This window comes from Phyllobates terribilis, unplaced genomic scaffold, assembly GCF_046119375.1.
Source record: "Phyllobates terribilis strain yellow unplaced genomic scaffold, ASM4611937v1 Scaffold_9__5_contigs__length_417890890, whole genome shotgun sequence".
In the NCBI taxonomy this organism is placed as follows: domain Eukaryota; kingdom Metazoa; phylum Chordata; class Amphibia; order Anura; family Dendrobatidae; genus Phyllobates; species Phyllobates terribilis.
Window position 1 is genome coordinate 177,990,030 of NW_027362769.1, and position 144,179 is coordinate 178,134,208.

Genomic DNA, 144,179 nt, shown 5'->3' on the forward strand with positions numbered 1-144,179 from the left:
GGTTTTCTAGACTATGTGCACACTGAGTTTTTTGAGGATTTTTTTCTATCAGAAACTGAACTGAAATTAAAAATAAACTCTCTAAATCTTAAACTCTGTGGCTAAGTGCACACAATGAGTTTGTGAAGCCAAAAACTTTTTTTCAGATGTTTCCCAGTCTGCAGGATTTTGAAGGGTTTTCCCATAGTTTTGCCGATGTCTTTTTTACTGTCGTTTTTTTCACTCCATCGAATAATGAAGAAGCCGTTAGCACTTTATTAAGCAAAAACTAAATTAAAACGCTCCAAAAAACATCTGGTTGTTTTCTGTGTCTTTTGAGCTTTGCCGTCGACTTATTTTGTAAAGCTGAGAATATTTTCCGAGAGTCTTTTGAGCTTTCCCATTTTAGAAACCTGAATTGGCTAAAAGATTTTCAAAAGTCTGAACGTGTGAACGAGTTGCTCAGTCTTTTGAATGTTTTTTTGATAGTTTTTACAGGCAGAATCCACCTGAAAAAGACGTTGTGTGCACCTTTTTCAGCAAAAAGACTCTGTTCTCCATAACCTTGTGAAAACCTCTGTGTGCACACGGCTTTATTAGATCTACAACTGTCTATAACAAGACATGATTGTACAACAAATGCTAAATATCAGGGGCAGACACAGACCCGTCAATATCAACTTGTTGACAGTTTCCAAAACAAAAAGTATTTTTTTTTTGGAACTCATTAAAAAGTAGATGTAAAATGAATGCATTAGAAATATGGTCTCCCTCATCTGCTATTGCAGGACGCCGCTTCTTTTTTTTTTTTTTTTTCAGAAATATGTGACGGGCGAGCATCTGACCCCGTTTTTCTACTTTAGTGTTTGTATCTCCAGGCTGCAGTTCAGCCAAATTCTTCAACAAAAATAAATATTTATAGGCGGTTTCCTAAAGTAGGAAGAAGTGGAAATTATTCTCTGTTGTGCTGATTCTTTTGTTTAGAAAAATATTATTTTGAAATTATTTTTTTTAAGAGATTTTTTTTTTAGAGACTCGATTATCAGGACCCTGATCCAGAATCCAGATCAGTATTTTATGGTGACAGATAAATGATGAATATCCTGCAGTGCATTCATATATTTCAGGTCTTTACCGATGCAACCAAGATCCCATTTGCCACCGTTGCGCTTGTACTTGTTGTGCAGCAAAATATTAATATCATGATACATTTTATTCTTACAGGTCAAGAACCTTCTTTGAAGGAATTATGAAGTTGCAAAATAATAAAATGTAATCTTAAAACTGATGTATAAATACTTAAATACATTCAAGGATACAAGTTGACGCAGTTCCTCAGGGGCGGGTGTTTGAAGTAATAAGACCACCCACAATTATGGAGGCGCTGAAAGGGTAATTCATTGAAATTCAAATATCTGATGCTGTATTGTAAAATAAAAAAATAACACCCAAAACCAATGAATAAATACATTTATTTCCATAGAAGAAGGAAATCTAAACAATTTAGACCATCCACAATATGAAAGGATCTGAAAAATATAAGTAATCTCTTTAAGAGGTTAAATAAATGGTGATATATTGCACAATATAAATAATTCAAAACGATGAATAAAAACATAATTGCATTAAGTTCATGGATACCATTGGAATAAGCTCCTCTGGGGAGGGAGTTCCAAGCAATGAGACCAATCATGAATAGGGAGAAAAAAAAGTACTGTCTCTGGCCTGTCTCTTTAAAAGGTTGAAACATCTAGTGCTCCATTGCAATACACCATCCAAAATGGAGAAATAAATAGATAAAACATTAGCTTTATGAATCAAATTGGGGTTGGTTACTTTGGGAAGGGAGGAGCTGAGAATCAGCTGTCCAAAGTAAGTAATCCCTTTAAAAGGTGAAATTTTTGGTGCTAAATTGCAAAATAGAAAACATCTAAAACAGATGAATGAATATAAGTTTATGGATAAAAGTGGAATCAGTTCCTCAGGGGCGGAGGGAGATGCCGATACAGTTGAAAGCAATGATGGCAAAGGGAAAATCATGTGACACTCCCTCTCGCATCATTCCCCCTCTGCATCTGACACAGCAGGCGCGATGATGTCACTTCATCGCACCACGATGGGTCAGGCAGTGCAGAGGCCGAAGAAGCGGGGGAACGATGAGCGGCAAGTGTGTATTTAATTAATGTGGCTGCATTCTGCCCTATGGAGGCAGCACAAAGCCCTATGGGGGCTGCACTATATCCTATGGGGGCTGCACTATACCCTATGGGGGCTGCACTATGCCTTATGGGGGCTGCACTATTCCCTATGGGGGCTGCACTATGCTCTATGGGGGCTGCATTTTTCTCTATGGGGGCAGCACTATACCCTATGGGGGCTGCACTATGCCTTATGGGGGCTGCACTATTCCCTATGGGGGCTGCACTAAGCCCTATGTGGGCTTGACTATACCCTATGGGGCCTGCACTATACTGTGTGGAGGACCATGAGGATGCATTATACTGCATGGAGGACCATGGGGGCACATTATATTGCATGGAGGACCATGGTGGGTGCATTATATTGCATGGAGGACCACGAGGGGCGCCTTATATTGCATGGAGGACCATGAGGGGCACATTATATTGCATGGAGGACCATGGGATGCGCATTATACTATATTGAAGGTTATGTGGGGGCTATGTGAAAAATCTGCAGCTTCATTGCAAATTTTAAAACTAATAAGTAGAATCCATAGGGAATGACTATAGACATATATACATTGAGTTTATAGATACAATTGAAAGCAGCTAATCAGCGGAAAGCGTTCCAAGGCATCAGACCACTACTGACTAAGAGGAGATGAGACTTTCAGAAGTAATTCCTTTAAGAGGTTGAAAATTTGATGCTACATAGCAAAATAAAAAAATGACACCTAAAACAGATGAATATATACATAAATACATTTAACTTCATGGATAAAACGGTAATCAGTTGCTCAGAAAGGGAGATTCAAGCAATGGCCCCCATGGTTAACAGGGAGCTGAGAATGGTCTACAGCAGGTCATTCCTTTAGGTGACAGACATAATGTCCGATCAGTAGAGTTGAGCAATAACATTTGCCAGTCTTACTAATCAGAAGAGGCGCTGGGGTTGCGGCAGGAAGAAGCTTCGCAGCGCTCTAGTGCGTTGGCCATGGTCTCGTGACGTGGCCGCTGAGCCAGGGACCTACAAGTCTTTCCGCTCATCTCTAATGATAATGAGTAATCAGGATGTGGCCGACAGGTGACAATGGGGGATTTCCATGCGTTGTGCAGGTCCTGGCTGCAGTGGATGGGGGCACGGCCGGGGGCTTCATGTCTTCCTTTAGGTCGCCTGCTTCTTCTTTGACATGGCGTTCGGTTTAGGTAATGGTTCATCATCATCCCATCCAGTTGACTGATCGACCTTGAACCTTCTCTGAAGGAACATTTGGATTCGGTTTGTTCTTGGTTTATTCCCGAAGGACGAGTAAAGTTAGAGACACGCGAGTTCATCCGTCAGTTATAATCAAGATGAGAAAAGCGAAGGGTTTTATTCCTGCAGAAAGGACTGATCTCATGTTCCTAATACGCGTTACTCAGCCGCTTCAGACTATAAAAATTCCTGAGTTGATGTCTTCATTACATAATTGTAACTTGTCCACGATGAGAGTTGTTGTCTCAGTGCCAGGATTCATCATCCTATTATAACACTGACTGGATGCGGCTCCTCCGCTGATCTCACGCAGTGCACGTGCCGTGTTATACCGCAGGCTCCTCACTATAGGGCGCCATGTATACAGGGATCGGTGCACTGACTGGATGCGGCTCCTCCGCTGATCTCACGCAGTGCACGTGCCGTGTTATACCGCAGGCTCCTCACTATAAGGTGCCATGTATACAGAGCTCGGTGCACTGACTGGATGCGGCTCCTCCGCTGATCTCACGCAGTGCACGTGACTCGCCCCCTGTGCTGTGGGGCACTCGGATCCGGGCAATAGGGAAACGATAGGGGTAGTGGTGGCAACCCGGTTCCGTGGCTCAGGGTGGTCAGACCAATGGTAGTCTGCTATGTGCTGTTGATATTGTCCGACTACGCCACCCGTGGATTGCGTGCCTTGTTATACCGCAGGCTCCTCACTATACGGCGAGGAGCCTGTGGTATAACACGGCACGTGCTCTGCGTGAGATCAGCGGAGGAGCCGCATCCAGTCAGTGCACCGAGCCCTGTATACATGGTGCCCTATAGTGAGGAGCCTGCGGTATAACACGGCTCGGTGCACTGACTGGATGCGGCTCCTCCGCTGATCTCACGCAGTGCACGTGCCTTGTTATATTGCAGGCTCCTCACTATAGGGCGCCATGTATACAGGGATCGGTGCACTGACTGGATGCGGCTCCTCCGCTGATCTCACGCAGTGCACGTGCCGTGTTATACCGCAGGCTCCTCACTATAGGGCGCCATGTATACAGGGATCGGTGCACTGACTGGATGCGGCTCCTCCGCTGATCTCACGCAGTGCACGTGCCGTGTTATACCGCAGGCTCCTCACTATAAGGTGCCATGTATACAGAGCTCGGTGCACTGACTGGATGCGGCTCCTCCGCTGATCTCACGCAGTGCACGTGACTCGCCCCCTGTGCTGTGGGGCACTCGGATCCGGGCAATAGGGAAACGATAGGGGTAGTGGTGGCAACCCGGTTCCGTGGCTCAGGGTGGTCAGACCAATGGTAGTCTGCTATGTGCTGTTGATATTGTCCGACTACGCCACCCGTGGATTGCGTGCCTTGTTATACCGCAGGCTCCTCACTATACGGCGAGGAGCCTGTGGTATAACACGGCACGTGCACTGCGTGAGATCAGCGGAGGAGCCGCATCCAGTCAGTGCACCGAGCCCTGTATACATGGTGCCCTATAGTGAGGAGCCTGCGGTATAACACGGCTCGGTGCACTGACTGGATGCGGCTCCTCCGCTGATCTCACGCAGTGCACGTGCCTTGTTATATTGCAGGCTCCTCACTATAGGGCGCCATGTATACAGGGCTCGGTGCACTGACTGGATGCGGCTCCTCCACTGATCTCACGCAGTGCACATGCCGTGTTATACCGCAGGCTCCTCACTATAGGGCGCCATGTATACAGGGCTCGGTGCACTGACTGGATGCGGCTCCTCCGCTGATCTCACGCAGTGCACGTGCCGTGTTATACCACAGGCTCCTCGCTATAGGGCGCCATGTATACAGGGCTCGGTGCACTGACTGGATGCGGCTCCTCCGCTGATCTCACGCAGTGCACGTGCCTTGTTATACCACAGGCTCCTCACTATAGGGCGCCATGTATACAGGGCTCGGTGCACTGACTGGATGCGGCTCCTCCTCTGATCTCACGCAGTGCACGTGCCATGTTATACCACAGGCTCCTCACTATAGGGTGCCATGTATACAGGGCTCAGTGCACTGACTGGATGCGGCTCCTCCGCTGATCTCACGCAATGCACGTGCCGTGTTATACCGCAGGCTCCTCACTATAGGGTGCCATGTATACAGGGCTCGGTGCACTGACTGGATGCGGCTCCTCCGCTGATCTCACGCAATGCACGTGCCGTGTTATACCGCAGGCTCCTCACTATAGGGTGCCATGTATACAGGGCTTGGTGCACTGACTGGATGCGGCTCCTCCGCAGATCTCACGTAGTGCACGTGCCGTGTTATACCGCAGGCTCCTCACTATAGGGTGCCATGTATACAGGGCTCAGTGCACTGACTGGATGCGGCTCCTCCGCTAATCTCACGCAGTGCACGTGCCGTGTTATACCACAGGCTCCTCACTCTAGGGCGCCATGTATACAGGGCTCGGTGCACTGACTGGATGCGGCTCCTCCGCTGATCTCACGCAGTGCACGTGCCTTGTTATATTGCAGGCTCCTCACTATAGGGCGCCATGTATACAGGGCTCGGTGCACTGACTGGATGCGGCTCCTCCGCTGATCTCACGCAGTGCACGTGCCGTGTTATACCGCAGGCTCCTCACTATAGGGTGCCATGTATACAGGGCTCAGTGCACTGACTGGATGCGGCTCCTCCGCTGATCTCACACAGTGCACGTGCCTTGTTATACCGCAGTCTCCTCACTATAGGGCGCCATGTATACAGGGCTCGGTGCACTGACTGGATGCGGCTCCTCCGCTGATCTCACGCAGTGCACGTGCCGTGTTATACCACAGGCTCTTCACTATAGGGCGCCATGTATACAGGGCTCGGTGCACTGACTGGATGCGGCTCCTCCGCTGATCTCACGCAGTGCACGTGCCTTGTTATACCACAGGCTCCTCACTATAGGGAGCCATGTATACAGGGCTCGGTGCACTGACTGGATGCGGCTCCTCCGCTGATCTCACGTAGTGCACTTGCCGTGTTATACCACAGGCTCTTCACTATAGGGCGCCATGTATACAGGGCTCGGTGCACTGACTGGATGCGGCTCCTCTGCTAATCTCACGCAGTGCACGTGCCGTGTTATACCACAGGCTCCTCACTATAGGGCGCCATGTATACAGGGCTCGGTGCACTGACTGGATGCGGCTCCTCCGCGGATCTCACGCAGTGCACGTGCCTTGTTATATTGCAGGCTCCTCACTATAGGGCGCCATGTATACAGGGCTCAGTGCACTGACTGGATGCGGCTCCTCCGCTGATCTCACGCAGTGCACGTGCCTTGTTATATTGCAGGCTCCTCACTATAGGGCGCCATGTATACAGGGGTCGGTGCACTGACTGGATGCGGCTCCTCCGCTGATTTCACGCAGTGCACGTGCCGTGTTATACCACAGGCTCCTCACTATAGGGTGCCATGTATACAGGACTCGGTGCACTGACTGGATGCGGCTCCTCCGCTGATCTCACGCAGTGCACGTGCCTTGTTACACCGCAGGCTCCTCACTATAGGGCGCCATGCATACAGGGCTCGGTGCACTGACTGGATGCGGCTCCTCCGCTGATCTCACGCAGTGCACGTGCCGTGTTATACCACAGGCTCCTCACTATAGGGCGCCATGTATACTGAGCTCGGTGCACTGACTGGATGCGGCTCCTCCACTGATCTCACGCAGTGCACGTGCCATGTTATACCACAGGCTCTTCACTATAGGGCGCCATGTATACAGGGCTCGGTGCACTGACTGGATGCGGCTCCTCCACTGCTCTCACGCAGTGCACGTGCCGTGTTATACCGCAGGCTCCTCACTATAGGGCGCCATGTATACAGGGCTCGGTGCACTGGCTGGATGCGGCTCCTCCGCTGATCTCACGCAGTGCACGTGCCGTGTTATACCGCAGGCTCCTCACTATAGGGCGCCATGTATACAGGGCTCGGTGCACTGACTGGATGCGGCTCCTCCGCTGATCTCACGCAGTGCACGTGCCGTGTTATACCGCAGGCTCCTCACTATAGGGTGCCATGTATACAGGGCTCGGTGCACTGACTGGATGCGGCTCCTCCGCTGATCTCACACAGTGCACGTGCCTTGTTATACCGCAGTCTCCTCACTATAGGGCGCCATGTATACAGGGCTCGGTGCACTGACTGGATGCGGCTCCTCCGCTGATCTCACGCAGTGCACGTGCCGTGTTATACCACAAGCTCTTCACTATAGGGCGCCATGTATACAGGGCTCGGTGCACTGACTGGATGCGGCTCCTCCGCTGATCTCACGCAGTGCACGTGCCTTGTTATACCACAGGCTCCTCACTATAGGGAGCCATGTATACAGGGCTCGGTGCACTGACTGGATGCGGCTCCTCCGCTGATCTCACGTAGTGCACTTGCCGTGTTATACCACAGGCTCTTCACTATAGGGCGCCATGTATACAGGGCTCGGTGCACTGACTGGATGCGGCTCCTCTGCTAATCTCACGCAGTGCACGTGCCGTGTTATACCACAGGCTCCTCACTATAGGGCGCCATGTATACAGGGCTCGGTGCACTGACTGGATGCGGCTCCTCCGCGGATCTCATGCAGTGCACGTGCCTTGTTATATTGCAGGCTCCTCACTATAGGGCGCCATGTATACAGGGCTCAGTGCACTGACTGGATGCGGCTCCTCCGCTGATCTCACGCAGTGCACGTGCCTTGTTATATTGCCGGCTCCTCACTATAGGGCGCCATGTATACAGGGCTCGGTGCACTGACTGGATGCGGCTCCTCCGCTGATCTCACGCAGTGCACGTGCCTTGTTATACCGCAGGCTCCTCACTATAGGGCGCCATGTATACAGGGCTCGGTGCACTGAGTGGATGCGGCTCCTCCGCTGATCTCACGCAGTGCACGTGCCTTGTTATACCACAGGCTCCTCACTATAGGGCACCATGTATACAGGGCTCGGTGCACTGACTGGATGCGGCTCCTCCGCTGATCTCACACAGTGCACGTGCCTTGTTATACCGCAGGCTCCTCACTATAGGGCACCATGTATACAGGGCTCGGTGCACTGATTGGATGCGGCTCCTCCGCTGATCTCACACAGTGCACGTGCCGTGTTATACCACAGGCTCCTCACTATAGGGCGCCATGTATACAGGGCTCGGTGCACTGACAGGATGCGGCTCCTCCGCTGATCTCACGCAGTGCACGTGCCTTGTTATATTGCAGGCTCCTCACTATAGGGCGCCATGTATACAGGGCTCGGTGCACTGACTGGATGCGGCTCCTCCGCTGATCTCACGCAGTGCACGTGCCTTGTTATATTGCAGGCTCCTCACTATAGGGCGCCATGTATACAGGGCTCGGTGCACTGACTGGATGCGGCTCCTCCACTGATCTCACGCAGTGCATGTGCCGTGTTATACCACAGGCTCCTCACTATAGGGCGCCATGTATTCAGGGCTCGGTTCACTGACTGGATGCGGCTCCTCCGCTGATCTCACGCAGTGCACGTGCCTTGTTATACCGCAGGCTCCTCGCTATAGGGCACCATGTATACAGTGCTCGGTGCACTGACTGGATGTGGCTCCTCCGCTGATCTCACGCAGTGCACGTGCCATGTTATACCGCAGGCTCCTCACTATAGGGCGCCATGTATACAGGGCTCGGTGCACTGACTGGATGCGGCTCCTCTGCTGATCTCACGCAGTGCACGTGCCTTGTTATACCGCAGTCTCCTCACTATAGGGCGCCATGTATACAGGGCTCGGTGCACTGACTGGATACGGCTCCTCCGCTGATTTCACGCAGTGCACGTGCCGTGTTATACCACAAGCTCCTCACTATAGGGCGCCATGTATACAGGGCTCGGTGCACTGACTGGATGCGGCTCCTCCGCTGATCTCACACAGTGCACGTGCCTTGTTATACCGCAGTCTCCTCACTATAGGGCGCCATGTATACAGGGCTCGGTGCACTGACTGGATGCGGCTCCTCCGCTTATCTCACGTAGTGCACGTGCCTTGTTATACCGCAGGCTCCTCACTATAGGGTGCCATGTATACAGGGCTCGGTGCACTGACTGCATGCGGCTCCTCTGCTAATCTCACGCAGTGCACGTGCCGTGTTATACCACAGGCTCCTCACTATAGGGTGCCATGTATACAGGGCTCGGTGCACTGACTGCATGCGGCTCCTCTGCTAATCTCACGCAGTGCACGTGCCTTGTTATATTGCAGGCTCTTCACTATAGGGCGCCATGTATACAGGGCTCGATGCACTGACTGGATGCGGCTCCTCCGCTGATCTCACGCAGTGCACGTGCCGTGTTATACCGCAGGCTCCTCACTATAGGGCGCCATGTATACAGGGCTCGGTGCACTGGCTGGATGCGGCTCCTCCGCTGATCTCACGCAGTGCACGTGCCGTGTTATACCACAGGCTCCTCACTATAGGGCGCCATGTATACAGGGCTCGGTGCACTGACTGCATGCGGCTCCTCTGCTAATCTCACGCAGTGCACGTGCCTTGTTATATTGCAGGCTCTTCACTATAGGGCGCCATGTATACAGGGCTCGATGCACTGACTGGATGCGGCTCCTCCGCTGATCTCACGCAGTGCACGTTCCGTGTTATACCGCAGGCTCCTCACTATAGGGCGCCATGTATACAGGGCTCGGTGCACTGGCTGGATGCGGCTCCTCCGCTGATCTCACGCAGTGCACGTGCCGTGTTATACCACAGGCTCCTCACTATAGGGCGCCATGTATACAGGGCTCGGTTCACTGGCTGGATGCGGCTCCTCCGCTGATCTCACGCAGTGCACGTGCCGTGTTATACCACAGGCTCCTCACTATAGGGCGCCATGTATACAGGGCTCGGTGCACTGACTGGATGCGGCTCCTCCGCTGATCTCACGCAGTGCACGTGCCGTGTTATACCACAGGCTCCTCACTATAGGGCGCCGTGTATACAGGGCTCGGTGCACTGACTGGATGCGGCTCCTCCGCTGATCTCACGGAGTGCACGTGCCGTGTCATACCGCAGGCTCCTCACTATAGGGCGCCATGTATACAGGGCTCGGTGCACTGACTGGATGCGGCTCCTCCGCTGATCTCACACAGTGCACGTGCCTTGTTATACCGCAGTCTCCTCACTATAGGGCGCCATGTATACAGGGCTCGGTGCACTGACTGGATGCGGCTCCTCCGCTGATCTCACGCAGTGCACGTGCCGTGTTATACCACAAGCTCTTCACTATAGGGCGCCATGTATACAGGGCTCGGTGCACTGACTGGATGCGGCTCCTCCGCTGATCTCACGCAGTGCACGTGCCTTGTTATACCACAGGCTCCTCACTATAGGGAGCCATGTATACAGGGCTCGGTGCACTGACTGGATGCGGCTCCTCCGCTGATCTCACGTAGTGCACTTGCCGTGTTATACCACAGGCTCTTCACTATAGGGCGCCATGTATACAGGGCTCGGTGCACTGACTGGATGCGGCTCCTCTGCTAATCTCACGCAGTGCACGTGCCGTGTTATACCACAGGCTCCTCACTATAGGGCGCCATGTATACAGGGCTCGGTGCACTGACTGGATGCGGCTCCTCCGCGGATCTCACGCAGTGCACGTGCCTTGTTATATTGCAGGCTCCTCACTATAGGGCGCCATGTATACAGGGCTCAGTGCACTGACTGGATGCGGCTCCTCCGCTGATCTCACGCAGTGCACGTGCCTTGTTATATTGCCGGCTCCTCACTATAGGGCGCCATGTATACAGGGCTCGGTGCACTGACTGGATGCGGCTCCTCCGCTGATCTCACGCAGTGCACGTGCCGTGTTATACCACAGGCTCCTCACTATAGGGTGCCATGTATACAGGGCTCGGTGCACTGACTGGATGCGGCTCCTCCGCTGACATCACGCAGTGCACGTGCCTTGTTATACCGCAGGCTCCTCACTATAGGGCGCCATGTATACAGGGCTCGGTGCACTGAGTGGATGCGGCTCCTCCGCTGATCTCACGCAGTGCACGTGCCTTGTTATACCACAGGCTCCTCACTATAGGGCACCATGTATACAGGGCTCGGTGCACTGACTGGATGCGGCTCCTCCGCTGATCTCACACAGTGCACGTGCCTTGTTATACCGCAGGCTCCTCACTATAGGGCACCATGTATACAGGGCTCGGTGCACTGATTGGATGCGGCTCCTCCGCTGATCTCACACAGTGCACGTGCCGTGTTATACCACAGGCTCCTCACTATAGGGCGCCATGTATACAGGGCTCGGTGCACTGACAGGATGCGGCTCCTCCGCTGATCTCACGCAGTGCACGTGCCTTGTTATATTGCAGGCTCCTCACTATAGGGCGCCATGTATACAGGGCTCGGTGCACTGACTGGATGCGGCTCCTCCGCTGATCTCACGCAGTGCACGTGCCTTGTTATATTGCAGGCTCCTCACTATAGGGCGCCATGTATACAGGGCTCGGTGCACTGACTGGATGCGGCTCCTCCACTGATCTCACGCAGTGCATGTGTCGTGTTATACCACAGGCTCCTCACTATAGGGCGCCATGTATTCAGGGCTCGGTTCACTGACTGGATGCGGCTCCTCCGCTGATCTCACGCAGTGCACGTGCCTTGTTATACCGCAGGCTCCTCGCTATAGGGCACCATGTATACAGTGCTCGGTGCACTGACTGGATGTGGCTCCTCCGCTGATCTCACGCAGTGCACGTGCCATGTTATACCGCAGGCTCCTCACTATAGGGCGCCATGTATACAGTGCTCGGTGCACTGACTGGATGTGGCTCCTCCGCTGATCTCACGCAGTGCACGTGCCATGTTATACCGCAGGCTCCTCGCTATAGGGCACCATGTATACAGTGCTCGGTGCACTGACTGGATGTGGCTCCTCCGCTGATCTCACGCAGTGCACGTGCCGTGTTATACCGCAGGCTCCTCACTATAAGGTGCCATGTATACAGGGCTCGGTGCACTGACTGGATGCGGCTCCTCTGCTGATCTCACGCAGTGCACGTGCCTTGTTATATTGCAGGCTCCTCACTATAGGGCGCCATGTATACAGGGCTCGGTGCACTGACTGGATGCGGCTCCTCCACTGATCTCACGCAGTGCATGTGCCGTGTTATACCACAGGCTCCTCACTATAGGGCGCCATGTATTCAGGGCTCGGTTCACTGACTGGATGCGGCTCCTCCGCTGATCTCACGCAGTGCACGTGCCTTGTTATACCGCAGGCTCCTCGCTATAGGGCACCATGTATACAGTGCTCGGTGCACTGACTGGATGTGGCTCCTCCGCTGATCTCACGCAGTGTACGTGCCATGTTATACCGCAGGCTCCTCACTATAGGGCGCCATGTATACAGGGCTCGGTGCACTGACTGGATGCGGCTCCTCTGCTGATCTCACGCAGTGCACGTGCCTTGTTATACCGCAGTCTCCTCACTATAGGGCGCCATGTATACAGGGCTCGGTGCACTGACTGGATGCGGCTCCTCCGCTGATCTCACACAGTGCACGTGCCTTGTTATACCGCAGTCTCCTCACTATAGGGCGCCATGTATACAGGGCTCGGTCCACTGACTGGATGCGGCTCCTCCGCGGATCTCACGCAGTGCACGTGCCGTGTTATACCACAGGCTTTTCACTATAGGGCGCCATGTATACAGGGCTCGGTGCACTGACTGGATGCGGCTCCTCCGCTGATCTCACGCAGTGCACGTGCCTTGTTATACCACAGGCTCCTCACTATAGGGCGCCATGTATACAGGGCTCGGTGCACTGACTGGATGCGGCTCCTCCGCTTATCTCACGTAGTGCACGTGCCTTGTTATACCGCAGGCTCCTCACTATAGGGTGCCATGTATACAGGGCTCGGTGCACTGACTGCATGCGGCTCCTCTGCTAATCTCACGCAGTGCACGTGCCGTGTTATACCACAGGCTCCTCACTATAGGGTGCCATGTATACAGGGCTCGGTGCACTGACTGCATGCGGCTCCTCTGCTAATCTCACGCAGTGCACGTGCCTTGTTATATTGCAGGCTCTTCACTATAGGGCGCCATGTATACAGGGCTCGATGCACTGACTGGATGCGGCTCCTCCGCTGATCTCACGCAGTGCACGTGCCGTGTTATACCGCAGGCTCCTCACTATAGGGCGCCATGTATACAGGGCTCGGTGCACTGGCTGGATGCGGCTCCTCCGCTGATCTCACGCAGTGCACGTGCCGTGTTATACCACAGGCTCCTCACTATAGGGCGCCATGTATACAGGGCTCGGTGCACTGACTGCATGCGGCTCCTCTGCTAATCTCACGCAGTGCACGTGCCTTGTTATATTGCAGGCTCTTCACTATAGGGCGCCATGTATACAGGGCTCGATGCACTGACTGGATGCGGCTCCTCCGCTGATCTCACACAGTGCACGTGCCGTGTTATACCGCAGGCTCCTCACTATAGGGCGCCATGTATACAGGGCTCGGTGCACTGGCTGGATGCGGCTCCTCCGCTGATCTCACGCAGTGCACGTGCCGTGTTATACCACAGGCTCCTCACTATAGGGCGCCATGTATACAGGGCTCGGTGCACTGGCTGGATGCGGCTCCTCCGCTGATCTCACGCAGTGCACGTGCCGTGTTATACCACAGGCTCCTCACTATAGGGCGCCATGTATACAGGGCTCGGTGCACTGACTGGATGCGGCTCCTCCGCTGATCTCACGCAGTGCACGTGCCGTGTTATACCACAGGCTCCTCACTATAGGGCGCCGTGTATACAGGGCTCGGTGCACTGACTGGATGCGGCTCCTCCGCTGATCTCACGGAGTGCACGTGCCGTGTCATACCGCAGGCTCCTCACTATAGGGCGCCATGTATACAGGGCTCGGTGCACTGACTGGATGCGGCTCCTCCGCTGATCTCACACAGTGCACGTGCCTTGTTATACCGCAGTCTCCTCACTATAGGGCGCCATGTATACAGGGCTCGGTGCACTGACTGGATACGGCTCCTCCGCTGATCTCACGCAGTGCACGTGCCGTGTTATACCACAGGCTCCTCACTATAGGGTGCCATGTATACAGGGCTCGGTGCACTGACTGGATGCGGCTCCTCCGCTGATCTAACGCAGTGCACGTGCCGTGTTATACTGCAGGCTCCTCACTATAGGGCGCCATGTATACAGGGCTCGGTGCACTGACTGGATGCGGCTCCTCCGCTGATCTCACGCAGTGCACGTGCCGTGTTATACCGCAGGCTCCTCACTATAAGGTGCCATGTATACAGGGCTCGGTGCACTGACTGGATGCGGCTCCTCCGCTGATCTCACGCAGTGCACGAGCCTTGTTATACCACAGGCTCCTCACTATAGGGCGCCATGTATACAGGGCTCAGTGCACTGACTGGATGCAGCTCCTCCGCTGATCTCACGCAGTGCACGTGCCGTGTTATACCGCAGGCTCCTCACTATAAGGTGCCATGTATACAGGGCTCGGTGCACTGACTGGATGCGGCTCCTCCGCTGATCTCACGCAGTGCACGAGCCTTGTTATACCACAGGCTCCTCACTATAGGGCGCCATGTATACAGGGCTCGGTGCACTGACTGGATGCGGCTCCTACATTGTTCTCACGTAGTGCACGTGCCTTGTTATACCACAGGCTCCTCACTATAGGGCGCCATGTATACAGGGCTCGGTGCAGTGACTGGATGCGGCTCCTCCGCTGATCTCACGCAGTGCACGAGCCTTGTTATACCACAGGCTCCTCACTATAGGGCGCCATGTATACAGGGCTCGGTGCACTGACTGGATGCGGCTCCTCCATTGATCTCACGTAGTGCACGTGCCTTGTTATACCACAGGCTCCTCACTATAGGGCGCCATGTATACAGGGCTCGGTGCACTGACTGGATGCGGCCCTCCGCTGATCTCACGCAGTGCACGAGCCTTGTTATACCACAGGCTCCTCACTATAGGGCGCCATGTATACAGGGCTCGGTGCACTGACTGGATGCGGCTCCTCCATTGTTCTCACGTAGTGCACGTGCCTTGTTATACCGCAGGCTCCTCACTATAGGGTGTCATGTATACAGGGCTCGGTGCACTGACTGGATGCGGCTCCTCCGCTGATCTCACGCAGTGCACGTGCCGTGTTATTCCACAGGCTCCTCACTATAGGGCGCCATGTATACAGGGCTCGGTGCACTGACTGGATGCGGCTCCTCCGCTGATCTCACGCAGTGCACGTGCCGTGTTATACCGCAGGCTCCTCACTATAAGGTGCCATGTATACAGGGCTCGGTGCACTGACTGGATGCGGCTCCTCCGCTGATCTCACGCAGTGCACGAGCCTTGTTATATCACAGGCTCCTCACTATAGGGCGCCATGTATACAGGGCTCGGTGCACTGACTGGATGTGGCTCCTCCACTGATCTCACGTAGTGCACGTGCCTTGTTATACCGCAGGCTCCTCACTATAGGGCGCCATGTATACAGGGCTCGGTGCACTGACTGGATGCGGCTCCTCCGCGGATCTCACGCAGTGCACGTGCCTTGTTATATTGCAGGCTCCTCACTATAGGGCGCCATGTATACAGGGCTCGGTGCACTGACTGGATGCGGCTAATCCGCTGATCTCACGCAGTGCACGTGCCTTGTTATATTGCAGGCTCCTCACTATAGGGCGCCATGTATACAGGGCTCGGTGCACTGACTGGATGCGGCTTCTCCGCTGAACTCACGCAGTGCACGTGCCGTGTTATACCACAGGCTCCTCACTATAGGGCGCCATGTATACAGGGCTCGGTGCACTGACTGGATGCGGCTCCTCCGCTGATCTCACGCAGTGCACGTGCCTTGTTATACCGCAGGCTCCTCACTATAGGGCGCCATGTATACAGGGCTCGGTGCACTGACTGGATGCGGCTCCTCCGCTGATCTCACGCAGTGCACGTGCCTTGTTATACCACAGGCTCCTCACTATAGGGCGCCATGTATACAGGGCTCGGTGCACTGACTGGATGCGGCTCCTCCGCTGATCTCACGCAGTGCACGTGCCGTGTTATACCACAGGCTCTTCACTATAGGGCGCCATGTATACAGGGCTCGGTGCACTGACTGGATGCGGCTCCTCCGCTGATCTCGCGCAGTGCACGTGCCTTGTTATACCGCAGTCTCCTCACTATAGGGCGCCATGTATACAGGGCTCGGTGCACTGACTGGATGCGGCTCCTCCGCTGATCTCGCGCAGTGCACGTGCCTTGTTATACCGCAGTCTCCTCACTATAGGGTGCCATGTATACAGGGCTCGGTGCACTGACTGGATGCGGCTCCTCCACTGATCTCACACAGTGCACGTGCCTTGTTATACCGCAGTCTCCTCACTATAGGGCGCCATGTATACAGGGCTCGGTGCACTGACTGGATGCGGCTCCTCCGCTGATCTCACGCAGTGCACGTGCCGTGTTATACCACAGGCTCTTCACTATAGGGCGCCATGTATACAGGGCTCGGTGCACTGACTGGATGCGGCTCCTCCGCTGATCTCACGCAGTGCACGTGCCTTGTTATACCGCAGGCTCCTCACTATAGGGCGCCATATATACAGGGCTCGGTGCACTGACAGGATGCGGCTCCTCCGCGGATCTCACGCAGTGCACGTGCCTTGTTATATTGCAGGCTCCTCACTATAGGGCGCCATGTATACAGGGCTCGGTGCACTGACTGGATGCGGCTCCTCCGCTGATCTCACGCAGTGCACGTGCCTTGTTATATTGCAGGCTCCTCACTATAGGGCGCCATGTATACAGGGCTCGGTGCACTGACTGGATGCGGCTCCTCCGCTGATCTCACGCAGTGCACATGCCGTGTTATACCGCAGGCTCTTCACTATAGGGCGCCATGTATACAGGGCTCGGTGCACTGACTGGATGCGGCTACTCCACTGATCTCACGCAGTGCACGTGCCGTGTTATACCACAGGCTCCTCACTATAGGGCGCCATGTATACAGGGCTCGGTGCACTGACTGGATGCGGCTACTCCACTGATCTCACGCAGTGCACGTGCCGTGTTATACCACAGGCTCCTCTTTTTTTTATGTAAAAAAGGTCAAAAGCTGCATAATACTGAAATTTGAACCGTGGAACTGCAAAACCAAACTTCTAGTTATCTGGCCTACACCAGAATATTTTAAACAGATATATTTGTGTCTGAACAGTCACAGACACACTCAATTTTTTTGGGGGGTGGTGGGAAATACCAAAAGGTTAATAAGACGCGTATTTGTACAGTCTGACTGAGGAAAAAAAAAATATAGTATTTAGATTAAAAAAAAAGGATTTTTCCTGGCCCCTGAGACCGGGGGATAAGTCTAGCAATTTGACCAGCAGGAGCACACAGGACTGTAATGCAGCGTTTGCTGGTATAACCACTGCGTCTCCTATACAGCCTGCCTGCCTGATATCTGGGATGGATATTAGTCCTGAGAAGGACTGTTTGTTTGATCTGGCAGCCTTTACAGACCCTACACTAACTATTTCGCACTATATACAGTACAGACCAAAAGTTTGGACACACCTTCTCATTTAAAGATTTTTCTGTATTTTCATGACTTTGAAAATTGTACATTCACACTGAAGGCATCAAAACTATGAATTAACACATGTGGAATTATATAGTTAAGAAAAAAGTGTGAAACAACTGAAAATATGTCTTATATTCTAGGTTCTTCAAAGTAGCCACCTTTTGCTTCGATGACAGCTTTGCACACTCTTGGCATTCTCTTGATGAGCTTCAAGGGGTAGTCACCGGAAATGGTCTTCCAACAATCTTGAAGGAGTTCCCAGAGATGCTTCGCACTTGTTGGCCCTTTTGCCTTCACTCTGCGGTCCAGCTCACCCCAAACCATCTCGATTGGGTTCAGGTCTGGTGATTGTGGAGGCCAGGTCATCTGGCGTAGCGCCCCATCACTCACCTTCTTGGTCAAATAGCCCTTACACAGCCTGGAGGTGTGTTTGGGGTCATTGTCCTGTTGAAAAATAAATGATGGTCCAACTAAACGCAAACCGGATGGAATAGCATGCCGCTGCAAGATGCTGTGGTAGCCATGCTGGTTCAGTATGCCTTCTATTTTGAATAAATCCTCAACAGTGTCACCAGCAAAGCACCCCCACACCATCACACCTCCTCCTCCATGCTTCACGGTGGGAGCCAGGCATGTAGAGTCCATCCGTTCACCTTTTCTGCGTCGCACAAAGACGCGGTGGTTGGAACCAAAGATCTCAAATTTGGACTCATCAGACCAAAGCACAGATTTCCACTGGTCTAATGTCCATTCCTTGTGTTCTTTAGCCCAAACAAGTCTCTTCTGCTTTTTGCCTGTCCTTAGCAGTGGTTTCCTAGCAGCTATTTTACCATGAAGGCCTGCTGCACAAAGTGTTCTCTTAACAGTTGTTGTAGAGATCTGTCTGCTGCTAGAACTCTGTGTGGCATTGACCTGGTTTCTAATCTGAGCTGCTGTTAACCTGCGATTTCTGAGGCTGGTGACTCGGATAAACTTATCCTCAGAAGCAGAGGTGACTCTTGGTCTTCCTTTCCTGGGGCGGTCCTCATATGAGCCAGTTTCTTTGTAGCGCTTCATGTTGTTTGCAACTGCAGTTGGGGACACATTCAAAGTTTGCCCAATTTTTCTGACTGACTGACCTTCATTTCTTAAAGTAATGATGGCCACTCATTTTTCTTTACTTAGCTGCTTTGTTTTGCCATAATACAAATTCTAGCAGTCTATTCAGTAGGACTATCAGCTGTGTATCCACCTGCCTTCTGCACAACACAACTGATGGTCCCAACCCCATTTATAAGGCAAGAAATCACACTTATTAAACCTGAGAGGGCACACCTGTGAAGTGAAGACCATTTCCGGTGACTACCTCTTGAAACTCATCAAGAGAATGCAAAGAGTGTGCAAAGCAGTCATCAAAGCAAAAGGTGGCTACTTTGAAGAACCTAGAATATAAGACATATTTTCAGTTGTTTCACACTTTTTTGTTAAGTATATAATTCCACATGTGGTAATTCATAGTTTTGATGCCTTCAGTGTGAATGTACAATTTTCAAAGTCATGAAAATACAGAAAAATCTTTAAATGAGAAGGTGTGTCCAAACTTTTGGTCTGTACTGTATCTCTCCCTAACACAGCAGCACTCTCCCTACACTGTCTGATTCCTGGCGACTGTGTCCAAGATGGCGGCACCCGGTTTTAAATACTCGAGGTGACGCTGTGCGGCCAGCCAATCACTGTAATGCCCACAAACAACATGGCTGCGTCATTACAGTGACTGGCAGGCAATCCCTGCATGTTCATTGGCTCTGTAAAGAGCGCAAAACGTGCAGGGCGGAGACCCAAGCTCCCGCCCGAGTAACCCGGAAATGCTCGGTGCTCGCCGAACATCCCGAGTAGCGAGATGCTCGGGCGAGTACCGAGCAGTGTCGAGCATGCTCGCTCAACACTAGCGTTAATGTATTAAGTATAGGGAAAGTATAAGGATAGGAAGTTAGGACATAGGAATAGGATAAAGTGTTAGCTATGGGAAGTGCAGTGGAGGGCACAGTAGAACTAGGAAACAGATAAGTATAGCATAGGAACAGGTAAAGTGTTAGGGATCTGCTCCAATTTGGGAGGGGCCTGCTTGGTTAAAAAGGGGAACACTTCCTGCTTTGGAGAAGATGAGAAGATTAGATAAAAAGTATTATTTGTGAAGTCCAAGGCCAGGCGGCTGATAAGCATGGGAAAGTACGAACTTTTGGGCAGCATGCGGACGGCCATCACTAAGTTTAGCGGACCTTCCCTGAACGTCTGGGGCCTATGGCACAAATTAGGTACAGAGGAGCATGCCTTAATCACTTTCCAGAAGGGAAAGCTGGACAGGGAATCGTCTCAGAAAAGTGTTTCAGAAACCATGAAAGCTGCAGAGCCGGGAGGAGTATTCCAGGGGCCAGGGGTGCCAGACCAGAAAGGGATAACTCAGGCTGAAAAAGATGCGACTATAACATCGTACTGTGCTGTGACAAAGATGGAGTTTGGACTGTTCAGTAAAGTTAATTTGTTTGAAAAGGATCATGTGTCTCCTGTGCAATGTGCAACTCTTCCAGGATCTGCAAAGGAAAAAGCAAAGGCTCCAAGCCAAACCGTAAGTATTATAACTTTCACATGACGCGCCCCCTGGGGCCGTGGGGTACTTGGTAGCCGGGCCGGTCAGTTCTATTTGGGTAGCCACGGTGGCAGTGACCCGGTCCGTGGCCCAAGGCGGTCAAAAAAGAACAGTCAATTGGGAAATAAAGATTCGAGGATAATTTTTCGTGACGCCTCCCCTGGTATGCAGCTATAGGTGGCCGCCACTGCTGTTCAGATCCACTGGGGCTGTTGGTGACACAGCAGAGATGTTCCAGCTCTCCACGGGTAGAGCTAGGCCCCAGGGCAGTTAAATAAATGATTTGAGATGTTGGTGTTGTAGTGCAAGGCAGGTGACGCAGCAATTAAGTCAAGGACACAGCGGGGTGCAGTCTTCAAGTATTTACTTACAGTTATTAAGATGCTCCAGGTTACAACTGCCAGATTATAACCGCCCACGTCGTCCTGTGTCCTCCGGGGAAGTGATCCAGCCAACAATCAGATAACTTGGGTGCACTTGATCGGGACCCCCTTCTTGTGTATCTTCTCAGGTCGTCTATCTCTGCGCTGGTTCTCGCCCTCCTGCCCTGCGCCTCACACACAGTGTCCCGAGCCAGTGGCCGCGGGCCTTGTTGGGCGACGTCTTTTCTGTCCCCTTTGTCCTATATGGCCACCTTTTCAGCGAATTTGTGTGGTTTTTGGCTACGGCACTTGAAGATACTGCAACCTCTGGTTTTCTAGCTGAGTCTTGCAGTCCTCCACTAGTCTGGGGCCGGTCCCCTATAGCGGCCTGATCCCTTCACGGTCAGTGTGAACTCGGGCGCACGGGTGGCCTCCGCACTCTCCGTGCCCCTAGGATCCCTTCTATCTCTGGAGCCTTTCCCACTGCTCCGGTGTTTTTTCTCTTACTCTCCTACTGGGCCTCTCTGACTGGGCCCCTCTCCTCCTCGGTCCTCACTCACTGAACTCCTGCTCCATGGACTGGAACCAGGAAAATGGACTCAGACAGAACTGCCTCTAGATCTTTCTACCCTTCCTTTTATACTCTTCCTTCAGTGCTCCCCTAAACTACTTCCTCCACCCACCTCCTCTACTTAGTTTCACCCTCCAAACAGGGACCGGGTCTGTGCTCTCCCTTAGGAGCTATCTGGACCCTCCCTCAGGAATGGTGTACTGTTGGATGTGAGTGGTTGGGTCCCGGGTAGTGCTCCCTTCTTACCTGAGAGTGGGGTACCACACCTCTGGCTGAGATGCAGTACCTCTGTGGCAACTGGACCCGCAGGGGCGCCACATTCCCACCTCCGTTAAACACAGCACGTCCGCGGACTGGAACAGAGTAAAAAACAAGAATTTAAGACATGCAAGATTTTAAAATGCTTTTCCGGATAAAACAGTAAATAAATAACTTTTTCTTCCGTTTATGGGAGGCACTTTTTCTTAAACGTTACATATAAAACAAAATAAGATCACTTTAAATAACATTTTTTTCAAATATAAAGCATTTTATCACTTTTTCAAGCAAGTTCAGAAGGCTGTAGTGAGATCCTTTTCAGGGTGTCCATCTCACTGGTGTAAGTGCAGTGTGGGGGACCCATCCACAATAAACCCCCAACGTAGGCCCTGGGCGTAGCTGCAGGTCATAATTGATCCACTCGTTGGACCAGGTATTTGGCCACGCCAAACGGGTTTTTGTTCAATGGTCTATAAAATCAACAAGAAGCACCTTAAGAAGTGCTAACTTTTTACAATAAAAGTTCAGGCTGTTCAGCGTCCACAACCACTGTGTCCTTTGTTTATAACTTTCTATATAAACACACAACTGGGTAACTGTTCACATTTTTCTTCCTTTGTGATCCCGCAGTTCAAATTCTTATTGCCCATTCAGGGGTGCGGGTGGATGGGATCCTCTTCTGTCGTCGCTACGGCAGGTCATCTGGACTCGAGGCCAGCTGGATCTTCTCTGTAGGGGAAGACACTTGCAGAGACTGCACTGTTTTTGCCAATGCAGCCACACTTCTGGTTAGTTCTTGTACCTGTAGGCGTAAGTCTGCAGAGGGTTCATTACTCAGTGTCAGGACATCAGCCTCATCAGGTTCCTGGGGCAAAGACACTGCCTCCTGGTGGTAGAGTATTGCTGGGCGTTTAGTGGGTGCGGTATCGCTAGGGGTATGCGACTCCCCTGAGTACTGTGGTAACCAGGCCGCTCCTGGGATGTATGGCATAGACAGTGGCAGTATGGGGGCTGCGGCAGCACCCGCTGTTGGAGCTTTGCCTAAGTTGGGCATCTTTCTTCCCCCTAATTCACCCTTGCCGGGGTAGGACTCACCTCTCAGGATGCTTATGTCGTCGCTCCTTGCACAGCCGGTCACCGAGACTGCTCTGCTGGTCACTGTACAGCCACACTCTTGCTGCACAGCTTCTCACACTTGTGTTGTATTCACAGAGCTGCAGCAGCTGGGATGGATGGATGGATGGGATCACACAGCACAGGGCTAAAGCAGCTGGATGGATGGATGGGATCACACAGCACAGAGCTGCAGCAGCTGGATGGGATCACAAAGCTGCAGCAGCTAGGATAGATGGATGGATGGGATCACACAGCACAGAGCTGCAACAGCTGGATGGATGGCTGGGATCACACAGCACAGGGCTGCAGCAGCTGGATGGATGGGATCACACAGCTCTCTGCAGGGGGAGGGGGCAATCTCCCCCTCAGTCTGATGCAAAGGGGAAGGCTGGCACCTTTCAGCCTGAGTGACAGACAACTCTGGTACAGTCTATGAAAGTGGGAGGGGCCTATTTTGGCGCCATTTCCGAGGCTCTGCCCCCGATGGGACACCCCATATATCATTAACTTCGCATGTGCTATAGTAATGGCTGCAGTTTATACAGTTCTACAGTCTTTGTGGCACACAGAACCCGGTGTAACGGGTCGGTATATTCTGTTCGTAACGCCAAAGTTGACACGCCCCCTGGCGCCGTGGGGTACTCTGTAGTCGGGCCAGTCCTTTCTATTGGGGTAATCACAGCGGCAGTGACCCGGTCCGTGGCCCAGGGTGGTCAATCAATGAAAAGTTAATTGAAGAATAAAGAAAAGGGGAATAAAGTGACGCCACCCGTGGTATGCGGCTATAGGTGGTCGCCGCTGCTGTTCAGGTCCACTGGGGCTGTTGGTGATGCAGCAAAGATGGTTCAGCTCTCCACTGGCAGAGCTAAGTTCCAGGGCAGGATATAGGATTTGATGAGGTATATGTTGTTGGCAGGGACAGTGTAGTGCAGGGCCGGTGACGCAGCAATAAATCAAGGACACAGTGGGGTGCAGTCTTCAGGCTTTACTCACAGTTCTTAGGCAGTTCCAGGTTACCGCTGCAGCCGGTTATAACAGCCCACGTCGTCCTGTGTTCTCCAAGGAAGGGATCCAGCCAACTCTCAGACAACTTGGGTGCAATTGAACGGGACCCCTTTCTGTGTACCTCCCCAGGTCGCCTCCCTGCGCTGGCTCTCTCCCTCCTGCCCTGCGCCTCACACACAGTGTCCCGAGTCAGTGACCACAGGCCTTGTCGGGCGACGTCCTGTCTGTCCCCTTTTTCCTATATGGCCACCTTTTCAGCGAATGTGTGTGGTTGTTGGTTACGGCACTTGTAGTCCTCCTCTAGTCTGGGGCCGGTCCCCTACTGTGGCCTGATCCCTCCACAATCAGCGTGAACTCGGGCGCATGGGTGGCATCCCGCACTCGCCGTACCCCTAGGATCCCTTCTAATTCTGGAGCCCCTCTCACTGCTCCGGTGTTCTCTCCTCACTCTCCTCCTGGGTCCCTTTTACTGAGCCCCTTTGCCGTCAGGACCTTACTCCTCACGGTCCTCTGAACAACCAACTCCACTCAACTCAACTCCTTCTAGATGTTTCTACCCTTCTTTTTATACTCCTCCTTCAGTGCTCCCCTAAACTACTTCCTTCACCCATCTCCTCTACTTAGTTCCACCCTCCAAACAGGGACCGGGTCTGTGCTCTCCCTCAGGAGCTATCTGGACCCTCCCTCAGGAATGGTGTAGTGTTGGATGTGAGTGGTTGGGTCCCGGGCAGTACTCCCTCCTTACCTGAGAGTGGGGTACCACACCTCTGTGTGAGATGCAGTACCTCTGTGGCAACTGTACCCGCAGGGGCACCACACGCACACACCTCAAGGGAAATGGGACACTATTTACTTTGGGGGTGCCAGTGTAAGGGGCTGTCATATGCCTCTCCCTCTCTAAACAGTGTTTGTATCAAGTGTATGGTTTTATTATATTTTGGTGACTATATTAATATATAAATCTGCATTGTTTTATAGGCATTAATGTACACAGTTAATGTAATGTATTGTGATTATTGTATAATGTTATTTATATATGGTGTATAGGGAAAGCATAGGACACTACCTAGGGTTTCGTTAGTGATAGAAACATTGGGGCTGATAGCAGTGGTGGGCATATTAGTATATAGAAGATGAGGCATCATTTAGAGTATAGGAAGTTTAGTGCACCTTATTAGTGGGTGAATACGGCAGTTCATTGGTGAACGGAGAAGTTTGCCCAGCGACCAGCGGAGACGGTTGCTGATTGGTCCAGCTAAAAAAGCTGTAGTTGCTGTCGGTAACGTTAAGTCTGTGCTGGAGGAAGACTGAGGAGAAGTTCAGGGCCCTGGGGGCTGAAGGTCAATAGAGATACAGACGGATGATGGAAAGAGAGTTAGGCAGCTTGGGGAACGATAAAGCGGATAACTCTGAGGAAAATTCCCTATAAGTCCGAAACCTGTGGAAGGACTGATGGAGCCAGTCTTCACTACTCCCAAGGAGGGGAGACGGACGGGGACATACCTGAGGAGACTAGGACCGTGTTCTGGAAAGCTGTGGTACCGGGGAAACTAACTCTGAGGATAGGACAGGAAGGGACAGTAGAGAAAGCTGAAACTTTAATGGTGATGTCCCAAAAGATTGTATCAATGATCATAACTGAACTAAAGAAAAAGTTAAGTAAAGTTGGTTTTAAAAGAAACAGAGTGTGACAGTGATTGCTTGACTTCTGGACTCCTAAAGAAGATAGAGAAACAACAAGAAACGGTGAATGTTGTGCACTACATATGCAAATCACAAGACACCACGGACATTATCTTTTATTTGTGGGTGGACAGGGTGAGAATGTAATTGCACATCAACTGCTGTCCCTCGCCACTACTACCACCCTGTACTCCTCACACCAGTGTGTGGGAGAAGAGCAGCCCCTCGCCCAAGACTATCGCCCTGCACACCTTAGACTACAGAAAAGCTCCTTTATTTAATGAAGCAACAGAATCACAAATGAAGAACCATGGCCGCTCCTCCGCCTTTGTAAGGTGTCTAGTCTATTTGTCTACACTGATCTCAGCCTAAAACCGCGGTGACTTCTGAGTTTCAAATGTTTCCATGCAAAATGGAAATGAAAGTCAAATGAGGCCACATGGTTATACAGGAGGCGAAGGGGGAAAATGGATATTGAGACTGAAGACATTTATGGTTCTTTATTTGGTAGGAATAAAACCTTTGCACCAGTTCAGAGATTATTTTACAGTTACAAACCTACGGATAAAATTGGGGTCATTTTCCATTTGGGCTTCTGTTTGTCTTAAATTCCAGTCACACACAGAGCTGCATCAAAAAAATGAGGTTCCTCTACTTCTTTGTGCCACTAAATGACATTCACATGAGAAGGGTCCTCAGAATTATGCCCCAATTTGGCCCTTCAGTATTGTTAGGGACCTACTGTATATTCAGGGACGCGGAGGTGGTATTCCTCAGATCTCTTTCCACCCCCCCGGGGCCAGCTCTCCACATCCTCTTTGGCTAACCCTGTAGTTTCTCTGTACAGCGGTGTCCTGCGCAAGTTATCTGGGCCCCTCTATCAGCCACAACGGCCATTGCCAGATATGGATCCCTGAGTTGTGCAAAACTGATAAGTAAAGAAGAAGCCCCACGAGATGGGATCAGGGGAAAGATTAAAACTAGTGTTGAGAGAGCACTAAAATGCTCGGGTGCTCGAAGCTCGGGCCGAGCTCACCGTGATACTCGGGTGCTCGACCCGAGCAATGAGCCCAATGTTAGTCTATGGGAGACCCGAGCATTTTTGCGGCGGCACCCCTGGCAGTCTGTAGAAAGCCTAAAAAGTGCCCAAAACGATAGTGACAGTGCTCAAATGACATGGGGACAGCATGGGGATCACACCAGGAAGCATTTCTGACCCTCAGGTCACTGCTGTCAACAACGTGGTCAGAGGTATTAAGCCACTTTTACGGGCTCACAATAAAAAGTTCAAAAAAGAAACTGTTTTCCTGTGAAATATGTTAAGGAACATCCTTTCCAGGGTAAAGACTTGTGTATAAGGTAAAATAAATAACCAAAAAACAAAAATACTCCTCCACACCTTGGGCTATGTTCACAAGTAGCATTTTTTATGCGTTTTTGCACTTTTGTATTGCTTTCAACCGTGACAAATGCATTCACCGGGAAATGTAATTTTAACATTTTACAATCTTATCTGGCCATGTGCTGTGTGACACATGCATACAGTGCTGAAAAGACATGGGAACAGCATGGGGAAGACCCCTGGAAGCATCTCTGACACCCAGGTCGCTGCCTAAAAGTGTGCCCATCAGAAGTGATCCTTGCCGCATCAGAAGATGTAGACTTGCAACTATCCCCGTGCAAGTCCTTGACCCAGGGCAGTGTTCAATTGTACCTCCCCCATTCCTTGCAATGCGAGCGCAAATATGCAGCCAACCACCCACCCACCCGCAGGCAGCAATACTATACTGCTAGCTTGCACTTGAAATGGGGCCTTTTAGTTTGGAGGAGGCCGAAGCTGGCCACTACCTCATGGCTGCTTCGGCAGCGAGGTCTCCATACTCAGTCCCCAGCCCCCACTATTTGTCCTGGTAACCTTCCCCACACTTTTCTTAGCCTGGCCTGCTTTAGGGCAGCATTGGAAGAGCCCACCAGACAACCAGACTCCTCCGGTGGGCCCTGGCTTCTCCATCAGGGGAGTTGAGAGTGCCAAGGTGAGGAGCATGATGATGATGATAGAAGTTAGCATCTGCTTTGTTTTCTTGGAATGCAAGCGTAAGTGTGCAGCCTGCCACTCACCCACCCCCAGGCTGCAATACCATACTGCTAGCTTGCTTGCACTTGAAATGAGGCCTTTTAGGCTTGTGGAGGCAGACGCCGGCCACCATGTCATGGCTGCGTCAGCGGCCTGGTATCCATACTCAGTCCCCAGCCGCCCAGCGGCCGGGTGTCCACACTCGGTTCCCAGCCGCCAGGGGGCGGCCTGGTATCCATACTTGGTTCCCAGCCACCCCTATTTGTCCCGGTGCGCCTTATACACAAGCGCGCATACCAAAACATTACCTGTGCCCTCCCCAGTGCATTTAGTGGGAAGGACAGCCTAACCACAAACACGTGGACAAGTGAATGTGGCCAGGGATGGTCCATCTCACTGACGCCTTCACACTGGGTTAATATTGTGGACACTGGGATGCAACACGTCCTCCAGACATAGAAGATTGCGGGTCCTGGGTCAATCAGGCTTCAACACAAAGTTCAGAAGGTAGACAGCAGCAGTGGTCGGCCTCCTACACAATGAGTAAATTATTCATGATCATGAGGCCATCCATCTCCTTAGCTTTCTGTTCCTTTGCGGCTAGGCCTCAGGTGGTCAGCGTTTTGGCACATATCCTACCTCCTCCGAGGATTGTTGGATGTTTTCCTGCTACTATCCCAGTTCTATGACTCCCGTTAAAACAAAGCTTCAGGTGATGAATGATGGATGAGGTGGTGGCAAAGGAGAAAGAGCAGGAGGAACAGGGACCATTCACATCAATATCAGGCCAGTCAACCACATATGTCTTGTAGGATATGTTTCTGTACCAAAAGGAGCGGTTCAGCTACACAGTTATAGGGCATACAGTGAGTTCAATGCCTACCAAAAATTTCGAGGCACTCCAATGCCCCTTGGAAGTGACATGGAGGTCAGAGGGCCTTAACTAAACCTTTTTTTCCATTTATAGCAACTGGGTCTCCTGTGCACTGTTGGCCTAAGCAGTGAATGGAAGGCTTTCCAAAAATTATGAGGAACTGCAATGCCCCTTGAAACAGACGTGGATTACAGCGTACTAAAAACCTTCTACCCATTATTGGGGAGTGGTTCTCCCTTAGTGTTCGCCTATGCATTGAAAAGCAAAAACTGACTAAAATTAGGAGGAAATGCAATGCCCGTTGGAAGAGTCGTGGAGGTTAGAGGTAATTAAAAACAACATTTCAATGTCCCTAGGAAGAGCTGTGGAGTTCAGAGTGGTTTAACAAGACGGTTATAATGCCCCTTGGAAGAGATGTGGAGGTCACAGTAGCTTAACAAGACGGTTTTAATGCCCCTTACAAGAGCCATACAGTACAGCATATTAAAAACATTATTCCCATTATTGGGGAGTGGGTCTCCCATAGTCTTTGCCTATGCCTTCCAAGCAAAATCTGCCAAAAATTAGGACGGAGGAACTTGCAATGCAGGCAACATGGACCACGGTCACCCTGGTGGTATAGTGGTGGTGGAGGCTGAGGAGAAGGAGTAGAGCAAAAAACAGCCGAAATGAGGAAGCGTATACCCCTGTGTGGGTGTGAAGCGGTGCATGTGAATACACCTCCCGAGATAACACAGTGGATTTGACTTTGTTACTCTGCTGTCATTTGGTGGTGATGAGAAGTCTAGCCCAATCCAGGCCTTGTTCATTTTGATAAGGGTCAGCTTGTCAGCATTTTCAGTTGACAGGCGGATGCGCTTATCAGTTATAATTCCCCCAGCGGCACTAAAAACACGCTCCGATAACACGCTAGCGGCAGGGCAGGCCAGGACCTCCAAGGCGTACAGAGCGAGTTCATTCCAAGTGTCCAGCTTGGATACACAATAATTAAAAGGCACAGAGGAATCACGGAGGATGCTGGTACGGTCGGCAAGGTACTCCCTCACCATCTTTTGAAACTTTCCACTCCTTGTGAGAGTACCCTGCGCCTCAGGGCCTGTAAGCTGGGCGGGTCTCAGAAAACTGTCCCAGAACGTTGACAGTGTTCCCCTGCCTCTGCTGGATTGGAGTTGCGTCTCTCTCGCCTGTACGCCTTGGTTGAGCAACGAACTGTGACCTCTGCCGCTAGCGTGTTCAGATGGGAATTTTTTTAACAGTTCTGCAGCAAGGGCCTTCTGGTACGGCCACATTTTTGTAGACCTCTCCACCTCAGGAATAAGAGAGTGAAAGTTCTCCTTGTAGCGGGGGTCTAAAAGTGTCACCAACCAGTAATGACTGTCACCCAAAATTTTGACAACGCGAGGGTCACGGTTAAGGCAGCGTAACATAAAGTCAGCCATGCGTGCCAGACAGGTAACGGGCAAGACTTACGTGTCCTCACCAAGATGACGACTGACCATGCTCTCCTCCTCCCCCCTGTCCTCAGGCTACCCACGCTGAACCGACGGTATGACAGTTGTACAGGTACTATCGTCTACAGCGCATGATACCAGCTCCTGTTCTTCCTCCTCCTCCTCTCCCTCATTGTCCCCCAATGCACGTTGGGATGAGATGAGGCTGGGCTGTGTGTAATCGACCGCTACGGCTTCTTGATCCATCTCATCATACTCTGGCTGCAATGCCTCCTCTTTAATTCTCTGCAGAGAGCATTGCAAAAGACAGACAAGTGGAATGCTGACGCTAATGATGGCGTCATCGCCATTCACCATCTTGGTGGACTCCTCAAAGTTTGTCAGGATGGCACATATGTCAGACATCCAGGTCCACTACTGAGGTCTTATGTGTGGAGTCTGACCTGAATATCGACGGCCTTGTTGCAGCTGGTACTCCACAACTGCTCTCTTCTGCTCACAAATCCTTTGCAACATGTGGAGGGTAGAGTTCCAACGTGTGGGGACATCACACACCAGTCAGTGTGCCGGAAGCTGCAAACGCTGCAGCAACACAGCAAGGGCGGCGGAAGCTGTAGCCGACGTCCGAAAATGAGCTGACAGGCGGCGTACTTTGACGAGCAGATCTGGCAACTCGGGGTACGATTTAAGAAATTGCTGAACCACGAGGTTAAGCACATGAGCCAGGCATGGTACGTGTGTGTGCTCGCTTCACCTCAGAGTCGCCACCAGGTTACGGCCATTGTCACACACGACCATGCCTGGATGTAGGTTCAGCGGTCTCAGCCAGAGATCTGCCTGCTCTTTCACAGCTGTCCACAACTCACAAGCAGTGTGAGGTTTATCACCTAAGCTTATGAGTTTCAGCACAGCCTGTTGCCGCTTGGCTGAGGCAGTACTGCAGTGCTTCCAGCTTGTAACTGATGTGGTGATATCTGAGATGGAGGCTGAACATGAGGAGGAGGAGGAGGATGATGCACATGAGCTGTACACTGTGGGGGCAACTCTGACTGACATAGGGCCCGCAATCTTCAGTGTGGGGAGGATGTGTTCCGTCCCAAGGTCTGACTGGGTCCTGGCTTCCACTATGTTTACCCAGTGTGCCATCAGGGAAATGCACCGTCCCTGGCCACAAGCACTTGTCCACGTGTCCGTTTTCAGGTGGACTCTCCCAGTAACTGCGTTGTTGAGGGCACGGCAGATGTTTTGGGACACGTGCTTGTGTAGTGCGGGGATGGCACACCGGGCAAAATAGTGTCGGCTGGGGACTGAGTACCGAGGGACGGCCACCGCCATAAGGTTGCGGAAGGATTCCGTCTCCACTAGCCTAAAAGGCAACATTTCCAATGCAAATGTAGCGACCCGAGGGTTCGGTTGCTACAGGGGTATTGCACCTCAACCAGAGGTGTGATATTCCACTCCCAGGTAAGGATGGAGTGTGGACCAGGGCTCAGTTAGCTCACCCCATTTCCGGGGAACAGCTCGACTGTGCTCCCATTTATGCAGGCACGACTGACTAGGCTCGACAGTGCTCCCATATAATTGCAGGCACAACTGACCATGTCCCTGGCTGGAGTGGGGAGGGGGAGAGAACCCAGTGATGTAGGAGCAGAAGGGGACGGTTTCTGGAGCATAGGAAGGAGCTCATTGGGTGCAGGTCACCTGAGCTCAGACACAGAGAAGCAGATAAAAGGTGGGGGCCATCTTAAGCAGCAGAGCAGTGCAGAGCACAGTAGCAGCTCAGTCAGAGCTGACAGGGAGCTGTGGCTCAGCCTGAGCTCAGCTCCACGAGGCAGGCCTGGAGAGAAGGCTGGGGCCAGAGAGGAGAAGAGGAGAAGGAGAAGGAAGGAAAGAGGAGAGACAGAGGAGTAGAAAGGCCCCAGAAACAAGAAGGCAGAAGGGACCCTAAGAGAGCAGAGCGGACAGCAACCGTTGCAAACCCGCGTTATATCGGGTGAAGGGTCAGGTCATGGAAGGGTACCGGATTCCCAAGTTGGTCAAGGTAAATCATCCCTCAGCCAAAAACCGGAGGTCGTGATCATTTATTGGTGCGACCCCTTGCTACACCCGCTAGGAAGGCACCACATAGGGTCAGGGAAACTGGCGCCAAGTTTTACCAGAGAAGGCCCGAGGCAGCCGGACAGAAGCGTGGTCACTGGTGGGGCACGAGAGGCCAGAGAAAGGATAGAAGGGGGTCCTGTGCCACACTCCTGAATTGCCTGGGGGTTGACCGAGCCTCTCACCTGGTGGACGCAGCACGGCTTGGGCAGTCATTGCTGACAGAAGTGACTTGGATATCAACTGTGAGTAAAAGGCCTGAACTGCACCATTGGACTCTGTGTGATTTATGTTGCGCCTGCACCATCACCCCCAGCATCCACCTACATTGCCCTGAGGCTACACTCTTCCCGTGGAGAGTTATCCTATCCCTGTGCTGCACACCAACACCAGCCTCAGCGGTCTGCCTTGCAGCGGCGGTCATCCCTGACTGCAATCCACGGGTGGCGTAGTCGGACATTCCAAAAACACTGATAAATAGACTGCCACAATTTGGTCTGACCACCCTGAGCCACGGGATCGGGTTGCCACTACTACCCCCATCAGCACCGTACACCAGAAGGCCCGGTTCTGGGTACCTCACGGCCCAGGGGGCGAGTCACAAGCAGTCGTGAAATGTGTGAATTTAGGACTGTGGCCTGTGGGGCATTGGATGCGAATTTGCGCTTTCATTCAAAGGTCTGGGATATGGACAATTGAACGCTGCGGTGGGACGTGGACGTGGATGCTGTTTCTTGAGAAACTGCCATAACAAGTTAAGACTGAGAGGAGGGGGCATCTTTGCATGCAGTATAGACAGGGAATTGCCTAGCACGCACAACAGGGAGTTCTCTTACACGCACAACAGCGGAAGAAGCAGTGGTGACACCCGCTGACACTCGTCGTGGACCCTGGGGTTCGCCCCACAAAGTTGGGTGCTTTGCTGACATGTGCCTGATCATGCTGGTGGTGGTCAGGCTGGTAGTTTTGTCACCCTTGCTGATGCTGGCCTGGCAGGTGGTACAAAAGGCCTTTTTGGGGTTATCAGCAGAGTCTTTTAAAATTCCAGACTCTGGAAGACCTACCTCATGTTGGTGTTACTGGGAACGGTTGCCCGCCTTCTGTCTGCGGCCACCACACTGCTTCTTCTTGCCTCTTGGGGTACTCTGCCTACCTCCCCCTGTGTGCTGCTGGCCTCGCTCTGCGTGTCCTCCTGCCACATTGGGTCAGTTATTAGATCATCCACTACCTCCTCCTCTTCCACTTCCGCACCACGGTCCTCCTCCTCACTTCGTGGCAATTGTGTCTCATCATCGTCCACCTCTTGTGACAAATTGCAAGCGCCGCCTTCCTGTGGCCATGGCCGTTCAAATATTTGGCCATCGCTACATGAGATCTCCCCATCCACCACTACATGCGGAGCAGGCGAGGGGCCCAAATATGGAAATGGACCAGTGAACAGCTCTTCAGAGTGTCCAAGTGTGGGATCAGTTGCTGTCTGACGACACTCGGCATGGTGGGAGGAAGGAGCATCAGGGTGAGGAGGAGTATGCGGTCGAGACTCACGGCTACTAAGACTTGACCGTGTGGAAGACAGACCGGAGGTGGTGGTGCCCAGGTAACTGGAAGTATTATCTGCTATCCAATTAATAACCTGTTCACACTGATCAGTTTGCAATACTGGTGTTGTAGTGTGGTTCCCTAGTAATTCGGTCAAGAAGTGGGAGCAAGAAGATGTGGCTGTTGGTTGTGGCACATTTTCACCTTGGCCACGGCCCGTCCTCTACACGCACCATCACCAGAACGTCCAGTTCCACGTCCCTTGCCACGCGCCTTGCCCATTGTAAATGAAGTAAAATAGCTTACACTCGCACTATCAATGGCAAAAGGGTAATAAAAAGGAGATTAGAACCGTGGGAGAGGAAAATCACAGTTCTATTTCTCTGGCCTACACCAGAATCTTTTAAACAGATATATTTGTGTCTGAACAGTCAGTGAGACACTCAAAATGGGTTTTTTTATGTAAAAAAGGCAAAAAGGTGGATTACACCCAGATTTGAACCGTGGAAGAGGAAAACCACATTTCTAGTTCTCTGGCCTACACCAGAATCTTTTAAACAGATATATTTGTGTCTGAACAGTCAGCGAGACACTCAAACTGTTTTTTTTATGGAATAAAGGCAAAAAGGTGGTCAACACCCAGATTTGAACCGTGTAAGAGGAAAACCACAGTTCTAATTTCCTGGCGTATACCAGACTTTTTTAAATAGATATATTTGTGTCTGAACAGTCAGCGAGACATTCAAACTGTTTTTTTTTATGTAAAAAAGGCAAAAAAGTGGATAATACAGAGATTTGAACCATGGAACTGAAAAACCACTGTTGTAGTTATCTGTCCGAAACCAGACTCTTTTAACCAGATATATTTGTGTCTGAACACTCACAGACACACTCAGTTTTTTTTTTTGGGGGGGGATATCAAAAGGTTAATAAGACGGGTATTTGTACAGTCTGACTGAGGAAAAAAAAAAAAAAGAGGATTTAGATGAAAAAAAAAGGATTTTTCCTTGCCCCTGAGACCTGGGGCTAAGTCTAGCAATTTGAGCAGCTTCAGCACACAGGACTGTAATGCAGTGTTTGTTGGTATAACCACTGCGTCTCCTATTGAGCCTGCCTGCCTGCCTGATATCTGGGATGGATATTAGTCCTCAGAAGGACTGTTTGTTTGAATTTGCAGGCTTTAGAGACCCTACACTACCTATTTCGCAGTATAAATCTCTCCCTAGCTCAGCAGCACTCTCCCTACACGGTCTGATCCGGAACGACTGTGTCCAAGATGGTGGCGCCCGGTTTTAAATAAATGAGGTGACGCTGTGCGGCCAGCCAATCACTGTAATGCCCACAACCAACATGGCTGCGGCATTAGAGTGACTGGCTGGCAATCCCTGCATGTTCATTGGCTCTGTAAAGAGCGCCAAACATGCAGGGCGGAGACCCGAGCTCCCGCCTGAGTAACCCGAAAATGCTCGGTGCTCGCCGAACACCCCGAGTAGTGAGATGCTCGGGCGAGTACCGAGCAGTGTCGAGCATGCTCGCTCAACACTAATTAAAACCAATGGAATATGGTGCCAACGAAGGCAAACAATCAGATTGTGGGATACCAGGAATTCATTCTACTCCCTGTGAAAATTGTGGACAAGACATAGCTTTTGGCCGCGCAAACCTGGTGACTGACGAACTTTACGTCCCAGGAAATGTTCACTTTTACTTACGACCCAATATGTATCCAGATGAAGACCGGCAATGTGGTGCAGAAAGGGACACAGGGACACATGGGTCTCAAGGGCGCTCAGGGGCCATTATACCATATGCTCATTATATGGCCCAGAGATAGATTGATAGACAGGTCCAACTCCTTCCTTGGCCCAATGTGGTTCTGGAGCCAAATTAATTGACGTCTCCTGTTCGTAGTGACATGAGAACATTGCCCAAGCACTGGTCAGCGGAGAGCATGCTCAAATTATCCTACCTACCGTGCTGGACCTGTCAGTAGGCTGGATTACACCTTCACCACTGGAAGGTGTAGACCCAATAGACCGAATCAGTGATTGTCTTTGGGCGCCTCCAGTCCATCCCTGAGGGTCTTCTTGACATAGACGTGGTATAGTCACATAAAACATCTCAGCATAAGCAGAAATCCAAGAGTGACCGAGGCCGTAATCATAACTGTTTCACTTACTCGGACGCGGCCCTCACCTCCGCAGATTAGGTTTCCAAATATTTGGGCAGAAGTGAAGAAAGGCCCCCCGCACCCTCCTCATGCTTCTTGTCACTAAAATAGTCACAGATATGAAGGCAGAAGGTAAATATTTATCTCTTGCCTACCAAACTTGTTTTGCAGTGAAATATTTACAGGGTTAAGTAGAACATTGTCAACGGCAAAATTCAAACATTCCCACGGTTCGAGCTTCATCATTTCAGGGAATGGTGGGACGGTAATCACCGGGGTGTACAAGCAGTGATGTAGAGCAGCAGAACATGTGGAGCAGAATCAGCCGGTCCAGGACATCTGCTCATCATTTATAAAACCAATAGAGGAGAATAAAAACCACCTGAATGTCATGGAGTCATGGAGGACGTGGGAGAAGAGCAGGGGATGAAATCATACTTTGTATCCACCCAAAGAACAGAAGTACGAGGTGTAGGGACTGAAATCTGGATCCAGTGGGTAAAAGTATGGAGTACCTATGGTGGGTGCAGGGGCTGCAGTCTTACCCTGATCCCTGGAGCCCAGGGGAGGCCAAAAGGTCTCTTTGGGGGCGTATTGGAAATTTATGAACCATGAGGTTCAAATGACCCCACTGGTAAAAAAAAATCTTCAATATCCGTTCACTTTCAGTAAAAGAAAATTTTACAGACTTTGAAAACATCTGGGGCATCAGTTAACCATACTTTGCCCCTTATTCCTCATTTGCACTTGTTTTTTCTTTTTGCACCAGTGAATCTGGCGCCAAACTCTTCAAAATGGCGCATGATGATTGATGAATGTGGTGCATGCTGAAAAATACTTTTATTTTTGCTCTTTTGCTTTCCTTGCATCTTTGTTGAGCAAAATGTTGCACAGGATTTTCATTAAGCATGAAAATGTCGTTCGTTTGTCATAAACTGTACATGAAAAAGTTAGCCAGATCTTGTGCTCCACTGCCGCTTTGCAGAACAGTTGCGCCAAAATATAAAAGCTCTGAAATAATGAATTAGCTGAAAGCATCTGGATAATAAAAGCTAGGCTCACTGTAACGGGGATACCACGACAGAAAAGGACTAGAAGACCGCGGTGTCTGGTTTCTCGAACTCCTGCACTGGTTAGAAGTACTTCACTATCTTATTAAAGAGTGCAGTTTTTTTCCTTGCTAGCAGCACAAGGGTTAATCAGCTCAGTTAAAGCTCCTGGAGCTTTCCTACTTGGATTAACTTAACTGTTCAGTGTTGACCACTCCCCTCTGCTATATATGCTCACTTCTGGCACTTAGGAATTGCCAGTGTTAGTTCTTACAGCCTGGTTCTGGAGTTGGAGGTGTAGTTCATGGTTGGAGTTGGCGTTTTGGAGATTTATCAAGAGATTAATGCTTGGAGTTTTGTCTATGTGCACATCCTCATCCTCTCCTATTTGGTTTCTCCTTCCTTTAACTCCACTGTGTTCCACTCTGTTGTTTGATGTATGTATTTTGCATGATTGGTATTTTCATTTATGTCTGTCAGTCTTCCCTTGTTTGTCTGGTTAGTGTGTTCCTATACACTTCAGCTTCCCACTACCCTGGCTGGGGAAGGAGACAGATAAGGTTTGATATAGGAGCATAGCAAGGCATGTGAGCCCGGCGTCTCCACCTTCAGGAGTAATCCGGGGGACAGGGATAGACTAGGGCACCCCTATTTCTAGGGATCTGGATAGCACCCACAGTCCCTACACCATCGTGACACTTACATTTTAGTTCAAACAAAAAAAAAAGGATTGAGAAAAATAGCCTAAAAATGGCACAACAGACAGAATAAATTCGGCTCAAAAATGAAAATGCCAAAAAAGGCACAAACAGAATGAAAAACTGGAATCTAAATTTTCACTAGATATTGGTTGGTTTACTTTGTAAAAACAAAATGTTGGCACCTGCCGAATATTGCTGCTCCTTTGTTGCGTATCAGGACATTCCTCTTTTCTTGATAAGTCAAAGAGAGGCCACGTTCCTTGTGGGACAAGCGCAGAAAGTGTCTAACACTCAACATGTATGTGATGCAAATCAAGAAAATAAGTTTTATTGTATGCAAATTGTGCAAGAATTCTGCAGCACTTCTGCTAGATAAATCTTTCCCCTTTGTTTAATTTCAGCATCATTTTTAAGATCTCGTCTTGCTATAATGAAATGGAAATTCTTTTTGTCCTGAGGCTGCACGTGTTCAATTTATAGGGTAAGTCCAAGATTTTATAAAAGTGGTCAGAAAACAATAGATACATTACATAAACTTATAAGTCACCTAGTAAATTTCCTGTTGCTCCAGGTGGTCCCGCGGGCCTCTGTTCTTATATAATGACTGTGCGATCATCACGACTGAGGCCAGTGATTGGCTGCAGCGGTTACCTGAGGATCGTCAAAAATTCATCACTGCAGAACAGCTGTCAAACATGGGTGACCACCAGAGGAATGGCGCTGCGATGGTGGGCATTTTTCCATGTGAGTAAGGGAATGAGCAGATGGAGTTTTTTGATGTGGTCAAAAATGAGAAGAGTTTTTGGATGAATTTTTCATTTCCTGAAGCAGTTTTTGAAGAGTTTTTCAGCCTTTTGATGGGACAGTGTTTTGTTGGGAGCGGATTCTATCAGACGATGCTTCATTGTAGTGACTACACCCTCATTTTTCACACCAGGCGTTTTTAAAAACCTAAAGTAAAAAATAAAAACAATGCTCAAAACACTGAACATAAGAATAACAGAGTGGTTTTAGCACAGAAAGGACAGAAAGGAAGAGTTTCTAAAGCATTTCATAACAGATTTTATAGTCTTTTTTTTTTTGAATAGACCCACTTAAAAAAATTTCAAAATTCTCTGGCACCGATTCATCATTTGTTGGCTTTTCTTTTTTGCCTTGTGATATTTGTTACCTTTTTGTGTCAAATTTTTCAAAAATTTGACACAAAATTTGACACAAAATTTGACACATGAATTTTGCATACAGTAAAAAATGCTTGTTCTGTCCTATTTCTTACTTCCACCCCCAATGGAGTGATTTTATATATGACGGATATTTTTGCAACATTTTAATAAATGTGCAAATTAAAAAGTTGCCGAAAAGGTTAAAGAAAAATATAAAGAGCATTTTTTATTTTGCATTAAATTCATGAACTTCATGCTCTACTTTGAAGATTTTTGAAGAAATAAAAAAAACCTTCGGATCTGTATGGCAAAATTGTCTGCAATCCCTACGCAGGTCTGTGTTCTACCTTCTTACCAGACGCAAATACTGTGTTACAAAAATGACAACATCTGTCTGTCGCTGCATGCTGAGAGTTGTAGTTTTACAAGAGTTGAAGAGCCACATGTTGGAGCGTACTTCCGTAGAGGGTTGCAGACGGCCGCTCCTAATTGCAGGTGCCTGATGAGACTCCTTTGCCACATCTGAGCTGTAATAGTGGGTCATTATAGCAAAAAGGTCATGCACATTTCCGTGGGGACCTCGGGAGAGTTTTTGCATTGGATCAAGCTGAGCACTTTTTGCACATTGTCCTACGTCCGGTGATTTGGACATAGGAGTCGCTACACAGGACAATGGGGTGCTGTCCCTTTAATGGAGCCTCCCGCTGACGCCAGCACATCACTCTGCACTGAACATGTTAATATTAATAGCCCAGGTGGATCAGACACCCAATCTCCGCACTCCTGCCCCTGCCACATATTGGTTTCTTCTCATCACCTGCTGTAAGTTGCAGAGCCAACCACATCCAGGAAATCTCGGAAAGTGGCCGCCTGGGTGAGATGTAAGTGGTTTCCAGGAGGAATTTAGAGCCAGTTTCCTCAGGAAGTTCCTGGAGAGTTTCTCTTAACTGTTGATTGAAAGTCATTAAGATTTGGAACTGTCAAGAAATATCAGCAGCAAAGATCAGGCTGAAGGGTGAAATGCTGAGACGTTGGACACGCTGCGCCCTTCCTAAAACCTCTGCGGTGCAAAACCATCTGCAGTGCAGACGGCTTATAGGAAAATCTCAATTTGACTTCAGGCTCTAATGTTTCTCCAAGATTTATACGTTTTTATTCCAGGCTACAAGCTGTGAATTTTCCCTCTCATCTTAGGAGTCGTTATTAAGGAGAATTAATATTCAGGTCGTCCCAGATGGAGAAACCTCAGTACAATGCAACACTGGCGGACACAGACAGAAAAGGGTCCCTGTTCAAGAACAATATATGGGCCCTTTGCAGCCCAAGAGCTCCAAAAAATGCAAAATTGCACCTGCTTTGAAAATAGAAATGGGCCCCCTGACCTCTTGATTACACCAATGCACCAATGATATGTCCACCCCTGCAATGCAATATGGATCCATACGGCGACCTGAGCACTAAGACAGCGTCGTGTGGGGTTGTAAGGGCCGTCATCTTTCTGCACAGAATGCATAGAGCACATGCCGAACCAATCAGCACTATGCACATCAGTTTCTATGAAGAATGCACTGAAGGAAGATGCGGTGGATTCATTAGGAAGCGTGCACCTCTTAATGAAGCGTCTTTCATCTGCCGGAGACTGGAGTCAATTTCTATTGTCAAAGCCCTGACCAATCTAGAAGTCCCAGTCCAGAATGAAGCAGGCCAAAGAAAATGTGCGCGAGCGAAGAAGGCAAAAGAAGAGACGCGGAGGCAAAACAGGTGCGAGAATTCTTTTTCTTTTTTCTTATCCTTTGTTTATTGTGTTCTGTGGCCCAAAAACCGTCATAAGGAACCTTCAACCTGCAGTGGCGACTTTGATTCTTGGCAGATTCGTTCATCTCTAATACAAATCATTGGATGCAAAGTTACAAACTATTGGATATAATATTTCTTGGCTTTTGGTCAATCTGAACTTGTTGTAGATGGCAGACAGGAGTAAATCCAACATTGTAAGAGGTCTGGTCGTCTTCTGGCTTTGTTGTCGGGGATTGTTTGCGCCGTAGGTGGGTGAAACGTTGCGTTGTCTTGAAATGATGTGTAACTCAGGAAGTCATATTCAGTATTATCGATGCTTCCTCCTCTTAGTTTCCATTCATCATGAAAACAAAAGGCGCAGTAAATGGTTACATTTGTGGAGCTTCCAAGAAGACAACGGCTTGTTGATGCAGTTCACAGCGTGGGTGGCAGGAAAAGCTCTATTAATGGAGCCATGTCTAACATTAGTCAGAAGTCACAAAAAAAAAAAAATGAAGGCTTGGTGCCAGTGGGACAGATGCTTTGTAATATCTTTACATTTCCACAACAAACTGAAAACGAAATCCTCTCTGAGCTCTGTGAAGACTCGCCGCCACCTCCGGATCCTGCAGTAAACCACTAAATCCTGTGAATCATTCTATGTTTAGTCCCTCGAAACGTTCCAGTGACGCAAGGACAAAAAAAGAGAGAGGATGGTGACTAAGCTCCTGTTTGTTTCCCGCCCGATGAGGTTGCTTCTTGGAAGAACGGGTGATGACCCAGTGCCGTGGGGCTTGTCCTAACTCACATGGGAAAAACAAAAAAAATTAATTCAGATATTGTGGAGAATTAAAGGACAAGAGGGTACAAAAAAAAATGAAAAGGAAAAAGAAGAAAGCAAATGTTACTTTGGATAGTTATCTAAGGTGAACCGTTCCTTAGGAAGCCATCATGGGGAAAGAAGGCACAACTGCATTCTCTTATGGTGGCCCCCCAAAAAAAATCCTTCAACTGCTTGAAAAAGGGTCATACTGGGTCAAGATTGGGTCAGATTGGCCCATTTGTCCCCCCCCATATTGGCAGTAGACACATCCTGGTGCTTTCCTCATAAGGTTCCTCCTGGATAGCAATCATTTGTACCCTCTGGTTCACTTGTCAAAGGGATAGAAGCTGTAAGTGACATCCGATTATGGAGACAAGATTGATCAAAAAAAAATGTATAAAATATTGAATATTAAAGCTGGAGTTTAGATCTTTGCACAGATTTCACCTTATTTTATAGAGGGCTTATGTTTCAATTAAAGTCTCCACATTGGTTCGAGTGGAGAATACAGTGCATCATGGACACTTCATACAGCCGCTTATAAGGTGCTGCCTCCTCTGCAAATACAAACCCATAAAAAAGATTAATAAAAAGTTTGTTGTATGTTTCCATCATTAGTCAGATATACATTTTGTCCAATATTTGCTTCTCATCTTTCTATTACAAATTTCTGCATAAACTAAACCCAAAAAAAAAGTTCAGAAGGATGAAACGGTGGCAAGTAATGGTGAAGACTTTGCATCAGAGACGTTATTTTAATTATATTTATTAAGTAGGTTTCTTCTAGAATAGATTTTAGGATTGCTAGAGGAACGCACTTTTTCAATAATTTTAGTGCAGATCCCTCAAAGTATCTCATTTATTTATTATTTTGTTATTTACATTCATCTTTCTTTTCTTCTTTCAGGTCCGGCTTACACCATGTTTTGAGAACATTTTCAGATGTTTGTATTGTTAAAAATGTATACTGCAAGTCAAGGGCGGACAAATCATTGGTGCAACCTGTGCTGCCGCTCAGGGACCCAAGAGGTCAGGGGCCACTACCACCTCCAAAGCAGGTGGGATTGTGCATTATGATGAGCTCTTGGGCTGCAAAGGACCCATATATTGTTCTTGCACAGGGGCCCTCTTCTGTCTGTGTCCGCCAGTGATGCAATTAATGCGATGGATGATTTGCTAAGAATGGTGGATCTTTCGCCAGCCTAAACAGAAAGGGCTAGCTGGAGAGGTTTGCCATATTGAGAGTTGCCTTTACAATACTCAGCAGATGTAGATTTACACCACAACCTGCAGTAGTTTATTATATTCTTTCTTAAAAAAAATGTGACTACAACTTCATCCCTTTGGGGTTTATATTCACCTTTTTCCTAATTTGGTGAGCAAAGGAAAAAAGCAAGCAAAGGTTTAAATAAATTTGTCACAACCCACAAGTCATCGATTGCAACTTTTCGGCTGTTTTTTTTTCTTTTTTTCCTAATAAATGGTACAAACAGCATGATAAATGTGGCAGCATTGAAGATATTGATGTGGTTATTCCTTAGAAGGATGTAAGATACTGTCATGTTCTACATTTTGGGAATCATAGAATCATAGAATCATAGAATCATAGAATGGTAGAGTTGGAAGGGACCTCCTGGGTCATCTGGTCCAACCCCCTGCTCAAAGCAGGATTCACTAGATCATCTCAGACAGATGTCTGTCCAGCCTCTGTTTGAAGACGTCCATTGAAGGGGAACTCACCACCTCTCGTGGCAGCCTGTTCCACTCATTAATCACCCTAACTGTCAAAAAGTTTTTTCTAATATCTAATCTGTGTCTCCTCCCATTTAGTTTCATCCCATTGCTTCTAGTCTTTCCTTGTGCAAATGAGAATAAAGATGATCCTTCTACAATGTGACAGCCCTTGACATATTTGTAGACAGCTATTAAGTCTCCTCTCAGTCTTCTTTTTTGCAAGCTAAACATTCCCAAATCCTGCAACCGTTCCTCATAGGACATGGTTTGCAGACCAGTCACCATTCTGGTCGCTCTTCTCTGAACTTGCTCCAGTTTGTCGATGTCTTTTTTAAAATGTGGTGCCCAAAACTGTACACAGTATTCCAGATGAGGTCTGACCAAAGATCATGCAGTATTATATTGTATTGTTGCTATTGCATTACTATTAGTGATGAGCGAGCACTAAAATACTCGGGTGCTCGTTGCTCAGCTTGAGCATATTGGAATACTCTGGTGCTCGACCCAAGCAACGAGCCCAATGTAAGTCTATGGGAAACTCGAGCATTATTCAGGCGGCTCCCCCCAGCGGTCTGCAGAGGGCCTAAAAACTGCCCAAATCGATGGGAACAGTGCTCAAATGACATGGGATCAGCATGGGGATCTCCCCTGGAAGCATTTCTGACTCCCCGATCACTGCTGTCAACGTTGTCAGAGTATTACACCACTTTTATGGACTCACAATAAAACATACAAAAACAAAACCAAAATGGATTTTCCTGGGAAATATGTTAAGGAACATCCTTTCCAGGGTAATGACTTGTATATAAGGCAAAATAAATAACCAAAACCAAAAATACTCCTCCACAACTTGGGCTATGTTCACACGTAGCGTTTCTGATGCGTTTTTGCACTTTTGAATTGCTTTCAACCAAGACAAATGCATTCACCGGGAAATGTCATTTTAACATTTTACAACCTTATCTGGCCATGTGGTGTGTGACACATCATCAGACACATGCATACAGTGTTGAAAAGACATGGGAACTGCATGGGGAAGACCCCTGGAAGCATCTCTGACTCCCAGGTCACTGCCTAAAAGTGTGCCCATCAGAAGTGATCCTTGGCGCGAATGCGAAGATGCCTCCCGCCATGCACCTGTCATTGCAGACTTGCAACAATCACTGTCCACGTCCTTGTCCCAGTGCAGCATTCAGTTGTCCCTACCCCATTCCTTGGAATGCAAGCGCAAGTATGCAGCCAGCCACCCACCCACCCACATGCTGCAATACTATACTGTCAAATTTTTGACAGCTGCTTGCACTTGAAATATGGCCTTTTAGGCTCGTGGAGGCGGAAGCTTTTCACAACCTCATGCCAGCGGCGGCCGGGTGTCCATACTCGGTCCCCAGCCGCCACTATATTTCCCGGTATCGCCTCCGTCTTCCACAAGCACGGGTCCCACAACATTACCCGTGCCCTCCCCAGTGCACTTACTGGGAAGGACCGCCTAACCACAAACACGTGGACAGGTGAATGAGACCAGGGACGGTACGGAGCCAGTCCACAACATTTTTTGCTGAGAGTTGTATTTAGCTCGGTGAAAGGACTGGCATAGAGGGAAACCATATCTACCCTGCGTGTCATTTCTCCCAGGAAGTCCTCTAAAGCTGCTTGCACTTGAAATGTGACCTGAACATTACTGCTGGTACTTTTCTGTGGGAATTTGCTTGTCTCCTACCAGCCTGGAATATTTCCAGCAAACTATGGTACGCCATGGTATTGGCACTGCCCCCAGTACCAGTAGCGAAGCCATCCCCAATTTCCTTCTCAGGAATTTTATTTGGTAGACTGAGTGGCTGCCCAAATACATTTTCTCACAAAGGAGCTGAAGATAGAGTGGCAGTAGGTGCAAGTTTCTCCAGCCTGTTAGATATTAGAGGGTGAACGGCAGCGCATTGGATCAGTGGTTAGCACTGAAGCCTTGCAGCGCTGGGATCCTGGATTCAAATCCCAGCAAAGACAACATCTGCAAGGACTTTATATGTTCTCCACGTGTTTGCGTGTGTTTCCTCCTCAGTAAAAAAGCAGCCACACACTTTTCTTAGCCAGGACTGCTTCTCGGCAGGGTTGGACGGTCCCACCAGAGAATCCTCTGGTGTGCCCTGGCTTGTACCTCACGAGAGTTCATGATAGCGCTAACTTTGCAGCTGCTATGGGGCTCTTGAGTGGGGGAGAAAGGTTAGCCCTCAGAATCAAATACTCTGGTGGGCACAATGTTTTTCAATCTGAAACAGCTTCTCAGTGGGAGTTGTATTTCACTACAGCCATATTCTTTAGCTCGGTGAAAGGTCTGGCATAGAGGGAAACCATATCTACCCCGGCTGTCATTTCTCCATCACCAGGTTCCACCCATTGTCACACACCACCATGCCTGGCTGTATGTTCAGCGGTGAGAGCCACAGATTAGGCTTCTGTGTTACAGCTTTCAACAACTCTGCAGCGCTGGGCGGTTTGTCAATTAAGCATTAAGCATGTTATCTTCAGCACAGCCTGTTGCCGCTTGGCCAAGGCAGTGCTGCAGTGCTGTCAGCTTGTGACTGATGTGGTCATTTATGAGATGGAGGAGGAGGTGCAGGAGCTGAACAATGTGATTACATTGAGGTTAAATTGGTGACGCTGTTTTTTATACTAAAGAAAGATCCTATTGTTTGTTTTTTTACGTTATTTTTTTAGACAAATGCATTCACCGGGAAATGTCATTTTAACATTTTACAACCTTATCTGGCAATGTGGTGTGTGACACATCATCAGACACATCCTGTTTTATTTATGATGGAGGGACTCTGAAAGTCATAAAGCCTATTTTTACAGGGACATCAGACGGCCCTTACTATTCTTAAAAGGCCAGCAGTCGGCCCTTGCTATTGTTAGAGAGCCATTAGCCGGCTATGCTTTGTTGTTCCCATTATTAACAAGTGGATCTCCTATACCGTTATTGCGTATCCAGTGACTGCAAGGGCTGCCAAAAATTTGGATGCAACCCAATACCCCTTTGAAGAGACATAGAGGAGGGTCTCAGTAAAAAAAAATGTTCCCATTATAAAGGAGCGGGTCTCCTATAGTGGTAATGCCCATGCTGTGACTGCAAGTGCTGCCAAAATTTTGGAAAAGCCCCACTAAGAATTTAAAGACACATAGAGCAGGGCCACATGAACAAGGTACGATATGTTCCCATTAGAAAGGAGAGAGTCTGCTATACAGTTATAGGGTATGCAGTGAGTCCAACGGCTGAACAATTTTAGGAAAACCCCCACTAAGAATTTAAAGCCACACGGAGCAGGGCCACAGTAACAAGTACGACATGTTCCCATTAGAAAGGAGAGAGTCTGCTATACAGTTATAGGGTATGCAGTGAGTCCAATGGCTGACCAATTTTAGGAAAAACCCCACTAAGAATTTAAAGACACATGGAGCAGGGCCACAGTAACGACAAATTCCCATTAGAAAGGAGAGAGTCTCCCATAGTGTTGGCCTATGCAGTGAATGCAAGGGCTGCCAAAAATTTGGAGGCACTTCAATGCCCCTTGGAAGAGACGTGGAGGAGGGCCTCATAAAAAAATGTTCCCATTAGAAAGGAGCAGGCCTCCTATACTTGTAATGCCCATGCACTAAGTGTATGGGCTGACAAACATTTACCCCTGAGGGGTACACATCAACATACTGTATAAAAAATTTTTTTCACGGGCATCATAAACACCCTTTAAAAAAATTATTTGGGTGTTGCATCACGGACCCTGGTCACCCTGGTGATATGGTGGTGGAGGATGAGAAGAAGGAGGAGGACAAGAGCAAATAGCCAAAATCAGGAAGCGTGAACCCATGTGTGGGTGTGAAGAGGTGCATGGGAATACACCTCCCAAGAAAAGACACTGGATTTGAGTTTATGTTACGCTGCTATCATTCGGTGGTGTTGAGAAGTTTGGCCCAATCCAGCCCTTGTTCATTTTTATAAGAGTCAGCCTGTCAGTATTTTCAGTTGACAGGCGGATGCGCTTATCAGTTAAAATTCCACCAGCGGCTCTAAAAAAACCCGCTCTGATAAAACGCTGGCGGCAGGGCAGGCCAGGACCTCCAATGCATAAAGAGCCAGTTCATTCCAAGTGTCCAGCTTGGATACCCAATAATTATAAGGCAGAGGAATCCCGGAGGAAGTTGGTACGGTCGGCAAGGTGCTCCCTCAGCATCTTCCCAAACTTTGCACTCCTTGTGAGAGTACCCCGCGCCTCAGGGCCTGTGCGATGGGAGGGTCTGAGAAAACTCTCCCTGAGCTTTGACAGTGTTCCCCTGCCTCGGCTGGATTGAAGTTGTGTTTCTCTAGCCTGTACTCCTTGGTTGTCCAACGAAGTGTGCCCTCTGCCGCCAGCGTTTTCAGATGGGAATTTTTTTAAAGTTCCGCAACAAGGGCCTTTTGGTACTGCCCCATTTTTGTAGACCTTTCCGCCTCAGGAATAAGAGATATAAAGTTCTCCTTGTAGCGTGGGTCTAGAAGTGTCACCAACCAGTAATGAATGTCACCCAAAATTTGGAGAACGCGAGGCTCCTGGGAAAGGCAGCGTAACATAAACTCAGCCATGCGTGCCAGACTACTAACAGGCAAGACTTCTGTGTCCTCACCAAGAGGATGACTGACCATGCTCTCGTCCTCCTCCTCCTCTTCTCTGTCCTCTGGCCATCCAAGCTGAACAGACGGTATGACAGCTGTGCAGGTAGTACCATCTACAGTGCATGAAACTAGCTCCTGTCCTTCCTCCTCCTCCTCCTCCTCTTCCTCATTGTCACCCAATCCACGTTGGGATGAGATGAAGCTTGGCTGTGTGTAATCACCCTGTATGGTTCCTTGCTCCATCTCATCGTGCTTCGCTAGCAAAGCATCCTCTTTGATTGTGAGCAGAGAGCGTTTCAGAAGACAGAGAAGCAGTATGGTGACGCTAATTATGGTGTCATCGTCGCTCACCATCTTGGTGGAGTCCTCAAAGTTTTGGAGGATGGTACATATGTCTGACATGTCCACTCCTGAGGTCTTATGTGTGGAGTCTGAACTGAATACCGACGGCCTTGTCGATGCTGGTACTCAACAACTGCCCTCTTCTGCTCACAAATCCTTCCCAACATCTGCAGTGTACAGTTCCATCACACACCAGTCTGTGAGCCGGAATCTGCAAACTTTGCTGAAACACGGCAAGGGCGGCAGAAGCTGTAGCTGACTTTCTAAAATAGGCACACAGGCGGCGTACTTTAACAAGCAGATCCGGCAGCTCCGGGTTGGATTTGAGAAAAAGCTGAACCACGAGGTTTAGCACATGGGCCAGGCCTGGAACGTGTGTGAGCTCGTCTCGCCTCAGAGCCGCCACCAGGTTCCGGCCATTGTCACACACAACCATGACTGGCTGTAGGTTCAGCGGTGTGAGCCACAGATCTGCCTGCTCTTTCAGAGCTGTCCACAACTCTTCAGCATTGTGCGGTTTTTCACCTAAGCATATTAGCTTCAGCACAGCCTGTTGCCGCTTGGCCGAGGCAGTGCTGCAGTGCTTCCAGCTTGTGATTGATGTGGTCATTTCGGAGATGGAGGCTGAAGAGGAGGAGGAGGCTGAGGAGGAGGAGGTGCAGGAGCTGTAGACCGTGGGGGCAAACCTGATTGACCTAGGGCCCGCAATCCTTGGCGTCGGGAGGACATGTTCCGTTCCAAGGTCCGACTGGGTCCCGGCTTCCACTATGTTAACCCAGTGTGCCGTCAGCGAGATGTACCATCCCTGCCCACAAGCACTTGTCCACGTGTCCGTGGTCAGGTGGACTTTACAGGTAACTGCGTTGTTGAGAGCACGGCTAATGTTTTGGGACACGTGCTTGTGTAATGCGGGGACGGCACACTGGGAGAAATAGTGACGGCTGGTGATCAAGTACCGAGGGATGGCCGCCGCCATCAGGTTGCGGAATGCTTCCGTCTCCACAAGCCTAAAAGGCAACATTTTGAGCGCAAGCAGTCATGAAATGTGAGAATTTAGTAGTGTGGCTTGTGGGGCGTTGGCTACATATTTGCGCTTGTGTTCCAAGGACTGGGGTATGGACAACTGAACGCTGCGCTGGGTCAAGGACATGGACGTGCTTCCTGATGCTGCTACTTGAGAGTGTGCAACGACAGGTGCAGGGCAGGAGGCGTCTTCGCATGCACCATGGACAGGGGATTGGCTTGCATGCACAACAGCAGAAGAAGCAATGGTGCAACCCTCAGACACTGTTCCTGGACCCTGGGGTTCGGCCCACAAAGTCGGGTGCTTTGCTGCCATGTGCCTTATCATGCTGGTGGTGGTCAGGCTGGTCATTTTGCCACCCCTGCTGATGCTGGCCTGGCAGGTGGGGCAAATGGCCTTTTTGGGGTTATCGGCAGAGTCTTTAAAAAACAACCAGACTCGGGAAGACCTAACAGTTGTACTGACAACTTCCTTTGTGTTGGTGTTATGGGGAACGGTTGCCCGCCTTCTGTCTGCGGCCACCACACTGCTTCTTCCTGCCTGTTGGGGTGCTCTGCCTCCCTCCCCCTGTGTGCTGCTGTCCTCGCTCTGCATGACCTCCTGCCAGGTTGGGTCAGTTACTATATCATCCACCACCTCGTCTTCCACTTCCGCACCCTGGTCCTCCTCCTGACTTTCTGGCAGTTGTGTCTCATCATCGTCCACCTCTTGTGACACTTTCCCACTGTTACCTTCGTGTGACCGTGGCTGCTCAAATATTTGGGCATCGCTACATGCGATCTCCTCTTGTCCCGCTTCAAGTGGTCCGGGCGAGAGGCCCGAATCTATAAATGGAAAAGTGAACAGCTCTTCAGAGTGTCCAAGTGTGGGATCAGTTGTCTCTGGGTACTCGGCATGGTGGGAGGAAGCAGGATCAGGGTGAGGAATATGCGGTCCAGACTCACGGCTGCTGGGACTTGACCGTGTGGAAGACAGGGTGGTGGTGGTGGTGGCAAAGTGACTGGAAGCATTATCCGCTATCCAACCAACAACCTTTTGACACTGCTCTGGGTTCAATAGTGGTGTGCTGCGGTCCCCTAGAAATTGGGACAGGAAGGTCAGGCGAGAAGATGTTGGTGTTTGTTGTGGCACAATTTCAGCTTGCCCACGGCCTTGTCCTCGGCCTCTGCATGCACCATTACCATCACATCCAGTTCCCCGTCCCTTGCCACATGCCTTGCCCATTTTAAATAGAGGACAGTATCTTCCACGCTCACTACAAATGACTGAGTTTGGAGCGAACTTATATGTGATCTGTGTGACGGAGAAAACACATAGTTTTGAATACCTGGCCTGTAGGTAAGTAGTTTGACCAGCAAACTACGGTGAATTGCTTCACTGACACACTATAGGAAATATTTAATGGAGGCCAGAAATGGCAGTATTTTCTGACAACGTATATGTGATCCGTGTGACGGAGAAAACACAGTTTTAAATAGCTGGATTTCTAGCGCTGTAATAAGAAAGGACCTGGCTGTATTCTGCAGTGCCAACAAGCAAATGGCGCAGAAAAAATGGTGTTCTCTGGATTGCTTTTTAAGCAAATAATGAGGATTAAGATCCAAAGAAAAGTATTCCTGGCCCCTGAGACCTGGGCCTTTGTATAGAAATATCTAACAGCAGCAGAAGGCAGAATTGGAATGGAGCCTCTTGTGCTATATGCACTGCAGTCTGCTATATACCCTGCCTGGCTGCCTATATACACTGCCTGCCTGATATCTCTGCAGATGGATTAGTCCTCAGAAGGACTGTTTGTTAAGATGGATATGTGTAATGTACGGTTTTTCTCCCTACACTACCTAATACACAATCAAATCTCTCCCTGACGCAGCAGCAGCTCTCCCTACACTGTCTGATCCGGAGTGACTGTGACGAGCATGGCGGCGCCAGGTCTGATATAGACCTGATGACGCTGTGCGGCCAGCCAATCACTGTAATGCCACAACCAACATGGCTACGGCATTGCAGTGCATGGCAGGCAATCCCTGCATGTTCATTGGCTCTGTAAAGAGCGCCAAACATGCAGGGAGGAGACCCGAGTTCCTGCCCCAGCAACTCGGAAATACTCGGCGAGCGCCAAGCATCTCGAGCAGTGAGCTGCTCAGGCGAGCACCGAGCAGTAGCGAGCATGCTTGCGCATCACTAATTACTATGCTTTAAGGTTTTCCTTTTAGAAGTTTGCCCTCCCTCTTACCTGTAGGCCTCCCCAGCTCTGATGCCAGTAATGCCTCCCTTCTCCCTCATTCTGTGTACATCAGCCATCTTAACAAGCTCATCTCTTTGCATCTCTGGATCATAATAGTGTTTTCTACCTACAGTAATTGTGCATAAGTGCAAGAATTCAGCTGGAAAAATAAACCTTCTTATGGAATCTTCGTACGAGCCTCTGCAGTTGAGTCAAGTTATCTGTTGAAATCTCTTCGTGTGAGTACTGGTACATAGAGATATTTATTTATTTTACTCACTTATATAGCGCCATTAATTCCACAGAGCTTTACAGACATTATCATCGCTGTCTCCATTGGGGCTCACAATCTACATTCCCTATCAGTCTTTGGAGTGTGGGAGGAAACCGGAGAACACGGAAGAAACCCAGACAAGCACGGGGAGAACTCCTTGCAGATATTGTCCTTGGTGGGATTTGAACCTAGAGCCCCAGTGCTGCAAGGCTGCAGTGCTAACCACTGAGCCACCGTGCTGCCCTGTGATATCCACTAAAATGGTGTCTGAAGCGCTCCACACTCGCAGCCTAGCTATGGAGTCAGACTAGATACATTATGAGCACACTTTGTTCCAAAATTTGCAACATTTCCAGTCTTTCTTCATTAACAAATTTTACTTAAACGTTGCCTTCCAAGAGATTAGACCAACTTTTTGCCAAATTTTTCAACTTTGGAAAGAGAAAAATCGTCAATTACAGTGCAAATTTGACACAAGTCATCATTTGCAATCTACAATTTTTTTTGGATCATTTTACACCATATACTGGAGCCAGCTACTGTATATGGAGACATTTCTTTGTTTTGAGTGAATCTTTGTTTACTTTCGGACAGATCCAAACGTATAATGTGTAATGTGCCGCCCCTGAGGGTTCAGTCTCCACAGAGGTACTGCATCTCATCCAGAGGTGTGGTGTCCCACTCTCAGGAAAGGATAGAGTGCTGCCCGGGACCCTAACACCTGCATCCAACAAGTCCACTTCAGTAGGGCAGGGCGAGATTGCTCCTAAGGGAGAGCACAGTCCCTGGTCCCTGGCTGGAGTGGAGGGGAACCTAGTGAGGGGGAACCATGTAGTGGGTGCGGGTGGAGGACGCAGATCAGGGGAGCACTTCAGTAGCTGTATAAAAAGAGAAGCCATCTTAGAGAGAGAGTTCAGTCAGAGGAGGAGAAGTGAAAGGAGCAGAGGCTCTGCAGGAGCTCTGCTCCAGAGGCGGGCCAAGCCAGTGAGGCCCAAGTCTGAAGAAGGAGAGAGAGAGAAGAGGAGAGGGAGCAGGAGAAAGGCTCCAGGAACGGAAGAAGGGATCCCAGGGGTACGGGAAGTGCTGGAGGCCATCCACACGCCCGAATCTACCAGGCGGTGGAGGGATCAAGCCGCAGAGGGGACCGGTCCCTTAACTAGTGGAGAACTACAAGGCTCAGCTAGGAACCGAAGGCTGCTGTACTTGCAAGGTGCAGTGGCCACATCCACAACTATATCGCCAAGAAGGTGGCCACAGAGGGTCCAGGGGACTGCAGGTCGCCCGACAAGACCCAAGGCTACTGGATTGGGACACTGGTTGCGAGGCACAGGGCAGGAGGGTGAGAGCCAGCGCAGGAAGACGACTGAGAAAGGCACACAGAAAGGGGTCCCGTTAAGTGCTCCTGAATTATCTGGGGGATTGCTGAACCCCTGCTTGGTGAACGCAGCGCGACATGGGAGGCTGTAAGCTGGACAGTGCAACCTGAGGAACTTAAGAACTGTGAGTAAACTAGGAAGACTGCACCCCACTGTCTCTGTGATTATTGCCTGTGCCATCACCCCCTGCACTACAACGCCCAGCATAACCCATAACATCTACACTGCCCTGGAGCTAAGCTCTACCTGTGGAGAGCCACACCATCCCTGCTGCAGTAACACCAGCTCCAGAGGACCTGCTCCGCAGCGGCGGCTCCCTTTAGCCGCATACCACAGGTGGCGTCACGAACTTTGTATATAAACTATAATCCCCTGTAAATAAATCCCCATTTGATTGACCGCCCTGGGTCACGGACCGGGTCACCGCCACTGTGACATCTCCCCAAGCAACGACCGGCCCGGCACTGAGTACCCCACGGCCCAGGGGGCGCGTCATGTAACAGTGTCCCACCCTGTAGCCATGCACTCGGATGAGCCAGTGACTTCCATTAATGCTTCCATTAATGCATACTGTACATCTTTCTGTGGTTCTTTACTTCTCTGAACTACGTCTGCTCCAGAAGTCAATGTAGAATAACAAATCTTGGACTTATATAACACACGACCGAACCTTCTCACATAATTTGTTCTCCCAGATCACTGAACAATGTGACGACACGGATCGTATTTTTCTCTATTTCCCGCAATATCCTTTTACCTTCAAATGCATCTCATGTAAAAAGAATGAAATAACTCTACAAGTAGTATTGATAGGAAGGTCTCTTACCGTTTTGTGTATACAGCTCCTATGAAAACCCAGTGTAAATGATTCCTTTAGTCATACTCCTCTGCTTCAAGCTAATCTATAGGCAGTAACACAGAGAATAATACAAAGGACCTGTGTGTAGTATGTAACCCTGTGCGAAACACATAGGTCTGCATAAGAGCTGCATGCACAAAACGGTGGGAGATTTTATATCAAAACTATTTGCAAAATGGTGTATTTTTTATTTTATTTGAAAAACATCTAAATAATAGAATATTTGATTACAATAGTGGAATTAAAGATAATTAAGATTTCAGTTCACCATTGTGTTGAAAAAGGTGTTTTACCACGACTTATATTTATTTATTCCTCATCGGCAGCATAGGGAATAAATGTCTCATCACTGGGGTACACTTTTCAGGGACCCCCAAAGATCCCTAAAAAGAGGAAGTCGAGACCCCATAGTTCCTAGATCTGGGCATAAATCAATAGAGCGTCACGGAGCACAAGCAAACACGTAATCCAAATAGACGCGACCTGACAAATTAATAAGATAAAACGAATGAGAGAATGTAGTCTAAGCTCCGGCCTTCCTTGAGAAAACTAAAATAATGGAGGTCACAGAGCAGAAAAGCGAAACAGTCCGGTAATGGTCCAACAATAGTGAACGGGATAAACAGCCGAATAAGGAACCATTGTACAAAGCCGAGAGGACAATGGAAGATCTGCAGAACCATTGCTGCAACATGAGTGCACATACCATTGTGCCATGGAGAAAAGGATGCCCAGGTTATACCAGCAGTAAATATATAATTCTATACAGGAAATGCCCAGGTTATACCAGCTGTACATATATAATACCCAGGTTATACCAGCAGTAAATATATAATTCTATACAGGAAATGTCCAGGTTATGCCAACAGTACATATATAATACCCAAGTTATACCAGCAGTAAATATATAATTCTATATCCCCCATCGCGTCACACCCGGCATCCACTGCGTGTTCTCTCAATGAATGGGCGCGCGGTGGATGCCGGGTGTGACGCGATGGGGGATAACCCCGCCCACAACCCGTCACTCACCGTGGAATGCGGAACAGGAGACCCCTGGCTTCAGCCGCAAATAGTCGTAACGTAAGCGGAAGCAAGAGCCGGCTGCAGCCGGTGGTCACGTGCTGCCTTGTGCCCGGTCAGCGATAGCGCCACGCATAGGCAGTATTGGCAACATGAGGTATTTACGAAATTCATTAGGGGTCCCGGGGGATACATTGGGGGGTTCATTAGCGTGGAATTTAACCCCCAGTCACAATGCCACGTAGTTCACTCACGTTTACTGAATAAGTTCTGTCAGTCACAGTGCCACATAAACTACATACATATTCTAGAATACCCGATGCGTTAGAATCAGGCCACCATCTATCTATATAATTGTCTTATCCCGTCTGTCTGTCTGTCTGTCTTTCTGTCTGTCTGTCTGTCTGTCCAGGAAATCCCGGGTCGCTGATCGGTCCGGCCGCGGCCAATCAGCGACGCGGCATTTCAGAAAAACATGGCGGCCATTAGCGGCTCATGTGCGGCACGGAGGTCAGCGGCGATGCAGCCGGGAGATGCAGCCGGCTGCTCGCAGCATAAGTCCCCCGACCGCAGGCGCCGCTGACCTACATGCCGCTATCGTCGGAAGATCAGCGGCTACGGACGCTTATCTCCCGAGGACAAGTGTGACGCCCCTCCCCTCCTCACCCCTCCCCTCTCCTCTCCTCCCGTCCCTCCCCCCGCTCTATCAGGACCCCGGCGTCATACTTACCCCTCCCCTCCTCTTCCCTCCCCTCTCCTCTCCTCCCGTCCTTCCCCCCGCTCGATCAGGACCCCGGCGTCATACTTACCCCTCCCCTCCTCTTCCCTCCCCTCTCCTCTCCTCCCGTCCTTCCCCCCGCTCGATCAGGACCCCGGCGTCATACTTACCCCTCCCCTCCTCTCCCCTCCCCTCCACTCCCCTCCCCTCCCCTCTCCTCTCCTCCCGTCCCTCCCCCCGCTCGATCAGGACCCCGGCACCCGGCGTCATACTTACCCCTCCCCGTGCCTGCGCAGCAGCTCCTGTGTCTTCCGCTGATGCTCTATGACGTCTCAGGTCAGAGGGCGCGGTGACGTCTTTACACCGCGCTCTCTCCTGACCGGTCACAGCGCACAGCGTGAAGATGCTGGCTACGCTGGAGTCCAGAGAAGCAGTGAGGTGAGTATTGGATTTTTTTTTTGTATGGGGCCATAGGGGACCTGCATAGGGCACTATGGGGGGATGTGACATCCTGCATGGGGTATTATATAGGGGGGATGTGACAGCCTGCATGGGGCACTATGGAGAGATGTAACATCCTGCATGGGGTATTATATAGGGGGGATGTGACGTCCTGCATGGGGCACTATGGAGAGATGTGACATCCTGCATGGGGCACTATGGAGAGATGTGACAGCCTGCATGGGGCACTATGGAGAGATGTGACATCCTGCATGGGGTATTATATAGGGGGGATGTGACATCCTGCATGGGGCACTATAGGGGGATGTGACATCCTGCATGGGGTATTATATAGGGGGGATGTGACTTCCTGCATGGGGCATTATATAGTGGGGATGTGACATCCTGCATGGGGTATTATATACAGGGGATGTGACATCCTGCATGGGGTATTATATAGGGGGGATGTGACAGCCTGCATGGGGCACTATGGAGAGATGTGACTGTAGCACCCTGAGGACTCGGTTGCTACAGGGGTATTGCACCTCGAACCAGAGGTGTGGTATTCCACTCCCGGGTAAGGATGGAGTGTGGAACGGAGCTCAGTTAGCTGCATACACTACACTCACCCCATTTCCGGGGGACAGATCAACGGTACTCCCACCAGATAGATGTGCAGGTACGACAGCGTCTGTCCCCGGCTGGAGTGGGGAGGGGGGAGGAATATCCCTGTGGTGTAGGAGCAGACAGGGGAGGGACTCTGGGCATAGGTAGGAGCCCATTGGGTGCTGGTCACCTGGGCTCACACATAGAGGGAGGTATATAAGGTGGGCACCATCTTAGTTCAGGGTTCAGTTCAGGCAGGACGAGAAGAGGAGAGGAGCTCAGCCAGAGAGGGCTGACGGGGAGCTGTGGCTCAGTCTGGGCCCAGCTCCAGAGGCAAGCCTGAAGTGAGACCTGAGACAGAGAGAGAGAAGGAACAGAAACACAAGGAAAGGCCCAGAGACGCAAGCACAGAGGGAACCCTGAGATCCCACAAGATACCGGGTGAAGGGTTGGCAGAACAGGGTGCCGGATCCCAAACTGGTGGAGGCCAATTATCCTTAGCCAGGAACCGGAGGTCGTGGTCAAGTTTTGGCGCGACCCCTCGCCACATCCACCAGGAAGGCATACCATATAGGGTCAGGGAAACCGGGAAAGGTTTCACCACCAGAAGGACCGAGGGAGCCGGACAAAGGTGGGTCCCTGGTGGGGACGGCCAGTAGGAAGGAAGAGAGGGGAGCTCTGGACCACGCTCCGGAATTGCCTGGGAGTTAACCGAGTCCCTCACCTGGTGGGCGCGGCACGGCTCGGGCGGTCCTTACTGCGCACAAGTGACCTGATAAAGAACTGTGAGTAAAGCTGTGAAAACTGCAACCGCACGTCTCAGTGATTCCTTGTCACACCACCACTACCACCATCATTCCTCCCTGCCTCATTACCTGCCCTGAGGCTATACCCCTCCCGTTGGGGGTTATACCATCCACGCTGCACCACCGTACCACCGGCCTCAGCGGTCTGCCCTGCAGCGGCGGCTTCATAGCCGCAATCAACGGGTGGCGTAGTCGAACTCTATAACATCTTAATGTCGAGCACTGCCACTTAGTTTGACCACCCTGGGCACGGACCGGGTCACCGCCACGAGGACTACCACCCCCAACAGATCCGGCTCCGGGTATTCCCCGCGTGCGCAACGCTACAGAACATGGCCCAGGGGGCGCGTCATGACATCCTGCATGGGGTATTATATAGGGGGGATATGACATCCTGCATGGGGCACTATAGGGGGATGTGACATCCTGAATGGGGTATTATATAGGGGGGATGTGACTTCCTGCATGGGGCATTATATAGGGGGGATGTGACATCCTGCATGGGGTATTATATACGGGGGATGTGACATCCTGCATGGGGTATTATATGCATGGGGCATTATATACGGGGGATGTGACATCCTGCATGGGGTATTATATAGGGGGGATGTGACAGCCTGCATGGGGCACTATGGAGAGATGTGACAGCCTGCATGGGGCACTATGGAGAGATGTGACATCCTGCATGGGGTATTATATAGGAGGATGTGACATCCTGCATGGGGCACTATAGGGGGATGTGACATCCTGCATGGGGTATTATATACGGGGGATGTGACATCCTGCATGAGGTATTATATAGGGGGGATGTGACAGCCTGCATGGGGCACTATGGAGAGATGTGACATCCTGCATGGGGTATTATATAGGGGGGATGTGACATCCTGAATGGGGTATTATATAGGAGGGATGTGACATCCTGCATGGGGTATTATGTAGGGGGGATGTGACTTCCTGCATGGGGCATTATATAGGGGGGATGTGACATCCTGCATGGGGTATTATGTACGGGGGATGTGACATCCTGCATGGGGTATTATATGCATGGGGTATTATATACGGGGGATGTAACATCCTGCATGGGGTATTATATAGGGGGGATGTGACTTCCTGCATGGGGCATTATAAGGGAGGGGGGGGATGTGACATCCTGCATGGGACATTATAAAGGAGGGTCGGGAGACATATGCTAGAATACCCGATGCGTTAGAATCGGGCCACCATCTAGTCTAGTATAATTATATTGTTGGTTGCAGGAGATCTCTACGTTTGGCATTACAGACATCTTCTTAGAGGCTGGCTGTCTCTAAGACCCAGCGGCTACCTCCCTCTGTCTAATTAGCTCCCTGGCCTGAGTGTATAAATGCCTGGTGTTTCTGAGAGGGAGGTGAGAGGGAGGTGCCAGCCATATTCGTTACTACTTGTTAAGGCTTTAGCAAGAGCAGTACTTCTTCCTCTCTGGAGCTTGAGGCCGTGTGCGCATTTGGCTGGAGTCATCTAAAGCTACGCTATCTCCCCCTGTTTGTCTACCCTTGTTGTCTATAGAGTTTAGTGGAGATTGACTAGTGCTCATCGCCTTCCTTACCTAGCCTTAGCCATACGCCAGGGAAAATCAGGGCGAGGCATACGTGCGGCGATTGGTGAAGAGCGAATATAGGGACAGTAGTTGAGACAGGGTGACAATAGACCAATCTAGGAGGTCTCCACTCCCTCCTTTCCCTAGTATCTGGGCTCCCTTTCCCTCTTCCCTCTGTGCTGCACATTCCACGTGACATATATACAGGAGATGCCCAGGTTATACCAGCTGTACATATATAATTATATACAGGAGGTGTCCAGGTTATACCAGCTGTACATATATAATTATAGAAAGGAGATGCCCAGGTTATACCAGCTGTACATATATAATTATATACAGAAGATGCCCAGGTTATACCAGCTGTACATATATAATTATATACAGGAGATGTCCAGGTTATACCAGCTGTACATATATAATTATAGAAAGGAGATGCCCAGGTTATACCAGCTGTACATATATAATTATAAACAGAAGATGCCCAGGTTATACCAGTTGTACATATATAATTATATAGAGGAGATGCCCAGGTTATACCAGCTGTACAAATATAATTATATACAGGAGATGCCCAGGTTATACTAGCAGTAAATATATAATTATATACAGGAAATTCCTAGGTTATACCAGCTGTACATATATAATTATATACAGGAGATGCCCAGGTTATACCAGTTGTGCCTATATAATTATATACAGGAAATTCACAGGTTATACCAGCTGTACAAATATAATTATATACAGGAGATACCCAGGTTATACCAGCTGTACAGATATAATTATATTCAGGAGATGTCCAGGTTATACCAGTTGTACATTTATAATTATATACAGGAGATGCCCAGGTTATACCTACTGTACATATATAATGATATACAGGTAATGCCCAGGTTATACCGGCTGTACATACTGTATATAATTAATTATTGTGTACAGAAGATACCCAAGTTATACCAGCTGTTCACATATAATTATATTGTCACGGGTGTGTCAGAGGTGACGGACAGTCGCCCTGCAGTTGGTTGCAGGAGATCTCTACGTTTGGCATTACAGACATCTTCTTAGAGGCTGTCTCTAGGACCTAGCGGCTACCTCCCTCTGGCTAATTAGCTCCCTGGCCTGAGTATATAAATACCTGGTGTTTCTGAGAGGGTGTTTCTCCTAATTATAGAAAGGAGATGTCCAGGTTATACCAGCTGTACATATATAATTATATACAGGAGATGCCCAGGTTATACCAGTTGTACATATATAATTATATACAGGAGATGCCCAGGTTTTACCAGCTGTATATGTATAATTAATAATTGTATACAGAAGATACCCAAGTTATACCAGCTGTACATATTATTACTATTATTATTATTATTATTATTTATTTATATATATAGCGCCATTGATTCCATGGCGCTGTACATGAGAAGGGGTTACATACCAGATACAGATATCACTTACAGTAAACAAACTGACAATGATAGACTGGTACAGAGGGAGGAGGACCCTGCCCTTGGGGGGCTTACATTCTACAGGAATGGGGATGGAGACAGTAGGTTGGGGGGCTGCGGCTGCTCCGGTGGTGGTTAGGAGTTAGCGGGGTCATTGCAGGCTGTCAGCTTGTTTGAAGAGATGGGTTTTCAGGTTCCGTCTGAAGGATCCAGGTGTGGTGGATAATCGGACGTGTTGAGGCACAGAATTCCAGAGGATGGGGGATATTCGGGAGAAGTCTTGGAGGCGATTGCGTGAGGAACGAATAAGTGTGGAGGAGAGAAGGAGGTCTTGGGAGGACCAGAGGTTACGTGAGGGAATATATTGGGAGATTAGTTCAGAGATGTACGGAGGAGAGAGGTTATGGACGGCTTTGTAGGTCAGTGTTAGTAGTTTGAACTGGATACGCTGGGGGAATGGGAGCCAGTGAAGGGATTTGCAAAGGGGCTTAGCAGAGGAGTAGCGAGGCGAGAGATGAACCAGTCGCGCAGCAGAGTTGAGAATGGACTGGAGGGGTGCGAGAGTGTTAGAGGGGAGGCCACAGAGGAGGATGTTGCAGTAGTCGAGGCGGGAGATGATGAGGGCATGCACTAGTGTTTAGTAGATTGAGGGTTGAGGAAAGGACGGATTCTGGAAATATTTTTGAGCTGGGGGAGACAGGAGGTGGCGAGAGCTTGGATGTGGGGTATGAAGGACAGGGCGGAGTCAAGGGGTACTCCGAGGCAGCGGATTGTCGGTACAGGGGAAAGAGTGATGTCATTTATTGTGATAGAAAGATCAGGTGGGAAAGATACGCGAGATGGGGGAAAGATGATGAGTTCAGTTTTGTCCATTTTGACTTGAGGAAGCGGGAGGAGAAGAAGGAGGATATGGCTGATAGACATGCTGGGATTCTGGACAACAGAGAGGTGACATCTGGGCCAGAGAGGTAGATCTGGGTGTCATCAGAGTACAGATGGTACTGGAAGCCATAGGATTTTATGAGCTGTCCCAGGCCAAGGGTATAGATTGAGAAGAGTAGGGGTCCTAGGACAGAGCCTTGAGGGATACCAACAGAGAGGGAGTGGGGTGAAGAGGTAGTGTGGGAGTGGGAGACGCTAAATGTGCGGTTAGAAAGGTATGAGGAGATCCAGGATAGGGCAAGGTCTTTGACACCAAAGGAAGAGAGGATCTGTAGTAGGAGGCAGTGGTGTATCAAAAGCAGAGGACAGGTCAAGAAGAAGGAGTACAGAGAATTGTCTGTTAGCTTTGGCTGTAAGTCATTGGTGATTTTGGTAAGGGCAGTTTCGGTGGAATGGTGGGGGTGGAAGCCGGATTGTCGGTTGTCGAAGAGAGAGTTTGTGAATGTTTTTCCCAGCAATATGCGCTCCTGAAGGATGATGATGGAACTTCATATTCAGATTCAAAGATAATTTTTATTTCAAACTAAAATACAACCGGTTTCGCCTTCTTTGAGCCTTCCTCAGGTGTAACATCATGCATATAAACAAATCTATCTACACACATTTTCTAGCAGATATCCCTGCTTGTCATTTTGGGTGGAGACTGAAAGATCTGTTTTTCAGATACTCAGATATGTAGGTTTTTGCACTCTGAGGAATCTAACAAAACCCATATACTAAATGACTTTTATACAGTTTTTTTTCCTTCAAAAAATGTTTTTTTCCTCACAACAAATTTTTTCACACAGAAAGTATTTTCTTTTCTAAAAACACTATAAATATAATTTTACTATATATATAAAAAGTCTTTTAAAATGTTATTAAACATACTAAAAGTGTGATTTCATACAAAAATGTAAAATCCTACAAACATATACATTGTGACAAAATTTAAAACCCTTTCTTTCTTCATATTATTGCCATTTTCAAATACTTTTTTTGATATTTCATTTATATATTTAAAAAAAATAAATAAATAAAAATAAATGAATGAATAAACAAAAAAAAATATATATATGCTGTATATATATATATATACCTGTCAATATCTATTTTATATGTCATATACCCTCTATAATATCGTTTAATCCATCTGGGTATAATGTATCCAGACGGAAGATCCAATATGATTCTTTCCGGTTTAACTTTTGTACCCTATTAGTGCAATTCTCAGGTATTTGCTCCAACGGGGTCACGTAAATATTGAATGTTTTATTATGCTTCAAACATAAGTGCCGAGATAAGCTCTGTTTTAAAAACCCATTTTTGGTATTGTGCCTGTGGCCATTCATACGGGATCGTAGGGACTGGATGGTCCGACCCACGGGTGATGACATATATCACAAAATCACTATCACACGTTAATTTTTGTGTGATTGCTTTGGTTTCACCCGTACTGTACGACATAATGTACTGAGTCATATGATTGATGATTTTGCAGGTACAACATTTTCGGGAACCACATCGATGGACCCCTAGTTTGAAAGCATCCGTTTTGTTTATCCTAGTTTTTTCTTTTTTCTTTATACATTCCCGTTCCCCATCTTTGGTCATTCTGAGATTACTAGGTGCAATTATACCCTTCACTGTTTGGCCCCTACGAAAGGTAATATTGGGTCTATCTGGTAAAAGTTTTTTCAAAAATGTATCCTTTTTCAACAAGTACCAATATTTATTTTAAATGTTTCTTATTTCCGTATTACTACGATTAAAAGCGGTAATAAAGTTATACTGCCACCCATCTCTTTTTCTTTCCTTATTCTTACTAATTATCTGCTCAGGTTTTTCTCCTCCTTCCTTAGTTATCCCCTCCTCAAGACACCAAATAGGTGAGCGGATTTATACTGAGTATAAACCCTTGGAATCTACAGTAACTACTACACTTAGAAGCCTGCGCTTCCTATTTTCTCTCCCTATAATCCCCTCTTGTTTCATATATATCGTGAAGAGAGAGTTAGATGAGAATTGGGAGGAAAGTTCAGCGTGAAGGTGTTCCTCAAGGAGTTTGGAGACAAATGGGAGCAGCGATATGGAGCGGTAGCTGGACAAGGCGGTTGGGTCGAGGGATGGCTTTTTGAGGATGGGCGTGATTGTGTCATGTTTGAAGGCAGCGGGGAAGGTACCAGACGATAGTGATAGGTTGAAGAGATGAGTAAGGGATGGGATGAGTGTGGGGGTGAGGTTGGGGAGGAGGTGGGATGGGATGGGGTCGAGTGCACAAGAGGTGAGGTGTGATTTGGAGAGGAGACGAGTAAGGTTTCTTTCCTTGATGTTGGGAAGGGAGGTTATGGGGGAAGCACAATGGTGTGGAAAACAAAGGGGTTGTGGTGGTTGGGCAATAAAGACTTGCCGTGTTTGGTCAATATTGTCTTTGAAGTGTGTGGCAAACTCCTCAGCAGAGATGATGGGGGCAGTGGAGGGTGGAGGAGAGAGTTAAAAGTGTTGAATAGCTTTTTGGGGTTGCAGGATAGCGAAGATATGAGGTTTGTGAAGTAGGCCTGTTTAGGCCTGTTTAGCAGAGGTGAGGACTGATTTGAATGCAGTGATGTCATCTTGAGAATGTGTTTTCTTCCAACACCGCTCCGCAACCCTGGACGCTTGTCGAAGCTGTTTAGTGAGGTTGTTGTGCCAGGGTTGCCTATTGACTCGTCGCGCTCTGCCATGCACAAGAGGGGCTACCGAGTCAATAGCTGATGCGAGAGTGGCATTGTAGAAAGCAGTGGCGCTGTCTGTGTCGTGAAGTGAGGATATGGATGTCAGTAGTAGAATAGAGTCAGAGAGTGTATGGATGTCTAGGTGTCTAGATGTGCAAGGTTTCTGCGGGGGTGTGCTAGTTGCTGGACATGGGTGACAGGTCATGAGGACAGGGATGAGAAAGTGAGTAGATGGTGGTCAGATAGGGGTAGGGGGGAGGTTTGGGGTTCGATAGGGAGTAGAGTCGGGTGAAGATGAGAAAAAGAATCTAAGTAGGATTAGTAAATACCTATCCGTACCGTCTGGCCCATTTCTGGCATATTTCATTTTTAGCCCCTTAAAAAGCGACCCTTTAGAAGCCAGACCCGTCTGTGCCAGAATTGGCTCCCTTGATTTCTGGAGCTCTGACCAGCACATGAGTTGGGTCAGGTGTGCAGAAGGGGACGAGCCGCAGGAAGACTGCTCACAAAAGTATGCGTAGAGGGGGGGAGTAATTAGGACACAGAGGCTAAATGTATTCAGGAAGCAGACAGCTAGGGACCAGTGTGTATTGGGATCAAAGCATTGTGGTGATGAAGATGCAGATAGGATCAAATATACCAAGGACAGATAGAATAAGATTAGTGTGACGCTCACAGCCCTCCCTGGGAGAAGGGGAACTCGGAGCCAGGTCAGATGTTGGGGGAAGCAGTCGTGGCCTGGACCCGTTCCGTGCCCAGGGCCGTCACAATAAAAAGGGTGGTACGGGCTATCAGGGTTGAGTGGTTGCTATCGACTACGCCACCTGTGGTACCTGGTGAAGGCCACCAGCGCTGCTGCAGTCCTCTGAGGCGGGATGTTATGGCAGCCGACGTTGATACTACTCCCCACAGGCGGAGCAGGGCCTCAGGGCAGAGACGAGGATGGAGGGGGTTGTAGTGTAGGAGGTCTGGTGCTGCGTGGTGCGGTGAAGTGCAGAAATAAAGAGTCCGGAGGCCATAGGGGTTGGCTTCCAGGGTTTTTACTCACGGTGGCGAGTACAGCTGCAAGGCTTATCCCTGCTCCTCACGGAGTTCTGCGGTCACCAGAAAAGGGGGTCCGACAACCTCCGAGTAATTCAAGTGCTTAATCAGGACTCCGCACCAGAGTGTTCCTAGACTTTAGACTGAGTCCTTTCCCATCTGTGTGTGTGTAGATATGCCGGGTCTCCCTCTGGACTTCGCTCAGAAACAGGGTACGGGTGGCAGTTCCGCTCCTTCCGTTACCCGGTGGGATCCTCTGGGCCAACCGGACTTCCCTGACTAGGACGTAGAGCAGCAAAGTCAGGTGTCGGGGGCCGGTAACCCCTCTTGCAGCCGGAATCCCTCTGACTAAGCCAGAATAACGAGGACAGGTGGCATATACCGCTCCGTCTGCATCCCCCTGGGATCCTTTTGCGTTGGAGCTACACTCCTAAGCTCCAGGCCTTCTTGGTCATGGTCCTTGACCGGGTTGAGACATACGTTAACTCCAACCTGCCCCTCGACCCAAGGCCAGAGTACGAGGGCCATGTCTCCATCCGCTGCAGGTTCACCCAGAAGCCACGTTCAGGGATGGAGATCACAATCAAAGAACCATGAGCCCAAGATGGCTGTTTATTAAATATGGAATATTAAGTGTAACTAGATGTGCGTCCTCCACCCTCACCCACTAAATGGTTCCCCCTATCTCTTGGTTCCCCAGTCTTCCAATTCCCTGTAGGGGCAGCACAGTAGTGCCTACTAGCCTCCCCTGGTGGGAGAAGTGTGGTGTTGGATGTGGAGGTGGGGTCCTGACCATTGCACCGTTCTTACCTCAAAGGAGGAACACCACACCCCATTGAAGAGGTGCAGCATCCCTGTGGCGGTCGAACCCTCAGGGGCGCCACATTCCCCCCTGGTGAAACACAGCACGTCCGTGGGCTGCAAAGAGAGCAAAAACCTGGTACAGTCTTTTTTTTATATTTTGACAACAGTAAACAATCTTCCCATATGGGAGGCACTTCTCATTTAACGTTACAAACTGCACATGATATAAAAGTACAAAAATATAAAAAAAATATAAAAGTATAAAACCATCCAGAGACATTTATGCATAGACAGACGGATTAAAGTGCAAGGACGAAGAGTCAGTTCAGAAGCGCGAGGGACCTGTCCCAAACCCCCAACGTAGGCCCTGGGGTGGCTGCAGGGCATGAAGATCCCGAGTTGGACCTCCAGGAGAGCCACTCCAGACAGGTTTTTCTTCTGAGGTCTGAGGTAGGAATAGCCGAGGTTTTACATAAAACCAATAAGGAGCACCTAAAAAGATGCAAACTATTTACAGATAAGGAGTCTGTCTACTGCAAGTCCGCAGGGACAAATGTCTCTAGAAACCGGGAAAACATGTTAAAACATAAACATCAACATAACAGTTTTGAACAGGTTACAGCCGCCGGGGCTGCTTAATACTCGGGTCCCCACCGGTGAAATGGCTCATTCCTCCCGACGGAGGCTGACCGGTCCTCCATGGCCGAGCGTGAGGGGGCATCACTCCCGGATACCTTGTGGACATCCAGGGCGTACCACCCCCACACCCCGTGGTGGCGAGTGTTCGTGACTATGTCACCCGGGAAGAGGTTCCGGCCAGGGTGTCCCTTTTTCAGCCGCGGCTCGACGTCCCGCCGGCTGACGAAGACGTCGTGCTCATGCTGGGAACTCCGAATGAATCCCCATCCCGCCTCATGGTGGAAGCGGACAACTTGCCCCTCCACACGGGGACTTGGACGTGATGCCTCTTCCTGGCGGCCCCGGGACTTTGCCGCCTTGGCGCGCACTTCGAGGTGCTTGCAGCGAACTTCCCTCTGGCGTTGCTCCCGGCTGAGCGGGAGGATCTGCTAACGGCACAGCTCGCTCCTCCTACGCGCTTCGGCCCGGGTCTCCCGGGGGGAGCCCATCAGGTCCCCCCCCTGGTTGTCCCAGGCCCACTCTTCAGCCGCCGGCCAGGTGACTGTGGGCGCGGGCAGCGGTGACAGTAGGGGCTGCTGAAGGTCCTCAAGGAGTGCGGACCAGTCCGGGTTGAGGTCGGTGGATCCCCAGCAGACTCAGGTTCTTCCAAGTCTGGAGTTGGGAGGCAGTGCAGGTCCCCGCCGATAGCAGAGGCTTCAAGCTCCGGGGCAAAGACCTGCTCTCAGGTGACCGCGCCGGGCAGCAAGTACTCGGTCATGAGGTCCAGAAGGGGCACGGTGGGCTCAGCAGCCGGGACAGGGGTTTCACACTCACCAGCTCCTGGGCTGCTCGCAACCTCTGTTGCAGCCTCCTCCTGAGCTGCTGCTCCTTGGCGGCAGGTCCAGATGCGCAGCAGCATTTCTTCCCGCCACGCAGCAGATGCCGCTTGCTGGGCCTCAGCCACACTCCGAGCAAGGTCCGGGGTTTCCTGGTGGAGAAACTCTATATCTCCCGCTGTTAGGGTAATGCCGCTTTGCTGTCTGACGGTGGAAGAACCGGGGCCGGGTTCGGAAGGCTCCGATTGACTCGCCTCAGCGGCGTCCATGTCCGCTCCTGAGGATTGCCAGACTCCAACTGCTATGGCCGCACCTTGTTGTTTTTCCATCCCCTCCTCTTTTTGGTTCGGCTCCAGGGCGATCGGCTGACAGGCACGCCTTCGTACATCCCATCCAATTTGACGGGCATCACCCTGCAGATAGTCTCTGATGGAAGGGGCGGTCTGCTCTTTTGGCGCCATTATGGAGCCTGGCCCACGATAGGAGGTGCTAGGAGACTGTCTTTTTGATGCACTATGGCGTCCGTTCTTCTTGGGCGGGTGCCATTTTAAGTGGAAACGACAGTCCAAGGTGTAAGGCACACAGTACCCGGTAGCAATGGGCAATTTCCTTCCGTTGCTGCGGGCACGCGATCCTGCCAACTGCGCCAAGTTTTGTGACGCTCACAGCCCTCCTTGCGAGATGGGGAACTCGGAGCCAGGTCAGATGTTGGGGGAAGCAGTCGTGGCCTGGACCCGTTCCGTGCCCAGGGCCGTCACAATAAAAAGGGTGGTACGGGCTATGAGGGTTGAGTGGTTGCTATCGACTACGCCACCTGTGGTACCTGGTGAAGGCCACCAGCGCTGCTGCAGTCCTCTGAGGCAGGATGTTATGGCAGCTGACGTTGATACTACTCCCCACAGGCGGAGCAGGGCCTCAGGGCAGAGACGAGGATGAAGGGATTTGTAGTGTAGGAGGTCTGGTGCTGCGTGGTGCGGTGAAGTGCAGAAATAAAGAGTCCGAAGGCCATAGGGGTTGACTTCCAGGGTTTTTACTCATGGTGGCGAGTGTTAGAACTCTCCTGTTAGGTTTTTTCTATTATGCTGGTCACATGACCGTTTTTGCCTATTTAATCCTGCTCCGCCCTTCTGGCCTTGCTGGACTTCATTATAATTTCTACTCTTAAGCTAGCCAGGTGCTTTGTTACCTTTCTAAGTCAGTTTAGCTAGGTCTATGTTCTATGTTGTTTGTTTGTCTTTTTACTGCTACAATTTCTGCTAGGAGGTGTCCATCTTTCTCCCAGTCCCTAGTTCTTGTAGGGATCCCTCCCTCACATCTATAGGTCTTCGTTCAGACTAGCTGAGGACTTTAGCGGGTCTGATCGCAGGATCAGGTTCCCCGTTACATTGTAGGGATCTAGCTTAGTTCTATTGTAGGGACAGATCTCCTGTCTTCCCTTAGTGCTTGTAGCAGATCATAACAGTAAGTCCAGCCCAAAAAAATTCTCTAAGGAAAAACCTCCAGTTTCCATCATGGTGTCGGTTCAGGATTTGGCTCAACTCCTGCAGGGACTCTCTCTGGAGGTGGCCGAGCTCCAACAACACGTGAGTAGCTGTTCTGGAGCGCATTTTGTGGAGCCAAGGGTACGATTGCCTGATTTATTTTTTGGTGAACAACAAGATTTTTTTTTCCTTTAAAAATGCTTATTTGTTGTATTTTCGTTTGAGACCCGGATCGTCTGGTGATGAATCACAGCGCATAGGGTTCATAATGTCCCTTTTGCGCAAAGAACCTCAGGGATGGGCCTTTTCTCTCCAACCTAGTGATCCGTGCTTTAGATCAGTGGATAGTTTTTTTCCTGCTTTGGGGTTGTTGTATGATGATCCTGATCGTGTCTCATCAGCTGACACAGAATTGAGACATTTGAGGCAGGGATCAGGTAATGTGGAAAATTATTGTACTCACTTCCGTCGGTGGTCTGCTCCGGTGGTGGAGGACGGAGAATATGAAATTTCCCGCATCCTTAATTCGAGACGGTATAGAGGGAGTTTGAAGTATCTCGTCGCTTGGAAGGGTTTCGGTCCCGAGGATAACTCATGGGTGAGGGCAGATGATGTTTCTGCTTCCAGACTTGTCAGAGCATTTCACAAGAGGTTTCCTGATAAGCCTGGGCCTAGGGGATCCGGAGGATCCTCATAGAAGAGGGGGTACTGTTAGAACTCTCCTGTTAGGTTTTTTCTATTATGCTGGTCACATGACCGTTTTTGCCTATTAAATCCTGCTCCGCCCTTCTGGCCATGCTGGACTTCATTGTAATTTCTACTCTTAAGCTAGCCAGGTGCTTTGTTACCTTTCTCAGTCAGTTTAGCTAGGTCTTTTGACCTCTATGTTCTATGTTGTTTGTTTGTCTTTTTACTGCTACAATTTCTGCTAGGAGGTGTCCATCTTTCTCCCAGTCCCTAGTTCTTGTAGGGATCCCTCCCTCACATCTATAGGTCTTCGTTCAGACTAGCTGAGGACTTTAGCGGGTCTGATCGCAGGATCAGGTTCCCCGTTACATCGTAGGGATCTAGCTTAGTTCTATTGTAGGGACAGATCTCCTGTCTTTCGTTAGTGCTTGTAGCAGATCATAACAGCGAGTACAGTTGCAAGGCTTCTCCCTGCTCCTCATGGAGTTCTGCGGTCACCAGAAACGGGGGTCCGACAACCTCCGAGTAATTCAAGTGCTTAATCAGGACCCCGCACCAGAGTGTTCCTAGACTTTAGACTGAGTCCTTTCCCGTCTGTGTGTGTGTAGATAGGCCGGGTCTCCCTCTGGACTTCGCTCAGAAACAGGGTACGGGTGGCAGCTCCGCTCCTTCAGTTACCCGGTGGGATCCTCTGGGCCTGCCGGGCTTCCCTGACTAGGATGTAGAGTAGCAAAGTCAGGTGTCGGGGGCCGATAACCCCTCTTGCAGCTGGAATCCCTCTGACTAAGCCAGAATAGCGAGGACAGGTGGCGTATACCGCTCCGTCTGCATCCCCCTGGGATCCTTTTGCGTTGGAGCTACACTCCTAAGCTCCAGGCCTTCTTGGTCATGGTCCTTGACTGGGTTGAGACATACGTTAACTCCAACCTGCCCCTCGACCCAAGGCCAGGGTACGAGGGCCGTGTCTCCATCCGCTGCAGGTTCACCCAGAAGCCACGTTCAGGGATGGAGATCACAATCTAAGAACCATGAGCCCAAGATGGCTGTTTATTAAATATGGAATATTAAGTGTAACTAGATGTGCGTCCTCCACCCTCACCCACTAAATGGTTCCCCCTATCTCTTGGTTCCCCAGTCTCCCAATTCCCAGTAGGGGCAGCACAGTAGTGCCTACTAGCCCCCCCTGGTGGGAGAAGTGTGGTGTTGGATGTGGAGGTGGGGTCCTGACCATTGCACCGTTCTTACCTCGAAGGAGGAACACCACACCCCATTGAAGAGGTGCAGCATCCCTGTGGCGGTCGAACCCTCAGGGGCGCCACATTAGCAGGGATCAGTGGATACACAGCAGATATTGGATGCAGGAAACATACCGGGAGACAGAAAGATACAATTTGGAAAAGACATATATAATTAAACACAGAAGATAACCAGGTTATACCAGCTGTACATATATAATTATATATAGGAGATGCCCCAGGTTATACCTGCCTGGGACCAAATGGAACATTTTTGGGTTTGGGGTTCACGTGCTTTTCCCCATAGTCCAAAAACGAAATATACAGTTCACTTCAGGACATCCCATAATAGGGTCAGCCCTATTTATACGTCTATCTCATGTTTCCTGAATGAGCCGTGTCCTCAGACGGGACTATAGAGGCCGTGAGATGTTGTGGTTGTGTCTGCTGCAGAAATGACTGCTACGGTCATATGACCATGTGCTACAATTACAAGGCCACCTCCATGGATCACCGCAGGCTGCCAATAGACAACAACACTTTTATGAGCCCATAATATATTTTATCATGTACAATTTAACAATTCAAGGTCGCAGACACAACTTTAAATAGAACAGGAATTCGGAGGAGTACAAGAAGAGCGAATGTGTAACTTTTTTTTGTCCGGGAACCTTGAAGGATTCGATGAGAATTAGAGACGTGGGGAGTGGTGGGAAGACGAAGGCAGAAGTCCTCTCATACAGGAATAAAACTAGAACAGAATTATACAGCGACGAACAATAAACAAAAACAAAGGAGCCAAGAGCTTCCGAGAAAACCTGAATAATGAAAACATCCCAAATCATGCAATGCGACAAGCAATATACTAAGAATATCTTTACTCAAGCGTCTGTGTTTTCAATTTATCCATTATCAGACTTCTAACTGGGAGTTATATACCAATCAAGTATAAGAATGACCTTTGCAGGTGCCGTCAAATTCAACTATCTGCAATTCCGTTTGCACGAATCACCAAAAAATGTCTGCCGCCATTTTACTCATTACAGAAAGCTACATAAGTCACGGAAAGCTGACAATACAGCAGCTTCCCCATAATGCCTGTAAGCTATCATATCACATGGTAGAGTCCAGCCAATCAGGGGAATTATTAGAGCCTATATAAAAGCCAAGGAAGGGAATGCAGCAGCCACTGTAGGGTGATTCAGGACAGCGAAAGGACATCAGAGCTCAGCAATATAGATAGGAAAGAAAACCATAAAACACTGAAGAAATACTCCAGACAGTAATATGTTCTACAACCGCAGCACTGATGAAGCTGAAAGTAGTAGTCGGAAAATAATACAGAGATTCAATTGAGGGAGAGAGGGAGATAGGAGAGGTGCCAGCAGCAGTGTAAGACTCTGTGACAGATCAGTGATATGATGCAGTTGGGAATGGGATCTCTCTGGCTTCATTCTTAATGCAACTTAAAGCAGAAGCAGGACAGCTCAATAGTTTTTAAAGAAAACACAAAAGTCCCAAGCGACTGTACTGAGATTCTACATTTTCTATGCAATCCTTTGGAAAAGGGAGGAATATCAGATTTTTTTCAAAAATTCAAAAGAAAATTCCCAAAAATCTACATATTTAACTGCAACTATCTACATCACAAAGTGTTTTCCTATCAGAAACAATTGATTTTTTTTGTATATCTGCTTTTTTAGTCAAATTCCACACCAATACATCACCATGTGTCAGGTGCTGACTTTTTGGCCGTGCACTTACCGAGCATTTCTTATGACATTTTTGGGAAGGGATTTGAATTTTGTTAAAAAAAAAGAAAAACATTGAGTCATTCCACAGTGCACCGCCTTTTTTTCTCATTCCTGTTTTACTAATCTAATTTGATAGTCATACACGCCACACCTATACTGCATCCGACTGCCACATTTTGCTTTCTGTACATGGTCCTACCTAGAATTACATGGGGGAGTATAAAAGAAAAAGTAAAAACATACCATGGCTAACAAAGTGGAAGCCACTAGCAGCAGCCGAAGCACCACCACCAGTGGCTCCAGCCATCTGAGCAAAAATAGTACCAAGCGCAGGTTATAATTGGCCTACTTTGCCTCTACCAAGTGTGGTAGTGGGGAGGAAGCAGAGGGCATTATGGAAGATATGGCATCAATTGTCTTAGCCACAGCAGGATGTTATGTTATCACTGACAGCGACACTGTCAGTTTGAGTCAGTGCTCAGCACAGAATTTTCTGCCTGATCACAAATAAGTTTTAAGAGTTATAAGTTTGGTACAGGTTTTTTTTCTATGTTAAAAATGTGAAAATTCTGTATTATAGTAGTTATATCCTTGTACATAGGGGCAGTATTATAGTAGTTATATTCTTGTATATAGGGGCAGTATTATAGTAGTTATATTCTTGTACATAGGGGCAGTATTATAGTAGTTATATTATTGTACATAGGAGCAGTGTTATAGTAGTTATATTCTTGTACATAGGGGCAGTATTATAGTAGTTATATTCTTGTACATAGGGGCAGTATTATAGTAGTTATATTCTTGTACATAGGAGCAGTATTATAGTAGTTATATTCTTGTACATAGGAGCAGTATTATAGTAGTTATATTCTTGTACATAGGGGCAGTATTATAGTAGTTATATTCTTGTACATAGGAGCAGTATTATAGTAGTTATATTCTTGTACATAGGGGCAGTATTATAGTAGTTATATTCTTGTATATAGGAGCAGTATTATAGTAGTTATATTCTTGTACATAGGGGGCAGTATTATAGTAGTTATATTCTTGCACATAGGGGCAGTATTATAGTAGATATATTCTTGTACATAGGGGCAGTATTATAGTAGTTATATTCTTCTACATAGAAGCAGTATTATAGTAGTTATATTCCTGTACATAGGGGCAGTATTATAGTAGTTTTATTCTTGTACATAGGAGCAGTATTATAGTAGTTATATTCCTGTACATAGGAGCAGTATTATAGTAGCTATATTCTTGTACATAGGAGCAGTATTATAGTAGTTATATTCTTGTACATAAGAGCAGTATTATAGTAGTTATATTCTTGTACATAGGGGCAGTATTATAGTAGTTATATTCTTGTACATAGGGGCAGTATTATAGTAGTTATATTCTTGTACATAAGAGCAGTATTATAGTAGTTATATTCTTGTACATAGGGGCAGGATTATAGTAGTTACATTCCTGTACATAGGGGCAGTATTATAGTAGTTATATTCTTGTACATAGGGGCAGTATTATAGTAGCTATATTCTTGTACATAGGAGCAGTATTATAGTAGTTATATTCTTGTACATAAGAGCAGTATTATAGTAGTTATATTCTTGTACATAGGAGCAGTATTATAGTAGATATATTCTTGTACATAGGGGCAGTATTATAGTAGTTATATTCTTGTACATAGGAGCAGGATTATAGTAGTTATATTCTTGTACATAGGGGCAGTATTATAGTAGTTATATTCTTGTACATGGGGCGGTATTATAGTAGTTATATTCTTGTACATAGGAGCAGTATTATAGTAGTTATATTCTTGTACATAGGGAGCAGTATTATAGTAGTTATATTCTCGTACATAGGAAGCAGTATTATAGTAGTTATATTCTTGTACATAGGGGCGGTATTATAGTAGTTATATTCTTGTACATAGGAGCAGTATTATAGTAGCTATATTCTTGTACATAAGAGCAGTATTATAGTAGTTATATTCTCGTACATAGGGAGCAGTATTATAGTAGTTATATTCTTGTACATAGGGGCAGTATTATAGCAGTTATATTCTTGTACATAGTGGCAGGATTATAGTAGTTATATTCTTGTACATAGGGGCAGTATTATAGTAGTTATATTCTTGTACATAGGGAGCAGTATTATAGTAGTTATATTCTCGTACATAGGGAGCAGTATTATAGTAGTTATATTCTTGTACATAGGGGCAGTATTATAGTAGTTATATTCTTGTACATAGGGGCAGGATTATAGTAGTTATATTCTTGTACATAGGAGCAGTATTATAGTAGTTATATTCTCGTACATAGGGAGCAGTATTATAGTAGTTATATTCTTGTACATAGGGGGCAGAATTATAGTACAGTCATGACCAAAAGTATTGAGAATGAGACAAATAGTAATTTTTCCAAAGTTTACTGCTTCATTTTTTGTAATGGCAATTTGCATATACTCCTGAATGTCAAAGAATGATCAGCTTATCAGCAATTACTGTACTTGCAAAGTCAATATTTGCCCAGAAAATGAACTTTAACCCCCAAAACATATTTCAACATCATTGCAGTCCTGCCTTAAAAGGAGCAGCTAACATCGTTTTAGTGATTGATCCATTAACACAGGTGTGGGTGTTGATGAGGACAGGGCTGGCGATCAGTCATGATTAAGTAAGAATGACATCACTGGACACTTTAAAAGGAGGCTGGTTCTTGGTATCATTGTTTCTCTTCAGTTAACCATGGTTATCTCTAAAGAAACACGTACAGCCATCATTGCACTGCACAAAAATGGCCTAACAGGGAAGAGTATCGCAGCTACAAAGATTGCACCTCAGTCAACAATCTATCGCATCATCAAGAACTTCAAGGAGAGAGCTTCCATTGTTGTCAAAAAGGCTCCAGGGCACCCAAGAAAGACCAGCAAGCGCCAGGACCGTATCTTAAAACTGTTTCAGCTGCGGGATCGGACTACCAGCAGTGCCGAGCTTGCTCAGGAATGGCAGCAGGCTGGTGTGAGTGCTTCTGCACGCACTGTGAGGCGGAGACTCTTTGAGCAAGGGCTGGTTTCAAGGAGGGCAGCAAAGAAGCCACTTCTCTCCAGAAAAAACATCAGGGACCGACTGATATTCTGCAAAAGGTACAGGGAATGGACTGCTGAGGACTGGGGCAAAGTCATTTTCTCTGATGAATCCCTTTTTCGATTGTTTGGGACATCTGGAAAACAGCTTATTCGGAGAAGAAGAGGTGAGCGCTACCACCAGTCTTGTCTCATGCCAACTGTAAAGCATCCTGAAACCATTCATGTGTGGGGTTGCTTCTCAGCCAAGGGAATCGGCTCACTCACAGTCTTGCCTAAAAACACAGTCATGAATAAAGAATGGTACCAGAATGTCCTCCAAGAGCAACTTCTCCCAACCGTCCAAGAGCAGTTTGGCGCCCAACAATGCCTTTTCCAGCATGATGGAGCACCTTGCCATAAAGCAAAGGTGATAACTAAATGGCTAATGGAACAAAACATAGAGATTTTGGGTCCATGGCCTGGAAACTCCCCAGATCTTAATTAGTGTTGAGCCACCCCCGTAGTGTTCGAGTTCGGTTCGGTTCGTCGAACACCCGTGTGTTCGCCGAACTGTTCGTCGAACTGTTCGTCGAACACCTTCGAACACCGTTAAAACCAATGGCAGGCAAACAAAAACACATAGAAACACATAGAAAACACCTTCAAAGGTGTCCAAAAGCTGACAAACTGCTCAGAAGACATAACTAACACATGGAAAAGTGACAAGTACATATAGTCATGCGAAAATAAAAGAGGTGGAGGAGTAAAAGGAGGGGGAGACACAGATATAGGCATGTCATGCCCTTCTAAAATCCAAAAAGTGAGAAGCCGACACGGCCAGTCCGCTCCTGCCCGTGCCACCTCCGTGTCGCCGGGTTTGTGCCAGAGCCGCGGTGAACCCTGACGGCCAGCCCCCCTCTCCCAATACTGGTGCCTGTCCGCTGGTGGGTCGAGAGAGCCCCCCTGTGGTGGAGGCAGCTCTAAGCTTTTTAATTTAAATTGTCTCTCTAATTTGAATGAATACACTTTAAATCCATTTACAAGGATCTATTGGAGGGCAAGTCTCATGCCAGCAGCCGTGTTAATTCCAGCTCCAGTAGCGTCCACTAAAGCTGCTGCAGTTAAAAAGCTTTTATAAGGATCGAGCTCGGCTGTCCACCGCAAGGCATCCTACTGCCAGTCCCAGCCCCTATGCCTTGGGGTGCCTCCTGATGCTCTTCACTAAGTATCCCATGGTCCCGAAGCATTTCCTTTGAAAAAATTAAGTGTCTAAACTACAGGTGGTGCAGCTTGCTTAACAGCCGGGATAATCCGCTCACTAGCAGACACTGCTACTAGGCACAAAGTATTTCCTGGGCTAGATGCAGTTAAAAATTTGTAATTAGATACTCTCGTTGGATGCTGAGAAAGCATTCCATAGAGTCTCCTGGCACGCCATATATGATTCTCTTAAAAAGCTTGGGGTAGGGGTCTAGGGGACCCTTTTATAGCCAAAATCACGGCCCTGTATCGCAATACGTCACCTAGGCTGAAGATAAATGGAACTGTAGCACCCTGAGGGCTCGGTTGCTAAAGACGTATTGCACCTCACCCAGAGGTGTGATATCTCACTCTCAGGTAAGGATGGAGTGTGGATCAGGACCCGACACCTGCATGCATTACACCACATTGCCGTGGGGCAGGGCGACCAATATGCCCCTGAGATGGGCACGACAGTCCCTGTCCCTGGCTGGAGTGGGGGGAGGGAACACTGAGGAAGGGGAACCCTGTAGTGCAGGAGCAGGGAGGAAGCAGTTCCTGGGTGCATTGAGAAGGGAGTATAAAAGGTGGGCACCATCTTAGTTCAGTGCAGAGAAGTCTGAGCAGAAGTGGCAGGGAGCAGGGGCTCTGCATGAGCTCTGCTCCGGAGGCGGGCCTAGTAACAGAGGCCCAGGCCTGGAAGAGGGAGAAGCAAGGAAGAGGAGCGGAGAAGGCTCCAGGAACGAGGAATGAAGGGATCCCAGGGGTGCGGACGGGCGAGTCGCCACCGCACGCCCGAATCCACCTGCGTGGAGGGGTCAGGCCAAAGGGGGAGACCGGTCCCCGAACTAGTGGAGGCAGGAAACGACCCTCAGCTAGAAACCGGAGGCTCTGACATTTTATGTGGCGCAGCCCCTCGCTACACCCGCTAGGAAGGCACCACATAGGGTCAGGGAAACTGGCGCCAAGTTTACCAAGAGGAGGCCCGAGGCAGCCAGACAGAAGTGTTGGTAAGAAAGGCCAGACAAAGGACACACAAAGGGGGTCCTGTGAAGTGCTCCAAAGTTATCTGGGAGTTGTCTGAGCCCCTCACCTGGTGAGCACAGTACGACGTGGGCAGCCGTTACCTGCAGACGTGGTCTGGATAATAAGAACTGTGAGTAAAGGCCCTGGACTGCATCACTGACTCCGTGTTGTTACTGCTGCTGCCCTGCACCATCACCCCCATCCTCCGCATACACTGCCCTGAGGCTATACTCCTCCCGTGGGGAGTTATGCTACGCTCTGCTGCACCCACAACACCAGCCTCAGCGGTCTGCCCTGTAGCGGCGGTTCACTCTGACCGCAATCCACGGGTGGCGTAGTCGGACATTTAAACATCAAAACCACATAAATAGTTCCGCCACTGGTTTGACCACCCTGAGCCACGGAACCGGGTCGCCGCCACGAAGACTACAACCACCAGCATCCACCAAAAAGGGTCCGGCTCCGGGTGTCCCAAGGCCCAGGGGGCGCGTCAGAACATTTTCATCACCTTTCACAATCACCAATGGGACAAGGCAGGGATGTCCTCTGTCCCCTCTCTTATACATCCTAGTGACGGAGCACCTGCTCTCATCAATTCGCTTCGCCATAACCCCAATATTAGGTGGATTGAGGTGGGAGGCACCGAGTACAAGTGCTCTCTATTTGCTGATGATGTCCTAGTATATATCACTCAATCACATATATCCATCTCTGCTGTTATGGCTGAAATAGATCACTTTGTTACATGGTAAAATTTTAAAATCAATGCAGCGAAGTCTGAGGCCCTCGATGTCTCCCTCCCTAAATCCATATAGGATTCCATCCAGTCCAACTTTCCCTTTGCCTGGCCCTCACAGGGTATCAAATACTTAGGAATTCCTATTCATAGAGACCTCTCCCATCTATGTTATCTTAATTTTGGGCCCTTTATTGAACAATTCCATACAGACCACGGTTGGCAAGTTAGAACTGTAAGATTCACTACGTGAACCACTGGTGTTTTGTGGAAAAGCACATGTACACTGTGTTCCAAATTATTGTGCAAAAAGTGTTTAGGAGTGATAAGGGAAGAATTTGTTTGTTTGTCAGTTAAACTCATTGATGGTGATGTGTGTCAGGGCTCTTTATATCACTGTAAGCAATTGCAGACACCTGTGCTAATTAGTTTGGCAGGTGTGTCCAATGAAAGGCAAGACTACTTAAGAAGGCTCTCTCACATTATTAAGCAGCCTACATTTTCTGCCAAAATGGGAAAGAAAAAGGATGTGTCGGCTGCTGAGAAGCAACAAATTGTGGAGTGTTTAGGTCAAGGCATGACTACAATCAACATTGTGCGATGATCAGGATGAAGTGTCTTGGCAATCAAGAAGTATGTAGCTGATTCACAGTACACATGTGTGCGTGCTGATAAGGGCAAATTGAGGACTCTTTCCTACAGGCAATTACGTCAGGTTGAAAGAGCAGTGGCAAAAAAGCCTTGTCATAGCAGCAGACAAGTTTTTGAAGCTGCTGGTGCCTCCAACGTCCCCCGAACAACAAGATGCAGGGTCCTTCAGAGGTTTGCAGCTGTGCATACGCCATCCTGTCGACCTCCTCTATCCACTTCACACAAGCAGAAACGGCTCCAGTGGGCCAAACATTACATGAAGACTGATTTCAAAACTGTTTTGTTCACGGATGAGTGCCGTGCAGCGCTCGATGGTCCAGACGGATGGAGTGGAGGATGGCTGGTTGATGGACACCCCACGCAAACACGGCTACAGCGCCAACAAGGAGGAGGTGGAGTAATGTTTTGGGCTGGAATCATGGGGAGAGAGAATGTCGGCCCCTTTAGGATCCCTGAAGGCGCTAAAGATGAACTCCATAATGTATGTGGATTTTCTCAAACAGCACTTCCTGCCATGGTTCAAGAAGAAGAACCGTGTATTTCACAGCAAGATCATTTTTCTGCATGATAATGCACCATCTCATGCTGCACATAAAACATCTGCATCTCTGGCTGATATGGGCATAAAAGGGGACAAACTTATGGTGTGACCCCCATGCTCCCCTGACCTCTACCCCATTCAGAACCTTTGGAGCATCATTAAAAGGAGTGTCTATGATGGCGGGAGGCAGTTCACATCTAAGCAACCGCTCTGGGAGGGTATTCTGTCCTCATGCAAAACAATTGAAGCAGAAACCATCCAAAACCTGACAAATTCAATGGACGAGAGAGTTCAGAAGCTCCTTTCGAACAAGGGGTCCTATGTGAAAATGTAACATCACCTAGAATAAAGTTTTGAGTTGAAAACTGTTTGATTTCAGTTTCTAACAACCTGCTAATGCTTATAATTTCAAAAATGACCATTTTTTTGGTCTTTATTAAAATGAAAAGGTTGATCGAAAAGTTTGGGGGATCTAAGAGTGTGGCAACCCAGTAGTCATGATTACTTCGAATTCTGACAATATGAGGGTCATGCTGCAGGTAGTGCAGCAAGAAGGCACTTATGTGTCTTGCGCATCTCGGAGCCCCAAAATTATTTTCCGGGCTAGATGCAGCTAAAAATTATTTTTAATTTTAAATCTGGTGAAGCTTATTATAGATGGCCTAATAGGATCAGTGCTGCACACTGCTACAAAGCCCAAATTATTTTCCAGTCAAGATACAGATAAACATGATTAGTAATTTGAAAGCTTAAAACGATTGGTGAGGTGATTTTAAACAATCATCAAGCTTTTACTCTCCCCAGGATGACACAGGGGTAGAAAAGTCGTTTCGGATCCATGATTTGTTCATCTTTATGAACGTGAGTCTGTCTACATTATCAGTGGAGAGCCGCGTGCGCTTATCTGTCAGCACACCACCAGCAGCGCTGAACACACGTTCAGACAGAACGCTGGCTGCGGGGCATGACAAGATCTCCAAGGCGTAAGTGGCTAGCTCCGGCCATTTATCCAGATTGGAAGCCCAAAAAGAGCAAGGGTCCAGTGACACAGTCGTGGCTTCAATGTTTACTTGGAGATACTCCTGTACCATCGTCTCTAGGCGTTGACTATGTGTCAGACTTCTTGTCTCCTGTGGCCTTGCAAAGGATGGGCTAAAAAAGTGGTGAAATGATTCCGCAAAATTGATGTTACCAGCAGATACTGTGGTTCTGTTACGGTTTGAGTGCTGAACACTTGACGGTCCCACGGTTGGCAAGTTGGAACTGTGAGATTCACTACGTGCACCACTGGTATTTTGTGGAAAAGCACATGTAAGATTCTGCAACAGTCTCTGCTGATACTCCTGCATGCGTGCATCCCTTTCTATGGCAGGAATAATTTCTGCAAATTTACTTTTGTACCGGGGATCTAACAGTGTGGCAACCCAGTAGTCAGGATTATTTCTAATTCTCACAATTCGAGGGTCATGTTGCAGGTAGTGCAGCAAGAAGGCACTCATGTGTGTTGCGCATCCAGGAGCACCAAGTCCCTGTTGTGTTGGTGGCGAGGTAACAATCATGCTTCCTTCCTCTGTCCTCTCCCCCCAACCTCGCACAACAGAAATGTGATCAAGGTCTCCCTCATCTGATGAGTCTTCCATCAGTTCGTCCTCCACTTCTTCCTGGGCTCCTGCACCTTCCTCACTAGTTTGGCTGCTACCATGCGCCCTGGTAAAATCATCTCCCCCACCCTCACATGCCTGCCGCCTTGGTGCTGCCGACCGTCTGGACCTTGCAGATGTTAGCCCTTCCGCATACAACTCCTCCTCCTCTACTTCCTCCACCTCCTCTTGTGCCACCACCTGACTCCGAATTCTGTTTAACATGTGCTCCAGCATGTAAATCACCGGAATAGTCATGCTGATAATGGCATCGTCAGCACTAAACATCTTCGTCGCCATTTCAAAACTGTGCAGAAGGGTGCATAGGTCCCTGATCTGAGACCACTCCTCCAGCGTGATTTGCCCCACCTCTGAATCTCGTTGGCCCAGGCTATACGTCAGAACGTATTGCACCAGGGCTTGTCGGTGCTGCCACAGTCGCTGCAACATGTGCAGAGTTGAATTCCACCGGGTAGGCACATCGCATTTTAGCCGGTGAAGTGGCAGGCCCAACGACTTCTGTAGAGATGTAAGTCGCTGAGCTGCGGGATGCGAATGGCGGAAGTGAGCACACAGCGACCGTGCCCTCTGCAGAAGGCCATCTAGTCTGGGATAGTGGGCTAAAAATTGCTGGACAACCAGGTTCAACACGTGAGCCATACAAGGCACGTGTGTGACATTGCCCCGGCGAAGGGCCGCACCCAGGTTTGCAGCATTGTCGCACACGGCCTTCCCTGGTTTCAGGTCCAGTGGAGACAACCATTCATGAAATTGGTTCTCCAGAGCTGACCACAACTCCTCAGCTGTGTGACTCACATTTCCCAGACATTTCAATGTAAAAACCGCCTGATGACGTTGAGCCCTACTGCCAGCATAGTAAGGAGGTGTGCAGGATCCCTTCTGCGCAGTTAGAAAGCTTGTGGCATGACCAGACAGGCTTTGGGTGCAGGTGGAAGACCGAGAGGAGGTTGAGGAGGCAGAAGCAGTGGAGGAACTTTGACATAAAGAGGATTGACGCACAACCCGTGGGGACGGCAAGACTTGGACAGCAGCCCCTTGTCCTGCTGTCACCATAGTTACCCAGTGCCCAGTCAGCGACATGTAACGCCCCTGTCCATGCCTACTCGTCCAAGTGTCTGTGGTGAAATGCACCCTGTCACACACAGAGTTTCTCAAAGAAGCGGTGATGTTGTGTGCGACATGCTGGTGGAGCGTAGGCACACCTTTCTTTGAGAAGTAGTGCCGACTGGGCATCTGGTACTGGGGCACTGCGACGGACATAAGGTCTCGAAAATCCTCTGTGTCCACCAGGCGGAAAGGCAGCATTTCTGTAGCCAAGAGCTTGCAGATGGTGAAATTCAACCTCTTAGCTTTCTCATGGCTAGGAGGAAATGGTCTTTTACTTGTCCACATCTGAGGGACCGAGGGCTGGCTATTGTGCTTAGACGGGGTTGATAAGGGTGTCCCCGGCAAACTGCCGGTCTGTGAGGAAGATGCAGGCGGACATGTTAGGTTGCCTTGATCCAAAGGTGGTGCTATCGATGTCGGACAGCGCTCAACACCAGCTGGTGTTACCACCTCCAAAGAAAATGATGACCTGCCAATCACGCTGGCTGTTGCGGGTAAAGAGGTGGCAGGTCTGCGCCCCAAAACAGGTGTGACTGCTGTCCCCCCAGTCACAGAGGATGAAGAGGCCGCGGATGCACAAGATATGGCAGACGGTGGTTGGCCCGGCCGGCTAGGCCGCATTGTAGCACACTGAGCTTCCCACTGCAACTTATGCTTCATGTCCATGTGCCGGTTCATGCATGAAGTACTCAAACTATGTATTTTTTGGCCTCTACTTAGCTTTTGCTGACAAATGTTACAGATAACACGAGTTGGGTCATCTTTATCGATCTGAAAAAATGCCCAGGCTATGCAAGGCTTAGCACCCATGCGACCTGAAGAGCCACCACGACTTGTGGTGAGAGGCAGAGTTGTGTGTGAGGATGCAGTTGTTGACGTGCTTCCAGTACTACGTCTCTGTCCAGGAAGGCGCAACCTGACCTCGTCGTCACTAGCATCTTCCTCCACCTCCTCTGCTGACCTCATCTCTTGGCTGACTGTGGGTTGACAGTAAGTGGGATCTCCGACCTCATCATCATCACCCTGTGCGTTATCACACCCGTCGTCCTCAGAGCCAACCTGTTCCTGCCCTGACAAAAAACTAAAGTTGTCGCTCCAATCAGGTATTTGAGTCTTATCATCGTCTTACTCATTGTCTCCACCAACAGGAGTTACAGTTTGGGAATGAGGGTCTACATTATGGTCAGAACCTTCTGCGTCTGGTCCTGGATCCGACTCATAAAGATTCTGGGCATCAGTGCAGATCATTTCCTCGTCTGGATTCACAGAAGCGCTGGAGTCGACCTCTGATTCCCAGGCTATAGTATGAGTAAACAGCTCTGCAGACTCAACCATCTGTTCTACCTCATACTCAGACGGGCAGCTGGAGATTTGGGAGCTGTGAGGAAGCAAGTGCGATTTGGGTGACACCTTTGAGGACTGGAGTATTTGTGATGTTGAAGTTGATGTGGAGGAGAGCCCACTTAAAGGAGCACTTGATATCCGTTGAAGCACCTGCTGTTTTTGTGCCTCATCTGGAATTTGTAGCGATTGGCGTGGCCGTAAGAAAGGGATCTTATCACATTGTCCGCTAAAAGAAGTAGACATTTTAGTTTGGCTGGAAGATGGTCTTTCTTCTGCACCTACCCCACGGACACAACCTTTTTTCCACTTCCCAACACGCCTATTCCCCTTTCCACCAGCAGCAGGCCTTTTTCCACTCATTTTGGTGGTTAACTAATTCACAACTCTGGAGTTGTTTGCACAAAAAAACAATGGATGGTAACCGAGCAGAGCTGAGTGGCCAAACTGTGGTATTAGGCCAAAACTATTGGCTGGGTTAGATGCAGAAAAAAATTATTTTTAATTTGCAACCTGATGGAGGTCAGTATAGATGGACTAATAGACCAAGTCCCACACACCGCTAGAAGCCCAAATATTTTTTCAGAGCTAGATGCAGAAAAAAATTATTTTTAATTTGCAACCTGATGGAGGTCAGTATAGATGGACTAATAGACCAAGTCCCACACACTGCTAGAAGCCCAAATATTTTTTCAGAGGTACTGTAGATGCAGATAAAAATTATTTTTAATTTGCAACCTGATGGAGGTCAGTATAGATGGACTAATAGACCAAGTCCCACACACTGCTAGAAGCCCAAATATTTTTTCAGAGCTAGATGCAGAAAAAAATTATATTCAGTTTGCAACCTGATGGAGGTCAGTATAGATGGACTAATAGAATGATGCTATGCCCAAAAGATTTTACTTCACTAGGTGCAGTAAAAAAATTGGTATTCTATACACAGGTGGTATATCTTGCAACACAGATAGGCTACTCCACTGACTAACACACTCTGCAATAGGCCTAAAAGGATTAGCTTTGCTAGATTCAGCCAAATGCTGTGAAAAAAACTTGCACAGCACTGGCACAGACCTGCCTGGCAAAAACTGATAGGAACTGATGTAACCTAGTCCTGAAAAGGACTCCAATTACAATTAGTCTTTACTCCCACAATCTATCTATTTAAGAGCACAGACCTCCCTGATAAAAGTCGTAGGAAATGCTGTAACCTAGTCCTTAAAAGGACTGCAATCACAACTATTCCCTACTCCCAAGCTATCTGTATATTTGTGCGAAAATTGGCTTGAAATTAACAAGGTATAGCGCACACAGCAACAGCGGTGCCGTCTAACACGCAGCTGCAGCAGTGAGAAAATGGTGGCGACGGGGAAAATGGCTTGGTCTTATAGGGCAAGGACATGTGACATACACTGCCAATGACACATGCCCTTGCTTGTGTGAAAAAAAGCACTTCGCTCCGTGTGTGCGCTGCTGATAGGCTGACAGATTGCACCTCCCCACTGCAAATGCGGGAAAGAGAAAAAAAAATGGAGATCTTCATTGTTCCTGCAGAGATCCATCCCCTGCCCCTCCCCCCGCCCCGCTGTACACTCAAACTGCGTATTAACATTAATTTTCATCATTACTGAGAAAAAATCCAGTTATGATTTTGGTGCACGAACAGTTATCGAACATAACCTCGAACAGCCGAATTTTTCTCAAATTGTTCGTGTTCGCCGAACGGCTCGAACACCGCCCAAAACAGCTCGAATTTGAGATTGGCGAACAGTTCGAGTAGAACAACGCTCATCTCTAATCTTAATCCCATTGAGAACTTGTGGTCAATCATCAAGAGACGGGTGGACAAACAAAAACCAACAAATTCTGGCAAAATGCAAGCATTGATTATGCAAGAATGGACTGCTATCAGTCAGGATTTGGTCCAAAAGTTGATTGAGAGCATGCCAGGGAGAATTACAGAGGTCTTGAAGAAAAAGGGGCAACACTGCAAATATTGACTTGCTGCATTAACTCATTCTAACTGTCAATATAACCTATTGGTACTCATAATATGATTGCAATTATATTTCTGTATGTGATATAAACATCAGACAAACACTAATAAAAACCAGAGGCCAGCAGATCATGGGAAAATAGAATTTTGGTGTCATTCTCAAAACTTTTGGCCATGACTGTAGTTATATTCTTGTACATAGGGAGCAGTATTATATTAGTTATATTCTTGTACATAGGGGCAGTATTACAGTACTTATATTCTTGTACATAGGGAGCAGTATTATAGTAGTTATATTCTTGTACATACGGGCATTATTATAGTAGTTATATTCTTGTACATAGGAGCAGTATTATAGTAGTTATATTCTTGTATATAGGAGCAGTATTATAGTAGTTATATTCTTGTATATAGGAGCAGTATTATAGCAGTTATATTCTTGTACATAGGGAGCAGTATTATAGTAGCTATATTCTTGTACATAGGAGCAGTATTATAGTAGTTATATTCTTGTACATAGGGGCATTATTATAGTAGTTATATTCTTGTACATAGGAGCAGTATTATAGTAGTTATATTCTTGTATATAGGAGCAGTATTATAGTAGTTATATTCTTGTATATAGGAGCAGTATTATAGCAGTTATATTCTTGTACATAGGGAGCAGTATTATAGTAGCTATATTCTTGTACATAGGAGCAGTATTATAGTAGTTATATTCTTGTATATAGGAGCAGTATTATAGCAGTTATATTCTTGTACATAGGGAGCAGTATTATAGTAGATATATTCTTGTATATAGGGGCAGTATTATAGTAGTTATATTCTTGTACATAAGGAGCAGTATTATAGTAACTATATTCTTGTACATAGGGGGCAGTATTATAGTAGATATATTCTTGTACATAGGGGCAGTATTATAGTATATTCTTGTACATGGGGAGCAGTATTATAGTAGTTATATTCTTGCACATAGGGGCAGTATTATGGTAGTTATATTCTTGTACATAGGGGCAGTATTATAGTAGTTATAATCTTGTACATAGGGGGCAGAATTGTAGTAGTTATATTCTTGTTCATAGGGGACATTATTATAGTAGTTATATTCTTGTACATAGGAGGCAGTATTATAGTAGTTATATTCTTGTACTTAGGGGGCAGTATTATAGTAGTTATATTCTTGCACATAGGAGGCAGTATTATAGTAGTTATATTCTTGTACATAGGGAGCAGTATTATAGTAGTTATATTCTTGTACATAGGGGCAGTATTATAGTAGTTATATTCTTGTACATAGGGGCAGTATTATAGTAGTTATATTCTTGTACATAGGAGCAGTATTATAGTAGTTATATTCTTGTACATAGGGGGCAGTATTATAGTAGTTATATTCTTGTACATAGGGGCAGTATTATAGTAGCTATAGTCTTGTACATAGGGGGCAGAATTATAGTAGTTTTATTCTTGTTCATAGGGGACATTATTATAGTAGTTATATTCTTGTACGTAGGAGGCAGTATTATAGTAGTTATATTCTTGTATATAGGGGCAGTATTATAGTAGTTATATTCTTGTACATAGGGGGCAGTATTATAGTAATTATATTCTTGTATATAGGGGCAGTATTATAGTAGTTATATTCTTGTACATAGGGAGCAGTATTATAGTAGTTATATTCTTGTACATAGGAGGCAGTATTATAGCAGTTATATTCTTGTACATAGGGGAAGTATTATAGTAGTTATATTCTTGTACATAGGGGCAGTATTATAGTAGTTATGTTCTTGTACATAGGGGCAGTATTATATTAGTTATGTTCTTGTACATAGGAGCAGTATTATAGTAGTTATATTCTTTTACATAGGGGGCAGTATTATAGTAGTTATATTCTTGTACATAGGGGCAGTATTATAGTAGTTATTGTCTTGTACATAGGGGGCAGAATTATAGTAGTTTTATTCTTGTTCATAGGGGACATTATTATAGTAGTTACATTCTTGTACACAGGGGCATTATTATAGTAGTTATATTCTTGTACCTAGGGGTCAGTATTATAGTAGTTATATTCATGTACATAGGGGCAGTATTATTGTAGTTATATTCTTGTACATAGGGTCAGTATTATAGTCATAGGCAGATTATAATGAGGGCAATCCGGGCTACCGCCCGGGGGCCCCGAGCCTGCAGGGGGCCCGCGGCTCCGGGCAGGGTGTCTAATGCCGGATTGCCCTCATTATATGTGCAGGCCGCAGAGGCACATACCGGTAGGAGTGGCGGGAGGGGGGTCCCGGACCGCTCCCCCAGCAGCGGCCGCCGCTACTTCTTCATCGGCCGGGCCAGCACTGCAGCAGTTAACGTCCCTGTGCTGGCCCAGCCGCGTCACTGCTAGGAGACACGGCCCTGTGCGCGGCCATGTCTTCTAGCTGTGACGTCACGCAGTGCGCGCCCGGCCTGCACTGCTGGAACGGAGAAGTCAGAGCAGGCAGGAGGAATGGAGCCGGGGGATCATGAGTCTGTGTGTGTATGTGTATGTGTGTGTGTGTGTGTGCAGGAAGATATCATTGTGTGATGTCTGTTTATATGTATTTTTGTGTTTCAAATGTGTTTATGCGTGTATGTATATGTCTGTATATGTTTGTGTGTGCGTGACTGCATGCTTGACTGCGTGCGGCCTCCTGCTGAGTATAGTTGGCGCCGTGCGGCCTCCTGCTGTCTCTGGGGGGGGCACCATGTGGCCTCCCACTATGTATAGATGGCGTCGTGCGGCCTCCCGCTATGTATAGATGGCGCCGTGTGGCCCCCTGCTGTGTATAGATGACGCCATGCGGCCTCCTGCTGTGTATAGATGGTGCCTTGCGGCCCCCTGCTGTGTATAGATGGCGCCGTGCGGCCCCCTGCTGTGTATAGAAGGCGCCGTGCTGCCCCCTGCTGTGTATAGATGGCACCGTGCGGCCCCCTGCTGTGTATAGATGGCGCCGTGCGGCCCCCTGCTGTGTATAGATGGCGCCGTGCGGCCCCCTGCTGTGTATAGATGGCGCCGTGCGGCCCCCGGCTGTGTATAGATGGCGCCGTGCGGCCTCCTGCTGAGCATAGATGGCACCGTGCGGCCTCCTGCTGTCTCTGCGGGGGGGGGGCGCTGTGCGGCCTCCCGCTGTGTATAGATGGCGCCTTGCGGCCTTCTGCTGTGTATAGATGGCGCCGTGCGGCCTCCTGCTGAGTATAGATGGCGCCGTGCAGCCTCCTGCTGTCTCTGGGGGGGGCGCCGTGCGGCCTCCCGCTGTGTATAGATAGCGCCGTGCGGCCTCCTGCTGTGTATAGATGGCGCCGTGCTACTATTATAGTAGTTATATTCTTGTACATAGAGGGCAGTGTTATAGTAGTTATATTCTTGTACATAGGAGTAGTATTATAGTAGTTATATTCTTGTACATAGGGTGCAGTATTATTGTAGTTATATTCCTGTACAGAGGAGCAGTATTATAGTAGTTATATTCTTATACATAGGGGCAGTATTATAGTAGTTATATTCTTGTACATAGGGGCAGTATTATAGTAGTTATATTCTTATACATAGGAGCAGTATTATAGTAGTTATATTCTTGTACATAGGGGCAGTATTATAGTAGTTACATTCTTGTACATAGAGGCAGTATTATAGTAGTTATATTCTTGTACATAGGGGGCAGTATTATAGTAGTTATATCTTTGTACATAGGGGCAGTATTATAGTAGTTTTATTCTTCTAGATATTGGGCAGTATTATAGTAGCAGATTTTATTGCAGCAAATGTTGGACTAACATAGTGATATCTCTTTATTTTTTGAAATTTAAAAAATAAAACAAGCTTCCCCAATGATCATTGATGGTTTTTATTGATACAATTTTGATTCTTTTGTGTAACTTAGAATTATTTTGTTACAGATTTACACTGTAAACTATGACATCATAACCTTTTGTTCGTCGCTGTGCCTACAGGGAGTTCATCTGCTGACTTTTGCAATCCAGTAAGTTTGTGAACCCCCATGAGTTTACCTTCTAACCAGCATAGAGTACAATTTTGCTGGACTTGTATAAAAGTCTGTTTTATGAACTATTAATATGCAAAATCTGGAATAAGCGAGTTGAGGGCAACCGGAGTCTTGAGCCAGCAATGCTGGAAAAATGCATAATTCGCATGCCACGCAATCTTCTGTGTGGTTCGTTTTAAAATTCCGACCATAAATGTAACGGCAGAAGTCTGACATAACAGACAAGTTCATATAAACTTTGCATAGGAAGCGTGCATTCCAGCTGTAGAAATAGTTCATCACCAGCTCTGTTTGCATTCACTGGTAGAACAGGCAGAAAGTTAAAAATATACCCTACTTCCCATCGGGCAGACGCAATGCTCATGAATGATGACTTTGTGCTGAGAAAAAATTCCAAAACCTAAAAAGTAATATGTGAAAAATAATACAATTATGTTTCTTCGCTTCCAGATAAGGAACAGGAAAGTCAAGTGTTCTGTGACATGGACTTATGCATAGAGGCTGCAATGGTGTCTATGGGGAGTGGTTTCTTCCAAACCCAATGATGTCAACCAACACTTGACATCATACCGCTGGTGGTGTCTTCTTGTTTCTGGAGCCTCCTGAACATTTCTATGAGAGTTAGCAACCATGGGATAAAATAATAATTACAATATGTAAGAAGGGGGCAAGAACAAATTCAATAGACCTTTTGTCCCATATTCATGGCCATATTATGGTTTCTTTGTATGGAGCCATAATTGCGCACTTACGGGAGTGCATGGCTTCTTATAATACCAGTGCTCCTGTTTCTTTGTGGCAGAGAAGCATTTTTGATACTTTCTGTAACAGGATCCAGATGTGTTTCTTCTGCTCCCATTGCTAAACTCCTGGGTGGAGCATATGGCACCAAAGATAATTAGCAAGTCATATTGCAGCCACTTGCTAATTATCATGTTATTGATACACCTACTAATTGTGAATTTCCCCACTTTTTTCTTCTAATTGTATGTTCTATTAGATTTACAACATTCTGGATTAAACATTGCTCATGGAAAAAATTGATAGCATGATCAATAATAATAATCTTTTTATTTATATAGCGCCAACATATTCTGCAGCGCTTTACAATGCAGACAGTTTTACAGACATCATCATCACTGTCCCCATTGGGGCTCACAATCTACATTCACTATCAGTATGTTTTTGGAGTGTGTAATAATATGTAATTAATTTATAAATTATTATTAGTGCTATCAGATATCAGGACTGTAAAGGACAAATCATCAAAGACAAGCATGTGAAATAAAATGGACGAGGAAAAAACGATCAGGACTCCAAGTTAAATATATCACAAATTTTATTTAGAAAATATAACAGGAAAAGGAGAAGAAAGTGCTTGTGTGCAGTGCAACCTGTGCATGGGGCGCATGGAGGTGGAGCAGATAGCAAATCAATCTAGAGTAACAGTAAAATGGGGGCCCCTTAGAAAGGAGATCCGAAACGCGCGTCAGGGCGGACGCATTGGCTCCCCTCTTGAGCTGCGGCAGTTTAACGTATGGCATTATATAATGTGATGTTCACTACGAAAACGTTGCCACACTCTGTGTACCTTAGCCGCTTATACTCACCTGATACTTTCTGCTATAATTGATGGCGTATTTTTTACATATATAATATCTAGTACTATTGTACTGTTACTCTAGATTGATTTGCTATCTGCTCCACCTCCATGTGCCCCATGCACAGGTTGCACATATGCACTTTCTTCTCTTTTACCTGTTGCTGTATTTGCTAAATAAAATTTGTGATATATTTTGAAATTTATCTTGGACTTCTGATCATTTTTCTCGTTCGTTCTATTTATCATTCTGGATTATCAGTCAGTTGTTATCTTGCAGGTATTAAAACCAGACTATTGGAGCTGAAGGTTTGTTGGTGCCGAGTTAAAGGAATGTTGCTGCAAATGTAAGCAAGCAAAAACAAATAAAACAAAGTAAAATCTTGGCAACTAATGTATATATTCCTGAAATCTCCCTTCTAAGTTTAGCAACAGTTGCATTGCCAAGTCTTGCAAAACTATGGGTGTTTATTGAGTGAGTTACAAACACATTTGGCGAGGGGAGCAGCTCGTGATTATTGGTGGAGCTGGAACCTGCGAGCGAAGCTGCTGTGCGATCTGGACTCGCCATGGAAATTGATCCGGGGTGTTCCCACTTTGTGTCTGACAGGTTATAGGTCTTGCTAATTTTGTGTTTCATTTGATTGATGGGTGGCGAAGAATCTCATTAAGCCGACAGCATTGGTTGACATTTGCACTAGATTGTAGCGAGCTGCTAAGGAGCTCATCAAATATCGGTTACGGTGCCCCAGCATAGCATGTCTGCTCAATTATTGAGGGCTTCAGACAGGACCCTGCTGCTTAATGAACTCTGTGTTACCAGCGGATGCCAGAAGTCAACGTTTTACGTTACATCCCTTACCTGCAAAATTACTGGTCCAGAATCCAATCCACGGAGGTTACACGATACCCACCCTAGGTGCATGTGTCATGAGTGGAAACTATGCAGCCACATTTGCTATTGAGGCTGAAGTTACTTTGTGGATGTTAAACAATACTTAGCACATAGTTCCATGTGGATAGATACTGCGACCATTTGCTACATACTACAGAGCTATAGTTTAGCTATTTACTGCATTAAAAAAATAACAACGACCTTTGAGACCCGATGCAAATATTGTAATGATTGGTTTCCTAATTTATCTTTATAGCAACTGGAGCTTCAATTTTTTTTCTGATACAAAGCTCCAAATCTTCTGCACAACACGTAATTGTTACATTTTTTATAATTGTGACTGTCTGCTGTCACCACTAGAGGGAGCTCTCTGCTTTCTGAGTTTAATATACAGTGTGCTCCTAAGCTCCCTCTAGTGGTGTCTGAGAGCAGGAGGGGGCGTATTAATAAACTGGTGGTCTGACTGTACCTCTGGAGTACCAAGACTGTGAAGCAATGATACTTAAGGCACCAAGACAAGGGCACAATAATGCTCGGAGCACCAGGACTATAGCACAAAATGAAAATACCTAGTAATAATTACAAATAAAGAATCAGGACACTGTAAAGTCAGAACAGTAGGACGATGGGGTGTGGAGGACCAAGACAATGATACTTGAATGTTTGTGAACCCTTCAGTATTTTCCATATGTCTGCATAAATTTGGCCTAAAATATCGTCAAATTTTCACAGCAGATATAGAAAACCAAATCCTTCAAAAAATATTAGACATTTTTTGAGGGGGAACATGATCCAATATAACATGTCTGTGAGTGGAAAAAGTATGTGACCCTTTAAGAATATCAGATAATTTGGAACTGAAATTAGAGTCTGATGTTTTTAATCAATGGGACGACAATCGGATGTGAGTGGGCGACCTGTTTTATTTAAAGTACAGGAATCTATCAAAGTCTGATCTTCATAACACATTGCGGAAGTGTATCATGGCCGGAACAAAGGAAACTTCCCAAGAGCTTAGAAGAAGAGTTGTTGGTACTTATCAGGCTGGAAGAGGTTACAAAACCATCTCCGCAGAATTATGACTCTATAGCATTTGTACAAATGGGGTTAAAGCAAAACCATTATTACCCTCCCCAGGAGTGGCCGACCAACAAAGATCAGTCCAAGTCCAGGAGGTCACAAAGGAACCCAAGGTAACCTCTAAGCAACTAAAGACCTCTCTTACATTTGTTAATGGTCATGAGTCTATCAGGAGGACATTGTACAATAGTGTACATGTCAGGATTGTAAGGAGAAACCCAGATTGATGGAACAATGAATTCTGAATTATACCAGCAAGTTAGAAAGAAAATTGTCCTGACATCTGTCCATGTACTGAAACTCAAGATAACCTGGGTCATTCGGGAAGACGACCAAAAGCCAAAAGTCGTTCTACAAAAGAATAGTTACAGAAGAATTAAGGTAAAGTTTTGAAATGGCCGAGTCACAGTTCTGACCTAATACTATAGAAATTTTGTGGAAGGATAGAGAAAACCACCAATATAGCAGAGGTGAAGCTGTTTTGTAGGGAGAAGGGGCTAAAATTCCACCAAGCCGAAGTGCAGGACTAATCAGCAATTACTGGACACGATTAGATGCATTTTTTGCTGCACAGGCGGTCACACCAGATACTGAGAGTAAAGGGTCACACACTTTTACCACTCACAGACATGTGATATTGGGTCATTTTCCTCAATAACAAAATCTAATATGTTTAACTTAATTGTTTGATTTGTTTCTTTATCTACTTTTAGGACTTGCGTGAAAGTTTTAGGTCAAATGATTGCAGAAATCTAGAAAATTCCAAAGGCTTCACAAACTTTTAAGCACCGTTGCTTAAAAGTTTGTGAACTAATGACACTTGGAAACTTAGGACAGAAACAGATGCACTCATATTATGAGTCCAAACTAAATCCTAAATTCTCCACAACAGATAATTAAATAAATAGCATTAGGTCACACAAAATAAAAAAAAATAAAAATGTTTCTGTAAAAAGATTGTAAAAATAACCTGCCCTGCAGCCTCAACAGAGATGACTCCAACTGCGACAATTACAAAGTAACGATCCAAGAGGAAAAGCATTTTTTTCTAATGTGTTTATTGCTGGTGGTGCCAGAACTGTATTGTGTTTCCAGAGACCCAGCTGTGATGTCCATGTTAAAGAGTCATCAGATGTGGGAAAGATGGAAATGGCAGAAACTTCGTCATCTCAACTTGTAGAAGATTGAAAAAAACATCTAACAACAATGAATGAGATAATTCTCGGTATATTCAGGGAGTATTAGACGTGAGGGGCACAGGACTAGCAGATATTCTTCTACCACCGGTGACCTACTCTCCAGACGACCCCCGTATCTTTCACTTGGTCGATTGCATGTAAAGTTTTGCAGATTTTACTCCTGGAATAAAATATATTTCCATAAATGTTCAATGCAAAATTGTCCAATTTTTTCCCCTTTCTGCAACTTTTCTTTTTTAAGTAAATCGGAAGAAAATTGCTTTCTGCAAACATCTAATACATTCTGTGACTTTGATATAAATGAGGGCGCGCATCCATTGATAGCAAGCAGAGATGTTAAAAATGGAGCAGAGATAAAACACAAAAAGCCCCAATTCAGCAAACATTTTTACCCATAATTCTGGAAAAAAAAATGCTTTAAATTACACAAAAATTGTGCAAATTTTAGTCATTATTTTTATTTTTTGAAAAGTCGCCGGAGCTTAACTGGCAGTAGACATGGCCGAGTGTGGACAAAAAATAAACAACAAATTGTGCCGAAAAAGTGGCACAAATTGCGACAGAACTGTACTTAAGTCGCGAAGGCAGCGGTGCATCTTACTCCAGTGCAAGACTGGAGTGTAAAACATCAATTCGGATAAATTTAGCCAAAGTATAATGAAATTTGCAGTTTTTGATTCCCAAATGTCGGCTGTCATCCATCCACTTCTCACCAGTCGCTACATAGTAGGTATAAGATTATGGGTTATCATAAGCAATCTTGGTTCACTTCATTGGTTCCCATCCTCCGTTTACATACAAGGGTCCAATAGGCTGCAGAACCTGATATATCAGAGCGTCGTCCACTAGACTAGAACTTATCAAAATGACAGAAATGATCAGATACAGCCCGGGCTATGGCTGGGAATCAACTCAAAATAGATACTGTTTTCATTAATCTGCACTTTAATTTTTATTCCCTATTTAATATAAAAAATATATTTTTTAAATAATGTTTACTTTTGCTTTGGAGTTATTGTACATTGTCCAGATGTATCCAGTGGTGTAAGGAATTAATTTCTCATATTATAAATGAAAAAAAAAAGTAAAACATAGCTTAAATACTTGATAAGGCACAGATAACCACCTGCATGCTGTTGCTCGGGATCCGCCTGCATGTGTTTGGGACGTGAAGCCTCTAATCCATGTACTGATCTACAAGATAAGTGTCTATTTTAATATCACTTTTTATGGATTTCAGCCCAGAACTCATCAAATCAGTCGAGGAGAAGATCAGGACTTCAGCGTACAGATAATTGTATAGTAATATTACCGGGATACTGGACTAAAGTGAATGCACCCAGAGAAATGTACACCCATAATACTGACAAGGAGAAAGAAGAGGCAGAAGGTCAATCAGTGAAACAAAGCAATAATCCACAGCTTTCCATGTAGGCAACATTGTAACTACCTGCATCCTCTATCAGATTGGTATTATCTACAAGAATATATCTACTATAATAATGCACCTATATACAAGCATATAACTACTATAATACTGCTCCCTATATACAAGAATATAACTACTATAATACTGCCCCCAATGTACAGGAATATAACTACTATAATACTGCTCCTGTGTACAAAAATATAACTACTATAATACTGCCCCCTATGTACAAGAATATAACTACTATAATACTGCCCCCAATGTACAGGAATATATTATAATACTGCTCCTATGTACAAGAATATAACTACTATAATACTGCCCCCAATGTACAGGAATATACTATAATACTGCTACGATGTACAAGAATATAACTACTATAATACTGCCCCCTATGTACAAGAATATAACTACTATAATACTGCTACTATGTACAAGAATATAACTACTATAATACTGCCCCCTATGTACAAGAATATAACTACTATAATACTGCCCCCAATGTACAGGAATATATTATAATACTGCTCCTATGTACAAGAATATAACTACTATAATACTGCTCCTATGTACAAGAATATAACTACTATAATACTGCTCCTATGTACAAGAATATAACTACTATAATACTGCTCCTATGTACAAGAATATAACTACTATAATACTGCCCCTATGTACAAGAATATAACTACTATAATACTGCTCCTATGTACAAGAAAATAACTACTATAATACTGCCCCTATGTACAAGAATATAACTACTATAATACTGCTCCTATGTACAAGAATATAACTACTATAATACTGCCCCCTATGTATAAGGATATAACTACTATAATACTACTCCTATGTACAAGAATATATCTACTATGATGCTGCTCCTATGTACAAGAATATAATTACTATAATACTGCTCCTATGTACAAGAATATAACTACTAAAATACTGCTCCTATGTACAAGAATATAACTACTATAATACTGCTCCTATGTACAAGAATATAACTACTATAATACTGCTCCTATGTACAAGAATATAACTACTATAATACTGCTCCTATGTACAAGAATATAACTACTATAATACTGCCCCTATATACAAGAATATAACTACTATAATACCGCCCCTATGTACAAGAATATAATTACTATAATACTGCCCCCTATGTATAAGGATATAACTACTATAATACTGCCTTCTATGTACAAGAATATAACTACTATAATACTGCTCCTTATGTACAAGAATATAACTACTATAATACTGCCCCCTATGTACAAGAATATAACTACTATAATACTGCTCCTATGTACAAGAATATAACTACTATAATACTGCCCCCTATGTACAAGAATATAACTACTATAATACTGCTCCTGTGTACAAGAATATAACTACTATAATACTGCTCCTATGTACAAGAATATAACTACTATAATACTGCCCCCTATGTACAAGAATATAACTACTATAATACTGCTCCTATGTACAAGAATATAACTACTATAATTCTGCCCCTATGTACAAGAATATAACTACTATAATACTGCCCCTATGTACAAGAATATAACTACTATAATACTGCTCCTATGTACAAGAATATAGCTGCTATAATACTGCTCCTATGTACAAGAATATAACTACTATAATACTGCCCCCTATGTACAAGAATATAACTACTATAATACTGCTCCTATGTACAAGAATATAACTACTATAATACTGCCCCCTATGTAGAAGAATGTAACTACTATAATACTGCTCCTATGTCCAAGAATATAACTACTATAATACTGCTCCTATGTGCAAGAATATAACTACTATAATACTGCTCCTATGTACAAGAATATAGCTGCTATAATACTGCTCCTATGTACAAGAATATAACTACTATAATACTGCTCCTATGTACAAGAATATAACTACTATAATACTGAACCCTATGTACAAGAATATAACTACTATAATACTGCTCCTATGTACAAGAATATAACTACTATAATTCTGCCCCTATGTACAAGAATATAACTACTATAATACTGCCCCTATGTACAAGAATATAACTACTATAATACTGCTCCTATGTACAAGAATATAGCTGCTATAATACTGCTCCTATGTACAAGAATATAACTACTATAATACTGCCCCCTATGTAGAAGAATGTAACTACTATAATACTGCTCCTATGTCCAAGAATATAACTACTATAATACTGCTCCTATGTCCAAGAATATAACTACTATAATACTGCTCCTATGTACAAGAATATAACTACTATAATACTGCTCCTATGTCCAAGAATATAACTACTATAATACTGCCCCCTATGTACAAGAATATAACTACTTTAATATTATTTTATACCCATAACTGTTCTACAATTCTATGTGGCACGGTCGTCACACCACCCAGACTATACATTGTCTTATACCATAAATATCTGCGCTCGGCACTTTCCATGTCACTTAACGCCTCTTGAAACCTCTCATTATATGACATGAACTTATTATATCAACATAAAGGTTATATAAAGATGTCAGAATATGACATATGAGCTGTGCCACGTCATTACTCTAGTTGCAGGGCAGGACTATCAGGTGGTAAAAGCTTTTGTGACTTGGGTCCAATAACTTCGCTATAGAGGATAAACAGTTTATATTCTGTGTTTAGTGGGGGAATTTCTACTTATCTTCTGCTCTCCAGGACTGAAAGACAATTTCTTAAGTGCTCACTAAAGTGTTCTGTACACAGCTCCATGTTGGGCCTAGTCTTTACAATATGAGTTAACTTGTAGATCAGACACAGCGGAGGTTAAAAATGACAGAAGACTTCATATATTTATCGTCTTTCTTGTCGTGTTTTACGTGTTAATTTCCTCAAATTCTGCAATCAAGTGTGAGGTGGTTGCGTTACTCCTGGCCGTGGTTCATGATGGGTGACAATCCAGCTCACTAATAATGATATTGTATATTTTATGCTTTGCATCCATGTGCATTGCAACAAAAGTAAAAGAGAGTCCATCATTTGGGAAGCACAAAAGTTGCAAAAAAAAAAACAAGTGAGTTCCTAAATGTTTCTAATGGTCCAGATTTTATACACAGCTGACTGTGAACAAGCAACATCTTTTGCAACATTGCTTGATGATTTACCTTCTTTTAAGAGTTTCATAATCCTCTCCTTTGTTTCAACTGACATCTCTCGTGTTGGAGCCATGATTCATGTCAGTCCACTTGGTGCAACAGCTCTCCAAGGTGTGATCACTCCTGTATAGATGCAGACTAACGAGCAGATCTAATTTGATGCAGGTGTTAGTTTTGGAAATGAAAATTTACAGGGTGATTCCATAATTTTTTCCTCAGAATTGAGTGATTCCATAATTTTTTCCCTCTGCTTGGTCTGAAAAAAATTACCCTTACTGAGTACCACATTTTTAATCTTCATTTCTTTTAGTGTTTCTTAAAGCCATAAAGTTGCCATTTGAAATTACTTTAGTTTTGTACCATGTCTGTGATCTGCTTTTTTTCAACAACATTAAACAACTGAATGAACATCCTCCGAGCCCGGTGATTCCATAATTTTTGCCAGGGGTTGTATTAGATCTTGGTTTTAGTTCTAGTGGAGGTGGCCGTGTTGAAGGTAATATTCGTAGATATTGCAGAGTTATTAGTAATGGTGGTGGATTTTGGTTTTAGCGTTAGTGGTGAAGGTGCTGATAGTGATTATAGTTAATCAATTTTCTCTTTCCCATTTCTTTAGTTACGTGGTGTGTTACCTCCTCGATGTCTAACATTGGGCAAATGTAATTTGTATAGAAGAAGGTTAGAGACCAATACAGGACGTGTCCCCTCTACCTTGGTGGTATTGCCAATATGTGGACCTGGCAGAATATAGTGAGATTGGAAGGAAAAGGTTTTCTATAAGTGACCAGTGTAAAGGGAAGTCTGATTAATGGTGATCCAGGTGACCAGCACCCACCATACTGCCGGCATCCTATATAGAAGAGCAGGATTAGGTTGGTCCGAGACCCCGGGCAAGAAAAACAATGAGGGATCCATCCCAACTTCCTAAATCCTTATTGTAAGCATAAATAGTGGAGCTAGCCAAGCAAGCGCATAACCATCATCTACCAATATCACACTTACAATTGAGAGTCAGAGACGTGTGGACATCTTTCTATTTCTTTTTGACCAGATTGAATTATGTCGGGAGAGGGGGAGATACCCAAGTAATAGTCATAGCCATGGGTTTAATTAGTAAATTATAGGTGAGATGGATAAGAAGAACCAGTATGGGTAAGAAGATCCCCTAGATCCTCCAGGTTGAGAAGGTCCTAGGACAGGAGTCTCTTGGGTGATCTTGTAGCCAAATAGTTCCTTCAACCTAAGATCTATCCATCTCTATCCCGAACCACTTTGGATCTATCCATAAACATAAGTCAGATATCTGGGTGTGCCATGGGTGTACGCACTTACATTTTGAGTGTGAGCTAAATGGACAGGAAATCCATGTAATATATCTGTGAGATACAGCAGCAGTTGCAATAATCCGCTGCTTCCTTGGGTTTGGCACGTTCACTACAAACATTGCTGTTGATAAGGACTGTCTCCCTATCAGTCACTTTTACATTCTGAGCGCCATGCACCCGCTAACACACATTTTAGTCTGTTGAGGTATTTTTGGCAGAACATATGTAAATTCCATACAATTCATAAAGATTATGAAGTTTCACACACTCTAAATATATGGAACGTGGTGCTGACTGTCTCGTGGCTCAACTTTCTGCACTTTCCTTATAAAGCAAAAATGTGACAGGTGTCTCAGAAGTTTTCTTGGAAACTATTTTTCCATTTTGTCTTGTTTGGTCGATAATATGTTATAAAAAGATCCTAAAGTGTTACAAAAATAATCATCAACATTTCCAACTGTAAGGATTTATTAAATGGCCGACAAGGATCAGGAGTTGCAGCGTCAAGCGGTGTTGGGCATGTACAAGCATTTTTCGGCTACAGTTTTTTTCTGCAGCTCTATAACAAGGTCTGTAAACTAAAAGCGCTATTAGGTCGGCAAACATTAACCTATGTTTGATTGAAGGGCTGTTATCGTTTTGCACTAATGTGTTTTTTCCTTATCTTTAGGCCTGAGGTATTCCAAGGTGAGTGGTGCCAGCGTTGTTGGCCATTGTGAGTAACCCACCATTTTAGTTATTTTTTTGAGTTGGTCGTCTTATACCATTCATCCCAGAAATTCTCATGCCTGGAGGAAAGGTAAGAAAGGACACTTCTGTAGGCACAGGGCCATATGTATCGTGTGTCCATGCCTGCTACTACAATCTCATTTACTGGTAAGGGAGTGTGCTACAGGGCCAGGAACAGCTACTGATTAGGGTGGGCCGTGGCCCTTTCCTTCTACTAATGTACCTGGGTTTCCGCAGTGCATGTTGGGCCATCTACAGTCACAACTTAAGTTAAGCCATTATCATTTGGCTCTAAAAAGCTTGTAAATGTTAACTTCTGGTCAAAAAAAAGTAATAGAAACTTTGGGGTTTTGGGTTGATAGGTAACCCTTAGCAAAGTCTTACCTAGACTTTCCTTCCACTGAGACAAAATTCATCTCCAAATACCCTGGATAAGGCAGAAAGGTCTGTTGGTGCCTCCTCAGCACTCAGCACCCTGGACACTTCCCCTAGGAGTTCCTCTAGTTTATGGCCCCTGCATAAAGTTCTTAGAGTTTCTGAGAAAGGATTGTCCGTTTATGATGATACAATTCTCAGCTTTATGAGAGTAATGAAGGAATATTCCATGGAGTTGAGTTATGTTCTTGGTTGGTAACGTTGACGGCACAAGGAGATGTTTTTTGGAACACCAGACTACGCAGCCCCCCTTTAGCCACAGGAATGTAAGCCAATTGATTGTGGGGGTCTACGACCCATTCGTCCCATGTCCCAGGATTGTCACAGGGTCGGACATATCATTGGTGCAACCTGTGCGGCTGCACAGGGGCCCAAGAGTTAAGGGGGCCACTGCTACCTCCAAAACAGGGGGAATTTTGCATTTTTAGGAGCTTTTGGGCTGCAAAGGGCCCATATATTGTTCTTGCACAGGGGCCCTATAGTGTCTGTGTCCGCCAATGGATGGTCATATGTTAGATGTCTTGCAAGCTTACCATTGCTTGCCTTTTGGATATTCTGCGGAGCTGGGCACATCTTTGTGCGTGCGCAGTTTTATTCATTTCCCAGTAGACATGACCCATACGTCTCTTCGGACACAGTTTACCTCATTAGAGTGAATGTGATTACACATAGAAACTGTTTATGGAGAAAGAAGCCACACACTTGGGACAATTGGAACGCAGCACAGTATGATCCCACCACCTACATGTCGTCGTTTTTGGGGGTATTTTTCCTGGCACGTTTGATCATATCCAATTATCCATAATCTGAAAAGGCCTTCACCGCAGCAGGCCGTGTTTACCGGGAGCTGAAGGAAGATAATAGGGACACTGTACGGCTACAAAGCGGCACAAACACAATATAAGAGTATTTAAACTTGTACAATTAAGACAATTAAGAGATGATTATCCAGTGGGGGTCCTAAAAAGGATCCCATAGGGAGCCACAATGGTCTTCACAATGTCCAAGATATTTAAGATGCTGAGTATTCAAGCAGAAATTCTGCTTCTGACAGTAGGGGGAGCGGAGGGATTGCTTCTCCAGATGAACAAAAGAGGTATTCTTTCCAAAAGGGGGGTGACACCATCATTTTACATAATTGTCCGAATGTAGGTTGCTGGGGAGAGGATAACAAAGCCGGACCATCGCTGATGGGTGTAAGAAATACCTACGATTCTCCCCCAACGTGAAAGGAATAAAAATAAGAACTGGAGAAATTATAAATCTTCTGAATTCCAACTCAGGTCAAAACCTCCGGCTACAAGTAACATCAACCAACAACTGCAACAATGCGTCAGCTCGCTGTTACATTGTTTCTTCTTTCCCCAGTTTAACTGTGCAAAACTTTAGATCCTACAGTCGTGATCTCCAAGAACTACAACTCCCAGCATATATGATAGTAGTACAACTGAGCAATACCAGCGAGCAACAGCTGCTTTCATTTAATGACTTGATGGTGATCGGCAGGGGCAGGACAAGCCTCCCTGGTACTGCCCTAGCAGGGATTAAACAATGAGCCTCCATTGCTGACTCTCCAATAATGTCATATTCTGTGGACATACAGTGGTGGCCAAAAGTATTGGCACCCCTGCAATTCTGTCAGATAATACTCAGTTTCTTCCTGAAAATGATTGCAATCACAAATTCTTTGGTCTTATTATCTTCATTTAATTTGCATTCAATGAAAAAACACGAAAAGAATTGTCCTAAAGCCAAATTGGATATAATTCCACACCAAACCTAAAAAAGGGGGTGGACAAAAGTATTGGCACTGTTTGAAAAATCCTGTGATGCTTCTGTAATTGGTGTAATTAACAGCACCTGTAACTTACCTGTGGCACCTAACAGGTGTTGGCAATCACTAAATCACACTTGCAGCCAGTTAACATGGATTAAAGTTGACTCAACCTCTGTCCTGTGTCCTTGTGTGTACCACATTGAGAATGGAGAAAAGAAAGAAGACCAAAGAACTGTCTGAGGACTTGAGAAACCAAATTGTGAGGAAGCATGAGCAATCTCAAGGCTACAAGTCCATCTCCAAAGACCTGAATGTTCCTGTGTCTTCCGTGCGCAGTGTCATCAAGAAGTGTAAAGCCCATGGCACTGTGGCTAACCTCCCTAGATGTGGACGGAAAAGAAAAATTGACGAGAGATTTCAACACAAGATTGTGCGGATGGTGGATAAAGAACCTCGACTAACATCCAAACAAGTTCAAGCTGCCCTACAGTCCGAGGGTACAACAGTGTCAACCCGTACTATCCGTCGGCGTCTGAATGAAAAGGGACTGTATGGTAGGATACCCAGGAAGACCCCACTTCTTACCCCGAGACATAAAAAAGCCAGGCTGGAGTTTGCCAAAACTTACCTGAGAAAGCCTAAAACGTTTTGGAAGAATGTTCTCTGGTCAGATGAGACAAAAGTAGAGCTTTTTGGGAAAAAGCATCAACATAGAGTGTACAGGAAAAAAAAGAGGCATTCAAAGAAAAGAACACGGTCCCTACAGTCAAACATGGCGGAGGTTCCCTGATGTTTTGGGCTTGCTTTGCTGCCTCTGGCACTGGACTGCTTGACCGTGTGCATGGCATTATGAAGTCTGAAGACTACCAACAAATTTTGCAGCATAATGTAGGGCCCAGTGTGAGAAAGCTGGGTCTCCCTCAGAGGTCATGGGTCTTCCAGCAGGACAATGACCCAAAACACACTTCCAAAAGCACTATAAAATGGTTTGAGAGAAAGCACTGGAGACTTCTAAGGTGGCCAGCAATGAGTCCAGACCTGAATCCCATAGAACACCTGTGGAGAGATCTCACAATGGCAGTTTGGAGAAGGCACCCTTCAAATATCAGGGACCTGGAGCAGTTTGCCAAAGAAGAATGGTCTACAATTCCAGCAGAGCATTGTAAGAAACTCATTGATGGTTACCGGAAGCGGTTGTTCGCAGTTATTTTGGCTAAAGGTTGTGCAACCAAGTATTAGGCTGAGGGTGCCAATACTTTTGTCTGGCCCATTTTTGGAGTTTTGTGTGAAATGATCAATGATTTGATTTTTGCTTCATTCTCTTTTGTGTTTTTTCCTTGCAAGCAAATTAAATGAAGATAATAAGACCAAAGAATTTGTGATTGCAATCATTTTCAGGAAGAAACTGAGTATTATCTGACAGAATTGCAGGGGTGCCAATACTTTTGGCCACCACTGTAGAAGAACTATTTGTTCTTTGCAAAGTAGAGTATAATTTTTTGGTTTCTTTTTATAACTCAACATTGCCCCCGCCTCCACTTTTGGTGCTTTAGGCAGCTGCCTACTTCCCCTCATCCCTGCCTTGGTTATAGGATTTTTTCAAAAACTGAAAGTTTTCATGACATTTTAATAGAATTAGTTTACTAATTAAAAAAAAAACATATCTTTTATTAATGTAGTTAACTTAGTGGAAATTTTACAGAATTCCATACGAACGTTGAGAAGATGTAAGGAAGACGCCATGTCAGTCAAGATCTTGCTGAGGTGGAAGAAGTTCTTGTAGATACAGAATGTGTGACAATTGCATGATGATCCGACTAAACTAAAAACAGTTTCAGTGAGGACATTAATCCAAAAGACTGTCTTCATTGATTTGAGGAGAAGTTTTAGCGAACAGGTTGCAGCACAGAAGAAAACCTGGAGAACAAGAAGTCAGAACAGTGTCCTAGTAGGGGGCTGCAGCGCAGGATTTCAGCTGCAGTATGATAAGGACATGTGATTTTTATTCTCACTTTTTTTTTACTTTTTTTAAACTTTGTTTTGGTGCACTTTGTTCTCTGCTTTGGGTGGAGAACGTGGGAACTAGGAAATAGATGTAATTGTTGTCAAAAAAAGGGAGTTTTCAGTTTTTTCATCATAACTCCACTTGTAAATCTGAAAATGAAAAATCGACTTCATATGGCTGTGTGCACACATGTTTTTGCTTCTTTTTTTTGAGTGCACATTTGTCACAAAACCTAAAGGGTGATGCCAGCAAAGTGATAATCCTGAAGTCTCATGCACACGTTGCTTATTTGTGACTTGCAGATTTGGTGCAGATTTATGTTTGCAGTCAGTTCTTTCAGTGTTTTTGCTGCAGATTTCACCTGTAATAATAAGTGGGGGAAAATCTGCACCAAAAAAAGTAAAAAACTTAGCAAAAACACGCATTTTTGCCACTGCGTTTTTCCTGCCAAGAGATGCAAAAATTTCTACAAAAAATACCTAACGTGTGCAGAGACCCCAATACACCAAAGAGAACAAATGAGTGGCAGGACTACAGTAAATATTTATTTCAAAAAAATATTTTTATTAAACATTAAAAAACATATATAAATATCTAACAAAACAGAATCAAGGACAAATTGGTAGGTGTGCCAATGAGGGACCCCAGTAAAAAGAAGCCACCAATTGCTTATATAAAATAACAAAACACAAAAAGATTATCTGTAGAAGTACAGTATATAGTAGTACAAGTAACTAATACGTAAGTAATGTCACAAATATATACTTACACCATGGGCAGACGTAGTCAGATGAGGGCCCCTGTGCAAAAACAATATTTGGACTCTTTGCAGTCCAATAGTTCCTGATAATGCACCATTCCACCAGCTTTGTAGTTGGCGGTGGCCCCCTGATCTCCTGGGCGGCTGCACAGGTTGCACCAGTGATATGTCCACTCCTGCTCATGCAGTACATACAGTTGTAGTGCCAAGTGAAGTAATTCCCAGATATTAAATCACATAAAGCACAAAGAATGCAAGTAGTAAACAGAGGCTCACCCTCCAGCACCTGACGCGCGTTTCACAAATGTTTTTTTTGTACTTTATGCCTATTCATCGTGACCTCCTCTTAGGGCATGTCTTAGAGGGCCATTACGCATTTAGGATCTTTTTCACAATCAATGCTGCTCATGCCCCATTTATTAAGGAGACCCTCGAAGGTTCTTCTATCAAGTTTGGATAATCTTTATTGGCCCAGCCTGTGCACTTGACTTTAACTTTTGTCTTCCGCCTGCCCTGACCTTTTGTTTGTCTTATCAAATTGAGCGAGCTCTTCCTGCCCCTGAAAATGGACTTTTAATTATATTATTCAGGTTACCAATTTGCCCCATACTCTTGTATAGTCAGCTGTTTTCTACGGAGACTACATCTGGTCCAACCCTCCCAAGTAGTGACCCATTGCTTCCAGGTTGCCCTAGTTACAAAAAGTTTAGCCCTCTTTCTAAATTCTGGATCTGGACAAATACATATCCACATTCTTCTTTCGAAACTTAACTGCATGGTTATCAAATTAATAACATAGTCTTTTGATTATATTAGCAGCCCGTTTTTCTTACACTCCCTACTGTAATAGCCAATATGAAGAACCATGGGGCCCAGTATTCAAGAAGATGCTTATAAGGAACTAAATTAAATCAAGACTTTTGGGACTGCCATCATCTCCACTGATATTACTACACTGGATCCCTAAAACTTTCCATAAACAGTGGTATCTGTGCTTGGCCCTGGTGTCCCAGTGGCTGTTTTATGTTTTTCACTGGAAGTATGGACCCCCAAACTCAAAATCTATTTGGACGAATAAGAAGGAAGGATCTATATAATCTCCTCGTTCTTCACCCTTAACCACCACACAGAGGTGGGAACCCTCCCAATTGGATCTCCAGATGGTGGTCTCCAGAATGGTCACCGATTGGTGTCAGACAGAAATACTGATGGAGCCATACAATGAAGCCAAGCGCTGTCACCAGGAGAGCGGATGCCCCAGGTCAGAGGATGAGATGGAGGTGAAGTCAGTAGACATCAATGGGTCAGAATAATGAGTAGAACAGTTACCAGATGAACAGTCCAGAGAGAAACGCAGAAACATAATCCGGGAAGAAGGTCAATGTCAGGGTCTGCTTCACGAGAAGTCACATTTTCCAAGTAAAGGGTAGTAGCTAAGTGTAGCTTGGATCGATAGGTCGGAATCCCCCTGAACTGGACCACCCAGCGTCATACAGGAGCCCTGTTTGACCTTACAACCCCAAGTCAATGTTTGTGCAGCAGAACAGAGTTATGGCCAGATCCAGCAGGGCTACAGAAAGTCAAAGGCATCGGTGGCTACCCACTAACTAGACCCGGCCAGCAGCTGGAGAAAGTGGAGATAAGTTACACTCTATAGCAACAAGAGCCAGAGAAATGTTCTGCAGCCCTTTGTATATCCATTGGGGCTTGTAAGAAATGCTAAAAAAATGTAGAAGAACCAAATATCATGGGTGAGACCTGGTGAGGGCAAGAACTGCGGGAGGGTAATTCATCCATAGTCTCATGTAAATTACACTTTCAATATCATTCTGAATGTAACTAGTACAAATTCTACTTCTTTAACATGAAAATTCCCAGTAGTTTTTCCCTTTTTCGTCTCTTTTTGAGCTTGTTTCTGTTGCATTGCTTTTTCGGAGTGATTTTGCATTTGTGTATGTTCTGCTCTGTATGTTCTGCATACTGTACATACTTTGCATTGCACATTGTTAAAAATACATATATTACGGCCGGCCGTCTTCCAACACCATCAAAGCTCGATGCTTCACCCAATTTTAAATTCCATACATTAAAGTAATTTAGTGTTCTGGTCTCTAATATAAACACGATTACTTCTAGGACTCGACCAAAAACTCTTTAAAATTCCTCGAGTTTCTCCACCCAGTGGTCTGCGCTCCGGGGGCATGAACTCCATACGCTCTTTTTCATCCAGATTTGGGACGTCTGCAGTTAAACAGACAGGTAACTGATGTGGAGGGTGGAGTACAGGGCGTAAAGAAATATGTTCCATCTATGACGATTTCACAAGTCGTCCTGGAGGATATGGAAGACAGGGTGCTGATAAAATAGGTGCAATCAAAGGTGTGACCCCTGAGTGGAGTGGGCAGTGGCCCGGATAATGTTTGGGTGGTCGAAAACAGAACAATGAAGAAGAATTATCCTAAAGGTTACAGGAAGGCGTCAATCATAGAAGATAACAATTTACTCTTTCCCCAGCACGGGGGATTGTTGTCATTCCGCGTCTTGACCTGACTTTCATCCATTCTCTCTTCATCGTTAAATAAACTGAGGGTGTGAACAATTATGCAACTTTGCAAGATACTTAGAAGAATCCATTTATTTTGGTTTTCAAGATATCTTATTGTAGTCAATGAATGGAAACTTTCCTTTTTCTGGCTGAATATCTGCCTTGATCATGGAAGGTGCTGATTTTCCTTTGCAGAGATCCCAAGATCCTACTGGTATAGGGAGCTCTACTGGGAAAAAAAGTATGTTACCTAGAGAAAAGGAAGAAAAATGTCTACCCTTCAAGCCAGGAGTAACCGGGGAGGAGGGCTACCGAAGCATGTGCCCTGAGTGCTGGGGCCAACTTTATGTAAATTGAACATAACCTGCGCCCAAGGTGAAGAAAATTGTAAGTACGACTCTACTATCAGCCGTTATCTGTCCTTTATGGGGCTGCCTACCTTCTGGAGGGGAGCTGCTTTGCTCACTTTCTCCTGATGGTGTAAATCTGTTTTAGCATATCCCTTCACTCAGTTTTTGATAAACAGAGAATAATTTACAGTAACGAAATTCACTGTTGACTTTTTAGATTAACTATTTGCAATCAGCTTGTTGCTGTCAGTTTGAAGAATTACCCGCCATGTTGGAAATCATGGACAAGTGTATATTGTCACCTGGTCACAGAGGTTACATCCAAACACTTGCCTTAATGGCCCAAAGTGTCCAGTAAAATTAGTGGACACCTTTCGACTTCAGCAGTTGCCAGGTAGCACTAATTTACATGTCAGTGTCCCCAATGGACCCCCCAAAAATGAGAACCTCAATTTTTACCTTTCTTTGTTCGCAGTTAGTGTCCAACTTATTCTGAACCTAATTTTTTGATTTTTTTTTTATGCATCCAGTCATGGTTGTGGAAGCAGAAATATCCCGTACGTAGACAGTAACAGGAAGGAAATCATCGAAATGATAAGTTGCAGTTCAGATAAGATAAGGACATAATCTGTGGTTTTCTACATCTATTTTTGGATCCATTTACCTGAATCTCCATCACGGGCCGCACTTCCACATATTATTTACAGTAGGGCAGCCAAAAAGCCCATTAACTGTGCTGGTAGGAAAAACTAATTCTAGAAGTTTGATACCTTCAACCCAACGGACGTCAATTAGATGGAAAACCAAGACTGAAATATATACCGGAGGGCGAGTACGATGATAGACACTTGGGAAAGTTTGTATAATGATATTCAATGACTCTCATCTTCTAATCTCCAGATCGATTCGTGCAATTAATAAGGGTTAGTCCTTGAGAAAGAATTTTAATGATCTATTTTCGCAAATCTCTGTTGGGCACGATCAAGATTTGATTTTCCATCAAAAATGGAAAAGTCAACCATAGATAAAGGCCCTAATGTTGGCCATACTCATCAGATGGCTGTCCACCAAATAATCATTTGGATTCCAGCTTTCCCTCCTATACACATCCATACCCAGCATGGTGCAGCCAAACATGCATGTTTATGAGAGGGTGCAAAAGGAACAGCTGTTAGCCAAGGAGGGCAGCTTGCACCCCAGACTGGTCCTGCTGCCATGAATCCTGATGTAGAGGACTAGGAGATGTTTCTTGAACCACCAGGCAGCAGTTCCAGTAGGACAGCATGTACCTCTGGCTCATCTGGATGCCTTGAATCCAAAGGTGGAGAAATGGGAGAGGTCTCCTGAGATACCAGACAGCAGTTCCAGTAGGGTGGCATGCACCCAAGCCTGGTCTGGATGCTTCAAGGCCCAAGGTTAAGAAGAGGGAGAGTTCTTTGAGTGGCCAAGGGGCAGTTCCAGTAGGGCGGCATGCAACCCTGGCACATCCGGATGCCTTGAATCCTGAGGTGGAGGACTGGGAGAGGTCTCCCAAGACACCAGGTAGCAGTTCCATTAGGGTGGCATGCAACCCCAGCCTGGTCCGGATGCCTCAAGGCCAGAGGTTGACAAGAGGGAGAGTTCTTTGAGTGGCCAAGGGGCAGTTCCAGTAGGGCGGCATGCAACCCTGGCACATCCGGATGCCTTGAATCCTGAGGTGGAGGACTGGGAGAGGTCTCCCAAGACACCAGGTAGCAGTTCCATTAGGGTGGCATGCAACCCCAGCCTGGTCCGGATGCCTCAAGGCCAGAGGTTGACAAGAGGGAGAGTTCTTTGAGTGGCCAGGGGGCAGTTTCCGGAGGGCAACATGCACCACAGGCTGGTCCAAACATGCAAGTGTTATGATTTGGGAAGAAGGGATTAGACTATTGATAGATACCTCTGTTGGTGGCTTATTTCCCATGGGAACAAATGGATCTGGAATTAAAAATCACTATGTCTGATCTTTCCCTTCCTCTACATCATCTGTCAGGGAATAGTCTAAAGCCCATACATTTTAGACTGCTGGCCATTCCTGTGCAAATCAGTTTGGCCCAACGTTATCCTAATGTGTACCTCCTGGTTAACGGTACCATGGGCATCCTATGGAAGGGCCCCAGGCGTAGTTGGCCCCATCCTTGGCACATTCTTCCATCCTATCTTGCATATGTCCATATGATTGGAGGAACAGGGTCATGCTATGATATCACCTTATGTCTGCTGGCAGACACTGTGTCTAGTGATGTCACACTTTGGGAACACGACATCTCCAAATGGACAGCAAGTTAAAAGAAACGATGACAACTTGAGTGTTTACATAAATTAGACAACAATCGACAGAACATTCCGGCCGAGTCATGTCAACACGCAGGAGAAGAGAACAATGGCAGACCCCATGTGTCGTCTCGTGATGTCTGCAGAAGGAACTGTACAAGCATTAATCTCACTAGGATGATCTGAAATAATGGAAGCCTGAAATACAACACCTCCTACTGATAGGCTACTAATGAGGTGGAAACAATGGACTGTGGCTTCGTGCTCGGTCGGACTCTGGATTTCATCTACAGAAGCTGTGATGCTCCTTGGTGGCATAATATCACTATTGTATCATCATCCCAAGAAGAAAAAAAACCTTCATTATAAAGGATCTTAAACGCAACGAGATATTACGCGATATAATATGTTACATGACCCATGGATATGTGTTTTGTAGAATGGCGCTGGCTTCATGGGAAGATTTTTGGGCCATGATTATGAAGGGTGTTTTGGTATGAGAGTGGAAGAATCAGGAGGGGGAAGGGGGTTGATGACCCAGCAATTTTTTTAATTGCAAAAATTCCCATCCCAACATTGAGAGACAAGGTCTGATCTCCTTGTGAGCGGAGGTCTCCAGTCCTTCATCCAATTTGCATCTTGGAATTTCCCAGTCTTTATAGTTGATGATAACAAAACAATAACTCATCATTTTTTTCTAATTTGGCTTTGGCCTTAAACTTTTACCCAAGTATGAAAGAGTTTAGCATTTATTCTATGCAATGACGCAGGAGTTTGGAAGGGTAACATCCAGACCGGGAACCATGGTTTTAATAAAAATTCCACAACTACTTTTGTAATAAAGAGAAAGTAACAAAACCTCAGAAGAAAAAACAGCTCAGGTCACTCAGGGTTTCATCAGAGAACTTCACTCCTATCTTTTCTTAGGACAGATACACCCCAGGTTTTCCATCCGAATTTTCTATTACAGCAGCATCGGGGGAGGGGGACGGGGTGTCCTTTGCCAATCTCGAACAATAAAGAAAATAAAACTATTTTTACAAATTTGGAAACAAAAGGAAACAAAAGGAAAACAAGTGTACTCACCTTCATTTCTGCTTAGTGGTATGCTGGTCTCTATACAAACCACCTCCTCTGATGATATCTTATGTGAACACTGTGATTGGCTGCAGTGGTCACACGGGATGAGACATCACTGCTGAGGGACAGGTTGTACTTAAGTGCACTTAAGTGTATGCAGACATTTTCTATTTCATTACTACTGTTCAGACTGTACTTATAAATGTCAGGCTTTTAGTGCACATTTTTGATCAATTTGTGACAGTGACTTGTGACCTTTTCAGACTGGCAGAAGACCAGAGGAGAGCGCCATGGAATATCCGGAGGTGAGGATAGTATCTTTTTAATCCATGATAAATCAACATCAAGATCCACAGGATTTGGTGCAGTTTTGCTGCTGCGGATGTCCCTGAGGTTTCATGCAGGAATTTTCCCCAGCAATTCAGCTGATTATATACTGTATACACCAAAGCCTCATTATTGGGGTTGTCGCATCAGAAACACACAGTTGATTTTGTGATTTATTTGCAACAAAGTGCAGTACATTATGGATATTATGTGAAAAAAATTACATTCACAAATCTGTTTTTTTACTGGAAACAGTCAGCAAGCTAGTAGTCTTATAAGAGCTAAGCTCCTACTGTTCTGGCCAGTTTTCTGCCATATTTAGTTAATTACTCTACATTCCCATCCTTACCTAAAAGATTTTTTTTAGAAAAGATCTCCAGGAAGTGTCTGCGGAGATCTCCTTTATAACATAAAAGTCATTTTAGTTTTCTCACCAGAGAAGAAGACCCTCTAATGGATTAGACAGACTGGAGAGTGAAAGCAAAGGAATCTTCCCGTATTTTGCCCTTAAAGGAGTATTCTCATAGTAGAAATGTATGGCCAGCTCTGGGACCCACATCAGATTAGGGGTCTCGCTGGATGATGTGATGGGAGAGGTGGCCAAGCTCATTCTACAAAACCCAAAAAACTGACTAGCACCTCCGAACAGAGTAAAGCAAGCGTGAACATCAAGTGTTAGAGGTGGAGAGGTGGCCGAGCGTAGGCGGTTCTCTTTACTTTCTTCTACGGAGATTTCAATATGGTGGCACAAACTTGAATGTATCCAGAATGCCCATAGAAGTGAATGGAGAAAATAATATTCAGGGACCCAATTCTGGAGATACGTAGGTGCAGGTCCCAAAAGTGGCACACTTACAATTATCTCATACATTGTGGATATGCCATTAATGTCCATGATAAGAATACTCCATTAATCCTAGGTGGGGTATGCAGGTTTCCAGTCTAATTCCCAGGTTTCAATCACAGAATAGTCCCCGAGTGACAGTCGTAGCTCTGGGAGAACGGCGGTGCTGCCTAAAATATAGGAAGGGGTCTTCAAAAAGGAAATGGAATAAGATAGAACCAAAGTCAGAGGATGGACCATGGGTCACTGGGAAAACAGGAAGAGGTACCAGGCAAGAAACCAAGGGGTGGGATAGGCAAAATTCCTGACAAAGTCAAGGACAGGGATAGGAGTCAAATACAGAGTCAATAGCCCCTGCGGCCATGGTCTCCAGCAGCTTCTTCTACTCTTCCTCTAGAATGATGTACTTTTTAAGGTGATGTGACCCTTTAATTTTAGGTATTGTGGAAGTTTCAGAGATCACATCTCCAACAATCAGTAAGTCAAATAGTCCATATTATTACTTTGTGTCTGAAGATGCATATTCTCTCTCTCACTGCCTGGGGCTCCTCCTTATGTGATGCTACTGCTGAGCTCAGCCCTCTCAGCCAATCAGATTACTCCTTACACTAGCTCCACCTCCTCTCTCACAACAGGTATTCTCAGAGAGAGGTCAGCCAATCAGATTACTCCTTACACTAGCTCCACCTCCTCTCTCACAGCAGGTATTCTCAGAGAGTGGTCAGCCAATCAGATTACTCCTTACACTAGCTCCACCTCCTCTCTCACAGCAGGTATTCTCAGAGAGTGGTCAGCCAATCAGATTACTCCTTACACTAGCTCCACCTCCTCTCTCACAGCAGGTATTCTCAGAGAGAGGTCAGCCAATCAGATTACTCCTTACACTAGCTCCACCTCCTCTCTCACAGCAGGTAGTCTCAGAGAGAGGTCAGCCAATCAGATTACTCCTTACACAAGCTCCACCTCCTCTCTCACAGCTGGTATTCTCAGAGAGAGGTCAGCCAATCAGATTACTCCTTACACTAGCTCCACCTCCTCTCTCACAGCAGGTATTCTCAGAGAGAGAGGTCAGCCAATCAGAGTACTCCTTACACTAGCTCCACCTCCTCTCTCACAGCAGGTAGTCTCAGAGAAAGGTCAGCCAATCAGATTACTCCTTACACTAGCTCCACCTCCTCTCTCACAGCAGGTATTCTCAGAGAGAGGTCAGCCAATCAGAGTACTCCTTACACTAGCTCCACCTCCTCTCTCACAGCAGGTAGTCTCAGAGAAAGGTCAGCCAATCAGATTACTCCTTACACTAGCTCCACCTCCTCTCTCACAGCAGGTATTCTCAGAGAGAGGTCAGCCAATCAGAGTACTCCTTACACTAGCTCCACCTCCTCTCTCACAGCAGGTAGTCTCAGAGAAAGGTCAGCCAATCAGATTACTCCTTACACTAGCTCCACCTCCTCTCTCACAGCAGGTATTCTCAGAGAGAGGTCAGCCAATCAGAGTACTCCTTACACTAGCTCCACCTCCTCACTCACAGCAGGTAGTCTCAGAGAGAGGTCAGCCAATCAGATTACTCCTTACACTAGCTCCACCTCCTCTCACAGAAGTTAGTCTCAGAGAGAGGTCAGCCAATCAGATTACTCCTTACACAAGCTCCACCTCCTCTCTCACAGCAGGTATTCTCAGAGAGAGGTCAGCCAATCAGATTACTCCTTACACTAGCTCCACCTCCTCACTCACAGCAGGTATTCTCAGAGAGAGGTCAGCCAATCAGATTACTCCTTACACTAGCTCCACCTCCTCTCTCACAGCAGGTAGTCTCAGAGAGAGGTCAGCCAATCAGATTACTCCTTACACTAGCTCCACCTCCTCTCTCACAGCAGGTATTCTCAGAGAGAGGTCAGCCAATCAGATTACTCCTTACACTAGCTCCACCTCCTCTCTCACAGCAGGTAGTCTCAGAGAGAGGTCAGCCAATCAGATTACTCCTTACACTAGCTCCACCTCCCCTCTCACAGCAGGTAGTCTCAGAGAGAGGTCAGCCAATCAGATTACTCCTTACACTAGCTCCACCTCCTCTCTCACAGCAGGTAGTCTCAGAGAGAGGTCAGCCAATCAGATTACTCCTTACACTAGCTCCACCTCCTCTCTCACAGCAGGTAGTCTCAGAGAGAGGGGATCTGCAGCTGCTCCCTCCTTCTCCTCTTTCTTCCCTGTCTTCTATTATTGCATTTTAAGATTGATTTTTTTTTTCTTTAAGTTAAGAGAAATATGAGACCTCTGGGCTGTTGGAAGGTGGTGAGATGCCATATTCCCCTCCAAAATATTATAAAGTTTAATGTATTCACATGTTTCACTAATTGAAGCAAAATATGTAAAAGAAAGGAAAAGCTTAATGAGTTCTTTAAAAACGTCTCATTATGTACTTAATGTATAAAAACTTCTTGAAGGGATTGACAGATTTAAAATAACATGGCTGCTTCTCCAGAAAAAGCGCCACACTTGTCCATAGGTTGTGTCTGTTAGGAGGGAAAGTGAATATAGCAGGGCTGCAATACCAAACACAACCTGTGGACAGGAATGGCGCTGTTTTATTAGGAAAGTAGGCATGTTTTCCAATCTTTTGCACCCCCTTGGAGTTACACGTATGCAGCTAGTATATTGCTCAGCATCGCCTGCCTTATTAAATATAGAAATGTACTCACTTTTGTTTTTTTCTTTGCCGCAGACCTTGACGTCATCCGAGATTTCAGCTCCATCAGAGCCACCTCCATCATTATTGTTGCGCACCTTTGGCACGGCTCCACCCGACCCCATTCTGCATGTTCCACCAATGATTTATCCTGTGTGATGTGGCTTCTGTTTTTGTTTTCACTATTCCTTTTACACATTTTTTTTTATATATACAGAATATATTCCCTCTCCGCCGAGCAATACTTTCCTTGAAACCCAAGGCAGTGGATCGGGCTGTGACCTCCCTGTAAACCGTACAGTATATCATCTGTCATCATCATTCTTGCCATAGCTGCGTATAGCGATGCCAAGAGAGCGATGGACATTTGGTTGCTCCTGGCCGTCGGCCTTTGCTTTCTTCTGTTTTGGAAAGGGTTGTGAAGGAGCGGCAAAGTCATAATGTATTCAGCAGTTTCCTCTTTTTAATGCCGTCCAATGAAACCGTCCATTTCTTTCTTCTCGGACTCATTTCAATGACTTTACCTTTCCTCGCTCTAAGGAAAAAGTTTGTGAGAATGAAAAAAAAAAAAGAAACAAAAGGTCTTTTCTTGCATCCTGTGACCTTTACTAAATACAATGCTTTATTTCTGTAGCTTCCTTGCGTGGCGTTATATTCCGGTTACTGCTGTCATCCTGGTTGTGACCCGATAACTCGGGACACAGTTATCACCAGGGAGGTCAGACCTGAGCTATGAGATGCTGCCAACAATGTCATCTTAAAGTGAATTCCTCCTTTATCATCAATTGTTTAGCTAAATATGTATAAATTCTGTGCTGATTCTTACTGGATATCTTTATAGTGGTTGGAGCTTTATATATCTGACACAGAGCTCCAAATCTCCTGCACAGACATAAAATGTTACCTGCCTGAAGCCACCAATAGCTCTCTACATATAGAGATACAAGATAAGAGAGTGTCTGCAGCCACCACTAGGGGGAGCTTCCTGTATACAGAGATACATGATAAGATACTGTCTGCAGCCACCACTAGGGGGAGCTCCCTGTATACAGAGATACATGATAAGATCCTGTCTGCAGCCACCACTAGGGGGAGCTCCCTGTATACAGAGATACATAATAAGATCTTGTCTGCAGCCACCACTAGGGGGAGCTCCCTGTATACTATTTTATGAGGATATTATCATTGTGACAATGTCATTTCCAGAATTGCCCTTGTAGGATTTAACCCTGCGTAGCATGCCCAAAGTGGAGGGTAAGGGTTGCTTTGAATTAGATCTAGGAGACTGAGCATGATGGGTACAGGGCGTCAAGACAATCCCACAAGCCCTTCATAAGTAAATAAATAATCTTTTTATTTATATAGCGCCAATATATTCTGCAGCGCTTTACAATTCAGACAATTTTACAGACATTATCGGCGCTGCCCCCCTATCATTATGTCTTTGGAGTGTGGGAGGAAACCCAGGCAAACATGGGGAGAACATACAAACTTCTTGCAGATGTTGTCCTTGGTGGGAATTGAACCCAGGACCCCAGTGCTGCAAGGCTGCAGTGCTAACCACTGAGCCACCATCACCATCCCTTTACAGCTCCTCTAAGAGACGTCGTGTCCTGCCTTGAGTCATTGAGGAATACCCACATCATACACCATGTGATGGAGCATTACTCGGGGGAGGAACGCAGTTGATATTGGACGGCCGGTCGGTGTGTGACTGGGTGACCATAAGGTCTCAGCTCCACAGACTCCAAACAACTGACTTTGCCTGCCACTTTCTATATGAAGAGCAGCTCTGGAGAACAAACTTCTGCCCAAGCATACATATGAAGGTTTATTCTTCTTCTCTGCGTTATGTGTGTGGCTACAATGATATTCGGCACAGGTTGTTTTGCCGTCAGAAGCCAGAACCCCTGAGTGTATTTATCATGAATCAGATCGGAGTCATTGCTCTTTTTTTTTTTTTTCTAGATAAAGTTACATTATTGGAAACATTGTTACTTTCCAGGATAAAGACAACATTTAAAATGTGGCTCTAATTTTTCTAATAATATTTTGGCCAGCCATTAAGGCCCCATGTAAAATGAGGAACACGGCCCTTTCCTTTGTTATTTTTGTGACATCAGTGAAGAAACATGTAAACTGAACTAATGCGTTCGATGTGTTACAATATTACGAGCCGCGGTCAGGTCCTGTCCTACGCGGGATGGTGAGGCTGTCATATATAGGGTGAATGGGACAACATACTGCATCTGGGATCTGTAGTTCATGGGTTCCTGACTCAGTGATGACCTGTGGAACTACAAATCCCAGACTTCACACGTGCTATAAGCCAACCCTGTCCATCATTTTATAGAGAGTAGAATAAAATGTTTACTTTTTATTATACGCTGTATCTATTACGATATTATAAATAATACTATACAATATAAATAGTTACAACACTTTTTTTTCTGCTTTAGATTTGCTCAAAATCCCCAGATCCCAAATTAGCATTGGTCTAAAGACAAACTTAATACTTACTGACAACCTTACAAGTCCCATAGGGGTTGTCACAGCTTTACGAGACTAGCTAAGGGCAAAGCTGCCTAATTATGAAGCACGCTGATTATTGAGGGGGCCTCCGGCCACAGCGTCGGGGTTGGAAGGTGAATGAAGAGGTCGCAGCAGTGGATTGGCGGCCCCCATAACAGACATAGAAATGAATGGAGCGACGTTCTCATTCACGGCCATTTCACTACTTTGGTATTCTCCATATTGCACCTGGCGGCCGCCTAAAAGATGACATTTGTTCTTAAGATTGGTGCAGATCACTCAGATGGGAGCCACATCTGAAATATTTATAGCATATCCTATAACTAACCCTTTAACTATCTGGATGACTTAAAGGGATTTTCCTGTTTGATGGAAGACCAGAGGAGCATATAGCTGGCAGAGTGCACACTTTATACAGGCTTTAATATGTCACTAGCTATTGAACCCATTCTACGCCCGGGTGGCGAGCAATTTTATTGGTATATGGTCTCCCATGCTGGTATGTGCTGTCCCCATCCTGTCTCCACCATCCTATCCTGGTATGCAGGCACCCCTCACCCCCAATCCTGGTATGCATGGCACCCCTCACCCCCAATCCTGGTATGCATGGCACCCCTCATCCCCAATCCCGGTATGCATGGCACCCCTCACCCCCAATCCTGGTATGCATGGCACCCCTCATCCCCAATCCCGGTATGCATGGCACCCCTCACCCCCAATCCTGGTATGCATGGCACCCCTCATCCCCAATCCTGGTATGCGTGGCACCCCTCACCCCCAATCCCGGTATGCATGGCACCCCTCATCCCCCATCCTGGTATGCATGGCACCCCTCATCCCAAATCCTGGTATGCATGGCACCCCTCATCTCCAATCCTGGTATGTGTGGCATCCCTCACCCCCAATCCCGATATGCATGGCACCCCTCACCCCCAATTCCGGTATGTGTGGCACCCCTCATCCCCAATCCCGGTATGCGTGACACCCCTCAACCCCAATCCCGGTATGCATGGCACCCCTCACCCCCAATCCCGGTATGCGTGGCACCCCTCATCCCCAATCCCGGTATGCATGGCACCCCTCACTCCCAATCCCGGTATGGGTGGCACCCCTCATCCCCAATCCTGGTATGCATGGCACCCCTCAACCCCAATCCCAGTATGCATGGCACCCCTCACCCCCAATCTCGGTATGCATGGCACCCCTCACCCCCAATTCCGGTATGCATGACACCCCTCACCCCCAATCCTGGTATGCATGGCACCCCTCATCCCTAATCCCGGGATGCATGGCACCCCTCATCTTTATCCTGGTATGATTGGTACCCCTCATCCTGGTGTGCATGGTGCCCCGCATTCCTATCCTGGTATGTATGGCACCCCTCATCCCTATTCTGGTATGCATGGTACCCCTCACCCCCCAATCCTGATATGCATGGTCCCCTCACCCCCCAATCCTGGTATGCATGGTCCCCTCACCTGCCCAATCCTGGTATGCATGGTCACCTCACCCCCCAATCCTGGTATGCATGGTCCCCTCACCCCCCCAATCCTGGTATTTATTGGTACCACTCACCTCCCAATCCTGGTATGCATGGTCCCCTCACCCCCCCCCAATCCTGGTATGTGTGGTACCACTCACCCCCCAATCCTGGTATGCATGGTCCCCTCACCCCCCAATCCTGGTATGTATGGTACCCCTCACCCCCCAATCCTGGTATGCATGGTCCCCTCACCCCCCAATCCTGGTATGTGTGGCCCTCTCATCCCCCAATCCTGGTATGCGTGGTCCCCTCACCCCCCAATCCTGGTATGCATGGTCCCCTCACACCCCAATCCTGGTATGCATGGTCCCTTCACCCCCCAATCCTGGTATGCATGGTACCCTCATCCCCCAATCCTGGTATGTGTGGTACCCCTCACCCCCCAATCCTGGTATGTATGGTACCCTTCATCCCCCAATCCTGGTATGCATGGTCCCCTCACCCCCCAATCCTGGTATGTGTGGCACCCTCATGCCCCAATCCTGGTATGCATGGTCCCCTCACCCCCCAATCCTGGTATGCATGGTCCCCTCACCCCCCAATCCTGGAATGCATGGTACCCCTCACCCCCAATCCTGGTATGCATGGTCCCCTCACACCCAATCCTGGTATGTATGGCCCCCTCATCCCTTTCACGCTGTACACACATACAAAAAAAGAAATTCTTGTACTCACTTTTCTTCCCTGTGCTCCAGCGCTGATGCGTCCTCTTCTGCCAGAGGCCGGGGGAGGAGTGCAGCGCCGGAGCACCGCACTGTCTGATGCCATTTTGCTAAAAGACACACTGCAAATGTGTCTTCAGTAAAATGCGCCGGATAGCGCTATGCGCATGCGACGATCCGCCGCCTCACTCCTGCCCCGCTCTCCGGTGAAGAGAGGCGCCGGGGCAACGCTCCTCCCGGTCAGGTAAGTATGTAAGTATGGCGCCGGAGATCGCGGTATGCGTTCAGTGTCTACACATACCGCCATCTCCGGCGCCATACACCTCCTCTTACCTGTAACGGCTGGGTGCCTGCTTCTGTCTGGAGCCAGACTGCGCGTCGCACATGCGCAGTCTATCGAGGCTTCAGACAGAGGGACGCATCCCCGGTTATATTATAGATTGTCTACATCAACAATACATTTAAACTTATGGATTTTGGAATTAAAATAAAAATAAACTAAAAAGGCAAAATTTAATACATACTATGCATCTGTAACTTTAGGGTGGACCCTACAATAATTTTTACGGGTGGGCCCTAGGCGCCTCATTCTCATTGGTGTACCTAGAGTCCAATGAAAAATATGGATCTTGGCTCTGCCATCCCCCGCATGTTGGTCAGATGTATGGACTCTTGTACTATTCTAAATCCTGTAAGGATATAAGTGTTGACCCCTCCCCCATTCTGTAGTAATGCCCCCCATTCCAATATATATGTCCCTTATCCAGGGCCCATAGTGTTATATATGTCCCCCATCCTAGTATATATGTCTCCATCCTGGTATTTATGTCTCTTATCCTGGTATATATGTCTCCATCCTGGTATATATGTCTCTTATCCTGGTATATACAGTGCCTACAAGTAGTATTCAACCCCCTGCAGATTTAGCTGGTTTAATAAGATGCAAATAAGTTAGAGCCTTCAAACTGCAAATGAGAGTAGGTTTTATGAACAGAAGCATAAATCTTACAAACCAAAAAGTTATGTTGCTCAGTTGAATTTTATTAAATTTTAAACATAAAAGTGTGGGTCAATTATTATACAACCCCTATGTTTAATATTTTGTGGAATAACCCTTGTTTGCAATTACAGCTAATAATCGTCTTTTATAAGACCTGATCAGGCCGGCACAGGTCTGTGGAGTTATCTTGGCCCACTCCTCCATGCAGATCTTCTCCAAGTTATGTAGGTTCTTTGGGTGTCTCATGTGGACTTTATTCTTGAGCTCCTTCCACAAGTTTTCAATTGGGTTAAGGTCAGGAGACTGACTAGGCCACTCCAACACCTTGACTTTTTCCCTCTTGAACCAGGCCTTGGTTTTCTTGGCTGTGTGCTTTGGGTCGTTGTCTTGTTGGAAGATGAAATTACGACCCATCTTAAGATCCTTGATGGAGGAGCGGAGGTTCTTGGCCAAAATCTCCAGGTAGGCCGTGCTATCCATCTTCCCATGGATGCGGACCAGATGGCCAGACCCCTTGGCAGAGAAACAGCCCCACAGCATGATGCTGCCACCACCATGCTTGACTGTAGGGATGGTATTCTTGGGGTCGTATGCAGTGCCATCCAGTCTCCAAACGTCACGTGTGTGGTTGGCACCAAAGATCTCGATCTTGGTCTCATCAGACCATAGAACCTTGAACCAGTCTGTCTCAGAGTCCTCCAAGTGATCATGAGCAAACTGTAGACGAGCCTTGACATGACGCTTTGAAAGTAAAGGTGCCTTACGGGCTCGTCTGGAACGGAGACCATTGCGGTGGAGTACGTTACTTATGGTATTGACTGAAACCAATGTCCCCACTGCCATGAGATCTTCCCGGAGCTCCTTCCTTGTTGTCCTTGGGTTAGCCTTGACTCTTCGGACAAGCCTGGCCTCGGCACGGGAGGACACTTTCAAAGGCTGTCCAGGCCGTGGAAGGCTAACAGTAGTTCCATAAGCCTTCCACTTACGGATGATGCTCCCAACAGTGGAGACAGGTAGGCCCAACTCCTTGGAGGGTTTTGTACCCCTTGCCAGCCTTGTGACCCTCCACGATCTTGTCTCTGATGGCCTTGGAATGCTCCTTTGTCTTTCCCATGTTGACCATGTCTGAGTGCTGTTCACAAGTTTGGGGAGGGTCTTAAATAGTCAGAAAAGGCTGGCAAAAGAGATCTTTAATCCACACATGTGAAGCTCATTATTCTTGGTGCCTGAACTACTTCTTAATACTTTAGGGGGACCAAACAGAATTCTTGTGGTTTGAGGGGTTGAATAATAAATGACACTCTGAATTAACTTTTAACGTGCAGGGGGTTGAATACTACTTGTAGGCACTTTATGTCTCCATCCTGGTATATATGTCTCCATCCTGGTATATATGTCTCTTATCCTGGTATATATGTCTCACATCCTGGACCCTTTCCTGATATATATGTCTATGATCCTGGTCCCTTCCTGGTATATATGTCCCCCATCCCAGTATATATGTCTCCGATTCTGGACCTGTTTCTGGTATATTATATGTTCCCACCTTGGGCCCTTCATGGTGTATCTGTCCCCAATCGTGGTATATAAGTCCCTCATCTTGATATATATGTCTCCATTCCTGGGCCCATCTTGGAATATATGTCCTTTGTTCTGCAGTTGTTTAACGCATAAAAAAAAAAAAGAACCCATAAAAAACAAGAACCATTCTAGTCGCCTTCCCCTGCTCCCCCGTGTACAGCGTCCTCCTCTGTAGCCAGTGAAGAAGCCAGCAGCTGACTTCAGCGTGTGAGCCACGGGCAGCATATTACATCACTGCCATGTGCTGCCAGTGACTGGCACGCTGATATCAGCTGCCGGCGTCTGATTTCCAAGAATTTGTATTGTGGTGCAGGGATCCGGCGAGTCTACGCACCACAATGCAGTTCAGCTTAATATGCTTCCGTGGACACACATTCAGCTTAAATATGATTTGTTGGCGACGGGCCCGGTCGATCTGCGACCGCGATCGTTACACCCCTACTTAGTCTAAAATACATCAGTAGCACAAACCTCTGACTTTGCCTTAAGAGTTTGCAGCAGTAAGTCTGTGCAGATAACATTTATCAGTCAAGAGTTATGGTTGTTTAGATCACAGAGGATTGTCTAGACTGGATACAATTGCAACAGACCATCAGCTGCGGGAACTATTAGGATACTAGATGGTGGCCCGATTCTAACGCATCGGGTATTCTAGAATATGTATGTGGCCGACCGGGCGCAATCAGCAGAGCGTTGTTTAAATTTGGCGCCAATCTCGCTGATTGGTCACGTCTGGCGTCCGCGACCAATCAGCAGAGCGGCGTTTAAATTTGGCGCCAATCTCGCTGATTGGTCACGGCTGGCGTCCGCGACCAATCAGCAGAGCGTTGTTTAAATTTTGCGCCAAAATCGCTCATTGGTCGCGGCCGGCGGTCGCGACCAATGAGCAGAGTGGGGTTTAAATTTGGCGGCAATACTGCTGATTGGTCGCGGCCGGCAGCCGCGACCAATCAGCAGAGCGCTGTTTACATTTGGCGCCAATCTCGCTGATTGGTCGCGGCTGGAGTCCGCGACCAATCAGCAGAGCGTTGTTTAAATTTGGCGCCAATCTTTCTGATTGGTCGCGGCTGGCGTCCGCGACCAATCAGCACAGCAGTGTTTAAATGTGACACCAAAATCGCTGATTGGTCGCAGGCAGCGTCCGCGACCAATCAGCACAGCAGTGTTTAAATGTGGCGACAAGATCGGTGATTGGTCGCGGCTGCTATTTAAATGTGGCGCCCAAATCGGTGATTGGTCGCGGGCAGCGGCCGCGACCAATCAGCACAGCGGCGTTTAACTTTTGCGCCAAGATCACTGATTGGTCGCGGGCGGAGACCGCGACCAATCAGCGAATCGTATTGGTGAGGACCGGGGAGCGGAATCGTGTTGGTGAGGACCGGGGAGCGCCGCTGCCTGTGCGGCTACTTCCGCTGCGAGAAGCCGGGAGATGAGCGACTGCTCGCAGCCGAAGTATCCCGACCCGCAGCGCCGCTCCCCGGTCCTCCCTTGACACCCTAGCCGCATGGAGGTCAGCGGCGCCGGCGGTCGGGGTCCTTCTGCTGCTAGCGGCCGGGAGATGAGCGCCTCACGCCGGTCATCTCCTGGCTGCATCGCCGCTGAGCTCCGTCCCGCAGATGAGCCGCTAACGGCCGCCATCTTTTTTCTGAAATCCCCCGTCGCTGATTGGCCGCTGCCGGACCAATGAGCGACGCGGGATTTCCTGGACAGACAGAAAGACAGACAGCAGAAAAATTTGCTACTAATAGTATTTAACAGGGAGAAATGCAAGACTCTACACCTGGGCAAGAAAAACAAAAATGACATCTACAGAATGGAGGGAATTGAACTAAGCAACAGCACGTGTGAAAAAGACTTTGGGTATACTAATAGATCACAGACTGCACAGGAGTCAACAGTGTGATGCAGCAGCAAAAAAGGCAAAGACTGTTCTGGGATGTATTAACAGAAGCATACAGTCTAGATCACGTGAAGTAATTATCGGTCTTTACTCCTCTTTGGTCAGACCTCATCTGGAATACTGTGTCCAGTTCTGGGTGCAACATTTTAAAAAAGACATCGAAAAACTGGAGCAAGTTCACAGAAGAGCGACCAGGATTGTAAGGAGACTGCAAACTATGTCCTACGAGGAACGGTTAGAGGAACTGGGAATGTTTAGCTGCAAAAAAGAAGGCTAAGAGGAGACTTAATAGCTGTCTAACAAATATCTGAAGGGCTGTCACAGTGTAGAGGGATCATCTTTATTCTCATTTGCACATGAAAACACAAGAAGCAATGGAAGAAAACTGAATGGGAGGAGACACAGATTAGCTATTAGAAGACACTTTTTGACAGTGAGGTGATCAATGAGTGGAACAGGCTGCCACGAGAGGTGGTGAGTTCCCCTTCAATGGACGTCTTCAAACAGAGGCTGGACAGACATCTGTCTGAGATGGTTTAGTGAATCCTGCACGAGGACCCCGGAGGTCCCCTCCAATGAGAACATTCTAGGATTCTAAATATCCTACAAATACTGATGTGTTGGCAGGAAAACACAGCATTAAATACTGTACATGCGTTTGTGATGCATTTTTGACGCGTTTTTTTGCATGCTTTTTTTGTTGCAGATTTTTCCCCACTCATTAGTATGGGTGAAATCTGCAGAAAAAAAAACATGAAATAATTGACATGCTGCAAATAAAAAAAAAAATAAGCAATTTGTGCATGAAACTTCAGGATACTCATTGACTTTGTTGGTACTAGGAAATTATAAGGTTTTGTGAAAAATCTGTGCAGAAAAAAATTGCCAAAATTGCAAGTCTTAAGTCTGAACATGGTCCAGCCTAGATGTAAACAAGAATATTCCCAGCCACTCACTGCATGCAGAGATCTTGGAAAAGGTCAGGAACTAAAACACAAAGTTTATTAGAAAGTTGCAGAACTTTGAATTACATAACATTTCAGCTTTAGCTGCATAAAACCTAGTGAACCTTTAGCAGTGACCTCCTGATACACTGCATCCACTGGAGAATATATGACCGCCATACTCATAGCCTCCGCTTACATCACCCTCGCTCTCGGATTCCATGCAGTAAGATTTATAATCCTGTCTGTGAGTCGCTTCATCAAGTTACATCATGAGAACTTGACAGGAACATTTATTAGAAGTATTGAATGGACAGTCCTATATCATCGAGCAGGAAATCCGTCACCGCAGATTCATCATTGAGGATTTATCCCACTGAAGTCGCTTATCTCAGCACATTCTGAGAACAAGATTTTACATTACCGGTTCACGAACGATGCGGCGTCAGCTGATCCATCCCCAACTAAACAGTAATAACCATAACATACGGCATCAGGACTGGCCGGGGGAGGCGGGAAAGTGCAAGAGTTATTATATACATCATTAATGATGGATCACTGCTTTCTAGCTTGTTGAGATCCCAAAAATCTTGGTGCCCAGTCTACTGTAGTATTGGGTTAAAGGGTATCTGTCACCAGGTTTTTGCTGCCCCATCTGACAGCAGCATAATGTAGAGACAGAGACTCAGATTCCAACGATGTGACACTTACTGGGCTATTTGCTGCAGTTTTGATAAAATCCCTGCTTTTTGTGCTGCGTATCTACCAGTTCTCTGAATGCTGAGTCCTGTAAAAACCTGCCCACACCACTGATTGGCAGCTTTCTGTGTACACTGTGCATAGGCAGAAAGCGGCTAATCAGTGGTGGAGGCGGGGTTTTATAGAGCTAGTCCTGTATTTATAATCTCCTGCTAATAAATAAGTGATTTTACCAAAACTACAGCAAGTAGCCCAGTAAATGACACATCGCTGGAATCACGGTCTATGTCTCTACATCTTGCTGCTCTCAGATTAGGTGACAAAAATCTTGTGACAAATTCCCTTGAAGAAGGTTCTTCAGCACCAATGACTTCCAGATCGGAAGGTGAAACTTTCTGATGACGTTGCAGTAAAAAGTGCTTGTTTTTTATGGTCCGGCCCCATCTTATATAATTAATTGTAGGTATTCATGTAAATCTGCATGAACTGATCAACGGACACTCAGATCTGATCTATATGCAGATACAAAGTGTTATTGAGCTCATGGAGGGTGTGGGAAACAGATGAAAAGACCAACCAGATCCGTGTAAAAAATATAGGACGAGAGAACCAAGAAAAGTTGGATTAGTGAGGTGATGTTTTTCTGGGACACTAACTAGGGAATTACCTTGATTGTCTGGGGTAGTGCATTACAGAGAATTGGTGCAGCACGAGAAACGTCTTGGGACAGGAGAATCAGATTACAATAAAGGAAATTGCTAGTCTTAGATCATTAGCAAAATGGAGAACATGGATATGGTGGTAGATGAAGGGTAGTGCAGCACTGAGGAGAGTGGTAGACAGAGATGAGGAGGAGATGTAGGGCAGTGCAGCGGTAGACAGAGATGAGGAGGAGATGTAGGGCAGTACAGCACTGTGGGGAGGATGGGTAGGTGATAGACAGAGATGAGGAGGAGATGTAGGGCAGTGCAGCGGTAGACACAGATGAGGAGGAGATGTAGGGCAGTACAGCACTGTGGAGAGGATGGGTAGGTGATAGACAGAGATGAGGAGGAGATGTAGGGCAGTACAGCACTGTGGAGAGGATGGGTAGGTTGGTAGACACAGACGAGGAGGAGATGTAAGGTGGTTCAGCACTTTGGAGAGGATGGGTAGGGTGGAAGACAGATGAGGAGGAGATGTAAGGGGTGCAGCACTGATGAGAGGATGGGTAGGGTGGTAGGCAGAGATGAGGAGATGTAGGGTGGTGCAGCACTGTGGAGAGGATGGGTAGGTGATAGACAGATGAGGAGGAGATGTAGGGTGGTGCAGCACTGTGGAGAGGACGGGTAGGGTGATAGACACAGATGAGGAGGAGATGTAGGACAGTACAGCACTGTGGAGAGGATGGGTATGTGATAGACAGAGATGAGGAGGAGATGTAGGGTGACGCGCCCCTTGGCCTGTGTCGCGCTGCGTTGCGCACGCGGGAGCTTACCCGGAGCCGGATCTCTTGAGGGTTGTAGTCTCGTGGCGGTGACCCGGTCCGTGCCCAGGGAGTCAAACTGAGCGGCGATGTAACAGCGGTAGATGCAGGACGACTACGCCACCCGTTGAATGCAGCTATGGAGCTGCCGCTGCAGGACAGTCCGCTGAGGCCGGTGGATGGATGGTGCAGCGTAGATAGTATAACCCCCAACGGGAGGGGTATGGCCTCAGGGCAGCAGATGTGGATGATGGGGGTAGCAGGAACCACTCAGAGACGGTGCAGTGTAATTCAGGGTCTTTACTGGTAACAACGATAGACCCTCCCGGAGTACTTGCTAGTGTACGGGGCCTGGTCAGTCCTTGAGCAGATGGGATCTCCCCGGGCCAGGCGGAGTTGTAGGCCTCCCAAACTGACTGTACTCTTCTGGCTACCTTGCTAGAAACGGATATAAGTAGCCCACGTCCCTGAGTGTACCGTGTGGTGCTCACCCGTATGGCCGGTGACTCGGGGCCTTCTAATGGCTTCCGCTCCACGATGGCGGTGCTGGTCCCACGCGTGTGACCGTGCCTTCGGGTTTCTGGGCCTGAGGACCTGAAATCCCCTGCCAGTCGGCTTCTGCTGCTGGGTAAGAGTTAGTCCCCACAGCCTCGGACGCCGGGTCCGGTAAGAAAGCTTCTCAGTCAGGGCGAGCTCTGCGGCTGCCAGCCCCTGACTCGTAGTAATATTGCTCCCACTGAGCTTCTGCTGTTTCTTCCTATGCTGCTTCTCTGTCTCTACTCTCCTTGACTGACTAACCCTGCCTCAGCCCAGGGTTTATACAGGGGAAGTTCTTCCCCTCCCAAGACTGGGCAGGAGGTGTGGCATGCACAGGATCCCTGACCAAAGGACCTCCCACCTGCTCTCAGACGTAATATCTCTATCACTGTGGCAACCAGACCCCTGGGGTGTCACATTCCCCCCTAGTGAAATTTAGTACTCCGGGACTAAACATATTTTAGAAAAACATAACAAGGTAAAAACAATAATAATACAATAAGAAAAACATATAAAGATGGTTACGGCATGTCCGTAACCGGGTGTAGTCTTTGAAGAAAAGCAAGGTGTCCATTTCACCAAAACAGGGAGACGTAACCAGGTAGGGGTTTGTCCTGCCCCGAGTCCTTAACAGTCTTTAGTCCGTCCTGGGTTACGCTCCAACTATGTACAAGGATTCCCGGTAAATCCACCAAGGACTCCTACAAATAACTAGAAACACAAAATTATACACAAGCAACAATACACAGGTAAACATAAATAGAACAATTTATACACTTCAAATCCTCCACCGTGCGGGTAACTGGCCTCTAGTGGACCTAGTGGACCTACGGAGCTGACTGCCTAGCCCTGAACTACAGGGTGTAGGAGCTGTCAAGGGTAAACTGGGCAGCTGTCTACCGGCTCTTTGGCTCACTAGGGATATGGCAGGCTCACTGCAAGCAGAGGGTTGATCCTCCTGGTCTGCGGGTGTGGGGTCTTCTGCCTCCTGGACCGGCTGTTCTTCCAGCTCTACCTGTTGCTCCGTAGGTGCTTGGGATGCTGGTTGGAGGAAGGTGAGTACGGGTACCACAACTGCACCATTGACTTGAGTCCAAGACCGAGGGAAGTCCCCGAGCACAGTACTAACCATATCTTCCCTTTCCTCTACGGGTCGATGGTCTTCTTGTTCCTCTTCAGGGTTCCTCAGTTGTTCGGGACACTTCTTCAGGTGGTCCCGGGATACAATGGCTGTAGTTTCCCCTCCGTCTTTACTGATGGTACAAACCTTCGGGTTCTCGTGGCTTGAGGGCAGTACGGTGTACGGGTCCTTCTCCCACTGGTCGTCCAACTTGTGGAGCCGTCTCTTCCTCTTCAAGACCTGCTCTCCGGGTACCAGGGGAACAGCGGGAGCATACTGGTTGTAAGTTTTCTCTTGTCTTTCCCTAGCCTGACAGAGACTTCGCTCCACGCTCTCCTGTACTCTCCGGTACTGCTGCTGCCTCTCTGTGTCCCAGTCTGTTTCTGGTGAAGTGTCCTCGGGTGTCAGGACTCCCATTTCCAGGTCAACAGGTAACTTACCAGGTCTTGCCCTCATTAGGTAAGCCGGGGTACAGTTGGTGGAACCTACCGGGATGTGGTTGTATAGGTCCACCAGATCGGGCAGCTTCTCAGGCCACAGACTGCGTTCTTCCAGGGGCAACGTTTTCAGAAGATCCATTACCACCTGGTTCATTTTCTCACAAAGTCCATTAGTTTGCGGATGATAGGGTGTCGTCCTTATCTTCCGGCAGCCATACAGAGTGCAGAATTCTTGGAAGACCTCCGCTTCAAAGGCAGGTCCCTGGTCTGTCAACACTTGGTCCGGGTACCCGTGTGGACGGCAGAAATGCTGCTGGAAGGCTCTCGCTGCTGTTCGAGCTGTTAAGTCCTTGACGGGGACGACAACCAAGAACCGGGAGTAGTGATCCACGATGGTTAGTGCGTAGACGTAGCCACTTCTGCTTGGGGTCAGTTTTACATGATCCAAGGCTACCAGTTCCAACGGCTGCCGGGTGACGATGGACTGCAGGGGAGTCTTCTGGCTGGCACGATCCTTCCTTCTTAGGTTGCACGGGCCACAGTCTCTGCACCACTTCTCAATGGTTCCCCTCATGCCTACCCAGTGGAATCGCTCGCGCAGCAGGAACTCCAGCTTCTTCCACCCGAAGTGTCCAGCTCCGTCGTGGTATGCCTCCATCACCATGGCTGCGTCTCTTCGTGGCACCACTACTTGCCAGAGTAGTTCATGCGTCCGGGAGTTAACCATTCTGCGGCACAACTTCCCCTTGTAAAGGAACAGTCGACTCCTCTCTGCCCATAGTTGTTTGGCTTCCTCCGGAGCGTCTGGTTCAAGGCAAGCCTCCGGCGAGTCAGCATCTCCTTCACCAGTCGGACGGCAGGGTCGCTGTCTTGCGTTTCCGCCCAGTTGTAGTGAGGTAAGGGGTTCAACGTAGCAGCCTGCTTACTCCTTACCCGGTGGGAGTACTGGATAGTCCCATGACGGTGGAACGCAGGGAGTTCAACTTCTTCCAGTCCCTCCGGATCTTCTCCTTCGTCCGGCAGGTTGGGCATCCTGGACAGGGCGTCCGCGTTGGTATTGGAGCGTCCGGCCCGGTATTTGATTGTGAACTCGTAGTTGGACAGACGGGCCATCCACCTCTGCTCCAGGGCACCGAGTCTTGCCGTGTCCAGGTGTGTCAACGGGTTGTTATCCGTGTACACGGTGAACCGGGAAGAAGCGAGGTAATGCTTAAAGCGCTCGGTGACTGCCCATACTACTGCCAGGAACTCTAGCTTAAATGAGCTGTAATTCTCGGGATTCCTTTCGGTGGGTCGCAGCTTTCGGCTGGCGTAGGCGATTACTCGTTCCTTCCCCTGCTGGATCTGGGACAGTACGGCTCCTAGCCCGATGTTACTGGCGTCGGTGTAGAGGATAAAGGGCTGGCTATAATCCGGGTACGCCAGGATTTCGTCCCCCGTGAGGGCCATCTTCAGCTGGCGGAAGGACTCTTCTTCCAGCTCCTCCCATTTGAAGGGCGGCTTCTGGTTCTTGGCCTTCCGGGACTGGCCTATCAGGAGGTCCTGCATAGGTGCTGCCTTTTTGGTGAAACCGGGAATAAACCTTCGGTAGTAGCCTACCAACCCGAGGAACTGCCGCACTTCTTTTACGCTGGAGGGGCTTGGCCATTCCTTAATTGCGGTGATCTTATCAGGGTCGGGAGCCACTCCGTCAGCGCTCACCACGTGTCCCAGGTACTGCACCTTTGGTTTCAGGAGGTGACACTTGGAGGGTTTCACCTTTAGGCCGTAACTTGCCAGAGCTTCGAACACTTCCGCCAGGTGTTTCAGGTGGTCCTCATACGTCTTGGAATATACGATGACATCGTCCAGGTACAACAGGACCGTCTCGAAGTTTCTGTGGCCCAGACAACACTCCATTAGTCGTTGGAAGGTTCCTGGTGCGTTGCAGAGTCCGAACGGCATGCAGGTGAACTCGCTAAGTCCCATCGGGGTGGTGAATGCGGTCTTCTCCCGGTCCGCCTCTGCTACAGGAACCTGCCAGTACCCGCTAGTGAGATCCAAGGTAGAGAAGAAGTTAGCAGATCTTAAAGCGGCCAATGACTCCTCTATCCTTGGTAAGGGGTACGCATCCTTGTGTGTGATACGGTTGATTTTCCGGTAATCTACACACATCCTCATGGTGTTGTCCTTTTTTCTGACTAAGACTAGTGGAGCTGCCCAGGGGCTACAGCTATCCCTGATCACCCCAGCCTCCTTCATGTCTCTAAGCATCCCCTTGGCGTGTTGGTAGTGTGCAGGGGGTACGGGTCGATACCTCTCTTTTATGGGAGGATGGTCTCCCGTGGGGATGTGGTGTTCTACCCCCTTGACTCGCTCGAAGTCTAACGGGTGTTTACTAAACACTCTCTCGTACTCTTGAACCACCCGATAGACTCCCTGTTTCTGATGTGAGGGAGTGGAGTCAGTACCCAAATGTAGTTGCTGACACCAGTCCTCCTTTGTTTTCTTAGAGCCGTTACCTTCCTCCGGGTGAGATGGAGGCAAGGGTTCCACAGATTGTATAGCATTTTGGTTAATGGTATATAATTTGGCTAGCGTGGCATACCGGGGCAGGTACACTTCCCTCTTCCCGATATTGATTATGCGAACGGGCACCCTCCCATGGCGTACATTAACCACCCCCCGTGCTGTCAAGATGGTGGGCCTACTGTCTGAGTAAACTGGTTCTACCATTGCCTGGTAATCTCTACCTCTCAGACCAATAGCTGCCCGGCACCAAATCATCATTTCACTTTTTGGGGGCATGGCAATAGGAAAAGGGTCACACATTCTTACGCTACCAATCTCACCGCCGGAGAGTTCCACCTGTTGCCGTCGCATCAGTGCCCGGATCTCTTTCTGGAGCACCCGCTGCTCGCCGGAGCTGGCGTTCTTGGCAACCTGCTGTAAAAGGAAAATCACCTCTGCAAGACAATTTTCAATTACATTAGTTCCTAGAGTTATTTTTGGGTGACTCTCATGTTTGTCAATATCTACAATGATCAGTCCCTGTGCTGCCAGTTCGACTCTACCGATTTTGATGGTCACCTCTTTAAATCCGATCTGTGGCACGGGCTGGCCATTGCTGGCGATGATACTCAAGTCGTCGTCAGGGTAGCGGGTAATATCCGAGTCATTCCAGTACTGCTTAAAGAGCACGTACGGGATGGTGGTGACCTGTGACCCGGTGTCCAGTAGGGCACTCATGGGAATGCCATCCAGTACCACAGGCAAGACTGGACGTCCTCCCACATATCTGTCGCGCCAGTTCGATGGGCCTGGTGATCTTTTTCCTGGGGGTTGGCCCTCTACCCCAGGTTGTGCCCGTTTAAAGAACAGTACCTTGCCATATGTCCGGGTTGATTGCAGCGGCGGCTGATGGGTCGTCCGTCTTCGCTGTATCGGTCACTGGGTCTTCCTCTGGCCGGTGGGGTCCTCCTTGGTGGACGCCACGGGATGTCCTCCGGTCCGGATGCCAGTTGGATCTTCCCTGGGGTGGAAACCTGTAAAGACTGCACAGTTCGGGTTAGCGCAGCAACGCTCTTAGCTAGCTCTTGGACCTGATGGTGTAGGTCTGGAGCCGGGTCATTGTCCAAAGCCTGCGCATCAGCTCCCACAGGCCCTGCCGACAAGGGCGCCGCCTCCTGGTGGTAAGTGCTAGCTGGGCGCCTGTGGGTCACAACGCCACCCGGTGCCGGTTCTCGGAGCACCCGGATGGCTCTGTCCTTGAACTGTGCAAAGCCCAGTTGGGGATCCTGTAAGGCCATCGCCCGCAACTGGGTTCGGTGGGCATTACAATATAGTCCCTCTATAAATTGTTCGGTCAACAGCCTGTCCTCGTTTCCCACTCCATCAGGGTCGGTCTGCTTAATGGCCCTCAGGGCCTCTTGTAGGTTTAATGCATAGTCCCTTATACTCTCATGCGCTCGCTGCTTGCACCCGTAGAATCTAAGCTTAATCTCGGCTGAGGTGCGGGTATCAAAGGTATCCTTCAGCTGGGTTAGTATCCCTGCGACAGTCTTCCTCCCAGGTGGCCAGGATTTTACTTCCCTTTTGGCTGCCCCGGTTAGTTGGGCCACCAGGATGCTCACTTTTTGCTCTTCTGTGAGGGGGTACACCTGGAAGAGGCTATCCAGCTTTTCTCTAAAGTCATGCAGGGTATGTGACTCCCCTGAGTACTGGGGTAGCCAAGCTGCTCCCGGGATATAGGGCATGGTGAAGGGCATAACTGCAGCAGCGGTGGCGCTGGGGGGGGTTGAGGCAATGAAGCTCTCCTCCGTAGCCGACATCCTTCTCCCCCCTAGTGGACCGTGGCCTACCTTGCGATGATCCTCTTCCGTAGGCCGCGGCTCCGCAGTGGATCGTCAGGGTTGAGGACCTTCCGTCGCGCTCCGGTGACGTCGGCGTCTGCTGGGCTCCTTCCAGGACCTTACGCAACGTCCGGACGTGAGGCGGGGCTTCAGTTCTCGCGGGCTTTTCGGAGTCCACGCCCCTCTTCTTCCCGCGCGGCGTCCTCAAGATGGCGTCCAACGGCGGGAAAACTCCACGGATGGCGGGAAGAAGGCTGAAGATGGCGCCGGATGGCGGGAATCTTCACAGATGGCGGGAAGAAGGCTGAAAATGGCGCCGGATGGCGGGAATCTTCACCGATGGCGGGAAAACTTCACGGATGGTAAGTTTTAAAAGTCTCTTTTTCAGGCACGCAGTACCCGGTGGTTGCGGGCACGAAATCCTGCCGACTACGCCAAAGTTGACGCGCCCCTGGGCCTGTGTCGCGCTGCGTTGCGCACGCGGGAGCTTACCCGGAGCCGGATCTCTTGAGGGTTGTAGTCTCGTGGCGGTGACCCGGTCCGTGCCCAGGGAGTCAAACTGAGCGGCGATGTAACAGCGGTAGATGCAGGACGACTACGCCACCCGTTGAATGCAGCTATGGAGCTGCCGCTGCAGGACAGTCCGCTGAGGCCGGTGGATGGATGGTGCAGCGTAGATGGTATAACCCCCAACGGGAGGGGTATGGCCTCAGGGCAGCAGATGTGGATGATGGGGGTAGCAGGAACCACTCAGAGACGGTGCGGTGTAATTCAGGGTCTTTACTGGTAACAACGATAGACCCTCCCGGAGTACTTGCTAGTGAACGGGGCCTGGTCAGTCCTTGAGCAGATGGGATCTCCCCGGGCCAGGCGGAGTTGTAGGCCTCCCAAACTGACTGTACTCTTCTGGCTACCTTGCTAGAAACGGATATAAGTAGCCCACGTCCCTGAGTGTACCGTGTGGTGCTCACCCGTATGGCCGGTGACTCGGGGCCTTCTAATGGCTTCCGCTCCACGATGGCGGTGCTGGTCCCACGCGTGTGACCGTGCCTTTGGGTTTCTGGGCCTGAGGACCTGAAATCCCCTGCCAGTCGGCTTCTGCTGCTGGGTAAGAGTTAGTCCCCACAGCCTCGGACGCCGGGTCCGGTAAGAAAGCTTCTCAGTCAGGGCGAGCTCTGCGGCTGCCAGCCCCTGACTCGTAGTAATATTGCTCCCACTGAGCTTCTGCTGTTTCTTCCTATGCTGCTTCTCTGTCTCTACTCTCCTTGACTGACTAACCCTGCCTCAGCCCAGGGTTTATACAGGGGAAGTTCTTCCCCTCCCAAGACTGGGCAGGAGGTGTGGCATGCACAGGATCCCTGACCAAAGGACCTCCCACCTGCTCTCAGACGTAATATCTCTATCACTGTGGCAACCAGACCCCTGGGGTGTCACATAGGGCAGTGCAGCTCTGTGGGGAGGATGGGTAGGTGATAGACAGAGATGAGGAGGAGATGTAGGGCAGTGCAGCGGTAGACACAGATGAGGAGGAGATGTAGGGCAGTACAGCACTGTGGAGAGGATGGGTATGTGATAGACAGAGATGAGGAGGAGATGTAGGGCAGTGCAGCGGTAGACACAGATGAGGAGGAGATGTAGGGCAGTACAGCACTGTGGGGAGGATGGGTAGGTGATAGACAGAGATGAGGAGGAGATGTAGGGCAGTGCAGCGGTAGACACAGATGAGGAGGAGATGTAGGGCAGTACAGCACTGTGGAGAGGATGGGTAGGTGATAGACAGAGATGAGGAGGAGATGTAGGGTGGTGCAGCACTGTAGAGAGGATGGGTAGGTTGGTAGACACAGATGAGGAGGATATCTAGGGTGGTTTAGCAATTTGGAGAGGACGGGTAGGGTGGAAGACAGAGATGAGGAGGAGATGTAGGGGGTGCAGCACTGAGGAGAGGATGGGTAGGGTGGTAGGCAGAGATGAGGAGATGTAGGGTGGTGCAGCACTGTGGAGAGGATGGGTAGGTGATAGACAGATGAGGAGGAGATGTAGGGTGGTGCAGCACTGTGGAGAGGACGGGTAGGGTGATAGACACAGATGAGGAGGAGATGTAGGACAGTACAGCACTGTGGAGAGGATGCGTAGGTTGGTAGACACAGATGAGGAGGATATCTAGGGTGGTTTAGCAATTTGGAGAGGACGGGTAGGGTGGAAGACAGAGATGAGGAGGAGATGTAGGGGGTGCAGCACTGAGGAGAGGATGGGTAAGGTGGTAGACAGAGATGAGGAGGAGATGTAGGGTGGTACAGCACTGTAGAGAGGATGGGTAGGGAGGTAGATAAAGATGAGAAGGAGATGTAGGGAGGGCGGTGCAATACTGTGGAGAGGACGGGCAGGGTGTTAGACAGAGGAAGACACGAGGAAGAGTTGGGTGGTGCATCGGTGAGGAGAGGATGAGGAGGGTGGTAGATGTGAGGGAGAAGATGAAGAGTGGTGCGGCACTGTGGAGAGGATGGGTAAGGTGGTAGATAGAGATGAGGGAGAAGATGAAGGATGTTGCAGAACTGTTGAGAGGTTTGTGTGTGAGTGTGAAAAGCTTCTGTTGTATTTTGCAGGGGATGAGCAACCAGTTGTCACACAAGGTGAGGGAAAAACTAAATGCACAACAACGGCAAGAGGGGGAGGATGCCCAAACGTTAGGGAAAGGGGGAGTGGAGACCCCTAGGCAGATCTGACAACACACTGGCTCCCCTAACGTTCCTAAATAGGTTCTGCATCTATCGCCGAGCAGGAAACCTAATCCCTGACTGCCCCTGGTGATAAGCCCGAGATAGGGAGGGGACGGGGTGAGCACAAGTCAGCCCCCACTGCAACTAAAGACAAACAGGTAAACAGACAAGGGAAACACTTAACTTGAGAAGACACCAGAGAGATCACGCCAACTATCCTCCAAGGGAACTCCAAGAAGACACTAGCCGACTACTAGTACTTCTAGACTGGACTGAGGAAAATAGAGCTATCACCGGTGACTCTTGAGAGACTGAAGGTATTTAAACATCCAGCAAGGGTGTGTCAATAAGCAGCAGAAGGTGGAGGTGACTGCTAGGTCCTAGAGAGAGAAGGATGTCACTACACTACAGAGATGAAAAGATCAAGAAGATGCCTGTAGAGCCAAGCGCAATGACCTTCTACAGTTGGATCCAAAATGACTGTCTGTCACACCTGACACACCCGTGACACCAGCGTAGCCGGCAAAGGATGGAGGCATTAATGTAGCGGCTGGATGGAAATATGACCCTGCCCGCTGCATTCGGGATAGATTGGAGAGGGGACATTGTAGTTAGGGGAAGACTGGTAACAATTAGTAGAGAGTTGCACTAATCAATACAAGAATGAATCAGAGCGACAATGAGATGTAAGGTTTTGATCAGGGCCGGCGTCAGCACCCGGCGCACCCGGGCAAATGCCGGGGCCCTGAGCAGGCAGAGGGGCCCACTGGCGGTCGCGCACCCCGCTGGGCTATGGGCGGAGGAGAGCGGTGTCAGCGCCCGCCCTTCTCCGCCGCTTGCTCAAGGCCCCGGCAGCCCAATACTTACCTCTCCCCGTGCCTCCGCAGATCAGCTGTCTTCCTGCTCAGCGCTCCCTGTGACGTCTCAGGTCAGAGGGCGCGGTGACGTCTTTACACCGCGCCCTCCCCTGAGCCGTCACAGGGAGCGCTGAGCGGGAAGACGCCGACAACGCTGGAGTTCGGAGCCGAGCAGCGAGCGGCGGGCAGCAGGCAGCGGGCAGCAGGTAGCAGGTGAGGAGAAGGGAGGTGAGTATTTGATTTTTTTTTTTTTTTAATGTATGGAGGCATGGGGCATTATAAAGAGGGGAGGGGGGGCATCCTGCATGGGGCATTATAAAGAGGAGGGGTGACAGCCTGCATGGGGCATTATAAGGTGGGGAACAGCCTGCATGGGGCATTATAAAGAGGGGGGGATTCCTGCTTGGGGCATTATAATGAGGAGGGGTGACAGCCTGCATGGGGCATTATAAGGTGGGGACCAGCCTGCATGGGGCATTATAAGGTGGGGAACAGCCTGCACGGTGCATTATAAAGAGAGGGGGGGACATCCTGCATGGGGCATTATAAAGAGGAGGGGTGACAGCCTGCATGGGGCAGTATAAAGAGGAGGGGTGACAGCCTGCATGGGGCATTATAAAGAGGAGGGGTGACAGCCTGCATGGGGCAGTATAAAGAGGAGGGGTGACAGCCTGCATGGGACATTATAAGGTGGGGAACAGCCTGCATGGGGCATTATAAGGTGGGGAACAGCCTGCACGGGGCATTATAAAGAGAGGGGGGGACATCCTGCATGGGGCATTATAAAGAGGAAGGGTGACAGCCTGCATGGGGCAGTATAAAGAGGAGGGGTGACAGCCTGCATGGGGCATTATAAAGAGGAGGGGTGACAGCCTGCATGGGGCAGTATAAAGAGGAGGGGTGACAGCCTGCATGGGGCATTATAAGGTGGGGAACAGCCTGCATGGGGCATTATAAAGAGGGGGGATTCCTGCTTGGGGCATTATAATGAGGAGGGGTGACAGCCTGCATGGGGCATTATAAGGTGGGGACCAGCCTGCATGGGGCATTATAAGGTGGGGAACAGCCTGCACAGGGCATTATAAAGAGAGGGGGGGACATCCTGCATGGGGCATTATAAAGAGGAGGGGTGACAGCCTGCATGGGGCAGTATAAAGAGGAGGGGTGACAGCCTGCATGGAGCATTATAAAGAGGAGGGGTGACAGCCTGCATGGGGCATTATAAAGAGGGGGGGCAGCCTGTATGGGGCATTATGTGGGGGGTAAAAGGCTGCATGGAGCATTAAAAGGGGGGGGCCTGTATGGGGCATTATGTGGGGGGGAACAGCCTGCATGGAGCATTATAAGGGGGGGGGGGCAGCCTGTATGGGGCATTATGTGGGGGGTAACAGCCTGCATAGAGCATTAAAAGGGGGGGCCTGTATGGGGCATTATGTGGGGGGGAACAGCCTGCATGGAGCATTATAAGGGGGGGGGCAGCCTGTATGGGGCATTATGTGGGGGGTAACAGCCTGCATGGAGCATTAAAAGGGAGGGGCCTGTATGGGGCATTATGTGGGGGGTAACAGCCTGCATGGAGCATTATAAGGGGGGGACAGCCTGTATGGGGCAATATGTGGGGGGTAACAGCCTGCATGCAGCATTATATGGGGACCGGTATCCTGTATGGAGCGTTATATGGGGGCCAGTATCCTGTATGGAGCGTTATATGGGGGCCATTATTCTGTATGGAGCCTTATATGGGGGCCAGTATTCCGTATGGAGCCTTATATGGAAGCCAGTATTCCGTATGGAGCCTTATATGGGGGCCAGTATTCCATATGGGGGCCAGTATTCCGTATGGAGCCTTATATGGGGGCCAGTTTTCCGTATGGAGCCTTATATGGGGGCCAGTATTCCTTATGGAGCCTTATATGGGGGCCAGTATTCCATATGGAGCCTTATATAGGGGCCAGTATTCCATATGGGGCCTTATATGGGGGCCAGTATTCCGTATGGAGCCTTATATGGGGGCCAGTATTCCGTATGGAGCCTTATATGGGGGCCAGTATTCCGCATGGAGCCTTATATGGGGGTCAGTATTCCGCATGGAGCCTTATATGGGGGTCAGTATTCCGCATGGAGCCTTATATGGGGTCAGTATTCCGCATGGAGCCTTATATGGGGGTCAGTATTCCGTATGGGGCCTTATATGGGGGCCAGTATTCCGTATGGGGTCTTATATGGGGGCCAGTATTCCGTATGGGGTCTTATATGGGGGCCAGTATTCCGTATGGGGCCTTATATGGGGGCCAGTATTCCGTATGGGGTCTTATATGGGGGCCAGTATTCCGTATGGGGTCTTATATGGGGGCCAGTATTCCGTATGGGGCCTTATATGGGGGCCAGTATTCCGAATGGGGTCTTATATGGGGGCCAGTATTCCGTATGGGGTCTTATATGGGGGCCAGTATTCCGTATGGGGCCTTATATGGGGGCCAGTATTCCGTATGGGGTCTTATATGGGGGCCAGTATTCCGTATGGGGCCTTATATGGGGGCAAGTATTCTGTATGGGGCCTTATATGGGGGCCAGTATTCCGTATGAAGCGTTATATGGGGGCCAGTATTCCGTATGGGGCCTTATATGGGGGCCAGTATTCCGTATGGGGCCTTATATGGGGGCCAGTATCCTGTATGGAGCCTTATATGGGGGCCAGTATTCCGTATGGGGCCTTATATGGGGGCCAGTATTCCGTATGGAGCCTTATATGGGGGCCAGTATTCCGTATGGGGCCTTATATGGGGGCCAGTATTCTGTGTGGAGCGATTCACCGGTTTCTGAGCTATTGTAGAATTTACAGTAGATATCACTCATGTAATGTAAGAAGTGAAATCTTTGCATTGTACTATATATATATATAGATTTCTCCGCCGTATCTCTGCATCATGAATCGTGGTATGTGTTAAAGGGGCCACTGAGACTCTTTCGCCCGGGGCCCAGAAAAACCTGGAGCCGACCCTGGTTTTGATGGCAAGACAAGTTCAGATTCTGAAGAAGATTGTGAGGTGAAGGTGACATGAGTGATCAAGTGATCTCAGAAAGGGAGTGAAGGAAAGATCTGAGTCAAGCATAACCCCAAGACTGCAAGTGTGCTGATTTACAGATATGGTGGAACCACCCACAGAATTTGAAGGTTTAGTAGAGGGAAGAAACACAAGAAGTTAAGTTTTGGAAAGACTGATTTTCAGATGAAGGGAGGACATGATTATAGTGACAGGGGGCAGACAGTCACTACTGTCTTGTAATACTGCTGGGGTGATGTCAGGAGAAGACATATATAATATGTCATCAGCAAACAGATGGATCTGAAAGCCAATGATAGTTTAATAAGGGCTATAAACAGAGAAAGAAGATGTGTTTCAGCACTGAACCCTGGGGACCTCCAACCACGTGTGCAAGATGAGGGGACATAGGATTGGACCATGAGGAACCCTGACACCAAGGGGAAGATGAAGGGACCTAGAGCAAAACCCTAAAAAACACAGACTGTAAGAGGAGAGGAAGACGAACGATTAAACGATTCAGTGAAAGTGTGGTCAGAGAGGTAGAAGAGATTTGGGAGACAGTGGAGTATAGTCAGAAGGAGTTGGTGATCCATGGAAATAAAGCGCATGTGTCAGCAGGATTGTGCTCAGTAAACTACATACACTGTCAGGTGGGCGACATTACGCTGATTAAAATGATACCTTGGTTGATGAAATCCATCCTGTGGTTCTTGTGTATTCTTTACTTTCAGTTTGGAGATAATGATATGCTCATGTGACTCGCCCCCTGGGCCGTGGGGTACCCGGAACCGGGCTTCTGTACGATGCTGGGGGGTAGTAGTGGTGGCAACCCGGTCCCGTGGCTCAGGGTGGTCAGACCAAATGGCGGCAGTCTATTTATCAGTGTTTTGGAATGTCCGACTACGCCACCCGTGGATTGCGGTCAGGGATGACCGCCGCTGCAAGGCAGACCGCTGAGGCTGGTGTTGGTGTGCAGCACAGGGATAGGATAACTCCCCACGGGAAGAGTGTAACCTCAGGGCAGCGTAGGTGGATGCTGGGGTTGATGGTGCAGGCGCAGCATAAATCACACAGAGTCCAATGGTGCAATTCAGGCCTTTTACTCACAGTTGTTATCCAAGTCACCTCTGTCAGCAATGACTGCCCAAGCCGTGCTGCGTCCACCAGGTGAGGGGCTCGGTCAACCCCCAGGCAATTCAGGAGTATGGCACAGGACCCCCTTCTATCCTTTCTCTGGCCTCTCGTGCCCCACCAGTGACCACGCTTCTGTCCAGCTGCCTCGGGCCTTCTCTGGTAAAACTTGGCGCCAGTTTCCCTGACCCTATGTGGTGCCTTCCTAGCGGGTGTAGCAAGGGGTCGCACCAATAAATGATCAAGACCTCCGGTTCTTGGCTGAGGGATGATTTACCTCCACCAACTTGGGAATCCGGTACCCTTCCACGGCCTGACCCTTCACCCGATATAACGTGGGCTTGCAACGGTTGCTGTCCGTTCTGCTCTCTTAGGGTCCCTCCTGCCTTCTTGTTTCTGGAGCCTTTCTACTCCTCAGTCTCTTCTCCTTCCTTCTTTCTGGCCCCGGCCTTCTCTCTAGGCCTGCCTCGTGGAGCTGAGCTCAAGCTGAACCACAGCTCCCTGCCAGCTCTCTCTTGCTGAACTTCACTCTTGACTCTCCACTGACTTAAGATGGCTCCCACATTTATCTGCTTCTCTGTCTCTGAGCTCAGGTGACCTGCACCCAATGAGCTCCTTCCTATGCTCCAGAAACCATCCCCTTCTGCTCCCACATCACTGGGTTCTCTCCCCCCTCCCCACTCCAGCCAGGGACATGGTCAGTTGTGCCTGCATTTATATGGGAGCACCGTTGAGCTGTCCCCCGGAAATGGGGTGTGTGTGTGTATGCAGCTATCTGAGCCCTGGTCCACACTCCGTCCTTACCTGGGAGTGGAATATCACACCTCTGGTTGAGGTGCAATACCCCTGTGGCAACCGAACCCTCGGGGTGCCACACATGCTTCGGGGCAGCCTGTGGGGGGTGCTCTATCTGGTGCTCTGCTTACATATTCGTCTGTATGCTCTTATGACAGGTCACCGTGTCTTCACTGACCTGCCTCCTATTTCACATAATGCTTCTAGTAGTGCGGGGCTAGGTAACATAGGAGGCAGGTCAGTGAAGGCACAGTGAGCTGTCATAAGAGCATACAGATGAATATGCAAGCAGAGCACCAGATAGAGCTCCCCCCACAGGCCGCCCCAGAGCACGAGCATATCATTATCTCCAAACTGAAAGTACAGATTACACAAGAACCACAGGACGGATTTCATCAACCAAGGTATCATATTAATCAGTGTAATGCCGCCCACTTGACAGTGT